The 142518-nt window shown below is 41.3% G+C and overlaps 9 protein-coding genes across 16 annotated transcripts; 5 read left to right on the forward strand and 4 right to left on the reverse strand.

Moving 5' to 3' along the window:
- Positions 1 to 11761: 11761 nt before the first annotated feature.
- Positions 11762 to 27849, reverse strand: ranbp3b (RAN binding protein 3b; the record flags this gene model as incomplete). 5 transcript variants are annotated; one of them, XM_080469012.1, is made up of 17 exons in its annotated part: positions 11762 to 13061; positions 13708 to 13903; positions 14091 to 14233; positions 14692 to 14812; positions 14895 to 15019; positions 16004 to 16100; positions 16196 to 16271; positions 16354 to 16454; positions 17675 to 17791; positions 19276 to 19376; positions 19952 to 20044; positions 20125 to 20190; positions 24156 to 24227; positions 24336 to 24413; positions 24501 to 24537; positions 24713 to 24768; positions 27796 to 27849. In XM_080469012.1, the coding sequence occupies 17 exons, from the start codon at positions 27815 to 27817 to the stop codon at positions 13018 to 13020; spliced, it is 1545 nt and encodes a 514-aa protein (XP_080325138.1). In that variant the 3' UTR covers positions 11762 to 13017. The 5 variants fall into 5 exon arrangements, with proteins under 5 accessions (XP_080325138.1, XP_080325136.1, XP_080325137.1 ...); XM_080469010.1 differs by having other exon boundaries at positions 11762 to 13052; positions 27796 to 27846; XM_080469011.1 differs by having other exon boundaries at positions 24713 to 24726; positions 27796 to 27834.
- An 11421-nt stretch (positions 27850 to 39270) lies between these two features.
- On the forward strand, positions 39271 to 41059 carry ccl25a (chemokine (C-C motif) ligand 25a). The gene is made up of 5 exons (XM_080469059.1): positions 39271 to 39329; positions 39769 to 39854; positions 40079 to 40196; positions 40296 to 40416; positions 40506 to 41059. The coding sequence occupies exons 2-5, from the start codon at positions 39791 to 39793 to the stop codon at positions 40527 to 40529; spliced, it is 327 nt and encodes a 108-aa protein (XP_080325185.1). The 5' UTR covers positions 39271 to 39329; positions 39769 to 39790; the 3' UTR covers positions 40530 to 41059.
- Positions 41060 to 42981: 1922 nt separating this feature from the next.
- On the reverse strand, positions 42982 to 48504 carry LOC308115603 (serine/threonine-protein kinase NIM1-like). Its single transcript, XM_080473191.1, has 4 exons — positions 48141 to 48504; positions 47748 to 48023; positions 46697 to 46965; positions 42982 to 45738 (listed from the first exon to the last, which is right to left on the reverse strand). Exons 1-4 carry the CDS (start codon positions 48373 to 48375, stop codon positions 44983 to 44985), a joined length of 1536 nt encoding a protein of 511 aa, XP_080329317.1. The 5' UTR covers positions 48376 to 48504; the 3' UTR covers positions 42982 to 44982.
- A 2430-nt stretch (positions 48505 to 50934) lies between these two features.
- Positions 50935 to 57094, forward strand: pnhd (pinhead). The gene is made up of 7 exons (XM_080461831.1): positions 50935 to 51260; positions 51801 to 51896; positions 52109 to 52251; positions 52700 to 52976; positions 53807 to 53988; positions 54783 to 54841; positions 56377 to 57094. The coding sequence occupies exons 1-7, from the start codon at positions 51209 to 51211 to the stop codon at positions 56525 to 56527; spliced, it is 960 nt and encodes a 319-aa protein (XP_080317957.1). The 5' UTR covers positions 50935 to 51208; the 3' UTR covers positions 56528 to 57094.
- An 884-nt stretch (positions 57095 to 57978) lies between these two features.
- On the forward strand, positions 57979 to 59968 carry admp (anti-dorsalizing morphogenic protein; the record flags this gene model as incomplete). Its single annotated transcript, XM_080470606.1, has 5 exons — positions 57979 to 58270; positions 58366 to 58502; positions 58590 to 58712; positions 58793 to 58982; positions 59565 to 59968. The coding sequence occupies 5 exons, from the start codon at positions 57979 to 57981 to the stop codon at positions 59966 to 59968; spliced, it is 1146 nt and encodes a 381-aa protein (XP_080326732.1).
- A 1219-nt stretch (positions 59969 to 61187) lies between these two features.
- Positions 61188 to 66635, forward strand: cib3 (calcium and integrin binding family member 3; the record flags this gene model as incomplete). Its single annotated transcript, XM_080470727.1, has 6 exons — positions 61188 to 61238; positions 61811 to 61845; positions 62297 to 62408; positions 62928 to 63075; positions 66335 to 66530; positions 66614 to 66635. The coding sequence occupies 6 exons, from the start codon at positions 61188 to 61190 to the stop codon at positions 66633 to 66635; spliced, it is 564 nt and encodes a 187-aa protein (XP_080326853.1).
- A 2193-nt stretch (positions 66636 to 68828) lies between these two features.
- LOC308106555 (ras-related protein Rab-8A) lies at positions 68829 to 73206 on the reverse strand. The gene is made up of 8 exons (XM_080458372.1): positions 73029 to 73206; positions 72468 to 72528; positions 71379 to 71439; positions 71215 to 71292; positions 71023 to 71112; positions 70868 to 70933; positions 70543 to 70593; positions 68829 to 69833 (listed from the first exon to the last, which is right to left on the reverse strand). The coding sequence occupies exons 1-8, from the start codon at positions 73150 to 73152 to the stop codon at positions 69744 to 69746; spliced, it is 621 nt and encodes a 206-aa protein (XP_080314498.1). The 5' UTR covers positions 73153 to 73206; the 3' UTR covers positions 68829 to 69743.
- Positions 73207 to 76572: 3366 nt separating this feature from the next.
- On the reverse strand, positions 76573 to 86055 carry tpm4b (tropomyosin 4b). 3 transcript variants are annotated; one of them, XM_080487288.1, is made up of 9 exons: positions 85588 to 86055; positions 83615 to 83740; positions 79175 to 79308; positions 78303 to 78420; positions 78134 to 78204; positions 77952 to 78027; positions 77797 to 77859; positions 77649 to 77718; positions 76573 to 76981 (listed from the first exon to the last, which is right to left on the reverse strand). In XM_080487288.1, exons 1-9 carry the CDS (start codon positions 85699 to 85701, stop codon positions 76899 to 76901), a joined length of 855 nt encoding a protein of 284 aa, XP_080343414.1. In that variant the 5' UTR covers positions 85702 to 86055; the 3' UTR covers positions 76573 to 76898. The 3 variants fall into 3 exon arrangements, with proteins under 3 accessions (XP_080343414.1, XP_080343413.1, XP_080343415.1); XM_080487289.1 differs by lacking the exon at positions 76573 to 76981 and adding an exon at positions 77314 to 77411; XM_080487287.1 differs by lacking the exons at positions 83615 to 83740; positions 85588 to 86055 and adding an exon at positions 80264 to 81182.
- A 5591-nt stretch (positions 86056 to 91646) lies between these two features.
- Positions 91647 to 107202, forward strand: ap1m1 (adaptor related protein complex 1 subunit mu 1). Of its 2 annotated transcripts, none has more exons than XM_080470094.1 (12): positions 91647 to 91853; positions 93043 to 93199; positions 93285 to 93352; positions 93484 to 93614; positions 95253 to 95400; positions 95577 to 95703; positions 96141 to 96283; positions 98409 to 98480; positions 98763 to 98921; positions 99078 to 99203; positions 105288 to 105363; positions 105794 to 107202. In XM_080470094.1, the coding sequence occupies exons 1-12, from the start codon at positions 91812 to 91814 to the stop codon at positions 105814 to 105816; spliced, it is 1272 nt and encodes a 423-aa protein (XP_080326220.1). In that variant the 5' UTR covers positions 91647 to 91811; the 3' UTR covers positions 105817 to 107202. The 2 variants fall into 2 exon arrangements, with proteins under 2 accessions (XP_080326220.1, XP_080326221.1); XM_080470095.1 differs by having other exon boundaries at positions 91659 to 91689; positions 93131 to 93199; positions 105794 to 106601.
- Positions 107203 to 142518: the final 35316 nt, after the last annotated feature.

Raw genomic sequence — 142518 nt, forward strand, 5'->3', positions numbered from 1 at the left:
GGCCCTATCTCTGATGTCTCCCGCTTCCTTTTGTGGCGCGGTCAGTCGCTTTGCTTCGCTCTGAGAGTCTCGTGTGTGCATCGGAATATGCTCAGCAGCTTGAAATGTTTGAACCGCAGCCCCCTCAGCGCATTCCCACCCGGGCTCGGCAGTTCAAACACGGGCACCGAGGAGGTGTTTTAAGTTAAAATGCTTTTGATTTGAGTCACATATGCATAAAGCAGGGCCGTGCGTGCTGGGGTGTTTATTTTCTCAGTGCTGGTGAGTGTGTGAGTGTTTGTAGTGTGTGTGAGTGTTTGGTGGGGGCTTTGACGCAGGGCGATCCCTGGGTGCGGCGGGATTAAATGACGAGGAGGCGGGAAAGGCCAGAATAAGTAATGATAGAGCAGATCACCTCTGTCGTTCCAGGAAAATCCTTCATTTGTAATCATGGATTTTATTACACACCATGATCTCAATACTTGCTTACAAATCATTGTTTTAAAAGACAAACATGGGAGTTTTTTTTTTTTTTTTTTAGTCATCTGATGGGAAACTTAAATCCAAATTAAAGTCTGGAACTCTATAGACCTTTGTTCTGAGACTAGGTGATACTTTAAATGTATAATGTTAAACATTAAAGTTTTTTTGATATGATAAATTAATTAAATTTAAGAGTAAAACTCTGATTATGGAAAGCTGTGGACAGAGTTACATGTTTTTTTTTTCAAAACACTTTATAAACTTTCTTTTATTAATATCTTTGGTATTTGTTGTTTTTTTTTTCCACTGTCGCGCCGCCTAGTAGATCTATGGAAAAATACCAAGTGAAAAAAGAAAGCGACCTTGATTCTGTAGGTCATGAAAATGTCCCCAACTGTTCAAATCACATGTAGTCCTGTCAATAGATAATAATAAACACACTGAAATGTCCTGAGAGGTACAATGATCGAATATGAAATAAGGGTTGCAGTAAAAAGCTACAGAACTCTTCGAACTTATTCATTTTGAAATGTTTTGTTAGAATATTTGTCTTTGTAATGTTTTTCCTTTTAATACAATGTTAATGTTAACAATGGTATATAGTGTCTGCAACAAACACTGTTTAATTCAGGGGCCACGTTCAGCTCGATTTCATCTTTAGAGTGTCGGGCCGGTAAAATATTGCCATTATGACCTTTAAAATTGCATTTCAAAGTTTTTTTTTGTTGTGAAAATTTCAAGATTTTTGCCAAATAAATAAATAAATAGATAAATAAATAAATGAATGAATAAATAAATAAATAAATAAATAAATAAATAACTAGCTAACAACTAAATAAATAAATAAATAAATAAATAAACAAATAAATAAATAAATAATAATAAGACTTTTCATACACCCAAGGTCCCTTTACATTCCATGTTAAAATTGCAGTTAAAAGGAAGTAAAAACATATTAGTAAGAACAAAACAAAAACAAAAACATAGACTGTAATAGATTTAAAATTAGGCTTGTCTAAAAAGATATGTTTTTAGGTGAGTTTTAAAAGAGTCCCACTGTTGACTACAATCTCAATATAAAAACTATTTTAATTAAACCTTCTGGTGAAAAATACATTGAAATGTGGCAAAAAAATAAATAAATTCTCCTATGGCTGTTGCATTATGGGTGTTTTTGCACACTCACCCTGACAGCATGGCTTTGAGGCTAATGCCAGTGTGTTTAAAAAAGCAAAATCAAAGTTTTCTTTGGCCGAATTGGAGCCTCTTGTGGGCCGGTTTTGGCCCACGTGCCTTATGTTTGACACCCCCGGTTGCGAGGGATTTAAATGTTAGTATCAGTCAATAGGAAGAAGGTGTAATCTAAACCACCTATCACAGAATGAAACTAGTTCTTACAGGCACCGCAAACTATTATACCTGCTGCTTTAATAAATACAGTACACATGTGAAAATTGCAGGTTTGTAATCATTCTTTATGTCCCCGACGTCTCCCTCCCGGAGGAGGAGGATGCGTCTTTTAAATGCCTCATCAGTCACGTTGGAGTGAGTTTTATTTTCTCTAGCCCTCCCATGAATGATTTGATTCCCTTGTATGGAAAACGGTGACACCTCTAAAGAATTACCCAGGCCTCCTTATGGAAGATCGCTGGTTTTGATTACTTTTCTTTTCATGCGGCACCTGATGTTTAACTAAGAAGATCAAGAAGACACGTTTCATAATGCCTTGACCGATTTTCACCTCGGCTCATCGATGCGAAACTACAACCGCGCTCCTCTCCTTTCGTGAGAGCATTCCTTAAATTCCGATTGAAGTATATTCATGACAAACTTTTTATCAGCTTTAATCCCCTCTGACACGATTGTCCTGAAAGCAGCGCCAAAAAACTTCCCGAGTCGACCACAACTCCGTGACTCATTCACAGATCTGCCCTTTGGAAACATACTTCAGCTCGCAGGTGATGACAGGTCTTGAAACCGTGGCGTCCCTTTCAAAGTGAGTGTCTTCAGGCCGGGGGATCGTGAAGAGGAGCAACCGGCGGAGATTTTGCAGGTGTAATTTGTTTTCGGCGGAATTCTTAGAAGAAGCTCTTAGATTCATGACATAAGAGGTCAATTCCTGGGCAACAAGGCACGCTAGGCGCTTCTCATTCTGACATCATGGCGTGCACGGGCTTGAAAGTCGTCCAAGTCGACTGATATTCGGGAGCCGCTGCAAACCGAGAGGGATCGCTTTACGACGGCTTCCACCTGGTCTGAAGTCACGTCTCCCTGCTCCACGTCATTTGCATTTAATGTGCGCAAAAGCCCAGCGAGCCTGTTGACCTGAGCCAAAAGTAATGCAAATTGATTCAGAAGCTGGTGAGATTATTTCAGTAGCCTGCAGAGAGGCGACGTTACAGATTTGATCAGCTTCCAACGCAGGGTCAGCGGCAGCGGCAGCGGCAGTCAGACTGTGTTTTTATTATTTTTGTTCAAAAAGACGTTGAAAAGAAAATAAATATTTCCGGACCGAGTCGCACAAAGTGAGGCTATTCGGGGGAAGTTATTTTGTTTTTTAGGGCATTTGGTCATAAACTAAAGTACTCGTAGGCAATAGACGAAAAGTCACTAAAGCTATTACAGCTCTCTCCGCACAACGTTAAAGTTTGTTCCAATGGTAATCCGGCCAATAGTTGTTGTTTTCAAAAGCAGCCCGCAAGAGGCGCCAATCCAGCCAAACCACCAAGCAAATTATTAAATTTCAAAGAAAATACAGATTTTCTTTTGATCAGATTTCTTAAGAGTAGCGGACACGACACTGAGACCCGAGCTGCCATGAAAGATAGCACAGTAGCATTAGCCTCAACGCCGTGCAGTCAGGGTGAGTTTGTAAAAACATGCATAATGCAGCAGCTATAGGAAACCTTTTTTTTCTTTTTTTTAATACATTTTTGCACCAGACGGTTTCATTAAAATTGGGCTTTATGTTGAGATTGTAGTCATTTACCAAAGTAATTGTTTGGTTTTTGTGAAAATATAGACTTTTTCATCACTATACACAACAACAACAACAACAAAAATAACTTTAAAGTTTAAATTTAAAGGTTATTATCGCACTTTTTTTACCAATCCGGCCCACTCAAGCTGAAATTGGGCTAAATGTGGCTATTGAACTAAAACTTAAAAAAAATTAAATAAAAAACACCTTAAAAAAGTTTAGGTAAAGACAGCACCACTGGGGATCCCACATGTCGATATTGTTTCATTTTCAGAGACTTCCCGTATTTTCCTTGACTAAATGTCCATAACGATTTCTGTGTGCCATCAATATTTACTATAAAGTGTTGCCTGGTGTCCGTGACAACACGCCGTGATTATACCATTACCGCCATGATTATTATCCCTTTATAACTCCGATGCCTAAAGCATACAATAAAACGGAAAGACAAGATTCACAAAAACAGATATGTTGCAACATGCTTTTTGCTCAACAGGTACCACCTTTGATATTAACTCCACATAGTCCACAGAATATCCTCCAGCGCTGTAAATCAACAAAGATTGCAGGAGGAGAGAGGGAGTGTTTTTTTTCTGTGTTCTGAAGAAAGAAAAGCCTCTATTTGACCTCTAACATAAGAGATAAAGGTGGATTACTACGTTACATTCAGACACATTTTTACCTGATTGCAAAATGTGCCGATGAGACAACCAGTTCAACATCTCACTTCAGTTTGTGTGTGATGATACATGCAGATCCTCACAACACTCATGACTCTAAAATGAAAGAAACAGATGCTACTAACAAGGGAGGTTAAAAGATTCAGGGTTTGATCTTAAATTTGGATTAAGAGTGTCACTATGACACGCTATCAAGTCATGCATTTACATAACACCACTACTTTTGGCAGTGGTGAGTCAGTCACCCTTAATGGAGTAATGAGACTGAAGTGCGTTGGCAGTGCAGTTAAAGTTAAGCTGGGTGGGCTCGTTTTTCTTTCTCGTCCAATGGAAAAACCGCTTCAGAGCTGAAGAAACTCCTCAGAGGACGAGCGCTGGATAAACAACAAATTAAGATGAATTGTATCTGATCATAAACAATAAGAGCAGCTTAGATACATTATTAGATGTACGTGAGCTGATCTTTGGAAAATAGGGTGCTGCATGTGTTGGTGTTCTTTTTCTTTCTGCTTCTTCCTGTTGTCATTCATGAATAGGATCCTTTCAAGAACCACTAACGGACAGACCGTAAAGCATCTTCCAACCCATCAAAGTTATTCGATTTTGATCTTGAAAAGTAAACCAATTCAAATCGCCATCTCAAAATCCCCGATAAGGAAGAAACTTCTTGTACATTCTTTTCGTTTTCGAAGTTTTGCAATTTTTATTTGAAAACATCGTAAACGCGGCCTAAACCTACAGCAGCATAACTAGAAATTGGCTGAGAGCAGCTGTCTGCAACTTTTAGTCATTCCTGACCTGTTAAAGCCATTTAACCTTTAAAAATGAAGATAAACTCTGCTAATAAGTTCTATATGAGCCAACACTATACTTAATGTTAAGGTAACGTTGCATTTAACAGTTTATTTGTAATTCAGAAAAAAATCGACGCTGTAATTAAAATGTTATTTGTCTTTGGTCGAGCTGATTTCCTCTCTTGAAATGTTGAACTGTTGGTCATAAAGAAAATCCCCGACAGGACTGTTTATGACCTCAGGACTAACAAATTGAGCTGCATTGATGGTATTTCCACAACCATGTCAAACACGCTTCTAAAAAAATAAATGAGGAAAAAGTCGAAGGGGAATTAAGACGGGGGTTAATACGGGACTATAAACTGCAGGCTCACAGTATGCTGAACCCCCTCCTTCGTTTGAAAATACCAACACAGCCACGAGGAGGAAGAAGCTGGATGGGAAATAAATCTGACACCTGTGGAGGATCAGCAGGTTCTGGATGAGGAGCAGATGCAGCACTGGAAGACGGTATTTACAAGGTGTGCTCTCATGAGGATGTGCTCGATTTCTGTAAGACAGCAGGAATCAGATGTTAGTGGATTATCTCTGAGCTCGTGGAGTCAAACTGAACATTTTTTTTTTTTTTAAAGCTTTATCTTCTTTTTTTTTTGTTCATCTGTGTGTGTGTGTGTGTGTGTGTGTGTGTGTGTGTGTGTGTGTGTGTGTGTGTGTGTGTGTGTGTGTGTGTGTGTGTGTGTGTGTGTGTGTGTGTGTGTGTGCAGATGAGACTCATTAAAAAGTCTGAAAAAAGCTTTATAAAGGCTTTTCAAATGGAAATTATTTATTTATTTATTTTAGATTGTCCATAATTATGTCCATGTATATTGTCATCCGTCCAGTTAAGAGGCACGTCAAAGAAATTGAATCTAAAATTTTCCATTGAACAAAATTAATACTTGCAATCTCCTAGGGATGTTTTTGTCCTTTTAGGTTCAAATCACTTTAGATTTTGTTAGGAATGTGTTTAAAAAAAAATTGCACAACTCCTTTCAGTGCAAATTGAAATATAAAATTGAAGCTCAAGTCGTGTAAAAATATTAAAGAACGTAATTTAGAAATATATGAAATGATTCGTCGGTATAGAAATAAAGCATGTTGGCTTGTTAAGTCTTTGTAGCAGCGAGATTACAACTAAAGCTTGGTGAACATTTATCAATAAGTTGAAAAATCAACAGAGAAAATCGAAATCAATTCACTACAATTGTAGCCTTTTGCAGGTTTCAATACATTTTTACAACACATTTTACGTCTTTGTTTGTTTGCGTGACATTTGTTGGCTTTGTTCCACACAGTGAAGTGAAGCTCTCTGCTGATGACGCCACGTTCTGTCAGCAAATTTGTTCTCGCTGTCCTTTTCCTTTTCTCCCCTCTCTGTGCTTTCCTGCAGGATCGTTTGTGATCCGAACTAACTGATGTCACTTTATTTGTTCGTTTGCTGCTTTTTGTGTCCATTTTTTTTTCTTCCGCCATCTGTCAATCCAGCCGAGTCTCGTGGTTTGGAGCGTTATACTTTACTGTCACGGCCGTGTCAATGTGGAGAAAACCCACCGTGTCGTTTCGTTTCAGTCAGACAGAAACATCCAAACCGAGGGCAAAGAAAGGGAATCAGTGTGTGGAGCTCCGAAAAACAAAACAAAAACTATAGTAACCAACCAATATGTTGCACCTGCCCTCACCCCGACAAGGTCAGAATACATTTCGTTTTTGACTTTGACTTCACGGCTGTAATCATTTACCGGAAAGCGACTTCCTGCAGAGTCACCGCGGAGAGTCAGATAAGGCTGGCGCGCGATGGCAGTTATGTTTTCCTCTTTGGATGTATGCGATTGCACTGAGAGGTACATGAATCAAATATTTATGACCTTGTGTCTGATGAATACTGTATATAAGCAAGATTTAGTCTGATTCCTGTTCGGTGCGGTCGGGGAACAGCATACATCAACCCGTAGGCCAGATTCAAGGCGAGAATACAAAACAGATGAACCGCTCTCGACTCACAATCTCACTTCTGTCCAAGGTTGAAATTCACTCTCTACACTGAGCTGTTCTTAGTGTACAGGAGGCAGAATTTCAATTGGTTTTATTTACCCTAACCCTGGAGACAAATCGACCAGTTCAGGAGATCAGGGTTCTGATTACTTGTTAGTATACCAAATACAGAGCCAGATGCAGACAGAACCTTCTGTTTGTCCTCTGCTTTCATTATGTATATAATCTGGTACATTTTCAGAGAATTTCTAGCGTCGCAATCGGGGTGATACTACTGATGACATGCGGGGGGCAGCGTTGTGCAATTTAGCGCTTTATAAAAAAAAGTAGACAACCGAAATAAGGATCATTTGAAAGACTGTGTGAACGATGATTGTGAGAAGAGTAAACATCTAATTTCCCCCTCAGTGCAAATTTTTGAAAGTACTAGGGATGCAAATACTTATTTTAGCAGTTTTCAACCTGTTCCATGTATATTTTGATGAGAAACAGCCTACAGGAAACCAACAACTCATACTGCCCTCTACTGGATGTATTAATCAACAGCCACAGCAGTGTTTGAAACACACATACCAATTTATGTGTAAACATAAATGTGCCTTTAAGGTGCTGTGTGTGTGACAAATACATAAGCTTTAAATGGACCATAAAAAAAAAAAAGTTGTGAGAGATGTAATAATTGTAAGTTACAGCAACAACAGGAAGAAGAAAACAGAGAAACAAGAGGTAAAGTCACAACAACGATTGTAGTAAAAGATGAATTTGATCTCAAGAACAAAGAAACTTCCAGCTTAGACAAGTTCTGGGTCTTCAGCTTTCAAGGGGAAATTTGAAAAAAATAGTCATGCCTGTGTTGTACATTAGGTGGCAGTATTGCGTTATTTCAGTTTCAATCTGCCTTTCACTTGTTTTCCGTTTTGGCTCTTTGCCTTTTTCATCCAGATGTGTACAGCTGATTATCGCTAAAGACAACCACACTGTCACATCCAAACACTTCAGCGGCTTCCAGCTGCTTCTTGTAGCGACTCGATACACCATCTGGTGGTACAAATGTGTACTGCATTGGAAAACGTTTTCATTTTGGTGGGAAGACATCATGAAGTGGATTTAAAAATTGCATCTGGACTGTTGCTTTTGTTGTATTCGGTTCATCATTGGAGCTTATATTGATGGAGAATAAACAAAAATGTTATATTTTGTATTTTTAATTCCCAAAACCAGACTTTGTGCCATCTTTCCACCAAATGCAGTCTATGTCTAGCCTCAATTTAACCCTCACAACAAATCTTATGAATTTCTATCTAGACCTGAAGTAAAGTTTTGATATATACCAAACTGTAGATGAACTACAAGTAGGAACCAAAATCCTTTCATAACTGCTTTATATGAAATCATCTCTACGTATTGCACATACAAAACAAACATCAACAATTCCATCTGAGCTGATTTAACTATATTTATCTCCAAGTCTGGAGTTTAAAATGCCATTTGCAACATGATGTACTGAGTAGGTGACACAGTCGGAGATGATTCATATTTCAGTTGACAAAATTCAGTTAACAGAAGGCAGCTTTGAATATCAGACTTTCTAAATATTATTTTGCAACTGAGCTTATCTGTTCATATTGATTTATTCAAGCCACAACCTGGAGCATACTCTTAGGAGGCGTGCCTCATGTTCGCTGTTTAACACTCATGATAATCCTTGTATATTTGCTCGGGATCTTGTCTTGGAGCTTTCCTGAACTCCTCTCAGATGGAGTTTTCAAAACATCTTGCAGGGGTCAATAATCTGCTCGCATTAGTCGCAATTCCTTTCAAACGGAATCTTTTTGCCAAACAGTCTCGTAGTTACCTTTGCAAATGAACATTGGGAGACGGTTATTTTTTTGTCCATGTGTATTTATTTATTGGTCTGTATGTATATATTTTACCAATTTTTTGCAGAAACTATTCACCCCAATTGCATGAAATCTTCAGGGATGATTTGTCATCATCCAAGGATTAATCGATTAGATTTTGGGACATTAACGGCTTACCATTTTCCGAATAAATCCCAAAAAACTGCTATTAAATATCCCATACAAGTTTTGTCTTCATACAGAAGCTGCTGCATCTTGTTCATGATGTAAAGTTTCAACCCAGTCTCACAGCAGTTTGTCAAATGCTCATGAAATGGTCACAAAATCTTATCTCTTCTATGCCACTTTAGCTTAGACACTGCATTGTCGTAAATGTGCTTTATAAATAAAGTTCATTGATTATTATTAAGTGTCGTTTCAGATTATTCTTAGAAAATGTTAGATGTCTGTGATCAGATTGGATTTCAGCAGTCCAGATGCCACAAAATATCTGATTCAGTCTGTGGACATATCCCATAATGCTTTGCACTGTGACGTTGCTCCCAAATGTGCGGGAGTAGTGAAGCGCTTAAAAAAACAGAACAAAAAAATAAGTCAAATAAATGGCCGTCTGGGATAGTAATTTTGTTTTTCTTATTATATTTCTTCTGCCGTTTTTCCGTCCAGGATAGCAATCTTTGCTCCTTGCCTCTTAAAGAGACAGGAACGGGAATGATGCCGCGACTTAGCAACGGTTGCTAGGCGGGGCCACTTTGATACTTGTCTCACAGAGTTGCTCTGCGGTGTCGCAAAGCACTTAAACAAACAGAGTTAACGGATAGGGTTTTCACATTTTCATCACCAAGCAAGTTTCTCTGAACATGTCAGTCAGGTCAGCTGAGCTTTTTCAAAGACAATTTGTGTTTGACAGTGACCAGTCACCATGGAAGGGGAACCGTGCAACATGGTGTCACCTGCCTTAGCCAGTATCTTTAATAGGTGCAGTCTCAAGGCATGGGTGGGGGTGGATTCAGAGTTTGAAGATACTCGCTCAGCAGAGAGCCAGAGTCAAGATCAAGCTGAATTCAAAGTTGTTCAAAGTTCCTCCCAGCATGAGCTGGATTTGCAATGTGTCTCTATTAGTGGCGACAACTCTTTAAATGAAGGATCCACGGCGGGAAAACAATGGGAACCAGAGTCATCCATATCAGTGTCGGAGGCTTCAACAAATGGCTTGAGTTCAGACTTCCTGAGACCTACCGCACCTTCACCTCATGAGCAAAGGGAAAAGAAAAACCAACGGTACCAATTATCTGTGGCCATTTCTGTCTCATAGCTGCTCCTCAAAATCTACAAAAAGGGAATGACAGAGTCCAATATCGAGTTCGAGCCGAGCATTTTCAAGTCAGCCCATCTGCGTCTGTTCCAGAAACTCTGGGATCGACTCAAATATGCGAACATCCAGGCGGAACGTCTTAAAGACCTCACAAAGGTCACACGGAGACAGTTGGCGCCGGTGCGGAGCTCCACGGAGACGTTGCTCAATCACCTGCTGATAGAGGACCACACACTGGACACCATTTTCCTTGGCATTGTTCACGGGCACCTTACGAGGCCGACAAAAGAGATGCTGGGTCTCGAATTTCTTCCGCAATTTTGGTCATACAATCCTCAAGTGCTGGTGTATCACCATCGACGAAGAAGACGCTGTTTAACAGAACTGTGGCCTTTGGATTTCCGTTTTCTCCCCGTGTGTGTGTGTGTGTGTGTGTGTGTGTGTGTGTGTGTGTGTGTGTGTGTGTGTGTGTTTCCTCCCACAAACCCAGAAAGCATGCACATGGGAGAGGCTGGACAGGGCCCAGCCACACGGGGACTTTACTATCTCGACTGTAAATGGAGAACATTACATCGGTTTTTTATCCATTTTATTTTTGGCCTGAGAACCAGATTCAAAGAATCAATGGAAATCCAATAAAAACACTTCTGACAACATAGTGTCTAAGTTTTTGTTGTGTTTTTTTTGTCTTAATACAAAAGTACTTTTACATTTATGCTTTACCGATATTCGTAACTTTCCCCCCACCCCCAATGCATCGATTTGCAATCTTTCACACCAAGAATGAAGGGGACGAGAGATGTTCTTCCTCTGCAGCTTTTCTAAACCCTAATTTATATTCCACGCGCACGCAATAGATACATAAAGGCTATGCATTGCTGCGAACCGCCTCCTCTGCATCAACGCCACGAGCACCTCCAAAGGTCTCGATCGGCGCGTCCAGCGGAGCACAGGACGCAAAGGGGAGGGACACAGGCCACGAGGGGCTGCGATTGGTCCGTCTTACTTTGTCACGGGGTATCAGGACACTCCACATGTGATCCAGACGACGGCGTAGCAAATGTGCACTTTATCAGAAAAGCGCCGTTTTCATAAGTGAACAACGCACGCCTGTCGCACAGTGGCGACGGTCAACAATGAAGCACGGAGGTTGAAACAAAAGATTCGAATATACAACATTACGTTGTAATATTGTATGAGACGAGAAGAAAGTCTGTTTTTCTAAATATATATTCCTGTATCTACAGGAGTTCGAATACATTTATTTATGCGTTCAATACTTGTGAACAAGAGCTTAAACTGAAAACTAGAAAATTCCAAAAGAAAGTTTGTGGGCCTGCCTCTTGCTGCCGACATGCTAAACTGTTCACATTAAGTGAAAGTAATTCTAATTTAGTTATTTTTGTTCATTTGGCTCTGTTGGGGGGGAAATTTAATTCACATTCACAATAATGTCCGACCAACAAATTTGACATATTAACATTTGGTACAATTTTGAAACTACAAGCAGCTCCACTTTAAACACTAATCTATTTCTATTCAAGTAGAATTAAAAAAAACAAAAACAAATTTAGATCAAAAGAAAAATTTTGCATTAAAGTAGATTTTAGAATCATGTTTCAAAGGGAAAACCTGCAATCAGTCCAAAATGGTTTATTTTTGTAAAGGGGGTTGGAGATGAGAAAACATGGTGTGCTACTAAAATGATATATTCAAAATGTACATGACATTCACAGGGTATTACAATTAGCACTCGAAATGTTCCACACATGAACTTTAATCTTCATTCCAACATGTTTTTCCAAATGTAAATGAATAAAAAGTTTGTATATTATCAACATAAAAATATGTATCAACACAATAAACGCATGGGATGTCGAAAAGAAAAGAAAAAAAAGTTACATGCAGAATGTAGTCTGATGAGTTAAATCCTCTCAAATTTTGAAAAAAATAAAATAAAAAAGTACATGGTGAAGAAGAATACATCTTATTAATTTAGACAAAAAAAAAAAATAAAGAATAGTTGAGGCGAATTCTTCTGCCCTTTTGTCCTCAAATCACTCACTCACATTTGCAGAAACCGTGTTGTTTCAGTCTTTTATTCACTATAATATAGGTCAATAGGAAATATAAGAAACTGCTATTAATGACAACTCGAGTGGTCTTGGCTAGCCATTACAAACAGCACATATGTGTTGAGATGCCTCATGAAAATGACAGCCCAAAATAAATTACAATTTGCCAAAACCTAACACACGGACTGGTTTGGGATGGGAGGAGAGGGGAGGAGCGGGGGGTGGGGGTGGGGGTGTGGGGCAGGAGGAAGGCTGGATGTGGTTTGAAGTCAAGGACAACCGACTTGGATGACTAGTCAAATACAGTGTGAATGAAGCTCCTCTGGATGTGTGGCGTCCAGAGACACGTCTGTTGAGTGAGTATAAAGGTCCCGAAGTAGAAACTGCAGTCTTAACATGTGCCATACTTTAAAATGTAGAGGAAAACACCCTTACACTCATCAATATGATGAGCAGAAAAGTCCCAAACCAAAGCTTTGAAGTCTTTATTTTTGCTATCGAGGAGAGGAGGAGGAAGAAGAAGAAGAAAAAAAAAAAAAAAAAAAAAAAAGTACTCAAAAACAAAAATAAAACACAAAACAGGAGAGGGAGGGAAGAAACAACTCCAGATATTACGCTGAATGCAGAAGAAGATGAACTGCACAAGTTGGGTGAGACACTCCGGCATGGGGGGGTGGGGGGGTTATTTCCTGGAGCTAGACTTCTAATATCCAAAAGTACTGGTCTTGGGGACCCATGTTGGTCAAGGGGTGTCCATGGAGATGCCTACAGCAAAATGCATCGACAGCAGCATCTTGGCAGGCCGTCCCAGAGAGACGCTATGTGCTTCCCGCTGCCTGGCCCTCTCCTCCCTCTGAATTACCTGCAGGAAGAGAGCAGGCAGCAGGTTGGCGAAGGCAAGAGGCGGCGCAACACGTCACAGAGCAGGAAGCTGCTCAACACTTCATTAGAAACACCTACTGCATTTAACAACACAGAGGAAAGTCTGAATTGGCAAAAGACTTGCTTCAGATGTGGAACTGAAACGGGCTCCTTCATACAAACTCTTTATCTAATTTTGCACAACTTTTTGTTGAAATATTGTACATATCTTTAAACCAATCCTGCACCATTTCTTTTTATGTGCCATTCTCTGTGGACAGCAGAGAAAGATGTTACTGATGTGAATATGACAATAAACTGAAAACTGTCTAAAGTGCAATATATAGACTATTTGGAAATTGTTTCAGAATAAAGGTTTGTTCACTGGGACTGACCTCAAGTTGGGTAGAAAAGATGAAAATACAAACACGATTGTATCGACATACTCAAAGCAACTCATCTCATCACCTTTTAAACTGACCAGCTCTTTTGGCGGGAAGAATGGACAGAATTTAATATGTTTGTTTTTGTTTGTTTTTTTAAATTGGGGGGGAATAAATAAATAAAAATTTCTGGGTGATCGGTTTGCATACTGACATTGTACAATGCTTCCAAGTGAGCAATTAAAAATAATATAAACCACTGACTTGTAGCAGGAGTGGAGGCTGAAGCGGAGGCCGAGGCGTTGTCTTCCTCGTCGCTGTCTTCCTCGTTGGACTGCGGTACCTCGGCTTCGGGGATGGTTGTTGCCGGAGTCTCGGGCTCCTGCTCCGCCCGGCTCTTCAGGGCTAAGATGCGGTGGTGTAACGCTGCAGCCAGCTGACCTATGTCTTTAGAGCTACCCTGAAGAAAAGAGAGGGGAGAGCAGACGCAGGTCAGCCACAGCGCCAAAACAACCAATCACAAATATGGATCATGTAGTGGGTGTCCATGCGAAGCCACTAGACAAAACTTCCAGTATTTTTGGAGGAGAGATAATAAATCAGGGCTGTTCGCGTTTCATCTTTAGGACGTAAAATGCGGAACACACCGATATTAGGAAGACCTTGACCCCCTGGTCCTCCGTGTCCATGGCAGTGATTCGTACACTCTTCTCGCTGGCCTTGTCCACCTGCATCTGCGGCCAGAGTTTAGTGTTGAGGATCAACCGGAGGCTGCCCTGGGTCCTCATCACTGGAGGGAATCAGAGCACAAACACAGGACGGCACTGAAACACAACTTCAACAACCAGACTCAGTACTGATACAGTACTGATACAGTACTTTATAATACAAAGTATATTTCTAAACATGTGCATTTCTATTTCCTATTTGTTTAGTTGAATCTCATGTTTTACTTCTTACTCAGTCATAATTTTACATTGAGGCAGCCTCGAGTTGACAAAGTAGTGGTTACAGGAATGGGCTCCCCCTTGTGTTCAAAGTCAGGAATTGTAAAAATAAAGAAGAAAACCAAAACAATAGAAACAACCGACAGGAGAGATTCTCCCTTCATCTCTCATCTCGTACAAACATCAACTTGGAATTTTCTCAGTCCAATCATGCGTTGAGTTGTGAGGACAGGATCCGTCTTGAAACCCACATTGTTTATTTTCTTTTTCATCCCCGAGAAGCAGCTGCGACTGTACGTACCTAGACGGGACTGTAGCGTGCCGTCGTCTGTCGACGCCATGTCGTTAAGCCTCAGCGAACCTCGACCTCTCTCTATCCACGACTGAGCCGTCTTCTCGAACACGTATAACTTGCACTGCATCTGAAGTAGGAGGACACACGCTGTGAGCGTGCGGCGGCGAGTAATCGCGACAAAAACTTGATGCAGAGAGCTCGTCTTTCACCTGTAAAACATTGCTTTCTGATTCCTCTCCGGTTTTCACGTCAACCTTCTCTAAGATGCACTTCTTGGCTGTGGCTTTGGTGTACGCTGCTGCAGACTCCTCCAAAGACTCCGACACGCTGTTCACTGGAGACAGAGCATGAGGTGAGGAAGTTACACTTTAGCTTTACCTTCAGCGCGTCTGCCTGTGAAGAGTCCTGGAGAGGCCAGCGGTGCGGGGTGACGATCGTCACTTGACTCTGGAGCTGAACACGTCGCTGTGGATCATTTGATGGGGGCGGAGCTTTGTGTGCCTGTAACTCAATGTCTGTCCGCATGACAGCTAGGAAAGGCTCAGGGTTTTTAGCGTACTGAAATAACTAAGGCCCCATTTACGTGACAACATCTCAAGTGATCATTTCGGTTTCAGAAAAGTTTGGCGTTTACACGTTTTGACAACGACGTCTGCTTCCATGAACATGGCAGAAAAGCTGAAGCAATGCAGTTCACATGTTGGGCCACTAGTGGGTGCTGTTTGTCTTCATAATGAAAGCACACACATGCGTGCACAGAACAATGTGCTTTAAACATAAACAATGGGAGTACAGTGATTGTCATCCATAAAACTCTAAGTCTCGGGAGACTATGGACTGGGAGTCAAGACACTAGAGGCGAACATTGTTGTTTTTGTCCATCTACTGAGCATGTGCAGAACCACTATTTAAAAACAGAGTGTTTTCAAAAAGTTCCACCTTGGGAGCCGTTTTTAGAAAAGCATTTTCACTTGAAATCAACACTTGTAAACGGGGCCTGAGAACCATTTCAACTGTGCAGGCCCCGAAGCTTGATGATGAAGTCTGTGGCTCGATAAACAAAAAACCAACTGAAGTCTCTCCACAACAATCTAATGATTGAGTGTGTTTACAACAAAAGAGCTTATCTCATTAGTCAGATGATACAGTAATCGTGTCTGTTATGAAGACCGTTTCAAAGCCGCGTCGCTTCACTTCACAGGTCGTCTTTGTGTTGCTCGTCGTGGTTCAAGTCTCTCCAAGAGTCTCGCTTACAGCTACGAGTATTTGAGCCAAATAGCAGACATTTTTCCAGAAGGCAGTGGGATTGTGTTTTTACCCTTCTCTGGGGTGGTTTCCTGTGATGACGGCTGTGAAGCAGGGGCAGCTGAAACCTCTTTATTCTCCTCTTTTGAAGACTCGCCCTTCGGGGGACTCTGCAGGCACAACAAATGCTGGTTGTTACCAGTTTTCCAAGCGTGGCCAAAATGTGAGCGCAATATCACTTCACATTTTATTGTTTTTCACTCACCAGAACCCGTTCAGACATATTCTGCCCAAAAACAAATTTGGATCCACTGTCTGCACTGTTTGTGGCATTTTTTGAGCTGGGAAGGAAAGTACAGAGTATTTCAAACCAGGTTTAAACAAAGGAGGTAAACAATACGAGGGACGGCAGGGCGGACTTACCTGGGGGTTGAGATGTACTGTAAGAAATAATTAGTGCCTTCTGATTGAGAGTCTGGAGGCACACCATCCTTTGAGTTGTCTTCTGTACTGTTCTCTTCCAACTGGAGGAAAAACACAAGAGGAAGACGTCTTGAAACGGGAAATGCAATCAGACTGAAACCACAAACCACACGAGAGACACTTCCATTCACTTGGACTATTTGCACGACAACTATTCCCATTATCACAATCCAAAGTTCACAATGATATTACATTCCTACCTGGTAAAACTTAATACACATTCTCTAGACCAGATTTCCCTGCTTTCCCAGCTGCTGTTAATGTGTTTGTTTAGTTTTTTTAAATTCACACAAGCCATTTTTTTTTTATTAATAACTAAAAACTTCATGTTTTCTTCTCAAATCACAGCCGCCCCCCCGCCCACCGAGAAAAGATGTTTGTTTAATTCCCAGAAGTGAATTATTCCTTCCTTTGAACCTGATCAATGCAGTTTGAATTTTAGCCAGCGATGCAGGGAACTGTCTCAAAATAAAGTCTATAATGAGGCGACACATTATTCAGAGTGAAGTTTCAGAGCGAGGTGTTAAAGCTGCTCTGCTCACTGCCTCAAATCAAATGTTCTGCTTCCTTATTCAGTAAGCCCGTTTACATGACCACTAAACACTGGGAAAAATAGCTGCAAGTAATCGGATCATTGTAATGCTATGATCTGATGTGTTTACATGCATTTTAAAAATCTGACCATTGGAAAAAATCTGATTCACTCTTTCGGTTATCCACAAAGGTTTTATGTGCATAAAGGAATCTGCATGTTGGGGAGGAATCACATGATGTTTCAAGTGAAAATGCATGGTTTTTACGTTTTCATTTCAGAAAAAGTATTGCATTTACACAGCAATACTTGAAAAACAATGACCGTTTCCACGGAAACAGCAAAACTGCTTAAAATTATGTGGTTAGAATGCCAGGCCACGAGGCCGTGCTGTTGAACTATTTACTACAGCTGTGGTGTGCATGCGCAGTAGCAGCGTTTCCCCACCTACATGGAGGCTGAGTGTTTTCAGAAAGTGTTGTTTTCGTTCGTTTCCACGGAAACGGAGGGTTTTCAAAAACTTTTACCATGTAAACAGATGCCCAATCATAATGACAGTTTTCCATTTTGACTTAAAAATGTTGAAGTGTAAAATGGAGCAGAGGCGTATTGATCCGGTTCCCCATTATGTCCCATTTACAGGATTACATAAATAATGGACATATGCAATAAGGATTGGATTCTGTGCATGTAAACAAGCTGACTATATGCTCCAGACAATCCACCCACCTTTGCTCTGTCTTTGATATTCTGACCAAACACAAATGATATTGCTACATCCGAGTCTTTCTCTCTTCTGCCTCCATCTTTGTCATCGCTTGCTCCGTCGTCCTCATTTTCATGTTTCTGAAAAGGGGAAACCAAAGAAATGCGCCACTCATTATTGCTTGAATGTGCCTTTTATGATCTAAAAGGAAAAAACAGCTCTACAACAATGCATGGCTTTTATTAGAAGTTAAAGGAGCTTTAATAAAACTTATTTAACTTCTGATACACTGATTCTGTTTAGATCCATTTCCCTGACATGCAACGCGGTTAATTATTGTGCACGGCAAACCGCGAGCGCAGCCCGTTACTTTCTTTCTACATGGCGGGCAGATGACTGAGGCTAGAAATAAATGAAGGGGATCCAACCACACACCACAAATCCACAAAAACAGACATGCATTCTGACATCAGCTGGTCCAACATACGTTGCTCTTCTGCTTTGATTTAAGAACTTACAAACTCAGAACTATAAGTGATTCCATTAAGCCCAGTTTAATATGCCGGCATATTGTTGAATATTTCCACAAACTAAAAACTGACTTGCTGCTGGTCGTATAAAATATTAAAGAACTTTGTGCACTGCTCCTCCATCAGGCTGAAACCCATTGTGATCGGGGTATGAATGCAACCATTCGACTTTGTTTGTGCATGTTTCCACGCACACAAGATTCTGTGCTTGGAACGGTTTGTGGGGAAAATAAATAATACAATTTTAAGCATCCATCAATGACGCAAGCGTCCACAAACGCGGAAAAGTGCTCCCATTCGTTTGTGAGCAGTTTGTGCAAGTTTATGCAAGCGAAAGCCACATCTGGGCTTAATTATTCCTCAAGTGATCGCAATTAATCTGACACGTAATGCTCATAATTCCAAAATTAATGCAGCAAAAATGTTTGCTGTTCCCACACAAACATTTTGCTAGCGAATGAGTCACCAGTTTGGATGTTGGTAGGGTGCTGACAAGTGTGCTCATAACTGGTATTTATTTATAATTAATATCTTACAAACAGTGGCAGCATGAGGTATTTATCTTTTTGTCTGTACATATTCATTAAAAAAACAACAGCCCTGGATCCTCCTCCTGATCACTGCAAGGAGGTACAGACTCTGGGCCTGTGCTTGTTAGTTAAATTATAATGGCTATGCCCAACAACTCTGAAAGATTAGCGCCTTTGAAAAATGATAGTAATCATGGAGAAGCTGAGGTGTGAAATGTGTAGCCCGAGGGCCAAAACTGGCCCATTGGAGGGTCTAATGCAGCCAGCTAGATGACAATAATAATGATTTAATCCTGTTATTTCAAAGAAGTGCAATGACTGGGTCCTATTTTTGAAATAGCTTCTTTGTTCACATATAAATAATGTACCGATTACTAGATGTTATTATGCCATCGTTTCATTGTTCCAGTTCAAAAAGAAGCAGAACTAGAATAAATACTTTCTTAATCCGAGGGGGAAATTCTTTGAAAACAATGAACAGAATGCTTTGTTATCAGTATATATTTGTCTTACTGGTAGGAAGAATATATATGAAGAAGCTGGTGAGAACCATGACCTTCTCACCTGCGACTTGGCCGAGTGCTCTGTGTTGTTCAGAAACAGTGACTGGGTCGACGGTGCTCCATCTGATGACTTTTTCACACCGTTGGTTCCACAACTGGAATCTAAGCCCACAAAGGCACAGGAGGCCCATCATTTACTGTGATGTGGACATTTAATGAATGAACCACGATGATCCCATGTTTCAAAATGAGGAAGGACAAGAAAACTGAAAAGGGAAGGATGTGTGGGGGAGGCTCAAGATCAAGTATTAGAAAGATAAAAACAAAGTCAAACTAAAATAAACCTGATCCCCCCCCCCCCAATTTTTATTTTTTTTTAAAATGCAGATAAAGGTAAATGACTAATGAAATATGTTTAGGTTTCTTTGTGCGACTCAGTAGTGTGGAGGCATTTGTTTTTTTATAGAAATGGAGAAATGTGTGATTTTGCTCAGTTTTACTCTTTCCAAATGATTCTTGTGGATAAAAAAAAAAAACATTGATACAAATGCTCAGAGGTAACAACAGTCTCAAGGGTATTTCAATGAGTTCCCTCTTAAGCATTAAGACAAATATAAAATAAAATGTACAAATACAGGTCATTAGGAGAAAAGAAAAGACAATTAAACACCTAAACATTTACAAGAGCAAGAGATTTTAAAAGGTAGAAGCATTTGGCTGATATGAACGGTACTCACTGGACTCTATATGTGATTTAGAGGCTGGTGCCTGGAGGACTGCAGGACGTAGTACACTGCGCTGCTGTTCCTTGGGTTTTTGACTTGGGACACCTGCAACGGAGACACACTTTAAAACACCGCCTGAAAATTGGATTCATGAAAATCTAATTGTCCTCTATTCAGAGACGGACCTGAACTGGGAGCCTGCCCGTGGATGAGAGTTGGTGGCTTTAAACGGAATCCCACAGGCTTCTCCTCTGGTGACAAGAAGAGAAAGAAGAGGGAGATGTTGGGGGAAAAAAACCCTGATTTGCATCAATATTAAATGGATATGATCCTCGTTTCTGACCAGTCACCACAGCAACCCATTTAGAGCAACAAAGCGCTGTGTTGCAATCCAATTTCTCTGCAAGGACTGGACGGGCTCTAGGGCCCCTCGTCTATTTCTACCTCCGTCTCTCCATCTCAGTGGCTTTATTAGCCCGGCCTGACCCGGCCCTAATCAGCACTGACGCAGCGAGCCAAAAGCACTCGTAGAAACCAATCTGTCTCTGTCCTGCTCAGTTACAACTTCATTTCAACTTTAAACCTTGACTATCATATCTTCCAGGTTTAAAGGATGTGGAAAATGTGCACTACACAAACACTGGGGATGTCCACCCTCTGATGAAGCTCTTAAATATTTGGGATGGTTGTACATTTATTTCACTTGAGGGGAGAGGAGAAATTTCCAAATGAAAACAAACCAAGCTGCTTTATTCTAAGCAGATGATTGGGGTGCACCTTTAAACTAGTCAGGACATGTGTTGTTTTTCTTTTTTAAAGCAAAAACAAACCTGAGTCTGATTTTCATTTTACGATCCGCTCGTTTTCAGGATCTGAAGGGCAGACTGGCCCGTATTCAATAAGGACAAACAACCACACAAGCAATGAGACCTGGTTTTAAAAAGTCACATTTAACAATACCGCCACCAGACCGCCCACCCACTCACAGCACTGCGAGGCATTTCACCACTAATTGGTTTTTCTTCTACTGTATACACTTCAGTTTTCACATTCGACCAAAGGCATTTTCCTATAGGAATTAGCCAGTTTCATTACAAGGCATTTTAGTGTTTAGACTCAGTTCTTTTAAACCTTCGACTTCCATTTCATTCCTTTATAGGATATTCACAGAACAACATTATTTCAGTTTCCATTGATAGTTACAACCTCATTGAGATTGAGAGAATATTTATTAGTTAAAATATAAGCTGGAACTAATTATGTGACAAATCTCCTTGGAAATTGTTAGAAAGAGGCTTTCCAAACACAAACGTCTTTTTTTACGAGTACATGAGTAATTTCCCCCATAAAACAGGGTAAAATCTATTTGAAAAAAACAGATTTTCAATACCGTTAACAAGAGACAGGCGCCACACGGTGCATAAATATGCAACCATGCCAAATGTTTCATATGCTTCCTGATTATGTGAATTCTCATATCCAGGGTGTTTCTCGACGACAACGATTCACGTGAAATCGCATCACTTTTGTCTTTCCATTTCAGAAAAGTTTCGTTTTCACATCAACATTTTCAAAACGATGTCATTTTCAAAATGTTGGTGTAACATTTTGTAGAAACAATGAAAATAGTGTAGTTTTCTTTAAAGGCCACAAAGTTTGTTGCTTTTGTAATGAAACCACACATATGCATGCAGGGAACAATATACTATAAATGCCAATGGCGAGTACACGCGAGCCATTCGATTGAACAATTAAGTTGGACTGTTATTACGGTGACTGTCGACTATAAAACTACCAAGTCCCAGGAGAATATGGACTGGGAGTCATGACACTAATAGGCAAACGTAGTTGTTATTGTCCGTCTACTGACCCTGTGCAGAAAAACTATTTACTACGACCATGGTGCTCATGAGCAAGAGCAACGTTTCTATATACACATGAACAAAGTCAGAGCTTTGTGAAAAAGTTCCACCTTGGAAGCAGTTTTCAAAAAGTTGTGTTTTCAGTGGCTCCGAGCACCATTTTCATGTAACCAAAATTTTGCATTTTCACGTTGTTGTGTAAACAGGGCCTCTGTCTACAGTTTCTCAGCCTGTATGTCGCACATCTCTTCTTTCTACCTTGTTGGTTTCTCTCCAGCTTCGTCTGCACATCATCCGAGACCCCGCCCACATGGAGGTGGGTTTAACAGTTAAAACTTTTTTATCATATTAAGAGTTTCATCGACACGCATTGTCAAAGTGAAACTGCCACTTTTTGAAACCAGCTCCCAGATCGAAGAAGTTGGAAACACGCCTCTAGCTTAACCCACATGTAGTAACTCAACAACACAGCAGCAACAGAAGATAATAGCATCGTGTTCATGCTACAGGAGATACTGAGCATGATGTGGCTTTTACAACTAAAATCTGCTTCTCCATGAACAACAAGAGGAACTGAGAAAACACATGTTCATAAATCGTGAGTTTTAAGTTTCATATATGTGTTTCATGTCTTCTTGTGTACATCGGTGGCGGCCTTACACCACAACAGGCCTGGTATGAGCACTACTGCATTTTTGGACACAGAAACTTTGTTCTTGATGCAGTTTTGTGTGTAGTGGAAACACACAACACTACGTATTGTTTCATAGTCTACTTGGAATGTGTATTATATATAACCCCTATATATCCCTTCAAACTTATCAAGCAGCCAATACAATGCTTTTAAATAATTATTAAAAGATAATTTGGCTTGCTCAATTTACTATTTATGCACTATGAAATATTGAAAAATCTGTCATTTGAGGTGTCGTCCTCAAAAAGTGAGAACTGTTTAGTTTGATGTCAGATAAGTCTGGAAGTGACTGACAGATGTGACAGCTGCTGGAGTCTGAAGTAGAATCAATGACTCAGTCTGGTGCGAGTGCGAGCAGCTGGAGACCACAAAGCTTGGTATTCTTCATACTTGAGTGGGGGTGCAATTTGAAATGGTGGCAGAAAGGGGTGGAAGTTTGAAACATGTGACTCAGTTGCTTCCTCATTTCTTGGGCAATCCTCAGACAAACCTTAAAATTACTTATATTTGAGCTATGACGACTGAAGAAGGCTTGAGTTGATTATGCTAATCCCAGTTACATAACCTTAAAGGAAATACATAACGGGGCAAATTACTCAGTTAACATCCAACGTTTTTAATCATCAGGATTGACTAGCCTCACACAGTAAAGAACAAAAAAAAACAGAGTGGAAGCACAGAGTCTGCACAACCATCCACGACTGAGCCAAAGTGGTTCTGTTCATGTGTGGAACCTCATTTAACCTGACTGGAAAAAATTACCACTGCAGAAGATCTGAGAGCCACACTGGTGTTATCACTTCTATCTGTTTTGGTTGACAGAAAAGCTTCCCCAGTCTCTAGTAGGTACTTACACAGAATAAATATTAATGATCTTATTATTGATAATCATACCCACTACTTTTACCAGCGTCTCTTAACTTGGCAGCAAAGCAGAACTATAATAAGTGCAGGCAGAATCACAGACCACTCAAGGTCAGGGTGTCACAATAATAACAAACGGGATGTTGAGAAGCTCCAACTTCAGTTTAACAACAACTAGCATGCCGGGTAAATGCACTCACAGCTCATTTGTGCTGAATGAAAACAGAATGGGGATTGCTAAGCCACCAGGCTACATGTGAAACTACTGCCTCAACAAACACAGGGGACATTTAATGAAGCACAGTTATAATGTGAAGATCGTTTGACTAAAATGTTGCATTGAAAAGACACTTTAGTGTCAGTTCATCATACATTTTACTACTTTCAGTGTGCATTCACTTAAGCTTTGCCTTTTTAAAAGAGAAAGTGCAACTGAAGTCGTGTGTGGCTAAACTTTTTTTTTTAATCCATGAATAATGCAAGTCTCCCACAGCAGATACTTGAGGTCCTGGCTAAGAAGTTAAAAATACCACATGGGAGTTAAATACAGTTGGTTAGAAAGAAAAAAGACGCGGGACATGGAAAACGTCACGAGTGTCTTATTGGCAATAATGAGTTAAGAAAATGAAATCAGAGTGCCGCTAAATGTTATTGTTTTCCAGCTTCAGTTAGCCTCCAAAGTTTATTGCCTGAAACGGTGGACAAAATGACAAGTTTGACCTTTGAAACTCAGCAGTTTTGCTGCAGGGGGTCTTTGAGTTGTGAAACTAAACTCATGGTGGTGGAGATAGCTCACCTGGCTCAGAGTCAGAGTTCCCAGTCGGGGACTGGCAGAAACTGGAGGGCATGAATACATTGTTCTTGGGAACTGCAAAGTAGCAGACAGGCATTGCGCTCAGCATACAAATCAATGTGTAAACCGCCAGAAAAAGAACCAAAGAAAATAAATGTCTGCTTAGTCACCACGTGTCCTTACCAGAATGTGGGGGTGGGAATGATGAGGTCCTTTCCCTTTTCACAGGGGGGCAGTAGCTTCCCTCATCTTTATCTGAATCTGGAAGAGGAAATAAAGCATTAAGACTGAAAAATGACTTACGGTTAATAAGGGAAAAACTGGGCTGGTTAACAAAATTTGGATTACCTTCTCCATCTTCTGCACTGGAGCCCTCTGCAGATCGCTGCAAAACAACAAGTAGTGCAAATCATCCAAATCACTCCAAAATGAAGAAAAAGCTAAAAGCAACCTAGACAGTTTGCACAATGATTGTTACAGAGCCAACTGCAATACAGTCTTTAAGAAATTGAAGTTCCAGGAGATTAAGAAAAGTAAAATGTGTCTTGATACAAACTTACCTTCTGTGCTTTATCTTTTTGGAAAACAAACACAGGAGGTGCTATGGCAGGCTTGTCTGTTAAGAGAAGATGTAGGCTGGTCATCCAAGAACTAGCACGAAGCACACAGCAATTGCCTCTGAATTGTTTTCATGATTCACAGTTCATAACAAAACAAAGACCTAACAGACCACGTGGAATGAATAACATCTTCTAATGCAGGGGTATCAAACACATTTTAGTGGGCTGGATAGGTAAAATGCCATAATAACTTTTAAATGTGAACTTTAGAGATTTTCTTTGTTGTGGCACAAAGTGTACGTGATGAAAATGTCAATATGTTTGTGGGAGGAAAAAAAATTACTGCTGAAAATGACCACAATCTCAACATAAAGACAATTTTAATGTAACCTTCCGTAAAATGCAGTGAAATTTCCGAAAGAATGTCTCCTGTAGCTGTTGCATTATGGGTGTTTTAACAAACTTACCCTGACAGCATGGCTTTGAGGCTAATGCTAGTTTGCCATCTTTCAGGCAGCATCACTGATATCTCAGCCAGTCTCAGTGTTGTGTTCACTATCCTTAATAAATTTATTTTGGGAAAAAGTCAGTTTCCTTTGAAATTCTTCACAATTTGCGTGGTAGTTTGGCTGGCTGGATTTGGAGCCTCTTGCGGGCTGATTTTGGCCCGCGGGCCCTTATGTTTGACACCCCTGATCCAACACCACAGGCATTACACTAGAACATTATATAAACTACAGTGGATGGTAGAAACCGTCTCACAAATTGTGTGTGTGTGTGTGTGTGTGTGTGTGTGTGTGTGTGTGTGTGTGTGTGTGTGTGTGTGTGTGTGTGTGTGTGTGTGTGTGTGTGTGTGTGTGTGTGTGTGTGTGTGTGTGTAAAGCACCACTCTAAGTGTTAGGTGAGTTAAACAGTAGATTTGAAAGGCAAATGTAGGGTTGTAGGTGTAGAGGAAGGAAATGGGAAAATAAACTGGTTCAAAATGAATTGCTGTGCTTGCCAACAATGTTGAGTTTCATTCACTGTAAATCAGTGAAGAGATGTCAGAGCTTTACTAAACTTCATCAGGCAATCAATCATGGAAATAGCCATCAAAATAATAAGAGCACAGTATTTTTAATAACATAGAAACAGGTATTGGCAAAGTTGATCATGGTGAGAACTACACAAGTGTATTATCTGTACTGGAGGGCCAAATTTATACAGATTATTCCACACTGAATGAGGATTGGTGCTGCTAATCCAATGCAAAGATGAAACTGAATGGCTTTATTCTGCTTCTCTGACAGCTTTAATTTAAAAATACATATAGATATAATCTCAGTAGGGTATCTTCTTCCTTATATGGAAATTATCTCGAGGCCTCAAAAAGACATAAACAAGGCCTTTATTGTCATTATTATTATTAATCTATACTATTGCAACAACATTTTACCTCAACGAAATGTGAGCAATGTCCTACAAACTTTCATCACAAGTCATTTGGATTATTTCTTTTTTTTTCCCTCAGACATCCGCAACACTGCAGTCTGCATTATTAATCTCGATCCACATCTCAGCCATCCTGACCTCTCCGGCTACCTGTTGCTTTTACACATGGTTTCAAGCTATCACTCCTTACATACAAAGCTCAGAGATCAAAACGTTACTCAACTGATCTTTTAATTGTACATACTCCTTCTGCAAGGATGTGCCATTCAGTTCACAAGAGTAATTTGAACCTTTGTAATTAAAGTTGCAAGGCTGCAGAATCAACCTGCCTGAAGAGAACAAGCAAGCAAAGCCAATGTCACCTTTATTAAAATGTCTTTATACTTTAATGTCCTCAGTGTTGTTGTCTTTTGACAATTATATTCCATTTTGAAGGTATTTTAATTCAAGGAAAGGGATCTCGTGTATGTGTGTTTGAATACATTTATCATTGCTCTTATTGTTATAATGGGGGGAGGGGTGGGGACACAAATCAGCAGGGGAGAGGAAACAGGTAGATGTCACCTCAGGATGCCAACATCTCTACCTTCACAGTGTAACCTCTGTAAGAAGTGTAATCCTATAACGCAGGCAGACAAAGGTTTTCCTCTGTCTGGGTTGGGCCTATTACACTGAGCAGGTGTTAGCATCCCTGTCGGGGCATTAAAAAGCTTGCAACACCAGCCAAATTACATCCACTCCACGACTAGATCTGCTTCTATAAAAAGCACTTCCTATCCTGACACAAACCCTCGGCTGTGGTTCGTATGTGAAACCTATTTGAGGGAGGAAAACGTGTAATTGCTGAGTGACCTATATTTAATTACCACCTTTGCATCTATGTGCAGCTTGCAAACAGTGATCTCTGGCAAAAGAAAGCAAGAATACCTGCATGTGACGATGGTGTTCTCTTTAGATATCCATGCATGTCAAGATGTTGTGATAACCTGCCGGATCATACGCGAACTGACCCTCTCCAGTAAATAGCTGCCTCCACCGGTTGTTTCGTTAAGCCGAGTTTAGCTGCCTGGCTATCGTTAGCATGAGTCATCCGGCAGACTAACAACGCTGCAATACGTCTAATGGGCGTCATTGCAATACTTCGTTATGATTCAGATTACACACGAGTATAATAATCTTGGAAAACTATGAAACGGCGATTACACCGTTTAGCTTGACGCTGTTCACTCTACGCGCCTAAATGAAGCAACGATGCAGCTAACTGCATGGGAAGCCACTGTAAACATCCAATATAACACAGTAACTACTGCGTGATGGCGCACACTGTCTGTTTACCCACTGACCCCATGTATTTGTGTTTAGACACATGAAGTTGTTTAGCGGACTATAAATAGCAGGGAGCTCCCGTTAAGAGGCAAGCCGGGCGTTTCGAAGCTCTCCGGGAATTACCCGCCTCCGCGCCGCTAGCATCGTTAGCCTTGCTGCTAACGCTGTATTCTTGTAAACGCAGCCGAGCTGCAAGTCGCCCGTGGTCGCCGTAAACACACGGCCGAGTCGCTTCGTTTCAGTGGTCGAATGTGTCGGCAGCGGACATGTATCGTAGACACGGACACAGCAGATGCATTGTTTTTCTCACACTGCCACTCACTCACCTTCGTTTGCCAAGTCCGCCATTTTACTTCGACGCTCACACACCCACAACCCACCGCGCATTTAACACGAGCCGAGGCAGGGAGCGCGAGAGGCACCGTCCTGTGAGGGGGGCCGCGAGCCCTCGGCTGTGCCACCGTGCCCTAATGTACCCTCTTCTGTCCCCAATATACTCTCCAATTTATAACCCCTTGTACCCTCCAATATACCCTCATATACTATCCTGTACCCCAATATGACCTCCTGTACCCCCTGCACCCCAATGTATCATCCTTTAACCCCTGTACATTCGTGTATTCCTAAATATACTCTCCTGTGCCCTGCCTTACCCCCTGTACCCTCTGTTGTGCCCCGCTTTATACCCCCCTTTACCCTCCTATATCTCCTGTACCACAATATACCCGTCCTCTACCCACCTGTAAATTCCTGTACCCACGATATACCCACCTGTACGCCTCAATATACCCTCCAGTGCCCTGCTGTGCTGTCTGTTGTACCCACCTGTATCTTCATGAGCCCCAATATACCATCCTGTATACCCTCCGAAACCCCCATTTATACCCTCCTGTACTCCCCTGTACCTTTCTGTACCACCCTATACCCTCTGCTGTGCCCCCTGTACCCTACATGTACCCCACTATCCCACCCTGTTTCCTCCAGTATAACCCTCTGCTGTGCCACCCTGTACCCTCCGCTATGCTCTTGTACACCCTTGTACAGTCTGCTGTACTCCCGTGTGTCCAAATATACCCCCTGTACCCCCTTGTATACCCTCCTGTACCCTGCTGTACCAGCCTGTACCATTTCAGTCAGCTTTCATATCTCCACACACCTAAATGTAACTACACAGATATTATACATCAAGTTCATTTTAACTTTAAAAACTCAACATAAGAACCTTTTCCAAATTGTTTTTGGATCACATATTAATATTTAAAACACAAAATAGGTCCATTGACCTTCTATACCAGTGGTTTTGCTTCAGGTCCCCCCCAAATCACAAGGTTGCTAGGTTGATTTCTATCGAAAATGTTCTTTTCTGTCCAGGCAAAGGCCAGCGACCCACTTTTGGGTCACGACCCAACGGTTGAGATCAAATCGCTTTATTCAACATGGAGTCACGGGGCGTTTAAGCTGATCCCAGCTGGCTGAAGGCATGGTGCACCCTTAACGCCACAGGACAAACCCACAGAGTCGCACACACTCACATAAACACCCATGGGCAAATTACAATCAGCACAACCACTTCAGAGCACGTTTTGGAGTAACTGCAGAAAACCCATGCATGCGCAGGGAAAACGTGCAAAATCCATACTGAAAGGTCAGGACTCGAACCGGGGACCTTCTCACTGTAACACCTCATTACTAACCACAACAGTACTGTGGAGTTTGTTACTATACTACTGGAAATAATTACTACTACATCAACATACTGTATCTTTCAAAAATGATTTTACTTTCACTGAAGCTGTCTTGATGTTATAGATGGATATTTGTGAAATACTTTTTTAAATGCTGCCATCTCACTCATAAACCACCAAGTGTAGTCAAGATATATAAGATTCCGGAATAATGTGTTCACATCTATTCACTGTGTGATTTGTCAAAGAAATCAGAGGGAAGTTGGCCGGCTTTCTTTCTTGTACTTAAAATAACAGTGGTCAGTGGGTGGCAGAAGGACAAAAATTCGAGTTGCACCGATTAGTTAATTAGGAAGATGCATTATAATCTGATTAAGCACGTTGCTGCTAAAAGTCGTGACACTGCGGAAACTCCCAACTCTGACTGAGATTTACACATCTCTCATTTGTAACAAATGATACAGTTTAGAAATAAGTTAAAAAGGCAGCAAGTTGATCAACTTTCTACATTTAATCATCATAAATAATGATTTAGAGTTCTTAAGGTGAGCCAGTCAATGAAAGAGAAATTAAAAACACATCAATAGTCACACACATTCACACATATATGGGCAAATTAATGTTATAGATTGGCTTCAAATACATGTTTAGGGCCTGTGGAAAAACTTTTCCTCGCCAGGTCATCATATAGTGTGTTGTTTGGCATTCTTAAAAGGCCACAGATTAATCTGAGAAATTGCTGCACTGTGTCAGACAGGAAATCTAAACAAAATCACTATCCTGATTGGGGAAAAAAACAAAACTCTCTGCAAGCCTTAAAACACACTTCATAGTGCTTCCCGCCACCCTGAGTTTGTTTAATCGCTCTCATCCTGATAGAGTTTAAAGAGGGAACCACATGGCCACAATCTAGTGTTGCATCTGGGTATCCTGTGTTGTTCTTTCCTGACATATTTATTCATTTACCTTTCACATTTCAGCTCGACGTCTCTCCACACTGCGGGAGAGAGGGATATTCAATAGGAGCGGTAACGAAGTGAAGGTAAACAATAATGTATTCATGTAGTGTGTCTGCTTCAATCTCCGTGATCATTTGCAAAAGCAGTTTGAGCTCTGTCTTCATCTGTGTAGCCTGAGTAAGATACTGATGGGACATAAAACCAAAACAAAAACCATGCTCATGATTTGCAGCTATGTCAAGAATGAGTACTTTCACTAAACATACACAATGAGATTAAGTCTGTCAAACATGTTGAATCAATTTCCGACCCCATAAAACATTCGCAAAGCATTTTTTCACTGATTTGAAACCACAATTGTTTACACCAGCTTGTAATTGCTTTCTCTTCTTTTATTGGTGCATTGGTACCTTTTATGAAGGCCACATTCAGTGTGCTGTAAATCAAACATGAAAGCATCGTGGGCTCTTCCGTCGTGTTGATTGGTTCCCAGAACTGTAAACAAAAAAACCACACTCCACTTGCTCCGGGGATTTGGGGACTCAAGTGAAAAGCAAACATGAATCTGAATTCTCACCATTTCCACTCTGTTTTTTTTTTTGGGGGGGCTATTAAAATGGTTCCATGTGGATGTTTTTACGACTTGGTGTTTTGGGGACAGACTGAGGCAATCTGCTGGTCTCCTGCCTCACATGTGTAATTTCTAAGAGTAAAATTTATGTTGTGCACGGGATCTGCCACCAGAGGGCAAACTCTCATTAAATCTGAAGCACACGCTACATCAGGGGTGTCAAACACATTTTGGTTCAGGGGCCACATTTCATCTCGAGTGGGCTGGACCAGTAAAATAGTGCCATAATAACCTCAAAATTTAAACTTTTGGGGTTTTCTTTGTTGTGATGCAGCGTGTACGTGATGAAAATGTCTATATTTTTACCAAACGGATCAATTATTACCAAACATTTGTCCAATATTAGTACGATCTCAACATAAAGCCAATTTTAGTGAAAACTTCATGTGCAACATACAGTGAAATGTCCATAAACTTCTGTAACTGTTGTATTATGCATGTTTGTACAAGCTTCTTAGAAATGTTTAATATTTGCTTGGAGGTTGGATTGGAGTCGGTTTTGGCCTATGGGCCTTATGTTTGACATCCCTGCACAACATAACCCTTACTAGTTCTGGCATGTTCTTGTATATTTTTTATTTTTTATTTTTTTTACACTCAGCCCTGGTGACCATGAAGCCAATGCTATATCAGCTCGGAACCGGGATTGTTCCCATCTGGCAAGGTCCCAATTCCCAGTATACAGCGTTCACATGACAATAACAGAGAAGCCAACAAGAAGTGCAGCTTTACTTTTACTGTCAGACTCCAGAAGAGAGACAGACGCACAAGCTCTTCATCACACGCTTTAACCAAGCAAATGTCCAAGTTGTTGACACACCACTTCTCTGCTTATTTTGTTGTATAGATTCCTCTACAGATTCACAGTTTCAACCAGCAAGTCTGTTTTACTAAAGTAGTGAAAGGGACTGTTGTAACTCAGCAAAAATTTGATGAAAAGAACTTTTTGTTCTTTCACCAAAAGTTGTTCCATTTTGAGTGACGTCAGACCCGCTTTTGGAGCTCTCTAAAAAAATCCCATATTCCCAGTTGGAAGTTCCCAGTTCAACCACATTGCAATGCCTTTTTTCCCCACCTTTCCCACTATGTCCATGTCATTACTGGATTAGTATTTATTCTCACCCTCACAGTTATTTTCAGTCGCTAATAAATTTAAAAACTACATATTTAGATGATAGGAGTCAGCTTGAGTAATCATGTACAAAACCTCATGGGAAGAACATGCAAACAACAGGTTTAAACCACAAATCACCAGAGGACTTATGAGATAAGAAAAAAGAAAAATAGAGGCCAAAGAGTGTTATAGTCGTTTACACTCTTGTGTTACTTTTATTCCGGGTTGAAATCTTGGCTTCGGGGCCTTGTTGCAAGCGTAAAACAGTTTTTTTTTTTCTTTTTTTCTCCAGCACCCTGCTATCATGAGAGATGTGCTGAATGCTTACATTAAAATGTGACCGACTGCCAGGTAAGGTCACACAGAGAAGCCTACGTTAGGCAGAAAGCTGGGCGAATGAAGGACAGGCCTAAACATAAAGCATCTGTTTGTTTTCTTGGTTTGATTCTGTTTCAGAAATGCTGGGCAAAGCACATTTTATAGGAGTTTGTGCAGAACAATGTTGACCAAAAGTTTTCAGAAAACTTCTCGCTTCACATTTCCCTTCAGGCTCAACTCAAACAAGCCACTGCATGTGTTTATGCTGTCTGCCACAGAAAGGCCTCATTTGTCAGAATAGCTTTGCTTGGGCTTTGGGCCATAACAGTTTCTCTTCTTTTTCTAATCCGCGAGTGCAGCCGATGTCCAGTTTATATCTGAGTCAACATATTTGTATTGGTAGCAGGCCAGAGGACCGGTCGCCTCTGAAACTGTAATTATACTGCAGCTAAATGTGTGGACAATTTCGTGGCGCAGACTTAGAGGTCTTTGGCAGACTTTGGAACATTGTTCAAATTGTAAAAATAGGTATATCACAGTTAGAGACAGAACAAAACTCTCCCTTAGCCTCGGGGTGTGTTCTGTATGGAAAGATATGTTACCTTTTAAGAATTCAGACATGTTTTTTTTTAGATAATTTACCTCTCTTTTTCCATGTTACTGTAACTAACACCTAAAGACGGAACCCAAGGGGGGGATAGCACATAAAGGAGTAATTATGATTATGTAACGCCTCCCACAAAATCCAAGATCATCAGCTTTTTTTTGTGGTAATCTACTCGCATTTCAGCTAATCACAGAGGCGTCATTTAAAGAACAACGCGTTGGTATGTGATCAAATTAAGCTGACAAAGTGAATATGTTTAAGACAAAAAACTAAAAACAAAAAAAACAAAATGCATCCACAAAAAAGTGCTTTGAAGCAGTTGATAGTGGGAAGATCATTTTCCGTGTGTGCCATCGAGTGAAAACAGAGACGCGAGTTGGACACCAGATTTTTTTAATCAGTTTCAAGCCGACCACAGTAAAACGAATCCCGATGCAATTACCGTTATTGCAGTCTGCGAGTGAAGCTGCACTCAACGTTGCTCTGTTTTAACGTGACATGTTTTGCCATTTGATTAAATCCTGATCAAAAGATTCTCATGTTGACTCATCGTGATGTGGCAGATGTTAAATCTGCTGTCCTCTTTTGGGAAATGCTCTGTCGGATCTTCCAGAACGGACTTCCTACACAAGTTTGACACGTTTGTGATTGTAAAGACACCAATGACCTTTAAAGAGGTAAAAATAATAGGAAAGCTATCACAATTATTCACCGATGATAGATGGATAGATAGATAGATAGATAGATAGATAGATAGATAGATAGATAGATAGATAGATAGATAGATAGATAGATAGATAGATAGATCTAATTAAAGCAGTTAGTAAGATCTCAGCTTGTAAAAAGAAAAATGTAAACAATATACCAGTACTTCATTATATTGCCTTTAATAGCTTTTGCCTGTCTTTTTCATGTTTTTCCAAAGCACAGAAAACCTGAACCAGAAAAGAGCGCCACAAGTGTCGATGGTAATCAGGCTTATAAACTCGGCAGCATAGAGGTTATAACAGTGTTCTCTCGCATGAGACGTAGGTTACACACCCACGCCGATTTATTGGCATGCACAAATGCCAAATCTCATGATTCAGTTTCCTATAAAAATGAATTATGACAATTGCTGCTCAGTAATTTCTGATTCGATCGTTTTCCTTTCGTTTTTTGTTTTTCAGTTAAGCTGCAGTTTACAAACGAATGGTTGCAACAGAAGTGAATGCTGACTCCTTCTTCAGTCCACAGCGTGTGAGAGGGCTCTAACTTTCTTCCACCGTGTGCCAAAGATAGACTTCTGATGAATGGCCTCTCCGGCGTGTTTTGATGAAGGGATAAAAAAAACAGCATATCAGATGATCTGAAAGGCATGTTGAAGACAACAGAGTGTATCACTGCACGGATCGAGTCCAAGTTCCCTTGGCAGTGGACCATCATCTTCTGTCAAATGCTCACTGTCATTAATCCATCAGGGCGGCTTCTTTTTCTTTTTTTTTTCTCCTCCCCAAAATACTCAGTCACAACCAGGAATAGAGATCAACAAAGCCAAAATCTTTTCATTTTTTTTAATCTCAAGAAGTTACAGGATGTTTTGCCAACAAATGTTCACTTCATGTATGTGATTCATCCCACGCGGCCAGCAGGAAGCAGTCACAGCGAACACTTCCCAACACATTGACGGAATCGGTGGATAAATCAGAGCAAACAAAATGTATATGAGCTAATTTAGAGGTAATTTGGAGCCCGGGTGGTGCAATAGGTAGGCCTTGCATTGATTTATTTTTTTGGCCTTTTTCTTATTGCAATCTAATTGTGCTGTTGAGAAGTTGTAAATATCCAAAGTGAGCTGCAATGTCCTGCGGGCAAAGAAAACAGAGAGTGGTCCAATGAAACGCCTCACTGGACTTCAGCAAAGCTGATGTGAGAACAAGTAGAGAGTATAAACAGAGCGCAGTGCTATCAGATGTCCACCGAGGCACTCAGGACTCATTAGTATCTGTCACCCAGTGTTAAAAATAATCCTCATGAATGCAACAAGGCGGCCTGCTTTCGGGGAAGCTTTGTGTGGATATGCTATGCTCACAGCTTCGGTGCATGTAGATGAAGCAAGAAGTCACATCTGACCCTGAACCACTGTGGCGCCTTCATCAGGCTTCTCTGGGAAGGATAAAAAGTGAAAGTAAATATCCTTGATGTATTTTCACCTTGTGGGTTTAATTAGAGCCATAAGGGGGCAAACAGCTCGAGGTTCCTGTATAAATGAGCTGAAGTTGTGTCTTACATACATCAAGTCAAAGTAGGTTTTTATTTTTAAGGAAAGCTTCAAGTCATATTGTCATATCAATGTGCAACAGATATGTTCCCCCAAACTATGGGTCAGGACTAAAAGTGGATCGCAGGCTGAATGTTTCAGGTCACTTTGTCTTTGTTGCAATAAATCTTACCCAATAATGTAATAACTTGCCAAGAATGTAATTAAATAGTACACTAATTTTCATAACCAAAATTGAGAGAAAGTGACTTAATATTTATCCTCAATCAAAAAATATAACAACTACTATCCAGTTTACCTATTCTAACAAGCAAACTGCATAAAACCTGAAAAAAGAGAAGCTTTTATGCATTATTACAATATTAAAAGCAGTTTTTATATTTTGAAAGACCTTTTTAAATGCTTGTCTATTAGATTATTAGCAAAATGTTACTGTGACATTGGCTCAAACATCCTATGACACTACTGGCAAGGGATTACATTACTGACCTTATTACATTTAAAATGGAGATTTATATTGTGATTAGTCTCCCTACACCCTCCCCTCATTTGACTCAAATAAATCGGAAATTCATGGATTGTTGTGATCTTCACGAGTCGTTCATAAATGACAGACTTTGTGTTTTCCATCTACTTTGAAAGTGGATAAATAGATCCTTCATAACTTTAATTGTTAAGCCAGCTGAACTGAATTGACCCAGAGACAAAGGGACTGGCCACACATGTTATGTCTTTGAAAACCAATGAATATCAATTATTAACCGACTTCCTGTTCTTCACGCACTGTGGGAATAGCTTGTTCGTCATTTGGAGATAAGTTACACATATCTATGGAGAGCAATAAGATAAGATCAAAAACATTTCACTGCTTGTATATTATTGTGGTATACATGTATACATGTATAATAATGCTTGAGACAAAAAAAAGATCTTGACTCTTGATTTCACTTTATTAATCCCACATGAAGGAATTTGGTCGTCGCAGCAGCTCCATATTGCACAAACAGTTGAAGTGCTTGTAAGCACATATATTTGCTCTGGTATGGTTTTTACTGATCACAAACAGGAACAAAGATCTTTAACGAGACTATAGGGAGCAAAGAAGTTAAGACAGAGTCACAGAATCTGGAATAAAGAGCGTCATATATTAACAGAGTAAATTACATAATATTTGCTTATTTATGTTATAGCCACATGTATGTCGTACATTCAGCATGAGAGTTGTTTTTTTTTTGACATACATGTATAGTTAATCAAAGTACACCCACACACACACACAACAAAGTGCTGAAACAAATGCCAATTAAATAATCAGAACTGTCACCATTTTCAAAATATATAGTTTTTTTTTATCATACTCTGTAATATAGTCAGTGATAAACTGCTCAGAGGATGTAATTTCCTATCTTGTATACAGTGTCTAAAGTTATTATTGCCTGAATCTGAACTTGAACTATGAACTTCAGGGGTCCTTAGGGCAGCTGATAGGTCACCTAAATCCTACAGTAAAAGCTATGTTACAGTCTTTCTGGATGAATGAATAAAACAGACTGAACACAATGATTTAGGGCAATTAATTATTATTTCCCTAAACAATAACAGGAGATGATTAATTATAATCGCTTGAAAAGACTGAATTAAGTCACAATATTTATGTATCCAGCCAATTGTAGTTGTTTAATCAAACATGTACAAAGATTTGAAAACCCAAATACTTACAAATTGCTAAATTAATATATGACCTTTTACCACTTCATTATGAAAATCCTATAGACCGGCTTTTTTTTTTTTTTGAGAAACAATAAAACAGTGTATGCTTAATTTAATGTAGATTTTATGTAAATTAAAAGTTCTCAGCCAGTTAAAAAGCCATGAAAAGGTTTTTGAGCTTCAATGGATAACAAGGACCAGGTCCACCATCTTTAACTTGTCTTCATCACAAACCTATATCAGCAATATCATACAGTTTGGTACATTAAAATTTTTTTTAACATTTAACTTTGTCATGTTGTATGAAACATGAACACCACATATACTGAGATGACCAGATAAAGATTTAGAGTATAAAGGTGACAGTAATGCTGTTGCTCATTTACTTTATAATAGCGTGGAAATACCCAACAAGGAGTACGCGAAGGTTTAATCAAGTCATAAAGGCTTTATCGCCTGATCATTGAGCCAGCTGGACAGTATTTAGTAGATTAAATTCTTTTAAGACGCAATGTATGTGTTAACTGCATATTTGACTTAGTTCATGCCAATAAATCAGTCAACCTTTATTTATACAGCTCTTCATAAGCAAAGAGACAAAAATAAGTATAATTTAGAAATAACTTTAAGAAGAGAACTAAACAACACAAAAAAGTAATTTAAAACAAATTTAAAAAAAAAGATTAAAATGAACACAAGACATTAATATGACGAAGGAAAGTTAAAACTGATTTTGAAAGGAAGATGAAACACTTGTTGTGAATTGATCACCACACACAACAACGTTTCCAAGTGAAAATACAAAACTTCAGGAGTACTTTGGTTGTCCATATACACAACGACAGAATTTGGAGCCACTCACACTTTTTGAAAATGCCTCCCAAGGTGGAACTTTTCGAAAAACACTCAACAACAGCACCTGCTGGTGGCCCAACATGAAAACGGCATCATTTTCAGCGTTTCAATGCAAACAGATTTAATTTTCAAGACATTGCTGCATAAACGCGAAACTTTTCTGAAACAGAAAAATGCTAAAACGAAAAATTGGCACACTGAGATGTGTAAACGGGGCCTGAGCAGTGGCTCTAAGGCCCCGTTTGAACGACAATGAATTAGAGTGTATCCGCAAAACTTTCTTCACTTTTGGGGGGTCCGCACTGTAGCCGCAAAGTTTTTATTCCGGCTCCCAAGCTAGAAAGATTCTTTCACGGCGCAAATCCCTCCTGCGGAGACTGATGGAGGCTAGAGAGCCTGTTACTGCGCATGCACATCTCTCACCCGCCCTCCTGCTGATTCAGTTGTAAACAAACATGGCGGCCGCATAGTGGTACGATCCGCGGTCCATATTCTAGTTTTATCGTCCATATCAGTAGTTTAATAGCTGAGACTCACCCCTGATATCATCCGATGTGTCATCAGTCCACGCGGATGTCGGGTGCTCTCCATTTTCTTCACGTTTATAGTGTGTTGTTCTCTGCACACGTCTGTGTAGTTTCATTACAAAATCAAGCAACAGCGCCCTCCAGTGGCCCGGCATACTAACTACAGCGTTGTCTCTGTGTCCGCTGCAGCAGTGTAAACGCCCCCACTTTTTTTTTAGCGGATTAGGTGTTGTCACGTGAAACGTTGTCGTGTAAACAGGGCCTAAATTGTCTGTATGTGTGAATGTCTCTGCAGGGTGTCTCCTTCATTCACCCCATAATCAGCTGGGGTCCGCATCAGTGCCCCGTGACACCAAGACGGATCAGGCAGTTTAGAAGTTCAATGAATGAATTATTTTCAGAAAGAGCGACCAATATAACAGTAGCATTAGCCAGAGCATAGAGCAAGCCGGATTCCCCTTGGTTCACATCAACACAAACTATCTGCCTCGAGGTTTAACATGAACAATCACTGCCGTTGTTCAGCTGCTTCTGAAGCTGCCTCTCAACACCAAAGTCCAATTCTTTATTTGTGTTTAAAGCTTCTACGAAGCCAAGAGATTTTCTTATCAAGTGTATTTGTTTAAGAGCCATGAACAAGTTGCGTAAATAAGGAACCACAAAACACCTTCATTCAACTGCTGTTGTGAAAGACCTCGTGTTTCTCAATATGTCATTGTCTGTGCAAGCGCACTTAAGCACTTTAACTTGTCAGAGACTCCTATCAAAACGACAAAAGGGAAATTTATCTGTTGGGAATGAAATGTATTCGTATCGAGAAAGTTAATGAAGACACGTGCACCATCCGCCCCCTCCAGACCTCTGTATGTACAGACATATCGTGTCAATTCACAAAAATTTAAAGAGTCAAACACATTAATCATGTCTTCTTCTTTTTTTTATGATGCATCTGAAAAAATGAAAAGAAAGGAGAGCGGTTGACAGAAAGGGAACTGAATTGCATTGATGAGCCGAAGCAAAAAAAAAAAAAAAAAAGGAGTAAAAGGAAGATGATCTGAGGTACAAAGGTAGGTGACGTTTCTTGAAATATGATCCTGGCTGAATGCCCGAATGCTTTATAAGAGAACCTTGTTGCTACAGGTCGACAGACAGAAGATCGACAGAACACTTCAAGCAACAGCTGCATCGACGGAGGTGAGAAACCTCTCATTGTGCTTCAAACTTTAAATGACTTTTTATTCTGTGTTGATTAGTTCAATACTTGTCAGGAACTTTTTTCCGGATTTTAATTTACAGTATTTCGGATTAAACTTTAATGAAGACGCATGTTTAGGCAAATATGGTGGATTCAGAGCTTATTTCCATTTCGAGTAATATACATTCATTTGAAATAACCTTTATTACAAAGCATTTGAAACGAAATGATTTGCTTAAGAAACTATTGTCAAAATGGAATGCAAGAATGAAATAAAGTTTGTAATTCATTTTAGAAGCTGAATTGAAACCATTTAAGGTATATAAACAGCACACCTTTCAGCTCAGGGTCCAAAGTTTCAGGTGTGAATGAGGAAGGAGCCGAGCTATAATGACCCGTGAGCGATAAAGCTGATAATGATTTGTGTTTTTCCCCTAGTGCTGCCACTTCAGACTTCACCATGCGGTTCAGCACACCTTTCTTCCTGCTCATCCTCTCTGGTCTCTGCCTGGCACTGGCACACGGTAAGGCGTCAGAGGAGAAACGTACGCTAAAGAAAGTTAACGCACATAAAAACAAGGGATTAGGATGTTTTATCGTTTTGTGCGTGTAGATAAATGGTCTCCTGATTGCTTCAGCTACATCAGTCGGATTGCCTTATTGTCTCAGTGGTTTATGCTTATACTTCACATGTTGCACAAATCTTATGGCGACACTGATCTACATCGGACTGTTTTGCTCTTTTCAGTCTCCTTCGAGGACTGCTGCCTGAAATACGTGAAAAAACTGAGCCACAAGACTCAGAAGCACGCAGTAGAGTACAGACGGCAGACGGCAGATGGAGGCTGCAACCTTCATGCTGTAATGTGAGTTTTCCCGGAGCGCAGCTTTCAATTCTTCTCAACAGACGCTTGCTGTTGTCACGTCTGAATGTGAAAATCTGATTGGTTTCAATGGACCTCCAGCTTCACCATGAAGAGGGGCCGCCAGTTCTGCGCAGACCCCCGAGAGCACTGGGTGAACAATCTGATGACGAGGATTGACGAGAGGGTTGCAAGAAATGGCGAAGCCCGGGCCAACAAGAAGGTATTGACCGAAGAGGTTTCACTGAGGTTTAAAAAAAAAACAAGAACGAAGCGATACTTAATGTTTTTGGTTTTTTTTGTTCTTCACAGATTTATCCACATATTGTAAACTGAGCCTGGGACCTCCAGGAACATCTCTCCGTCCTCCGCAATCTTATCAAAAAGAACTTTTATGGCTGCTTTATATCGTCTTACAGAAAAGCAAGCGAGGTCTACAAACAAGGAAATCTTGCGGCAATACTTTTGCTTTCACTCTGGACTGAATTAAGGGTCAGACGCTTGTGCAATGTTGCAGCAGAAAGCATTTGTTTTTTTTTCAGGCTTGGACCCTTGAAGTTGAGTGGCGACCCACACATAGAAATCTATTTTGAGCGCTTCCATGAAAGTGTCCTTCTTGCCTTCGTTAAAGCTGTTCAATTACGTAATAGGTGATGGAGTGTTTGATATAACATCTTCATGCAGCATTTGGAGTCAATATTTCTTCTGTGAATCTTTCTGTAAAGTGTTAATTCTTTTGGTTTGTGTGTAAATAGAAAAGAAAAAGCTTTTCTAATTTCTGAGATCTCTGAGAAAGCCAATATTTGCTTATATTTGTTTAGGAGGTGTATTACCATACATTTGTGCGAATAAAAGAATTAAACTTTCCAATCATGGAAAACAATTGTTTTTGATGTTTAAAATTACAGTCAAGGACCTACAAGGCATTTCCTGTAGCTTTTTACTGGTGTGGTGGTTTGCACCCTCATTTCATGGTAAGAATGTCTCCACTTCGAGTCCAGTGTGCACGGTTTGCATGTTCGCCATGGGTGTAGGTACTCTTCCAAAACGAGCGTTTCAGATTAACTATCGGTTCTAAATAGTCCGCAGGCCCACCCTGCCTTCCTCCATTGTTAGCTGGGATTTGATCCAGCGCCCCTCACACTGGATGAAGACAGACGGATTGACAGCTTCACACAATTAAGGATTTGTTAAATAATAAAGAGTTCAAGCTTTAATTAGCTTTCATTTTCCTAAAACTATAATTTGGAAAGTCTGGGGTTATGCTCACATCGACATAAAACTACATATCATAGCAATAACTTTAATATCTAACTTCAGCTAAAATCTTTGCTGGCGGTTTAATGAAGATGTTCCATTCCTACCTCATCTGATTTTCCATCAAACCTCTTAAATGCTCTCCTCCCGCAATGTAAATGCTCTTTATCACAATAGAAAACAGAGTAATTGTAAGTGGGCATCTGATTATGCTAATCTTTGAAGCCAACATGGTACAATACAAACAAACACATAATCATATCTGGTATTATTAAATCAGACTCGAGCGACATATAGTCTTCAGTGGTCGGCCTTTAAATTTTGCGGGTGCGGCTCATATTCAGTTGCAAAATACGGTAGTTGTCATTGTTTCCATTCTATTTTACAGTATTTCAGTGAAGTCTTTCTTTAGCTTTACACACCAAATTCTGATATTAAAAAAACAGATCGCAAAACTCAACATCCGTGTGCAATAACTGCGCAGAAAGAAAGAAAGAAAGAAAGAAAGAAAGAAAGAAAGACAGAAAGAAGCTTTAAAAGTGATTTACAACCAGACCAGGGCTGACAACTGCTGGATGCAGACTCGGATCTGTGCTTCTCTCTCATCTCCACGGACCTTCACAGGAACTGCCGGGGCTTGCAGCTGATAAAAATCTCCCCGTGACTCACACGGTTTGTCATTTTCTAACGTGATTGATGACTTTCAGACACAGGTGACTTCCAAAAGGTTTCGTCTTTGCAAACCTTTTACAAACTGTTGGTTGGAGATATATGTCTTGATTGAGCAACACGGGCTCATACACTCGATTTCATTATTAGTTCATGAAAGAAACTTGTTTTTGTATATGTGCTTGATCTAATAGCATCATTGCTAAAGTTAAAAAGTAGGGCAATCAAGGTTTATACGTAGAAAATACACGTGTCAAAAGTGTTTTTATATGGTGCCAAATTTGCTGACAGGCAAAAGTGATTCATAGTCTGAGAAATGCCTTATCATAATTAGGACATCAATAGCAAGAGAAGCATTGACGGGCATCCAAAAGCAACATGAGTAATACTACTAAACCACCTTCAGAGGTTGGAAAAGTAGATTGCAGAGGGTTTTGAAGTTAAAGCCTTGTCTCTTTTGTTTATGATACAACAATGCCGAGAAATGTGCTGTGCTCTTTGTTTTTTGGACACGTGAGCAGGAAAAAAAAAAATAGGGCAAATTAGAAGCATGAGCAGCCAGTTCAGCCTTTTCTTTTTTAACTTTGACATTACAGGAAATTAATGCTTTAAACACAAAAAGAAAAGGAGACAGGTAGAAAACCATTATACGGGCCTTAAAAAAAAAAAAAAAGATTAATGAAGTCAGAGAGATGGTTTTTATTCCAGTTTTATCTTTTATCTTTTGCCATCTTTATAAGTTGTTTGGTGCCAATGTTTGACGATTATGATCGATTATATATTTTGGTTGCTAGGTAAGTTGGGGGGGGGGGGGGGGGGGGGTGAAAGCACTTGTAAAACAGGGCGCTTCACAAAGTCATTTGGAAATGACATTTTTATTGCCAGGATACATGAGATTAATGCAAAAACAGGTCACAACAGCCACTTGGTTTCGCCCCGAGCAGTGTTCGCAGTGAAGTTAATCTATTGAATAGTACCCGACGTGCCCACAGGTACATTTTGACTTTACTGGTTCAATTAGTCCTTCGGTTAAAAGTGCAAATAGAAAACTCTTTTTTATTTTACAATATTGGCAGTACAAACTATTACAAAAATTTATAAAACTATAACTTACAGTTAAAACACATTCTAGTTCACAGGCAACATGCAGCCTTATTTCATCTCAAGTAGGCCAGACTGGTAAAAAAAAAGGGCCATAATTACCTTTCAATTCAAATTTTGAAGTTTTTCTTTGTTGTGGCAAAGTATACATGATGAAAATGTTTACATTTTCGGAAAAAAATAAGCACTTAAATGACTATAATCTGATTAAAAGGCTGATTGTAATGACGTCTTGTGGTGCAAAATACAGTGAAATGTGCCAAAAATGTCTCCTTCAGCTGTTGCATGATGCACGTTTTTACAAACTGACCCTGACAGCATGGATTCAACGCTAGATTGATAGCAGCAAGGTAGTTATGGCAGCATCACAGATATCTCAATATTACATCATCGGACAAAACATGTCAAATAAATAGTTGGTCTGAAAAAGACATCTTAATATTGTGCAGACATTCGTCAGATATTCTGGATTGTCAGCTTGTGTATCCACACGTCCCACCCTTGTTTGTCACATATTACTGTCAAGAAACAATTTGAACTGTGCTGTTCACTCATTACAGTACATTCTATCATTTGTTTGTTGCATGTTAAAAATCAATAAATAAATAAAACCTGCCAGCTTTTATTAGACTTTGCACTTCTTAGGGTCATCTTACAGAACAACAGCACCAAAAGAACAATATGTAAACCGTTGGATCATGTTTTCCCCAGAGGAACATCAGCCATCGCAGCCATTTTGTCATTTGGTTTAGATGCAGCTCATGCTGTAAAAACACTGGGTGTTATTTTAGTGGAACAAGGACTGCCAAGAATGGTCACAGTGTGTGTTCCGGCAGATTAGATTCCATGAGACACGGCTTTTCACAGCCAGATTTTAACTTGAAACTATGTTCTGCACTTCTGGAAACCACATGCGACAACAACACAGCTCTTACATAATGCCATTTTCCCCCCCCAACAAGTGCAACTGCTCTTGACAATACTGTTGTGTGGTGAATACACATTGACCGTGTTTAACTGAGGCTTTCATCAGTGATGCATGAAGATCGAAGTTGCATCCCCGTGCTAATCTGGCTCGCAGAGATAAAGGTATATGCATGGAACCATGTGCATGTTTTACCGAGACTCCGTTTACATGACAACATTTCAAGGGAAAATGCAGCGTTTTTCTTTCAAAAAAGTTTTGCCTTTACATGGCAACCTTTTCAAATCGATGGAGGTTTAAGCGGAAACTCCAGAATTGCTAAAGACTGTGTAGTTTTCATGTTGGGCCACTAGTAGGTGCTGTTTGTTTTGTGATGAAACCACTCACACACACAGAGAACGATATGCTATAAAGACTATCAATGGGAGTGCAGTGACATTTGTATGGACAGACGACAAAGTTGGATTGTTCTTACAGCGACTGTCAACTATAAAACTACCAAGTCCCAGAAGAATATGGACTGGGAGTCATGACACTCTGGAGGAAACATTGTTGTTATTGTCAATCGACTGAGCATGTGCAGAAGAACTCTTTACTATGGCCATGGTGCACATGTGCAGTAGTAGTGTTTCAGAAAAGTTAGGTTCTTGCCCATTTTCCATAAAGAAGGAGTGAAAAAAATCAACCGTGGAAGCCGTTTTCAGAAAGTTGCATTTTCACCCAAAAAAGGTGAAGAAAATTCAACGTTTTTCACTTGAAAATGTTGTTGTGCACAGTTCAATACTTATTGCACAGTTATGCATTGATCATCGCGATCACTTTAAAAGCTAAACTCCATCACATGATGATACAAACCACAGTTTGGTGTGTGTTCAGGAAACTGTCTGAGCCAGCCCTCCTCCTGGCTCTGTTCTGGGACTCTCCGCTGCAGGTCTGGACGTAACCGACAGCTTCCACGGATCTCCTTTTCTGGATTCGGTGGAGCAGAATCCGATACGCCCCGGTGATGGGACTCCTCAGGTCCAGGTTGTTGTTGAGAAGATGGATCTCGGCGATGCCCAGATCCTCCAGCACGGCCTTCACGTTTAGTTCCTCCGACGTAAGAGTATAGTCGGGCTCGATCAGATGAGAGGGCGTGGGTCTACAGGCCGGGTAGGCCTGGGGATATTCAATGCCTCTCATCCAATCGCTGGCCATGGTCTGTGACAGGGAGAGGCGGTCGACAGGAACCGGCCTCAGGAGGCCCTTTATGATCTCCTGGCAGGATGGAGGTACGTACGGAGGGATGGAGTAAGAGCCCTGTAGTATGCAACACTTCAGCCTACCTGTGTTCGTAGCTTTGAAAGGCATGGTGGCCGTCACCATGAAGTACAGCAAAATCCCCATCGCCCAAATGTCTGCGTACTGACCGACGTAGCCCTTTTCTTTGAAGAGCTCGGGGGCTGCGTAGGGCGGAGAGCCGCAGAAGGTAGAGAGGACGTCGTTGGGGCAGCAACATGTACTAAAACCAAAGTCACCCACTTTGATGCAGTAAGTGCTGGTGTAGAAGACATTTTCAGCCTTCAGGTCCCTGTGGACAATATTATTATCATGCTGGAAGAAGAACAAAAACAAAACAAGTAGTGTTAAATTAGTGTACTCACATTTCACGTTATTATTTAATATAGGAAATTAGCCGATTATATTCAACGTGTGACATGCACGACATCTAAAAGTGGTAAATTTAAAATTACTTTTATGTAAAATGTAGCAATTCTAAATAAATCAGTCTTTACTACGATGATTTTAAAGTTTATTTTCTTTAATTTGTCAACAAAATGCAAAGTTCACAATCCTCCTCTAAAACTCATTGCTAAGTTTCTAAGAAATTTCTGTACTCACTGATCAAGTGCAGACACGAGGAAACTTTGCAGCCAGCGAGCCAGTTCATTTCCAAATATTAATAAATTACATTATTTATCAAACCAGTGAGGAAAATTGTTATTTTAAGCAGATATCAATCAAAATTATGCCAAATTTCTGGGTTTATTCAGCCCCCCCAAATTTTTTTTGACAGAATTAGAAACAATTAGAGACATAGAATAAATATTATATATTTTATTCAATTGAATTAACATACATGATTCTCACAGATTCCTGTGCTGGATTAGCTTCGTTACAATTTGATCCTCTGGTATTGAGGATTACATTTTGGTATTCCTCACAATAATCAAAGTTAAACATCCCCAATTTAGTGAGTTGGACTTACATACTATATATTTGTCTTCAAAGGAATATCATGTAAACCTCCGAGCAAACTAGAAGAAAGAACTCTGTACCGGAGCCGTGGAGTAATTTCAAACGCTCATATCAAGTAGTATCATTAGAACTCTGCCAAAAGAGGAATGCGGCATGTTTATTCTCATGCTTGTTGACATGTAATGTGGGTTTTCTTTGTCTTGTAATTGGAGCTTTTAACTGGGTTCAACTTTTGTAATGTCCCACTTCCAAAACAGATCTTTATCTCAAAGTAAAAGTTTTTTTTTTTTTTTTTTTTTTAAAGTTGTCCTACCATGTATCTGACAGCTGAAAGGACCTGCGAGAACACCAGCTTGCTCTCCAGGTCTGACAGACGCCCTCTAGTGCTGATGCGGGAGAACAGCTCTCCTCCGCTGGCGTACTCCATCACCAGGTAGAGCCTCTTGAAGGTTTCCACCACCTCGTACAGGCGCACTATGTTGGGGTGAGTCAGCCTCTCCATGCAGGAGATCTCGGAGGCAAAAAGAGCCTGCGACTGCTTGTCCAGACGAACCTTATCCAGGATTTTGACAGCCACTCTCTCTATCGGGCGAAGACAGACACAGGCAATAGAGTGTGAGGCGACAAGAAATGGACACACTCGGCTGGTTTATATTCCCTCTAAAATTAAATCCCCCTCCCTGTCTTTGCACTTTGATCTACTCCTTTTATTAAACCGAGAATGTCATGAGACACACAGAGCCGGGTGAGCTGTGAGGCCTCAGAGCAGCAGCAGGGATTACTGTCTGTTGAGATTACTTATGTCTTCTGACATCTGGAACGACCCAGACTGGAATTACATCCTGCAAAATGCCGACTCAGGTGTCTCCCACGAGCACCACCTGATGTCTGTACAGTTAATGCAAAGCTGAATGCCTCCATCTAACATGTGGATGGGGCAGAAAACACACTTTTAATTTGATTTTAACAAGATTCGTGCGGCATGAATTGTTTTGCATGTAAATTTTACATTGAATTTGAAATGAAAGGAGCATTAGCAGCGATAATGACATGCAAGACTCTTATAATCCTGCATGTTGAAATATTAGTTTTCCCCTACATAGTTTAACAGAATTAAACTAAATGAATTGATTAGGAAAATAATGTGTATGTGAGTGTATTCTCTATTTTCTGTATTACAGTCATGGATTTATGGCTTGAGACATGCTTTCATTTAACTTTAAAATCATTGTAACAACAGAAAATCCTCTAATTTACACTTTGCACAAATGCTGCATGACCATGATTTGAATCCTAAAACTATGTGTCCTGCCTGATCGCCGGCGCTGTGAAAATCAAGGAACTCAAAAGCAAAGCATCCTCACCTTTGGTCAGGTCATGTATTCCCAACCTAACCTGGGAGAAGTTTCCGGAGCCGATCTCCCCCCGCAGCTCGTAAAGCCCCACTCTGCGTCTAAACGTCAGGTCGTCCATCACCTTCTCCGAATGAGTCAGGTCGTACAAGGCCTTCCCGAACGGCGTGCGCTGCGTTGCCTCTTCGCCGTCTGTCACGTTCCCGTTTTTCTCCACGTTTTGTCCCACAGGCGTCGAGTTCAGGGCGAAGATTTCTTCTTGGCGCTGCGTTGTCCTCAAGTGAGCCCCTGAGATAAAACAGAAACGATACTTCAGAATTCCTTGGAATGATCAGTCCATGAATAAAGGTTTTAATCTAATCCAGAAAGTCTTAAATTGTGTCGATAAAATCAACGTTTACTCACATGTCTTCCCTTTTATGTTCTTCTTACTCCTCTCGGTGTTGACTAGATTGTTTCTGTTGTTTGAATACATCCTTCTTCTCTTTTTTTCTCTTTGCCTCCGTACTTTTCTCGATTTTACAAAAAGCGAAGGCGGCCAATTACCAAGAAAACAAATTTGCGGGAAAAAACAGAAGCAGGAGAATCTTGTGACCGAATATAAGGAGCATGGCATGAATTCAAAACCACCTGCAGGCATCAGGAATAACACTCAGAGTTGTCTCTTGCTCGGATAATCTGCCGTCTGTACAGATGCCGCCGCCGTACGACTCGCCTCGTATCGCCAGCGCTCCTCGGTTATGCTGCACGGTTTTCACCGGCGGCATATAATCCACGACGACAACACAACACTGGTTAATCCCTCCGTGCTGGACTCCTCCCATGCAGACAGGCACCAGCTTTAGAAGCTGCTTTAACACCGAGACATGAACACCTGGATGCAGGTCCTTGAACAGGACATTGATCGTAATAGAGGTTGCAGGGGTAATCTCATCACTGTGCTGGTGAGGGGTCGGTTGCCTGCTGCAAGGTTGCAACATGCAAGGGCCTTTTATACACTATATTGCCAAAAGTATTTGCTCAGCCATCCAAATCCTTGAATTGGCTGCAAAGCAGAGCACAAATCAAAACGTCCATGAAGACCTGGATGATCCAGTTCGACTGTCCCGCACAGAGTCCTGACCTCGACCCGATAGAACACCTTTAGGATGAATTAGAGCGGAAAGCCAGGACTTCTCGGCAGTGTCTAACCAGTGTCAGACGTTCCTATAAATACACTCCCAAACATTGTGGAAAACTTTAGAGGAGTTGAAGCTGCTGCAGCTCAAAAGGGTGGACCGGCATTATTTTAAATCCTCTGGTTTAAGAATGGGATGTCACTCAAGTTCATACACATTTTAAGGCAGGCGAGCAAATACTTTTGGCAATATCGTGTATATTGCTGTAGTCTCAGAGAAATAAATATATATAATATATTTTTTACATTCTCTTTCCTCATTGTTAAACATACACAGCATTATTGCAAATTTAGACTTTCCAGTATCTCAGATTTTACTTTCACGTGGCCTCAGACGGAGGCTGAACACGAAGGGTTAATAAGTGTCTCCATCAGACCGGCCAGCAGTGACCCAGACGCTGACCATGACACCAGACAGACACACCGATGTCTGCCACCCGACAAACCTCTCTCCCACCCAGACTGGACGGCGAGACCGTCTAGCAGTCATCGCGCATAAACCCTTTGTGCATGTCGGAGTGACTCAGTGTAATCCCATCATCCCAGCACGTGTAGCGCCGGAGTAAAGCCGTCCAGTAAGGAAAGCTTTAATGGAGCGGGAAGAGAGACTTCGAGATGATTCTATCTACTGTATAGAAAAACCAATTATAGACCAACTGCAAAGTAATAAATGGTATGAAATGCTGTCAAGGTCACCATGAGAGGGGATATGGATCCACTTGATTAACTATGTTAAGGGTTTAGATCAAACGGCTGAAGAAAAATGGCGATGGTCGCGTCAGACTTTCGTGATCTTTTCTCCACAAAAAACACGCCCAGCTTTGCTTTCGAGTTCAGAAAATGATGACGTCCTCCTCATCTTGTTCATTTTCCAGTTTTAAAATTTACGCCAACTCGTTTGAGACCTTGCCATCTTTGGCCATCATGTAGAGGTTTTTCCATTATTCATGATCCATTCTCGAGGTGACAAATAAATAAAGGACAGACTTGATGACGTGTTTCCGTTGTCAAAATATGCAAATGTGGACCACTTGGATCAACTGAAATTATGTTGTACTGTCAACATCGTACAACATAGAAACACATGTATGTTGTACTGTTTTGATACATTCATGGATGCAGCATATATAGCAGCAGGTTGAATAGATGTACGTGTTTGTTTTGTTCCTCCAGTTACATGGTGTAAAATATAATTTCTTATATGATATAAAGGATATACAAAGCCAGCTTGTTTTGACAATATTTTCTCCCCCGAGATGTTCATGTTCCATATATATAATATATATATATGCAAAACATAAGAACTATCAATCTCAATCATTAACCCCACCCAATGTTTAAGAGAAAAAATTCTGTATAATGTCCACCTTTTATATAAACTATTAATAATTTTGAAAAGAATAGCTGAAAAAAAAAAAAAATCATATATCCAGTGCTATATGACTATAAGATTCTGTTAAACAGTCATTTAATGAATATAATTGGTACTCAGACTGACACAGTAGATTTGATGGGATTTAATGAAACGGACCAACAAGAACCGACTGGAGTCTGCCTCATTAGACTGTCTGAGCGATGGCTCCCCTGAACAATGTGTTCATGAACCCGGGGAAAATGAGGAGATCACATTAACACATCAGAGAAACACCAACGCCTTAGAAGTGAAGTAGAAGAAAAGACGGGGAAATATTTTTACTAGAATTACAAGAAATAAAATGAGACGTGTGGATATTTGCCGAGATTCTTTTGTAAACTAACCTCAACCTGAGCTGAAGTATTGTAAAAGAGCTTTTAGAGGTAGTTCAGGGAGGTTTGACCATTTGGTGCCATGTTAAGAGAAAAAAAAGGTGGTGAAGTTATTTGGGGGGGGGGGTCTCAGGCCCCCATGCTGGTGTTGTTTATGTGTTTAGGCCGGGTCTTGTTTTAACTCCGAGGTGCTAAACACCTTCCCACTGAGATAAAAGATGATTAATGTCTTTGTATGAGCGACGCTTTAACGGCTCAGGACTATTTAGGCCCTTCATTAGTGTGAGCGTGGCCCGGTGGACACACTCGAGTCCCAGGGTTCCTCCGCAGGACAGACAAAGGAGCTCAACACACCGCCTTTGAAGTGACCCCGGCCTGAGAGGCCTTACACATGAAAATCTGATTAGCTCTCGCTTTTTCTGACTTCACACTGCCTTTGAGGCCTTTCTTTGGGTGACATTTGGGGCTGAAGCTTGCTGCCATATAAATACCTGAGGCAGCAGAGAGCAGAGAGGGACACTCTGGATCCGGCAGCCGAGGGACTAAAACCATGGATGTACCTCAACCTCTCCTCCTCCTGCTGTGTGTCCTCCATTTGACTTGTGAGTAATGTTTGCTTCTTCTATTCTGCAGTGGCGTACAACTAGGTCAGATTGTTTTATCAGAGGCATTCATTATTTTACCAGTTTGAAATGTCTACATTCAAAGCAAAAACAATGAATTAAATTAAAAAAATGACATGATGATATGTTCTAAAACCTAACTGGAATAAACTTATGGGTAAAAATGCAGATCGAAAAGCTTGAAAATGAATCAAGATTGAGCTGATTTCTGATTTTATAAGTAGTAATTTAGATTAAATGACGCTAAAAACTATACTGAATAATACCAAAAAATACTACATAATTACAGTAAAGTTATTATTGTGAGGAATAAAGTATCTATCGAGAGCAAGCAGACATACATTTCTAATTACTGCACACTTGAGTCTGACTAACTAAATTTAAATGTTCCCAAATTTCTTAACCGAGGGTCACTCGTCCTGAACATGCAACACGCTTGTCTGTCATTTTTAAACCCGTGCATGCAGAATAATCCCCTTTCTGATCTCCTGCAACACGTTTGTCTTTATATTTTCATAGTGGCTGGAGTGTTGAGCAAACACGGCGAGCACAGAAACCTGTTCACACAGAGAATGTGCTGCAAGAGACAGAGCCACTTTGTGTATATTGGACAAGGTAAGACGATACATGTCCAAGAAATCCTCCTCCAGTGACTGTGTGTTCAGTTTGTACCAACTTGTTTCTCGTAAAAACATCCTATAAAAGCAACCCCCCCCCCCCCCCGTCACGTGTTACTACATGCATGCTCAATACCTGGATGAGGTTTTGTTATGAATTGCCCTGCACGCTGAAATCAAAAGTACTTTCATGCGTTGACGTCCCATCAGATATATCGGGGAGTCCTGTGAGCATCGACGTGGGAGTGTGCAGATCACACTGCGGGAGGGTGAGGACAAGGCCGTCCCATGAAGCAGGGCAGGAGGATTACTCCAAACACGCCTCCATGCTGGAGTTTCTCAGGAGCAAAAAAGTAAGTGGAGGCTGTGGCACCTTCCTGTGCTGCCACAGGAGGGCGGTGTAACTGTGTGATGGATTGATGACACTTCATTTATCAAGATGCCGACTCACAACAGAGTTCACCATCTTCTATGCATCATAAACAATACACACTATCATAGGCTGTTTCACAAGTTAATGCATTAATATTGCACTACAGTCTAAATATAAACCATTAAATGCTGCCACCAGCAGTGTTGTTGTGCACATTTCACTTAAAGTGAGTACATTATGTGATCAGGTCTAGTATACATGTTCTCCCTGTGCATGAGTGACCTTTAATGTCCTTAACCTGTCTCTCTGTATTTGCCTTGTGATAGTCAGTTTATACAAAAATAATGAATGAATAGTGCACAATTTGCAGTACCGCAGCATGTTTTAGGTCAGATTAGAATAACAACGAATCGTTTTCTCACCGCAAGACAAGGGTGCGCAGACCGTCTGCCCCGGCGAGCCTGGAGCTGCCGAACCAGCTGCCGCCGTGCGGGACGAACCAGGCGTGCGAGCCCACCGGGATGCGCGTGGAGCGGGTGCTCCTGTTCGAGGGACCCCGCGAGGTGGAGGTAATCCAGGAGTGCCAGTGTGAAATAAAGCTGACCCAGTGCATCCGCGTCCCCGCGCTCAGGACCTACTACGCCAAGACGCCGTATGAGACGGTCATCGACGCAGGGGGATGCTCTCGGTCCAAAGGACCCCCAGGTGTGTGTAGGAGACTTACACAGCACCTGCAGGAAACACCCAGAACATAGAAAGAAACGCAAACTCCATGTTTGAATGGCACTCAATCACAAGTACTGAAAAGGTACATTTCTAAAAAAAAAAAAAAAAAATACACAAAAGTATTCAATTCTAATAAACCATATGACACATTGTATTAATCCAGCATGGATTTGTCAAAGTATACAATAATAATGGCAATAATTCTAATCTGGTCCTTCTAATCCTTCCGTTCAGCAGCAGAAACTGAATATGTGTAAATACCACTGTTGAACAGTAAATACTGTAAATATTATGACTACTATGAGTATTTTTCCTCTCATACTTTAACCCTCTGATCTTTCATGTGTATATTTACACACATATTTATCCAATTGTCTATTTAAATATCCATAGTCTACTCTCTTGTGTGCAACTATTACAACTGTCAAAGTAAGTGTGCACTGTGAAGCTGCTGTGATAACTGAATTTCCCCATGTGGGATTAAAAAAGTCGGATCTTATCTCTTATCTTATCTTAAACCCAGTCAAAAAGGTCTTATGTGTGACTGGAGCAGCCACATTTAATTCACACCTGGATGGTAACAGTTCATAACTCTCAAAATACAACTTTAATCAGATAATGTGCTGTAAAATGTTCATTTAAAGTTTAAAAAACAAATGAATCCAACACACTTCTTTGGGAAAACAGGGGATTGTCGCACAGGTAGCGGTTCATATTTATCTCTTCAAAGATGAGTAAAATCAAAACTATTTCATATTATGTTTCGCGGTATGAAAACTCCAACTCCTGGACTCTCTTCTCACTCACAGAAGGATTCTCCTGCGTGCCCACCAAGTTCGACTCGGCCTTGGTGCAGACCCCAAACAAAGTGGAGCTGATCCAGACCGTTGTGGCCTGCGAGCTGAGGGAAAGCTGCTACAGGGTCAAACACGTGGACTATTTCTACGAAGCGGTCCAGCATGCAGACGGCATGAAAGAGAAGAGGCTCAAAGTAAGTGCAATCCACAAGCAGATTTCCCAGATTCCGCTTCATCCCGCACAATAAACATCTTCCAATCACCATTCCTGACTGGGAGAGTGTCTCCTTTGTGAGCCCTGCTCTGCTATGCAGAACAAAGCCGTGCTGGAGGAGGACGCCGCCCAGCAACAATAGCATTTTTATTCATACACATGTGTTACAAGCAGCACTTAATCAGGCGAGTCCCCTGGCTGGCACGACGCATGCTGAGCGACAACTTTAGGAGGTGTTGCATGTGTATTCCCAGCGTATGCACAGACCGAAGAGTTCCTGGCCCAACTTTATGTGCTTCAAAAGATGCATTGACGCTGCTTGTAACCTAAGACTTCTTTCCACCGCAACTAAACAGTTTCAGTCTCCAGCTGTAGTTTCATTTGTGCTCTGGAAAATAGCATAAAAATCTTTAAATATACTTGTTTTGTGGGCCATAACTAAATCTGATCACCTCACTCAATAAAACGTCTTTACAAAAAATAAATTTAAAAAAACAGTCCGCACAACCAACAACAAAGGGAAGCCTTGTAACAACTACACAAACAAGATGATTAAACGGAGGAAGATTTTAATGGAAACTTCTCAGCGGCGTGCCGCCGTGTCTCCTCACCCGAGGTGTGAGATGAGGGCAAACACAAATGGCGCGTGCAGGTGTCGAATGAAAGCAGTTTGCAGGCCACATGCGACGGCAGCTGCTCTCCGCTCAGGTGGGTCAATATTTGTGAGCAGCTGCGTGCTGATTGCCCTCTCTCTGTGTTGCTAATTCTCTCCAGGAAATAGATGTGGGCAGATGTGTGGGAGGCTGCACTGCAGGAAACCGATGCCTTCTCAGGTATGTATGAATCCAGCTGCCAGACCCCCCCCCCTCCCCCACCCCCCACCCCCTCCCCCTTCTCCACACACCTCTTGCATCCCTCTCCTAACAATTGCCCGCCAGCTTTGACACCTGCTGCACTCCTGACACCAAATGCTCCTTTAATAAATCGTCCTTTATTTTCAGTGTTGGCCGTTAAATCTAATTTATAAGAATTATTACAGACACTGGCACCGGGGTCTGGTGTGAGGATTCTAAATTATTTTTTTTAAGTAAATATTCCTGAAATCAATAATTCTTTTATCTAATGTGTGAAGCAAAGTGTACTTGGTCGTACTCTTAAAGCTGTCATGTTGCGTTCAAGGTCATCAGGAGTAAATCATTTCCCAGCATGAATTGAAACCCCCCCCCCCCCCCAGAATTTATGCCATCGTTGATGATTTGATTAACTTTTATTGTGAAGCAATGATTTTAAAGCTCCTCTTTGAATCAACTTGAACGTATTTGTTTAAAACCTTCACTGTCATAACATTTTGTGGCTATTGTTGAAAAAGTTTAAGTTCTCAGATATCTGTACTTTACTTGAGTATTGATTCATTTTACCTCCTAGACATGAAACAGCCTTTGGCCACATGAAGCCTTTGGCAGAATCTAAATGTCAATGAGAAACTATTAATAAAATTAAACTTATTGCACATGATGCATGCAATATTTTTACTTTATGTTTTATTTTTTTTTTTTTACAATACTTCATGCTTTTGGGTGCACCTTCAGGCATTTTGCTGTGGAACCAGCACTTGCAGTGAAGTACAAGTGGGAAAATCTCACTGACATGCTGTTATTAGAGATATTTTTATTCTGTGCAGAACTGAGCAAGTTATAGCACAACCCTTCCAAGACATACAAATATGAAAACAAAATGGGAGCCAAATAAACTGGGAATTGGTAACCATTCAGTTCCAAATTATTCCCCCAAAAAACACTGATAATTTGGCAGATTTAACTAATTCCCCACACGTTTCATTGAAGCAAAGCCGTTGAAGTTGGCACCACAACAAACAAACATACATTCAAATGTGATTTCCAATAGTTCATTTATAACAGTGAGTGATGGATGTTATTTTAAAACTAATAAGTCAAATTAACTATTCAGATCATGTATTTCTCATTCCACACAAAACCTTTATGGTTGCAACCCCAGTAAGGATTGATGGGCCCTGATAAGTTTGTTTTAAATAGCATTTTGATAGTTTTTTTTACCTTGTGCATACGCCCCTATTCTGAGTATACATTTGCCACAGCTACAAAGACTGTATAAGGACAACAAGATCTGCACAGTCGCAACGATGGCAATCAAATTAAAAAGACTGATTATTATTTGAGTGCAAAGAGTCAAATGTGGCATCTCTTCAAATGTATAACTACTGTGCAGGATTAAAATTTGGCAGTAAAAATTGCAGTTTGGGAAGACGCCTGGCAGAAAATGTATTTATTTTCATGACTAAGCCAGTCTACTCTTAATTTCTTTTCCATACCCCCCCCCCCCCCCCCAGGAATCCAACCAATCCAGAAATCTGCCACTTATGGTCAGAAGGACAATCCGGCTCTTGTGTTCCTCAGGACTATGAGAGCCACAGCTTCCTGAACCAACACGAACAGACCCGGACAGTCCTCTCCATCGCCTCCTGCTCTTGTCAAATCTAAACAGGGTTCCAGCCGTCTCTGCCAACAATTTATTTTACCCACAAAGTACTGATGTATCATATGTAATATATGGGAAAAAAAAGTATTATTATGTAAATAAATGTAGTCCAACAATCTGTGTGTAGTGGTAAGTCTGCTCCTGCTTGTGCTTCAGCGTGGTTGTGTATAGACATTACAGATATCTATGAAGCAAGTGAATATTTGAATTAGACAAAACAGTAAATGTGTATTGGGTGTGTCAAAATCTGCTTGTGACCGCCACCCTGGTAATTATCATGAAAATGTGACAATAGATTTTAGAATCTTACCTTTATCCTCAAATTATACAGCTGACGGAGTTCTTGCACTTGTGTTGTTTCAAGGGCCCAGTTCGGAAGGAGCACTTGAAAGGAGGAGGGGGCAGCAAAATCACTTAACTTTATACACGTCTTTGAAAAACACACGTGCAAGCAGTTAATTGCGCCCTCTGTTGATGGCAGTGTGTGAAACGACGCATGTCTGTCAGTTTTCTGTTACCTAAAAGTAAAATAAAGGGCTTATGGCCTACCACTGAGGTGCCATACAATGAAAAAGAAACTTTGATCTCTTAACCTTTTTCGGCCACAGTTTGTCTAGCGCTCGTGCGTAATTGTGCGTAAAGATCAAAGGCACCAAATGGCACAGTGCGCACTTTATTTCGGTTTCCTTCGAAAACAATCAAGCAGAAATCACTTCTCCAAATCATTGGTTGCTTTCAGAGCTACAATTTAAAGTAAAGTTCAATTTAAAAACAGTTCTTCTGATGTTTTAATAAAATGAAACGTAAGTCGTGTGATTCTAACCATCTCTGTATTTTCGCAGGTGGTTTGGCAAATGGGTGGGCCTCTTTAAATTAAACTTCAAATTCAATGCCGATCTAACTGTGAGGTCTCCAGCTATGTACATATCAGACGTGCCAAAGGCGACACTTACCCCTTAATCAGCATTAGCGATTTCCTCCCAAGACAATGCGCCCATTAATTGAGATGATTTGTTTTATTCAGACGCAGTTAACGTCCCGTTGCGCGCAAACGCCACAGATCTCAGATTCAGTTATTGGTGAGCAGCTTAACTCTCTTATTAATATGACAAAATGGCGAGGAAAAACACAAAATACCTGATGATGATTTAGAATATCCTTTTTTTCTTCTTCTTCTTTTTCAGTTTCATTGCCAGATGTGGAGACAATGGCCTTGCATAATGTCCACAGTGGAGCTCACACCTTGTTAACACTGCCATTAGTCTTTCTTTACATAAGCTCAATTGCTGATTTACATTTGTGACCAAATAGAATATTTACTCTTTACCAGAGACCAGGGGGGTGGGGGGGGACAGAGGGCGTTTAATATAAAGAGTGGACCTCCGAGGACTCAGCATTCACTCCAATTTGATCCTGACGCTCGTCCACCGGGGAACTTACTCACAGCTCGGAGATGTTGTTTCCCATCGGCCTCGTCGTCTTCGTGTGCAACGCAGCAGCTCGTCCTCTGCACAACTCCAGCGAGCACGCATCGACCTCCTGGACGCAAAGCGGGGAGGTCCGGTCCGCCGCCATCAAGAGGCTCCTGGAGGTGTTCGGGATGGAGGACCCCCCTGACATACACGGACACAAACAGCCACCACAGTACATGCTGGACCTGTACAACACCGTGGCTGACGTGAACGGCGTGACCAGAGACCCCGATCTCCTGGAGGGCAACATTGTGCGCAGTTTCTTTGACAAATGTAAGATCTGATTTGTGCATAATGTTTTGGTTTTTGATTTATTTATTTTTTTCATGCATTTGCTCTGGTTCCTAATGATTGCTTTGCATTTGCAGCACGCAATGAACAAGTGGAGTTCAGGTTCAATTTGTCATCAGTTGCAAGAACAGAGAAGATCCTGGTTGCTGAGCTTCATCTTTTCAAGCTTCGTCCTCAGTCAACACAAACCTTCAACAGGCATCACTTCTGCCAGGTATGTAACCCAAGTAAATCAATGGATTACATCCTTCCCAATGCTGTCATTTCTAACAATTATTGACATTCATCTTGTTCCTTACAGGTCAGCATTTATCAGCAGGTCGCCAGAGGCCACAAAAACAGCACACAGAAGCAGAAGTTATTGGCTTCTCGGCTCATGCCCGTCCACTCCACAGGCTGGGAGATGTTCCAGATCACAGAAGCAGTGAGTGATCACCTCCTCTATCAAATGTACTGGAGTGTATATGAAGCGTGCTCTAACGACTGATCCACCCCGCTGTGCAGGTCAGCTCTTGGATGATGGATGAAGGTGGAAACATCGAGCTCCGCGTGGTGGTTCAGAACCTGGGAGGAGGACAGATGGATAAGAAGCTGGTCCGCTTCGCTTCGGGACGCAACCACCATCAGAGCAAACAGCCCATGATGGTTCTCTTCACCGATGACGGCCGTCGCTCCACTATCCAAAAGAACGAAGGTCAGATTTTTTGTCCACCTTTATTACCTTTGAATACATCAGTGGCAGGGAACATGAAATGCTGATACCAGAGAAGATTGAAACTTCCTAAAATGTCCCCTTCTCTTCTCATCAATACAACAAAAACACATATACTGAGATTATTTCTAGCACAAATAAAACATTTGAAGCCTCTTATTTTTTTTTATTTAGTTACAGCTGAACAGCACAACTTCAAACTTTTTAAAGCAGTGATTCTGAAACCGTGGTACATGTACACCATTCATTGTAGCACAGGAAGGAACATCATATCCTTTGGAAATAATTACAAAATATTAAAATTTAGAATGGAAATATCAAAAACATGTGGAGTCCAAAGCAATAAGTATCTAATTAAGTAATTAAGAGATGAGATTAGTCTAAGTGTCTGTCATAAAGCTGCCGATTTGTGGTTGGAAGTAAAAAAAGAGTAATCCTCATATTAGAATGAACGGGTACTCTGAGAGCACAACGTATTCTCATGGCAAAAACTTTTGACAAGACCTGCCTTAAAGAACATATTTCATATATTTCCACACGCTAAACCTTCCATTCCATCAACAGATCTGAATGACACCACCTCCAGCCTGCCCCAGGTGGCCTCGCCGTCCCGCAGCACACGCTCTCTGGGCTCCACGAAGAAGGAAGGCTCGCACTGCCAGCGCCGTCCTCTCTTTGTGGACTTCGAGGAGATCGGCTGGTCGGACTGGATCGTGTCCCCCAAGGGTTACAACGCTTACTACTGCAAAGGCTTCTGCTCCTTCCCGCTGGGCCAGAGCATGGTGGCCACCAACCACGCCACCGTCCAGTCCATCATCAACGCCCTGAAGCTGGTGGACGGCGTGGAGATGCCCTGCTGCGTGCCCGACGAGCTCTTCTCCATCAGCCTGCTCTACTTCGACGAGGATGAGAACGTGGTGTTGAAACAGTACAATGACATGGTGGTGGGAACCTGCGGCTGCCACTGACGCTGCGGAGAGCCTCCCGTATGGAGATCAGGTTGTTGACGCGCAGGCCAACGTCTGAACTTTGACTCTTATTTACAACTAATGCGAAATGTCTCAGCTTCTACATGTGAGATTGTAATCTATGTAAATATTTAGAAAATATAATATATGTGAAAGATGAAAGTGATATCCCCTGAAAGATGTAGATATGTATATTTTTATCCTTTTTTTTTTCTAATAAAATATTATCTTGTCATAATAAAGATCTTAACTAATCTAATATATCACACAGTACTTTTTTTTTCTAAGGAATTACAATAGAATCGATATGCTGCATGAATCCCAGAGGGAAATTTGTCAAAATTATTATTATTTTAATGATGGTAGAAATACAATAACCACTGTCATCAATCTGCTGACAGAGAGACCGAATACACATTTTCTTTCTCTCTCTCTCTCTCTCTGTCTCTCTCTCTCTCTCTCTGTCTGTCTGTCTCTCTCTCTCTCTCTCTCTCTCTCTCTCTCTCTCTCTCTCTCTCTCTCTCTCTCTCTCTCTGTATATATGTATAATACAAGACTTATTATTTGTTAAATCATTAAGTCAGTTTTTTTTAAATCCAAATATAACTTAATGTTGCTTCCTGTCTAAATCTAACTTGGACTGGTATTTCAAACTTGCACATTTAAATTAGCAGCGTAAGCAGTTAAGTTCAGTTTCTTACTGCTTTAAGTTCAGGTAAGCGTCACTACTTTTTGTATTTCCCCATTCCATGTGCGTCCAATGACACCTGACCTAAAAGTGAACTTAAAAACATACTTGGCAATGATGTAAATATACACTATAATTGATTTCCGGGATGAAACAAAACTCGTCTTCCCTCAAAAACTCTATTTGCCCACTACAAAACCCTTTCTCTAGAGAGTGTAACCCGAGCGGGGATGGAGGCGTTGGCCATAGAGTGGCACTAAAGGGGGTTGATACCGCTTGGCATGATGCTGGACGACAGCCCTCATTCATTGTCAGAGGGGCTGCTATTCACAATGGAGAAAACGATGAAATGCTGCCATTATAGCGGGGACCATAGGGCCCGGTGGCAGCCCGACACCTGATCTCCTCTTTGGCTCTGGCCTCCTTTTGTCAGAGTATTTCATATCTGACATAGCTCCCTTTAAAAAAAAAAAATAATAATAATAATAATCCACATGATGTTGGAGCAGCGATGGACCTGAGGCTGCAGCCATGGGGAATAAACAGACCATCTTCACAGCACAGCAGCTTGATGCATATCAGGTCTGTGTCAATTCTGCTTCTTTGGACGAGTACAACGTTAAATCCGGTTAGAAATGCTTTCATCGGTGCTACTTTATAACATCACCAGACAAGACCATGGGGCTTCTTTATATCTTTTCTTCCTTATATCCGTCTATTCGTAACAGTTAAGATGGCAGGTATCTTCCTGACTTGAGTTCCTGTTTTACATATTTGGTATTGAGCTGATATAATGAATATTACACACAGAAAACATGCAGTGATCAACGTGAGGAGTCGGTATACACTACACTAACCTAGAAACTTTAAAAAGTAGTTAAAGTTGTGGCTGCTTTGATGAAGTGCAGCACTGCAGTAGCATGGTCATGCATGAATAATGCAATAATAACAACAGAGACAGAGATCATTCAGTGAAATGAGCACTTTCACTTTTGATAGTCTTAGTACATTATGCTTTTTTTATTATTTTTTTTAAAATATTGCTTTATATGAACTTGCATTTTTAGTGTTACGCTGGTAAAAGTGGAATGTTGTGAAAAGTGCATCCATTCATAAACGCTTTCTTGTTTCCTTCAACCTCACCTCATTTTCAGGACTGTACTTATTTCACAAGAAAAGAAATTCTCAGGTGAGCATACAATGTTTGTTTTTTTTGTTTTGTTCTTTTTAATTCAGTCCCCAAAGGGATGGATTTTGTTGGTAAAGTTGCGGTAAATCTCATTACCACTGAGGCATTGCTAATGCTGTGGATGACAGTCCTCAGTGATGCTAATGCAGCACACCCGACACAGCCGAATTTTGTTCTGTTCTGCACAATACCGTACTGTAACTCTAAACTACACTATCAGGAGATCTGGCTTACTGTGGCGGAAGGCTACCACTGAGAACGCACGACTCTCTTAAAATCTGGAACATTTACGGTCCTTTTACAACGTTTTGGTCAAAGTAACCGCTGCAGTGAAATAACATACCGAGCTATTTTCCACTCGAAAAGCTGCTTCTTCAAAACTGAAAGCTAAATGATATAAGGGATATCTTGTAATTCAATATTGAAAGTAAATTTTTTAAACCTTCCATAGACTCTTCTATCGCTATCGGGATTTGGCACCGCAGCTCGTTCCTCTTGACTACACCAACCAGCCAGATGTGAAGTTACCATATGAGCTGATTGGCAGCATGCCCGAGCTGAAGGTAGACCCACTGGTCCGCGCACACACCCCGCAGACCCGCTCTCTCCCTGTGTTCCCAATCCATAATTCATGGCCAACTAATCGACAGAATTCTTTGAAAGGTTATATGTTACCCGACTCCTTTAAACTTGAAGAATACCGGCGGGTCCCAGAGGGCACACTTGTTGGAAATGGGTCAATTATATGGCTCTTTACACAATGACAGAGAGGTAAACAGGCGTGTTTACCTGCTGTTCACCAGGCAGCCCCCCCCACCCCCTCCCCTCACCTCCCCTCACCTCCCCTCCCCTCCCCTCCCCTCCCCCCAGAAAAGTGAGAGCGATCTGGTCAAGATTATGTTTTCCTTCTGAGTCAACTCATAAATGTTTCAAAGTTTGGATTTGTATCGCGTTGACAAAGATCAGGCACAAAACACAGAAGAGAACAAATGTTAGACGCCTAAATGTTGAGCACTTGGAGTGGGTGGGGGGGCGTGAGCTCCGCCAGACTCTGACTTGGTGACGGTGTCTCCTCCGTCCAGGACAATCCGTTCCGTCAGAGGATCGCCGAGGTTTTCTCGGAGGACGGAGAAGGTAACATGACCCTGGACGACTTCTTGGACATGTTCTCGGTCCTCAGCGAGATGGCTCCGCGGGACCTCAAGGCCTACTACGCGTTCAAAATATACGGTGAAATACTAAATCTTCTGCGTCGTCTTTTGGCTTTATGTCATCCTCTAGTCTGCCTCCTCGACTGTCGCGGCAACCGTCTCCTCGTCCTTCCCCAATACGTCCACGAGTCTCTTCTCTTCCTGCCTGGCAGCTCGAGCTCCAACACCCTTTGCCAAACATTTGTTCAAATCATCTCAACTTGGCCTCTCCTCTTCTCTGAACTTGAGCTGTCCCTCCGATGTTTTTAACTCTGGTCTAATCTCAGTATCTCCACACCTCCCTGATCTCTGTCTTCTTTGCCTGCTACTCTTACCGAGGCCCTGTTTAAACATCGTTCTCAAGCGAAAGGCAAAACTTTTATGTGTCCGGTTGCGAGACAACGGTGCTCAGAGTCACAAAGACCCTGTCCACATGAGCCAAAATGATCTTTTTTTGTCCCTGGAGTTCTCAAAATAAATTCCATCCACACGTCACTATGAACAACATCGAGGCCTAAGGGCATGTAGAACGTATGCCAGACCTTTAGGGGCGCTATGACTCACCAAATGCAGAAAAAACATAGAAATAGAGAAGGTGACTCCTGCTCTTAGACATTCTATGTAACTCTGAGTTATATAGGTCTATGCTCCAGCTTCTCATCCAACATATCAACTTATTAAACTGACTAGCATGTGCCAAAAAAAAAAAAACTTCTTTAAACACAGCCCCTTGTGGATGATCGGCCATAAAGGGTGCGTTTATGTGAACGGCCCCTAAAAATGCAACTTTTTGAAAACAGCTTCCGACATCAAACTTCTTGAAAATACTCTGACTCCGTCTCTGTGGAAACGCTGCGACTGCACATGCGCACCGCGACTGTAGTAACTAGTTCTTCTGCACATGCTCAGTAGATGGACAATAACAACATTTTCCTCCAGAGTCTCATGCCTCCCAGTCCATATTCGTCTGTCTTCGTCTTCAGTGTGTTACGCCTGCTCGTCTTACCAACGCTTTACAACTTACATTTCACACTGTCATCCTCTGTGTTTGACACCCCTGCTCTCAATAGTTCAATCCAGGTCCTTGAATCCAGCTTCATTTTCTCTCCTTTATGCATCCTCACTTTTAAACCTTCTTCCCTCTCATTCACACACATTTTACGTCTCGTCTCTACTGACCGTCATTCCTCTTCCTTTCACTATTTATTTATTTGAGCGTGTTTTCAGTTGATCCCATTGACGTAAACGTGAAAATAATTCCTGGATTTTCGAGAAATACTTGATTTGAAGTGCTAACAACTATCAATAAAAGAGTTGGAACATCTGGTTAAGGAGAGAAAGTAGAGAAATATTTGGTTAAATGTTTATTTTGCGCAGTGTAAGCATGTGCTCTTTCTTTCTAAGTTGAAGTTTGGAATTAATCAAGTCAACTACAGTCTAAACTAGAAAATTCCACAGGAACTTATGTGTGCCTTCCTCTCCTCCTCTCCCACCCGCTTTGTACGGGACTTTTTATTTTTTTTGCAAATTTTTGGGGGATTTATTCAGAAAAATTGGTTTACCGAATCATTAATAAAAGATGCATCAACCTATTCCCGAACATTCGGCACATTGACGTCCTTCTTGTTCCCAACGGTGCGGGACTAGTTACTCATAGATTAAACAGCACAAAAAAATTAATTTATAAAAAAAATGTTTTTTCTAAAAATGAAAATGGAAACAATAATAAAAAGTAATAATGAAATAAAAATTAAAATTTTAAAATTAAAATTAAAATAAAAAATTTAAAATTAAAATTAAAATTAAAATTAAAATTAAAATTAAAATTAAAATTAAAATTAAAATTAAAATTAAAATTAAAATTAAAATTAAAATTAAAGACCACCTAGGATAATAATCTTTGTGCCTTGCCACTAGGGCAGGCACAAGAATCAAGATTTAACCAGGTCAGGGTAATGAAGTCTAAAAATCTTTTTTTTTTTTTTTTTATATGTATGAATGCTCATAGTTTTAATACGGATGCTGTCTTCACAGCTCTAAACGGGTATTTATTATGTAGAGCTGTAATAAAAACTTTAGAACAGTATAATGCTACCACAGCATCCACTGAGTGAAATAAGCCTCTCATCTATCCAACAAACCCCTTAAATCCCTCCCATAGTCGATGAAACATGGGAACTGTACATTTCGGTGCGATCACAGGACAATGGCGGAGTCCTGATGGATGGTGCATTGAACGCTTTGAATGATTAACAAGCCCATTATGGAAGCATCAGGCTTGTCAGAGCCATGTTTATGCTTCGCAACAGCGTCCCCCTGCACTAATTAACAAACGCTGACAGATGAAGACGTCACGCCCCCGTGGCCATGGGTTAAGAAACCTTTTCAGCCATTATGCAGACCAAGAAAAAGTTGGGACGGGGAGAAACCGTTGCATTATGGTGAAGAAGTTTGATGACTGAGTATCAAAAGTATAAAAGATGAAAACAGACCTATTCACTTTGCTGGTCCGTTGGTCGGAAAATTGTTTTTTCAATCAACTTGTGACAGTTGAAGTTGAAATAATCTTTATTTTTTTTTGAGTTTCAGAGTGAAAACCCACAAATGTAGTGAGAGAACGGGATAGAAATGTGAATAACTGACACACAATGAGAAACTTGAAATTGTTTAAATTCAGAGTACCTTACGACTTTAAAACAATAAGTCTTTTTTTGTTTTGTATTTCTTTGTTTTATATCTTTATTTCAAACATACAAATAGAGCTTTAATATAACTGTAATGGTAGAAAGTGGATTGCTATAATACCTTGTAATATTATTCTTCTATCAAACAGGTTGGATACACCTTAATTCTGCAAAACCGAAAATCTTGCCCAGTGTATTTTTTGTCAAAATGTCTCATCCCACTTGATTTACGATAAATGCACCTAACAACCAATATTTCAGCATGATAGAGAGACTTGTTTTAAGACAATGCATCTTAAAAAAATCTCAAAATGACCTTTTGAGTTGAATTTGCTCAGGTGTTTTTGTATAAGATGGATAATCTTGATTTTTGCATTTGTGACTTATTCTAAGACACCAAGCCCAACAATATGGGTAAAATAGTTTAAAATAAGATTTGTTTCTGATCATTTTACAATCTCAGTATCACAAGAAATCTTACCAAGACAATTTTCACTTGTTCTATCGGCAGATTCTTCCACCACTTATTTCAAAGTAAAACGACCTTGAAATCAATTCTTTTTGGTGTTGTTTTGAGAGGGGCATTGTTTTCCAACCCTTTCTTTTCTTCGAAAGATTTCAACAACGACGACTTCATCTGCAAGTCGGACCTGGAGAAGACGCTGAACAAGCTGACGCGGAACGAGCTGACGGAGGAGGAGGTCAGGATGGTGTGCGAGAAGGTCATCGACGAGGCCGACCTCGACAACGACGGACGCCTCTCGCTGGAGGACTTCCAGCACATGATCGTTCGAGCTCCGGACTTCCTCAGGTTCCACCTCGATTTTGTTGTTGGAAGATTGTTTTAGCTTCCGTGTTTATATTGACATATTATTGTCTCATTTCTGCCCACAGCACCTTCCACATACGGATCTGACGTGGATAAAGAAAGATGGACTGAAACTACTTTTACACGTCGTGACGAACCACAGCTTGTATTTTTATTTCAATTCTAATTCACCGACAAGCCGCTGCAAAACGTCGTCGGAACGGTTCAAAATGAAGCTCTTATCAAAGAGTGGACGCATCAGTCAATCCATCAAGACAAGGCTCATTAGTTATGACCATCAACAGTAGATTTGTGTTTTGTAATCCAAAGGGATTCCGTTACGGCGGGAATAGAAAAGAAACCGTCCCGTCATGAGGGCTCAAGTTCTATAAGCCGGACTCAGCCAATAAAAGACACAAACGCCGAGTTTTATCATTTTATTAAATCAAAAGTACACATATCTACAAATTGTAGATACATTTTTAATATGGGTTTAGAAAGTACAGTACAATTTAAGTAGATCTCTCTTATTTAATGTGACATTTACATTGTTGTTTTTTTTCCTTTTGACTTTTCTTTACTCTCCCCGTGTACGTCACAATATGGATGAAAATATGGCTGTAAAAAGGGATGCTCGGTATATCATGACGTGATAGGAATCTTAAGAAAAAGATATGTTTTTGAAAAATAAAAACCAAAAAGTATAATTTCAGAAGAAAAAAAAAAAAGCTAAAAAACTGAGTCCCACAAAAAGTCTGCTCCCGAGATTTTTCTGTTTATGTCTTTTAAAGCTACAGTGTCACTCCAAAATCCTGCTCCACGATCCTCCACCGTGCTCAAACCGTTCCTCAAACTTTGGCTCAGTGAATGACACACACACACACACGCACGCGCACGCACACACACACGCACGCACACACAAATTATAAACCAACCCCATACATTCAACTGTACAGGTCTACAAGTAATGTCTGGAAATTACGTGACGAGAAGATGCACAGGTCCAGGATTCACGATGCATAGCTCACCTACGACTGAACTGAGCGGTTAAGACAAATGGTCGCGGTCGTCATGAGGTCCCAAATGAACAGTTGTAACAAAATAAAAAGTGCAGGTAAGCAGAAACAGACCCCCTCTTCAGTGATTGTGCATGTAGGAATGTGTGAGGAATGCAGGAATGCGAGGAAACGATGTGGGGGGGGGGGGGGGGGGGGGGGGGGGGGGCAGAGCCGGGGTCACACTTTTTGAATTAACTCTGGCTTCTTTTCTTAATAAAAAATACTGACTCAAAACGTGACTTTCTGAGGACGTGTGGCGCTTCTCTGCCGCCACCTAGAGGTCTACTTACAGGAACACAGCCGAACACAGAACTGGCGAGGTTCTCAAAGTGTGGGAGGACGAGCGTCCTCATGCTGCAGGGTTTCTGTCTGCTTGGAGAACGTTTTTCTTTTTTTAAAACTGCTCAGATTAAAAGATACACGGAGATTTCCAATGGCTGTAGAGGCAGTAAGAGGCGCAATCATCATGCAAGGTTTGATTACGACAATAAAAGTGTGTTTTTAAGTAAATAATCAATAGTTTTCCACTGAACTTGTTTCTTCTCTTAATTTATTCAAGACAAATTAAAAAAGGGGAAATATCCCGCTGCATATTTACCATTTAAATTTCGCCCGACATCCCCTACCCCACACTCCGAGAAGCAGACGCCAGCTCCTTCAAGCTACGATCAGGCAGGGAAACATCACTTTAAAAAGGACAATTTGGCAGGGCTGCAGCATAGAAACACAAGCCTCAATATTCTTTATACATACAGTAAATAATAACAAACAGGGACACTGCTTTTTCTTCTTTTTTTTTCTTAAGTGCGATAACAACAGGACAAGTGGATCACTAGTATTTTGCAATATCATGTATAAGTAAGTAGGTGTCGTATAAATTTTGGTATATTACGCCCGTTATATCACCGAGACTCCGAAGGTTTTCGATAGGTATCTGTATCGTCGTATTGCGAAACTATCACTTGGCACAGGCTACACACGAAACACAATTTACTGGTAAAGTGCGAGGAGAGCTGCGTGGCGGGGGGTGGGGGGCGTTACGGTGTGAAACCTCCACAGGTTCTCATTGCTGATCGAATAAACCAGAGGCGTCATACGGCTTCGTCTGTGAATCAGAGGCGAGACAAAACGCTGGCGGAATCCAGCCCAAAGCTTCAACATGTCATTTCTGCCGCCGCGAAGTAGAGTCCTACCACGAGTTAATTAAAGTCTGAATTTGGTCGAACAATGTTTTCAGACTCGAGGGATTGTTTTTAGAAAGATTTTTAAATGTTGTTTTTATTCACTGAAGTCTTATTCTCCCATTCTAAAAGACTTTTTTTTTTTTTTTTTTTTATCACAGAATAATATTTCGCTTGCAAAAGAATAGAAATGCAGTTGACTTTCCTCCCATCAATCCACCAGATACTTCCTCACAGACAGCCTTAACGCAAAACCAGCTGCAGTTCCTTTTGCAGCTGTAAGAAATCAGCATCAATATTGAAGGTAAAACTACAAACTGCAGCTCGCGCACAATGACGGTCGGCCTTCTTACAAAACCAGTCAAGTCAAGTAAAAACAAAAAAACTTTCCAATATCTTTCTCTTCCTCCGCTGCTCTTGATTGTATTCTCAGCTGATGATATGAAACGTAAAGCACGTGCCGCTCTGCTTCACAGGAGTTCGAGCCCGTCGGCCTCTGGTTGACAGTTGTCACATAAAAAGGGAAAAGCGCTTTTAAAAAATATCACATCTGTATCCCAATTCCAAAACTAATCTTTCAAACGATTTCTCATCTTTTCTGCCGTTGTGCTACTGTGCGAGCGTGTGAATGCGCGAGAACCAAGAAAACCCACGTTTGGAAGTAGGGGCCTGTGTTTCGTGTGAGATGGAACGTGTGGATAAAATGCTCCCGGCCGAGTCCTCCACCGGCCAAAGCGCCGTGACCCATGGAGACGACGGAGCGCCTTAAAATGGAAGAGATGCAACCCTGGAAGCTTTTCAGAAGAGGAAGAGGGGAAGGGAAGTCCTCCGCTTACTGACAATATAATGGTTTACGTGGACCGGGAGGGCAGGTCGCGGGTGGGGAGAAAGAGGAAAAGGGGGAGGAGGAAGTGCTAAGAGCGAGCACAGTCCATGTGTGTCCAGCCAGCGGGAGCCAGAGGGGAAGGCGGCGGTCCTCAGAGTAGGCTGCAGCGGAAGAAGCTGGTCTTTTTCTGAGGCTCCGAGATCTTGACTCCGTGGCTGCTTCCCTGGGGTGTGTTGCCCTCCTGCAGAACCACACACACACACAGACACACACAGACACACACAGACACACACGTTTCTGCTCTGTCTTGAGCTCACTTCAACAAGGTTCTCTTGGTCTGTGACTCCAAACTCTTTTGTCCCTCGATTGTTTTTCATTTTGCACCGAAACAGCAGAAAACGACGTAGTAGCAGCGTTTCTGAGCCGGGGCGTTTTCAGAATGTTTCGTTTTCGCTCGCCAACTTTTTCAAAAAGTTTCACCTTGGGAGATGTTTTTTTTTTTTTAAATATATATTTTTTTAAAGTTGCACTGCATGTTTCAGATCTCTCTCAGTTGCAACACACATGATTGCAATGAGGGGCTTTTCCACAAGCTTGGTGATGACATCATCATTGGAGTCAGGTATGCGGAAGCAGGGAGAGCTAAGACATGCAGGAGTTTGGACGCCGCTGGTGTAAATGGACCGCCAACACACAATGAAACTTTTGCGTTTTCACTTGAAATCGTAGCAGTTTTTACAGACCCCACATTTCAGAAAAGTTCCAACCACCTCTCAAATCTCTGGCTTTAGTTTTATTAAATCAAACATTCCTGGACACACACACTCTCACCAATATACAAAAGCAAGAGCCATTAGCAGCTTCTAAGCTCTGCTACTGATTTCGGAAAAAGCATCCCTCGATGAACCCTTGTGAATTCTTCCCGTCATGAAAGAAGATATTTTTCTTACCAACTTTGTGTCCATTTTTGATTTGATGTCTCTGGCGAGAGTCAAAAACGCCTAAAAACCAGAATAAGCACAATCAATCATTGACAAACACCCGACGCGCATCTAGACACAGTAAATAATTATTTACATCAGCACTTTGTCAATCAGATCGAAATTCTAATAGGGGGGGAATATGGAAAGAGAAGCCTTCAGATATTTAAAACAAATAGGTGAAGGTGAAAGGCCCACGCTTACATAACTCAGTGAAACTGTTTAAATTAAGACTGTAATTTATTATCAATGATTCACTTTGCGCATAAACGAAAGGAAACACCCTAGAGCTTACATTCTCCACGTTGATGTTGGACTTTGCACTTGTCTCCATGAACTTGATTCCAAACTCGAGTGCCAGCTGAAACGAAATGTGAAGAAAACACATGAGCTACTTATTCCTTTATTGATCACACTTTTCTTTTCTTTTCTTTTTTTAATCCTTCTCACCTTCTCCCCCCTCTCTTTGGAGACCTGCCGCTTGTCATTGATGTCACATTTGTTCCCGAGGACCATCTTCTCCACGTCGGATGACGCATGCTGGATTTAGAAAAAGAAAAAAAAAGAAAGAGAGAGATTCATACGTTAACCCTGCAATTCAAAAAGCACACGAATGAGCTTATAGTGAAACCAACAACGCACCTCTTCTATGTTCCTGATCCAATTTTTGATATTATCGAAGGACTTCTCGTTGGTGATGTCGTAGACGAGCATGATGCCCTGAAAAGAAGCGGTGAATCATGTGTGACCAAAACTTAAAAAAAAAAAAAAGCCAGAATTGTTTCTTGATAGATAATAAAACTCACCATGGCTCCTCTGTAGTAGGCTGTGGTAATTGTTCGGAAGCGCTCTTGACCTGCTGTATCCCTGAGTTCAACAACAGGACAATTAACAATTAAACATGGGGTCGAATGACGACATAAGCAACTTTCATTCAGGTCAGACTCACACGTACTGCTTTTAAATTTATACATTTATTGATTGTCAAAAGTGTCTGAGCATCCTTAATCTATACTTTACAACTCGCTTGAAATGTTTTTTTCTTTAGGGATTCAAAACTAGATGTGGGTATCATCAGGTCCAGGGCCCATATGTGGCCTTTTAACTTTTAACCTGACTGGCCCTCGGCGTGTCACTAAGAAATCCTAAATCAAATTATTATTGGCTTTATTACATCTAAAACTGTCGTGTTTTTTGTGTCTTACACATTGGCGAGCAGGGCTCGCAATTGTTACCGCACAAAATTAGTTTTTTACACAGTTAATAAAGATATATAACTTTTATTCACTGAATGAGAACTATAGAACAATGTAATAATGATGTACCGACAAAGGCTAAGAAAGAAAAGTGAAACAGAGAAACAGTAGCTCATAAAAAAAATAAAATAAAGGCCCCTTAAATAAGTCAATAGTAATGGTAATTTTTCATGTGGTTGCCCAACCCCGATCTAAAGGTATCCGAACCACTTTTTAAGACTTACCACAACAGCACAGATGCGAGCAATACAGTAGTTTGGATTCAAAGTTTCTTACAATACTTATCCTTCATATGTTGCTGCATGTAAACTCTTCAGTATTTTATAACAACTGAAACTAGGTGAAGGCTCTTTAAAAAAAAAAAAATTATATTGATATCAAATCTACTTTAATGAACTATTTAGTTATGTTACTCTGCATAATTGATTAAATGAATAAAAATGTATTTAATCAACTAAAACTGAAGGGCATTGTCAGTGTAGCTCAATTAAAAATCACATGTTATTACATAAGCAAGTAAATTATCTCGAGTTAATAAGCACTTTACCTTGTGTTGAGTTGGACCCACCCAGAGTATATCAGGTAAATATTAACCCTTCACGGTGTCTCGTATCGGGCAGGAGAAGGGATGAAACTTACCATATCTGTAACTTTATCTTCTTTCCGTCCAGCTCTATTGTCCTAATCTTGAAATCGATGCCTGGACGGATAAAGACGGATCATGTGTGTCAATCATAACGTTAGCATATGCTGTCAAACAGGGCTAATCCGGCGAGGACAGCCCCGAAAATACACACGTAAACCGATGGCAGACAACGGGGGGCATTAATAATACATTTAGAATACAAAAATACAAGAGTTGGGTGCAAATTTGGGTGGGTAAAGGGTGCTACATGTGTGGTTTTCCGGTGCCGCGCCAGAGTATAGACGGAGTCGACCGGCTAACATTAGCCATCCGGCATGAGGCTGCTACGAAACCACAAAACGGCATTTGTACTATCAGACCTCACGAAAACCAGAGAATTACAGTGTTTCCACTTCTGCGCTTCGTTATCTATCAATTCGCTGAATCAATAAATGACTAATCTGCGTTAAAACACATAATATAGCGTAGCTTGCATGCCAGCACTTAGCCGGCTCCCGAGAGGGGCAGCACGTACTGTAAACACAGAAAGAGTTCACATCCGGAACAAAACTCACCTATCGTGGAGATGAACGTCGAGTTGAAGGCGTCTTCCGAAAACCTGAACAGGACGCAGGTCTTCCCGACACCGGAGTCACCGATTAGCAGTAATTTAAACAAATAGTCGTATGTTTTCGCCATACTTGATATTATTGCGGAAATCCCGCCCGGCGAAGCAGCGACGTGAAAGTAGGAAGAACCACGCCCCCTGCTGGCCCGGAATAATAGCGCCCCTTTGCTGATCTGGAATAACACCGCCCCCTGCTGGTCCGGAATAATCCCACAGGCGTGGTCACCTCCGGTGGGGAGCACGTGGTGTGTGCCTGAGTCAGCTGAAAGGTCATAAACTGAGAAAATCAGGTGTGAAAATGCATTTCTGTTGCAGAAGGGGCTCTAAGTTGAACTTGCAGCAGACTGTCAGACCAGACTGAACTGCTGTATTGCTTTGTGTCTTTTGTGATTAATGATGAAAAGCGTTTTTTGTTCACGCAGTTGAAAAACATACAAGGGAAATCCATTTACCACTTGTGAGATGCTTCAGGAAAAGAACAATCACACTGAATAAAGGCTGCAGACACCGAAAAAAAAAAACACCCAAGTGAAATAAAAGCTGCAAGCAGCGTTGATCGGGTCCTCGCTACCTGTGGGACTTAAACTGAGACTGTCACCTGAATAGTGGACCGACGTGGCAACGTTTTAAAAGTTAAATGAAATCTCTTGCTCAAAGTATGGTGAACATGTAGTGGTTCAAAGTTGAAGGAGGAGTTCAAACGTAAGTTGAAGGGTTTTCCCCATACATTTCAATGTTAAAAATAATTGTAAAAAGGTTAAATATTTCAAAAAGTTTAAAAGATATGAAGAAGTTTAAAGTTTAAAAAGTTAAATGTTTTACAAGTTGGATTGTTTAGTGGTGAATGTTTTAAAGAGTTATAAGCTGAAGGATGTAAAAAAAAAAAAGTTCCCATCCGTTAACATGGGAAAACACATTCTAGAAAAGTTAAAATACTTTTAAAAGAAGTCTAAAAGATATTTCAAAAAGGTATTACAGATATGAAAGATATTATATTATGGTTAGACTTCAGGAGCCGATGTGAGTCCAAAAGTGTCAGAATCAGCAGTCACACAATTATTATAGTATTTCTTTTAATATTTTGGGTTTCACTTTGGTTTAAAGACCAATTTAGCTTCTGTTCTTTCACCGTTCAGATTCTTCCGTCTATTTCGACAAACATAGTGTTTCTTTGACTTTGTTCTGAATTTGTTATGTATTTTGAGAAAATCCGTACCTTTTAAACTTCCTATTTTATTTGAATATTTCTAATATTTTGCAAAAAAAAAGAAAAGTGTTATGAGCTTTAAACATTAAGGGGTTTTTTTTGCCATTAAATTAAATAATTTTACCTGAAGAAACAGTGGAAGAAGAATTTAACACATCTTAATTCATAGTTAACCTTAATTACACACACTTGGATCAGGACGTTTTTGAATAATAGATAAAATGCTGCAATTGATTTTTTTACATCATTACCAACTTATTTCCTTCTCTTTGTTTTTTTTTTTTTTTTTTTTTTAAAACTTAAACTCCACATCATTTGATTTCATCATCTTAAAGTCATTGCTTCATGCTCTGTTGGACGTGTCCTAATCACAATGTTCTTAAACTTTAAATCCACCTCAGGGATTTTCACTTTCGCAGAGGTTTATTCTACTTCACCACAACTGAATGGAATCCTGTCTATTGTAACACCACCCACATTCACCGATCTCCTCTGTGACCTACTGAGTTTCAGGACACAGACACACCACCAGGAACGGGTCGCCAGTCCTCCTACAGTGGAAACGCACCAAAAAACACACACACACACACACACACACACACACACACACACACACACACACACACACACACACACACACACACACACACACACACACACACACACACCTCTGGGCGATTTGGAGCACTACAGTGCAGCCCCTATTTCAAGCTAAAACCACCATGACAAACATGTGGGCAGAACTAAACCCGTTTTATTTACGAAAGCTGAGATATCAGATCGTATTACCCCGCAGAGGTGCAACCAGTGTGGACATGAACGCAATGCAAATGCATTTATATGGCTGAATGGCGTTCTGGCCACACTGCGGCGTGGTGGTTAGCGCTCTTGTGTCTTTGTCCTGGACCCGGCCTGAAGCTTTTTTAACCTTTTGCTGGACTGATGCATACGTGGGTGTTGAGTGTATTTCGCGGTGTCAATAGCCTACATGCTAAGCAGGTAGTGTGCAGCACCGATTTGTGGCATCCGTCTATCCATTTATCTTCTATACTACGTCATTGAGGGTCATAGCGGATGGATTTGATCCCAACTGATTATGGATGAAGGCGGGACACACTCCTGTCTCTCAACGACCGTATCTCTGCACAGAAAGGAATGGGGATATTTGTGTTGCGATGTCGACAACGCAAACCTCTGCATGGCCGATATGGCGTTCGTCAGTGATATTAAATAGACAAATACGACTAACCCTTCTACTGCAGTACAGCGAGTCCTGTAACCTCCCTTTTAAATACAGGACTTGTTTATTGGAGTATCTTGTGTTGAAATAAGTTGGTTTTGTTCGGTGAAATAGTCAACAATAGTTGTTGATTATGACTTCCTTTATGATAAAGGGCCTGTTGATAATTACTACCTTATACAGCGTGTCGCGACTGTCAGTTTAGTACAGGGGCATCAAACGTAAGGTCCGTGGGCCAAAACCGGCTCCAATCCGGCCAAACTATCCAGCAAATTGTAAACATTTATAGAAACCGTGGACTTTTAAAACAGATTTCTTAAGAGTCGCAGACACAATACTGAGCCGTCGATAAAGATACTGCCATGAAAGAAGAAACTAGCATTTGGAAAATGACGCAGAATGCGACAGCTGTGGCTTCAGCAACATTTCACTGTATTTTGCGCCTGAAGGTTTGATCAAAATTGGCTTTATGTTATGTTGCGATTTTTTATTTTTATTTTTTAAATGTATGCTTGTTGCTACAACAAATAAAAACTTTAAAAGGTTATCGCACTCTTTTACTGATCTGTCCCACACCAAGATGAAAATATTACGTCTAACACCCCTGGTTTGGGTTTTTTCCTCTTTTCTCTGTTAAAAGCACCAAGAAACGACTGCGCTGTATTTGGTGCTGTATAAATAAAGTTGAATTGAATTGATTTAGCCATTTCACTCAATTTGAACCAACTCCCCACATACATCTTTTGAGAAGAGACCATCTTAACCGTCCCCCTTCTAAAATCCGCTATTTAATGATTTAACCGAGACTCTGGATTAGGAGCCCAGAAACAACAAATCGTTACGTCCTAGCAGAGCACACTCTGTGAAAACCCTGCGTGTTTGCACATGTCGTAGTATTTTTTACCCCCCCCCCCCCCCGGGGTACAGTTTATAGCTGTGTGTTGAAACGGCCTGGAGGACACTCACTCGTACGCAGAACAGCCGACCGACACTCGGCCTGCATAATCAGAAAAGTCACTCGGTCACAGCATGAACGAACATCACCACGATCACGATCAGTTTTATTTGTGCTTCCGAGTTTTGTTTTTACACCACAATTTTTCCAGCACAGAAACTGAAATCATTTGGACCCGAAACCACTTTTTTAAAAATTAGAAAAAAGAAACAAAAAGAACCATAAATATATAAAAAGGGGCACATGTGATTAAGGAGCACGAGATAGGAGTGAAGTTACAGAGAATTGGATGGCATGTAGAAAATATCGTTTACAAAACCAAAAAAAAAAAAAAAAAGGACGCTTTTTTTTTTGTTTGTTTGTTTGTGCTTGATGGTCTTCGTGGCCTTTTTTTTTGTTGTTTGTTTGTTTGTTTTTACAAGCTGTTGAGCTCCATCAGTGTTTGGTCCAGTCTTTGGTGCATTTCTACGTTTTCCTCTTTTGCCTTCGATAGGTTCTCTGCAATAAAAAAAAAAAAAGTTGTAACAGATATAAAAAGAATAATAAAAAAAAAACAGTCACACTGGTGCAATGAGTAAAACGCCATTTTTAGATGAGATCAGCACTGAGAAAGCAGTAAAGGCTGAAACGACCCGACGGGTTACAGCTGCAACGTGAAGAGGAGGCACCGGTGAAACGAGAGAAGACAGGGGGAAAGAGAGAAAAAAAAACGTCTTTATTGAGATTCGGTTCGATGCAAAAGAGGGAAAAAGGGGGGCAGTGAAAGCAAAGATAAAGATTTAAGACAACAAAGTGCTTCCAACAGACGGGGGAAAGTGGAAAAACCTCTCATGCTCTCTGGAGGACTACAAGGTGTTCATATCATTGAGGGCATGATCCAGCTCCTCGCTGATAGCCTTGTATCGCAGCTTCTGAGTGTACAGTTCATCTGCAGGACAAAGGTCAGAGAACAAGGAGGCGGAGCAGCCGCAGGAGGAGCAGCAGGAGGAGGAGGAGCAGCAGGAGGAGGAGGAGGAGGTTCGGAGGAAAATGCAGAGTTGTGCCGACCACGTCGGGGGGGAAAACCAGGAGGAGAAGAGAAAGAAACCAGAGAGAGAGTTCAGACTGGAGGCCGTACACACAGGTGAAAGGAGCAGTGTAAGGACTGAAAGGAATAAAAGCGCACCTTCTAAGTCGTCTATGGCCTTCTCCAGCTTGGTCACTGTCCTCTCGGAGAATTCTGCACGGGTCTCGGCCTTTTGCAGAACGAGAACGAACGTCAACCACCCAGAACGCATTTCACCCCGAGAATCCTCAGCAGACGTTTAACGTACCTCCTTAAGTCGGTCGTTCAGGACTTTGATCTCCTCCTCGTATTTGTCTTCCTTCTCGGAGTACTACACGGACGATGGAAAAGAGTGAAATGAGTTATCTTGTGTTTATTCGACGTCCAGTGATCCTCCCAGAAGACCTGCCAGTGGGTCGGTACCTTATCAGACTGAGCGTCTAGAGACTTCAGGTTGTTGGTGACATTTTTCAGCTCCTCCTCCAGGTCGCCACACTTACTGCGGGAATCAGAGGATTTGTTGGTTTTTTTGTTTTTTTTATCGAACGATTCATCTCCTGTGATGTGATGAAGGATTTATGCACATTTTTCTCGTTTGCACTTACAGTTCGGCGATTTCTGCCCTCTCCTCCGCCCTCTCCAGCTCGCCCTCCAGGATCACCAGTTTCCGGGCCACCTGGATAATGAAAACAGAAATCGGGACATTCACACCCGAGCAGACGCAACAAATGCGCCTCGGTTTTGAAATCGAACGCGATCTCCTGCTTCCTGTACCTCTTCGTATTTGCGGTCGGCCTCCTCGGCAATGTGTTTGGCTTCTTTGAGCTGGATCTCCTGAATCTCCATCTTCTCCTCGTCCTTCATGGCTCGGTTCTCGATCACCTTCATGCCTCTAATCGTGGGAGGAAAAGCAGAATCTTGAGTGCGACCAAGTCACAGAAACACTCGCGGTATTCAAATTATAGGATATCTTGAGCATATCAGTTAAAACTTTCTAATTTCAGTTAATTCCTTTGGGGTTGAAGCTTCAATACTTTGACTGTCTTCGAAGACTTGATTTTTTTTTTTAAACTAAGCCAGAATGACTTCTAAAATCTCAAGGGTAAAACACAACTTGTAATTACAATAATTAAAACGATTATGTAACCCGTTATTATCATTGAAGCAGCCAGAGAATTTTGTAGAAAGCTTTCAGTTTCTAAGTTCTCATGGAAAAGTAAACGTTTCCAGATTTCAGAACATTTCCACTCCACACGGCAAACAGTGTTGTTTTCCTATCAGGGGTCCGGCGTGAGGAGGGAAAGTTCAGATAATTTAAAAAAATTTCCTTTTTTTTTTTTTTCAAAGCATAACAATGTACTTGTAAGGGAATGAACAACACATTCCATAAAGGTTATGTCACTGCTTATACAGCCAATGGAGATGAGGCTGGTTTAGTGAGGTCAATTATATGCATCTGCTCAGATTGTTCTGCAATGAGGAAGCAAAACGGTGAACGTGGTCAGAATGTATCATGCCTCATGATGGTGGTTAATGACAGAGTTGGTTTTTTTTTTAACAGATATACCAGGCTAAGATGGGCCAAAACCTGCTTACTTGGCATCTAGGAACATGATGTAAAAGAGTTAGGATGCACAGGACGTCACCTTTCGCTCTCGTCCGCACACTTCTCGGCCTCCTCCAGCTTCTGCAGGGCTGTGGCCAGTCTCTCCTGCGCGCGGTCCAGCTCTTCCTCCACCAGCTGGATCCTGCGGTTCAGGGATGCCACATCGCCCTCGGCCTTTTCGCAAAAAAAACCCCACAAGAGAGTAAAAAGGTTAGAGGTCAAGCTGGTGACCTATTCCCCCAAGATGTTTGCTTCAATGAGTTTCGTTTGGAGACACCGGGAGGAGTTCTGGACTTTGACCAGATACTTTGGCACAATGCTGACGGAATATAGAAAGAGGGTGTTATTTATTTATTTATTTTTTTTAATCTGTTTTTCTTCTTATGTGAAATGGCACAGCTGGCTGGACTCTTTTCACCCCTGAATGTTTGTGGGGACAACAGAACGCTCCTGCTCTGCCGTTTCCTGCAGGATTGATATCACAGATAACCAGGCCTGCTCTCTTCTTCCTGTGAGGAAGCTGAAGAGGAGGAGGAAGGACTGCCAGTCGCAAAATGTCAAATCAGATTCAGTCAAAAGTGTTAAAAAAAAGAAAGAAAAAAAAAGAAAGAAAAGTAGGAGAGGAACTTTAATTATAATCGAGCAGAACAAGGTGTGGTCATTTCAAGCTTTTTTAAAGAGAAAAAAAGTAATATTTTACTAATAATCTAGAACGATTTGAAGACTGAGGCTGAAAGAAAAGGAGGCCAGTGAGTTTCTAGGTGTTGGTGCAGGGTGGATGTGGGGCGGGTTGAAGTTAGGTAACAGCTCAACAAAAGTCTGCAAAGGAATGTCGCTACAATTATGTCTCAACTTGTCTCTTGACGCGACTGTACGGAAGCACACGGACCCCAAAAACGACTAAATCCAACCCAAACCGAACCAATCCATGAATAAACGCACACTTTTAACAGCTGGAAAACCAGCCAGGACGAGCTGGGAGCAGATTAACGTCACAGTTTGAAGTCCAACAATGAAAAACTCAAGGGAAAATATTCAATCGTCGGTTGCGACGCGCCTATAGGTGCGTACGCATTACTTAAAGAAGAAAACTGCGCGTAAAAGTGTTTGAAATGAGGATGTATCTCACTTTTTCTCGCTGTTCCCGTTCAACGTCCAACACCCTTTGTACCGCCAGTGTGTTTTCTTCTGCCTCATCAACTTGTTGCTGGAGCGCCTGGATTTTCTTCTTTACCATCTCCATTGTTGCGATCGCTTTTTGTTCTTCCTCAAAACTAAGAAGAAAACTGCCACACGCAGAAAAATGAACCAAGTCGGAAGCGACCGTCGGGCTTATTGATCAGATGTTGAAGGCTCCGGTGAAAACTTTTTTTTCTCTCTCTCTCTCTCGGACAGGAAATCAGAGACGTGCTGGGGAGGGATGAGGGAGGGAAAAAAAAAAGGGCAGGGAGTTTTCAGGAAATTTATGTCGAGATCCTCCAATCCTGTGCTGAAGCCTGTCTCAGATGACATCACAGGATTTAGGAGGGGAAGGGACTGCTCTTTTCCTACACAAAAGAGGTGTGTAACGCCACTTTACGCACGATCCATTGTGGACTTATAAGGCAAACGCAAGGTTGCGTTTTTTTTTTTTTTTTTCTGCCAAAAGGAAGCAGAGGAAGGGTGCTGCCTGAGTCATTAGTATGTTTCGCATATAGTATGAATCATTTCTACACAGCTCATGAAGCATGATCGGTTACTACTTTGTGGAAGAGGGAAGAAAGGGTGTGTTTGCGCGTGCGTAAAAGTGAAATAGGTTAAATGTAACAGAGGCAGAAGGGAGTTGCTTCCCAAAGGGAGGAGGAGAGGGGATCATGGGTGGGGTGTTGGGGGCAGTAATCCTTGTGGGGGTTGTTGACCTGCAGTGGTTTGGAATGTAAATTGATTTAGTTGCAGACATGACCCACAGCCATGGTGGCGGAGACGCGCGCCCGCAGCGCCCCCTTCTGGAGCGTTTTACTCTTCCTGTTTCTGTGTCACAGTCAAACGCGTCAAAAACCACCCTGAGCAATAAGAGGAAGAAGCAAGGGAACAAAAAGCACCTGGTATGAGATTGGAGAAATAAATTATATGTTATTAAAGGAGGTCTATAAAAGACACAGTTGGAAAAAGGAACTTCACACTGCGGAAATGGTTCAGAGAAACATCTTTGAATGTGACAGCTGGAGTTACAGATACAATAAAAAATGTTCCTTTATCTGTATTAAATGGAGGCAGTTATCTGTTAGGTTTGTTCCAAAAAACTGTAGAAAATTACCTGTTAGCATATTTAAATCAAACAATGTCACAGTTTTTACTGTCAAAACTTTCTCCTGTGTACATATGTAATTATTATTTAGCCTTGTAAATAATAATGCTTAATCATTTGATATTTTGATATTCTATTCTGTGTAAACCAAGCTTTGAAAATGTTTCCTCTGGGATTAATAAAGTGCATTCTATTCTATTCTATTCTATTCTATTCTATTCTATTCTATTCTATTCTATTCTAGTCTAGTCTAGTCTATCCTGTATAATCTGTTATTACATACAGTAATTAATAACTGATGTAAATCATCAGTTATTACATCTGTAGTATCTAATTCACCCAATCATCTGTTATACATTTATAGTGAATGCAGGACATCACCAACTTCTGTAGAAAGTGCAAGAAATTACATTTAGTAGATCTACAGATCTAGACCCAGTGACTAATCATTTCTTGCATCTTGTGCCACTTGCAAAAATCATCAGTTCTCAATGCAGGAAATCATCAGATTGTGAAAACATAGCCAGTATTCCAGAAATCATCTTGAGTAACACGTTACTGTATGAGGTGTTCCTCTGGTAGCTTCACTGTGGGATTCCTCCTTTCAACCAGATCATATTACAATACAACACATTCAAGAAAAAGTCAAAGAGACTATAGAAGAGCCGTATGTGGCAGCACCCTCGCGCTTTGCATGTTGTCCCTGTTCAGTGGGGAGGTTGTCTCTGTGATTACCTTGTGACAACTAGTGTGTGTCGCCCTCCTTCAGCCATAATCAGCTGGTATAGAGTGTACAGAGGATAGAAAGATGGATGGAATCACTATCGGTCATAACATACAAGAAAAGATGAATGAAGTACTAAATTGCTATAGAAGGGTACGCCCTGGCCTGTTCCTCTGTCCACCACACAGACCCCCACACACTCACCCCCAGATAACTTTTGGAGGAATCCAGAGTACAAAAAGAAAACCCACCCGCTTGGGGAGGCCAAAAAGATCCCCCAAGCCAAGAATGAACTCAAACTAAAGATGGTTTTCCTATGAGGCAAAACAACTACAAAACTGTGCGGCTCAAAGCATACTCAAATTCAGATAAAAATGCTGTGACAATACTCTTGTAGAAGTACAAAGTACTCTTCTTACAAACTACTTCTTAATGTCATGTGATTACATTATCAATAGCAAGGAATACAATTCCCTTTGCCTCCATAAAATCTCTAAATCACATTACTCAGACAAACAATAAATATGTCTATAAAATCAAGTTGATATAAAGTAGAAATTTTGTCTTTTTGATTATTATTTATGAATCCTTGGAAGACACTTGTGGTTTTAAAAGTAGCTATGCAGATAATGGGGTATACATTGTTTTGTATGAGTAAAAGTAGTTTCTCATGACTTTAAATACATAAATTGACTTGGTTCGTTTACAGTTTATTTCACTGAGAAACCTCATTTTTAAACAGGATTATAGTAGAAAAGTCCTGTTTGAGCTACGTGACAAAGACCGAGGTGCCGGCGGTCACTCATGGGAGCTTGTTGTGAGGCCATCCGGAGGAGAACACATTATATATGCCTCCTCAGAAAGTCTGAAGCATTGATTTCATTAGACGCTGCAGTATGGGGTTCTCTGTTTGCTTAAGCTGCATTCCTGAGATTCCTGGTCGACTACAGGCTGGCCAAGTTTTTGTCTGTGCTTGAGAAATAGCTCACTTACAGGCCTCACTGAGCCAGCATTAAGTTGGTTATTCTCAGCAAATTCTGGGTTACAGGATCATGGTCATTTTAATTAATAATCTATTCACAGGTTATTTCTAAAGATGCTGAGGAAGTACACTGTTTTCAGTGAGGAAGTGAAAGTTTTTTTTAAAACGTTTTCAAAGTCGATTTTCTTGTTTGTCTATAATTTATTCTTGGTAAATGTTGTGTTTCTAAACGTCTGTGTTGAGCCATGTTTGGTCGCCATAGAAACAGCCAAACCCTTAAACAACCAGTCTGGACATTTTGCTTTCTTTGTTGTAGATGACAGAAGCCAAACCGAGTGTAAATAACATCTCCTGTAATGATATAACTATTCTGGATAGAAAGCAAACTTGTTCTCCCACAGTCACGTCATGACACACAGCGCATCACAAAGGGTTGCTGTTCATAACTTTTGTGGGCCCGGCTTTTCGTCTCAGATCGCAGACTTACATCCGTGGCCTTCTTGTCCGATAGTTCCAGCTTCTCCTGAGCATCCTTCAGGGCCTCTGAGTGCTTGTCCAGCTCATCCTCCGTCCCCTTCAGCTTCTTCTGCAGGGCGAGCAGCTCGTCCTCCAGCTGGGGGCGGGCAAATGGGACAGCAAGTCAGTAACATAAACATCTTTTCATTTTGCAATGACAAGTAGTCGGCAAAAAGCCAGTGTTGCTGGTAGGATGTATCTCGAATGTTGACGTGGACAATAATGTTCGATAGCAAATCTTTGCGTAAAGAGCAAAAGTTGATAACCGCTGCTTAAAGAATTCCTAAGATCCCTAAATACTATGTATGTTCAGGCACGTGAAGCCCATTTTGAGCAACTGGAGCTATTTTTAATTCACCTGCTGAAAGATGTAAAGACAAGAGCATCGTTACGATTCTTCCTCCGGGAAATGTGAATGTCCACACATGATTTACCTCACAACTGTGTGGACACAGAAGGACTCACGTTGCTACTTCTTCAGCTTCTGCTAGCAGGACTAAAATGGGAATAAAAAATAGCTTAACCATTGCTAGTAATAAAACATTTTGCAGCCGCCATCAGATGGATTTTATTATTAGAAAATAACTCTGGAGTGAATCATTCACTCACAGGTCTGAGGATCATCAGGAGTAACTTGGCCCATCAGAGCTGGCAGAAAATTAAATTCTCTTGTAATTTGGCTCAGACGCGTCTGGAGTCTGCAGCCCATGCAGCCGACACCGATGTCGTGTATTAGTTTTGTGTATTTTCACTACCTTCTAAGTGAACTCTGATGCTCACTTCACTCCTGCCAAGAATAGCAAATATAAGCATCTCTTGGTGCCGCTTGTCTCCCGGCCATCCGAACAAATCTTCTCATGTTTCGTGTTGACTGGTTCTTCAGGCACAAGACGAGCTGCTGCTCCATATGTGCAGTGCCACTGACAAGTGTCACTGCTCGAGCTCTCTGAGGACATCATTAGGACTTCAGATTCCTTCCACTCGCTTTAAACGTGGATCCTGGCTTTGTCCGAGTCTCCCCAGCTCTCCGCTCTGTGGCATTCCTCTCGTGCCACCAAAAAAAATGACGACGGCAACCGCCCACTGTGCAATGACGGCCTATATAGACGCCTCAAATCTCTTATTACGTCCCCAGATTCTGCTTTCCTTGCATCAGTCCATTCAAAGTGCTGTGACTGATTCGCCCAGGGTTCTGTGGGACTGTCAGAGGCTTGAGCAGCACAGCACCAAATATGGATGTGCAGCTATTTCTTTCGTTTTCTCGCTCAACAAGAGCCACAGACGTTGATTGCTCATGTTTGACTTCTGCAGCTACATACATATATTTTGTTGATTTCGCCGAGCTCGTCACGCTGACTCTGCGTCTTCCCTCAAGTGGCTCATGTCTGCTGAACATGAAAAGATTCCCAATCAGCTGCTCTCTGCAATTCTGCTGGGAAATACTTGACATTTCATGCTGATCCCCCTCTGCCGTCTGCACGCGCTTCAGCTGTGTCGGTTTGTGTTTTGGACTAAATGAAGATCAGAAGTTATTTTAACGCAAATATTTCTGTGTTTAATGTTCATGGGAATTTACTGCCATTGCCCTGTGTTTTAATAGTCCTTTAATATGTAAACCATGACTGAAAAATACCAAAATAACGATTTTCTGAAAGAAACAATTTGATGAAATAGCAGTGAGACTATCAACATTTTAGGAAAGGTACCAAAACAATCACCCACATTTCTAAAATATTTACACTGACCTCAGTTTGAACTTTTAAAGCATTTCTAACTGTGTATATATAGCACTGGGTTCATGTATTTATTAATTTGTTTGTGTGTCAATATTATACATAGAAGTTTGCGCCTCATTTTGAATTTCTGCCGTTGGATTAATAACTCCACACAGAGTTCACCCATCCTGTGATTTCCCCCTTTTAAAGTTCATCTCTATCGTCTTACCAGCTTGCATTTATCCTGCGCTGCGCTCTTGTCCGTCTCGGCCTGTTCCGCCCTGTCGATGGCGGTCTCCTTGTCCAGCTTCAGCATCTGCATCTTCTTCTTGATGGCCTCCATGGCGACGGTTGGGTCTCGGTGTCCTGCGAGGAGTCAGGAGGAAAAAGCTGCGTTCCTTGAATCCGGCTCAGATGTTGAGAGGAAGACGCTTGGCGGGAGGAGAGGAGGAGAGGAGGAGAGGAGGAGAGGCAGAGCTCAGCGAGGAGGATGCAAACTGAGAGTCTGTGGAGCTCTGTGTGTTTTAAACTTGGCTGGAGGTTGCAGCCTCAGTCCCTGTGAAAGCCCTTTCCCAGTGGTTACCCCATCCGCCACTCCCCGCCTTGGCTACTCCATAACTTACTGTGCCCCCCCCCCCTCTAATCTAAACTTCACCTCTCAAAGTCTCTGTGGAGGTGTTGATGTTTGGCATTGCATGGCCCATGTCCTTCTTTGGACCTTTCTTTCGAGAGGTGGGAATAAAACGGGAGAGAAATGTGTGTTGAAAAGCTGATAAGCAGCATAACGACATCAAGAGCTCAAGAATTCCCAGTTCACATCAGTAATACGAATCATTTTTGTCCCCCCCCCTTTGGTCTATCCATACGCCTGGGTTCTTACTTAGGAATGTTGAAAATGATGTTAATACCAGAGTTGGTTAGAAAGGACATAGTTTTCATTCTTCCGCCGCTGAATGAAAAAGCGCCGTATGGAAAATGATCCAGCCAAAGAAAATTGGGGGAAAGAGCCGTCTGCATGTGAGCTACACCAGGCAGTCGGCGCGTCGCAGTTGAGCTACACAGACATAAACCACAGGTCCACTGCAATTAACATCTGCTTAATTACTATTGCTTTGACAGTCCTCTATTTCGATATGTTTTCTGGGACTTGTGAGGCACAAACACTTTGTGGGCTACACTTTACATCTCAGCATTCTAACTTCATTACCTTGTGTTCTTCAATTTCACAACATTAGATCTGAAATCCAGTAGAATTAGGATGAAGAGTTACAGCCTTTATATTTTCCATGTCTACATAGACATCTGCAGTGATGGACCTTTCTGTTTGCTTTCTCCTGGTCTCTGCCAGCTGCCCTGTCTAAAAATAACAATTACAAGGAAACTCAAAGAATCCCGTGTTGTGCAAAGAGCAGTTGACGATGACTAATGGATTCATTTTCGTGTAGTATCTCTTTCACTTTATCCTTTCACTGGTTTGATGCCAGCTGCCGCCGATGGCCATGTTCTGGTGCAGCGGACACTGAAGAGGATGGATGAAATGATCAGATAATCTGTGTTTTCTGCATGATTTCTAAGCTTGTGAAACAGTGAGAAAAATCTATATCAAAATATCAACCTTTCAGATGAGACTTTAGAAAGGAAGTTCTCTTTGATAAATTAACATTTTCTGGACTGGTGTCCATCCCTGCTGATGAAGGGTGGAGGCAGGTTACCTCCTGGACGGGTTGTCAATTCGTCAAGAGAGGCAGATACGTAGTCACACACTCATATACATGCCTGCGATCAAGTTTAGGGTGACCAAATGGCCTGACATGCATGTCTTTTGACTGTGCAAGGAAACCATAGCACTTGGAGAAAACCAGGGAGAACATGCAGACACAGACACACCCCGAAGCTGGAGAAATTCAGCCAAGCATCACTACATTCCAGAAAGCGAAAAACAAGTGATGGAATCTCACTTTGTTAGATAAATAAAGTGGCTAAGGTATACAGAATACTCTGCACCATCAAAACACGGATCAAAGTGAGCTCTGAATGCTCACGTTGGTTTTGTGGTTTGGGTTTGACATTTACACTCACGGAAGTCACCCCAGAGGAAACACGGTGAGTGTGAGAGTCGTCACCAACGGCCGAAAGCTGGAGACTTTATTTGGCAGACGTTTGTCAAAGTGCGTGTGTTTTATCTCTTTAAAATCTTCTGGTTAAAACAAGCTGACATCATGACGTTTGGCGATAACAGTATGGAATTGAGTAACGTGTTTGGCGGGACAGGACGTCGTCTGCACACACTGCTATGATTGCAAACTGCCGTCGATGCTGCAAATATTGACTTTGGAAGAGCTTTTGCTCGGTGGAATACTGGTTCAGGATTTAAAGTGATAAGAGGAAGAGGTTGAGCAATCGGAAGAGGAGGCGAGCCCCGGGAGAAATCGAGACAGAGTGATTCAGAAGAGGAGTGAGAGAAATCAGAACCCTCCCACAGGAAACCGTGCTAAACTCCTCTTCTCCTTGTATGGTAAAAACTCCCCCAAAAGCCACAGCATCGCCTTGGGAGTATAGAGCGAAAGACCTGCTAAGTATAAATCACCCAAGCAATGGAAATCGTGGAACAGATGAGAGTTTGCATTAGTGCTACCATGAGGAACACGAACTAGGATGAGACTGGATCGGGGATCAATTCAAACCAACGGCAGACAGAGCAAGAGAAGTCATCACGCTCTCCGGGAAACTGTTCAGCCCGCTGCGACGATCCCCGCACATCTGACTAATGAAATGTAACACCTGCATGATGCACTGAGTCATAGTGTGCAGAGACAAGCCTATACCTCAACCGGCGCAAACGCATCAGTCCCGTTCAGCTCGGAGGCTTCTGTAAAAACACGTCTGTTAACAACACCGCCGCCGCCAGGACACAAACACGGGCTGTAGCGTGTGAAAGCACGCCAATGAAGTAGCTGTCTGTTATATTTGGCTCCTGTGACTCGGCCCAGCTGTATCTGTGACTTCTGACAATGTCTAGATTCCCTCTCACTCGCCAAGGGGACGAAGAGACCCGTCACTTCGCCGGGTCACAGTTGTCTTGACAATCCCAGTGCCAGAAAGCTTTTCACACCCAGGGAGAGGTGCGAAGACTCGGAACATGGGCAGCGTTTACTCATAAAACTTTTTTTTGGTTTTACCAACTCTACATTTAATTTTAATAAATGAAGTTTTTTCCCCCACTATGTTTGATATGATTTAAGTGTGTCAGAGAAGACAGAAGAGCCGTTTGGGTCGGTGTACTTGAACAGGTATTCAGTGTTATTTTAATGCCAGCTCCACTTTCTGTATTAAAATACACTGACGCATCAATAGATGTTGTATTTTTAGATTTGTTATGTTTCAGAGGTCTTCACTGCTTGGTTGCGAATCAAAATTTGCTTGGTGGTTGAGGGGTGATTATCAGCATTGTGTGCAGAGTTGAGCTGCAGGAGTTTTTAATCGGCTAAATCAACAAGCGTTACTGTGAAGATTTGCACACATTTGGATTGTTTGAATGAAAAGTTCAGCATCGGTGGACTGGCTGTTGACCCATGTGATGGAAATACAGTATCGGATGCAAAATTTAGCACCCGAGACCTTATTGACGATTAACGTTTAAGCCTTTTGTTGCGTTTAGCTTCAGCCGAGGACAATCTAATACAACAGCACACAGTGACATTTGAATTTCTCTTTATTAAACACCTGTATGCATAGTACGATCCCGCAAAAGTAATTTTTAGTTTGTCGCACCAGAACCAACACCAGTTGGTTAAAGTATGGAGGAAAGCTGAAGTTTGGGAAATGAGTGTTTCAAAGACAAATGAAGATGTTGAAACACTATTTAGAATAAATCATGAAGTGGTGATGAAATAAAGTCATTGACTTTAATTCACCTCTCTTCCTCTCTTGCTTGGATGAAGGACTTTCTTATCCGAAGTCCGTCAGGAAAATTAGTGGCACCCCGAACACTTGAGAGTGGAAACGAATTGTGTATCACTGTTTATCCTGTTACCCCATAATAACACATTCATATCCTTTATTCCCTCTTTCCAAATTAATGCCGTGTGGGTTAGAGACAATCCCAGCACACATTAGTAAAAAAAATGAGAAGACACCTTTTGCCAGTTAAATCACCGGGATTCACATTAACGATTTTAGGGTCACCTAATAACCGTACGTAAATGTGTTTGGATTGTGAGAGAAGACTTGAAAAAAAACGTGCAAGAAAGAGGGAGAATATGCAAACTTCATCATGACGGCACCATGCTGCCGCCTCATCGCTGAATTATTAAACATACGGATTGAGAATTAAGAAAATTAATGAGGAAGTTGTTTATTTCCTGAAACTTTGCAGCGTGCCTCCACTGCTGATCGTTAATAGGAGAGTACACAGCAACAGCACCTCCTTAGGTTGTACTCTACAGAAGGTCTGCTCTTATTAAAAAAAAAAATTGAAAACAGGCCAAAGAAATGCCTTCACTTTCTATCGAAGCTCAGAAAAGCAAATACCCCTTCGCCACTCCTGCTCCCGCGGAGAAAACCGTGGTCCTGACACATTCTGACACGCTGCATCGTGCTCTAGTATTAAAAGTGCAAAGCTGATGCATGACTTCAAGTCTGAGCAGAGCATTATCAAAATAGCGGAGCAAATCCTTAAGGCTTCCCTGCACCATAGCTCACATATACTTACAAAGATCAGAGCGTAAGAAATTTCTCTGGTATGATGGCTGCGTCCGTTACACCTCTGCCACCCTGAGCTGAATAAAGTGGTATACAAGGTGAATGGGTAGCAATGATTCACTTTTGTTTTCTGCATGCCTTTGGTCATGGCACATTGTTGTCTGATCCACACAAGTAAAACCTGTTGCATAGCCGTGGGAACATTTTTTCCCTTGGGGAGTGCTGCGAGTTTATTCCGTGTAATATCTGTAATTCATGTTGTCTTTGCAGAGTGTAGCCTTCGTCATTTATCAATTGATATATAACGAGGCTGATCATGCTGTATTTCTCATAGAAGAAAAAAAAAAGTGTGAGAAACATACACAAGACTGAAGCCATAATTGAAGAAAATACAAAAAAGAAATACCTCAATCCACCTGTTGGGAGCAGTTTGAGAGGTTCAGTGTCCTGCTCGTCTTGCATGGCCTCCCCCCAGATGTGAAACTTTGGTCACTTTTTGAAGACATCAGAGTGTATAATTGTCATGTAACGCTGTATCTTCACACTAACTTTAAAGCTTTGATGATAACAAATATATTACAAGACCTTTAAAGACCATATTTTCAATTTAGACACATTTTAGTGAATGCTCTGTGAAGGGGTAAGCACTGGTACATAAACCCTGAAAGAACATCAATCACTGAAAGTAATTATTCGGTTCTATTACAATACCACTGGCTCTAGAGTAACAAATTCACACAAGAAATGTGAGTTAAACACCGTCTGCTGTTTACATATAACATTTTGCAATTAATGCTCCATCACCATACATACATACAGTTAAAAGCCAGATTTACATAATAAATACCAATATTAGTATAATAATCATCTTCCTAAATATAATAAAATAAACAATTTGGTGTTATTGCGTTACCACCAGCACCCCAGAAGAAAGTCAGTCACAATTTGGTCCTCTTGTGGTGTGAGGATGTCTTTTATTTGCAGCTCTCACAATGATCGAAGTTTCCCATCTCTGGTTTGCATGTTTTGAAGTTGGAGATATCCAGATCCTCCATCAGCAGAGGGTGCTGCAGCACTGTTCCTCCTTGCCACGCCTTTCTTTAACCTGTTGGATATGCTGTTATCTTATGGGATCCGCATGTACAAGAGCTGTGATGCAACAAAAGATTAAACCGTTGCATAACCTGTTTCTCCAGCAGAGGAAGCTACAACACAAAAACAAAGTAGATGAAAGAGACACTATTGTTCATTTTGTGTATAGTATTGTCTAATTAATATATTTTTCTACAGACTATTTAAGCGTCAAAATTTAAATATAGAAAAAAGATTTGATTATGGTATGTGATTGAACATGGAAACTTATCACAGATCTTCTGTTCTTCTTCATCTTCTTCTATTACGATTATTATGTTTATGTTGTTTATTTTCTTTGTAACTGCTTTGTAGGCCCTGTATGATGTTATTCTTTAGATAATACAGTACTGACATACATTTTGGATAAAGTCTCATAAACTATTAAAAGCATCTTTCCTACATCCAGTTCGCGTCTCATGTCCCTCTTGTAGTACCACCTCCCGTCCCACAGGCGGCGCCGCGCTCGATACGCGGATGGTGTAGCAAAAAAGGAAGGGTGTCTCTCTCCTCTTGTCAGTATTATGAATGAAAGTCGGCTTTAGACTGGATTTACTGCTGCGAAACATCATCTTTAAGGTGTTTATAGACGAGCCGGTCTGAGCTCGTAGCTTGATCAAGATGTCGGCGAGCGCTGTGTACGTCTTGGATCTGAAAGGAAAGGTAAAGTAACGGGGCAGCGGTGCTAAGCTAACGTTAGCCTAGCCTAGCAGCTAACAGATTATGATGTGGCTCAATCTGCGGCTCTGAGCACATCTGTACAGAGTACGTTAAATGCTCTTTATAGGTTGGGTTTTTTTTCTCAAGTTGTCATCGTAATCAGCAGTTTGCACGACAACAAGGTGGTGGAATGTAGAATTTGTTACTAAGATTGTAATGGTCCAGTAATATCGACTGAATAAGAATCAGGTGACCAGCTGTTACTGCAAAATGATCTCTGAACTTCAACATGTTTATTGAAGACGGGTACAAAAAACAGATGTCACGTTTTTGTGTTTAAAGTGGAACAAATGTGTTGCCTCCGCCCACTTTTCTGACAGTGTATAAAGACACGTACATGATGTACGTGTCTGTATATACTGTCAGGTATGCTACATCATTCTGTGTCGTCAGGGAGTGAGTGAGGGGTCTCTCCTTTTAAATAAACCAACAATTTAATTGGATTAAAGTCTTCTTGAACGTCTGTTGATTAAAGACTCATTTGTATATTTTATTGTATGTAAATAACCTCATAACAACAAGCACCACACTTGTCGCACTTGATAACTTTTATAGACCGTAAAAACATTTTAGTTTATTTATATATCTCTGACAGGTCCTGGTATTTCACACACATGAGACAACTTACAAAATCTGTATGATTTTGTTTAACATGAGCAGCTCAAAGTGAAAGGACCAAAAAAAAAAAAAACACAATGTGAAATGAAGTCCAAAGGTACAAAGTGTTTCTTTTAGGATGAAACTTTAATCAGATTGTTCCTCTGAAGTGGATTCATTGTTACTGTCGCGTGATTCATTTTCACTTGTGCCCTCATGTGCTGATTTGAGCTCCCTGATTCAAACCTTTTTGTTCAAGCCTTCAGTCTCTTTCTGCTATTAGGATAAACACTGGCACACAATCAAGTCATCTTTTTGTGTCATTGCCTCTCTTTCTCCGGTTGAATTCACTGAGGAGTTGCACGAAAGCGAATTCTCTTCAAATGCTACCATCAGATTTAAATATGCTATCATGTTTTTATTAAATTAAAATAGTTCATCTATCCATCTATGGTTGGAGACTTTGTTTTGATTGATCAATTTTACATTTGAATGCTTTGGGAATCGTTCTATTAACACGGTGTGTCTCTCTCAGGTCCTGGTGTGTCGAAACTACCGCGGGGATGTGGACATGTCCGAGATCGAGCACTTCATGACCCTTCTGATGGACAAAGAGGAGGAAGGCACGCTCTCTCCCATCCTGGCCCACGGAGGAGTGCGTTTCATGTGGATCAAACACAACAATCTCTACTGTATCCTTTCTGCTTCGAAGTCTGTTACCGTCGACTTGGTTCCCGGCTCCTGCGGTTTAAATTCTTGACAAAAATTGCACACCAGTGGTTGCAACATCCAAGAAAAATGCCAGCGTCTCACTGGTTTTCTCTTTCTTGTACAAAATTGTTCAGGTAGGACTGAGTTCTTTTTTTTTTTTTTTTTCTGATTTGCTTGCAGCTGTTTAAGTTCATCACATCGATCATACACGATTGTAGGTTGACAGCAGTGAATGGACACGTTTTTCTTTTTTTGCGTTCTTCAGGTCTTCTCAGAATATTTCAAAGAACTGGAGGAAGAAAGCATCAGAGATAATTTTGTCATCATTTACGAGCTCATGGATGAGCTGATGGACTTTGGATATCCTCAAACCACCGACAGCAAGATTCTGCAAGAGTGAGTATCCTGTTACTCACAACTCCGCTGAATCCAATTCACTGGGTTCACATTCCTCAGAGATGTAACCAGTTGGAATTATCAGTTTTGCTTAACGTTGAGTCATTTCTATTTATAAAGCACATAAGAAACATTGGTTAGACGTCACTCTCACCTCACAGGGAGAATATCATCCATTTGTCTTAATGTATGGATTTTGTTTGGGTACTGCTTCCACAGTCAAAAAAACCCCACTTTTGAGACTAATTATTTACGCTCAGTAGCTCTCGGGCATAAATGTGAACATGTTTGACCTTCTGTGTCTCTGATATGACGTGGACTGGGAGTCCGAGCTGCATAAAGCAGCAGAAAAGCTGAATGAGTGGATGACAATCAGCGGGACGCAAATAAAAACAAACATATTGCAGCTGACGTCAGTAGGATAAAAGCAAAAGACTCGACTCAGCCTGCACTACAATCCTGCATTTGTAGGTGAATAATTCGATGTTTAATGATACATTTTATAGTGATTCACAATAAGGGTTACTGGAAAATCGAAAAGTTCAGTTGGAAAAAATACAATTTGAATTTTACAAAGGTGTGTTTGTTTTCAGTTTAAAAAAAAAAAATGGAGAAAAAAGAGAGATGTCATGGCTTTACAGTCCAAAGTGGTGTTTCGACTATAAAGCCACGTGTTCCTTCCATAAGAGTCTTTAAGACTTTACAACCAATTGTTTATTAATAATATGCATATTTTCATATATTAATCAGAGTTGCTTTTCCCATCTCCAACATTGAGTGAGAGGCAGTATCGCCAGTCCAGCACAAGACGAACAGGAAGAACATCTCTCACAAACACACTGAAGCTTAACACATTAACCCAACAAGCATGTTTTTGGGACTGTGGGAGGAAACGCAAGTACCTGGAAAAGCTCAAGCATGAGCCAAGCATTCAAACTCGACACATTAAAGTCTTTCTTTTCGATTCTGACTCGATTCTGTATTTATGCTGTGAGGTAACGTCTAAACATCCATTAAAACACGACGCGCTTGTAGTTCCAATTGTTGAAAAACTATGATAGTGTTGTATTTTCCTGGATGCCCGAACGCCTCTTTGTTACAACCCCATTACTGCATACAAATGGCTAAACTGACATTTTATCATTTATTTTTATTAAGACCATAATTCCTACTCGTTAATCGCAGGCAGTCAACGGTGACGAGTTGTGAATAAGCAGAAATAAATACTAAAAATGTAGATAACGGTTTGAAGAATAATATGATTCATGATTCATGCCTACAGAAGACAGTTAATACATTTCATTGTTGCGTTCACTGTGTTGAAACACTTCAAGTACATTTATTGTAGCTTAGTCACATTTTGCAGCTGTTTTCTGCAGATTTGAATGTCATAAGGAGCTTATTGTCCTCACCATGAGGAACTGTAAATGACGGTTTAGACTTCCAGGACGGTTGTGAATGCAGACTTGCAGTAAACTAACTCTGCCACCCCCCCCCCCCCCCCCACTGTGTTCTCTGTGATAAGTCACACCGTCCTCCCTTGTAGCGATCGCAGCCCCTCCTCTCTTTTCTGTTGCTCACAGAGGAAATTTTTTCCCTCTCTGCAGTTCTGCCTCATCGTTTACATTTTTGTCTCAGATACATAACCCAGGAAGGGCACAAGCTCGACACTGGCGCCCCGCGACCGCCGGCCACAGTCACTAATGCAGTCTCCTGGAGGTCAGAGGGCATCAAGTACAGGAAGAACGAGGTCTTCCTGGACGTCATTGAGTCAGTCAACCTCCTGGTAGGAGCACCTTGTTTTGGAAGGCCTGTGTTGCATAAGGAGCGCCAGTCACTGCGTCCGTAAACTTCCTCCCTGCATGTGTCACAACACTCTCACAGTGTCCGGCTGTGCTTTATCGTCTGTCACGAGATTTCTTCAGGTGACTTTACCTTTTTCCGAATCTCCTTGTCTTTCAGGTCAGTGCCAATGGTAACGTCCTCCGTAGCGAGATCGTGGGCTCCATCAAGATGCGCGTGTTCCTCTCCGGGATGCCCGAGCTGCGGCTCGGCCTGAACGACAAGGTTCTGTTTGAAAACACCGGAAGTGAGTTTCCATTTTGTTAACGATTTCAGCTTAACTGATGCTTCACGATTGAAAGATTCTTTTAATGTAGACATGCTATTTGGTTAATAATTCATTTGCATTTGATTTTATGGACTGCGCAATGAGTCGTGTATGCATTTTCAACTATAACTACTTTAGAAGCACAAAGTAAGGTTGAGTCAGAGCAACTTCTTTGAGAAATGCTCAACTAAAGGTTTTCCCTTGGATACTCTTGATTTCCTCCCACAGTCCAGAAACACGCATTTGAGGTCAATTGGTGACTCAAACTTGCTCCTAGGATGTAAATGTGTCTGTCTCTCTGTGTTTGTTGGATGAATGGAACATTATCTGTTTTCTGACTGCTATTTTGATACAGCCATTTTGATTACATGTGAGGCAACTGAAATAAAGATTGTTTATTTTATTTTTATCCACAGGAGGGAAAAGCAAATCAGTCGAGCTCGAGGACGTCAAGTTTCACCAGTGTGTTCGTCTGTCTCGCTTCGAGAACGACCGCACGATCTCCTTCATTCCTCCCGACGGAGAGTTTGAGCTCATGTCCTACCGCCTCAACACTCACGTAAGAATCATGCTTCCCGAGCACCCAGTCGGGTACACTGTGCCCTTTTTTACCGTCACATATATTGTCAAACAGAAAGTAAAATCAAGCTTTCGCCCCACAAAAAAAAATAGACTTCTTGAATATAACATGATTTCACCTTTTCCTACCTGCAGATCTGCGGCTTCTAATGCATTTATTTGGCCACAGGTTCACAAAACCTTGTTTAAAGAAAAAGAAAAAATAATCCAAAAGTTTAGATTGAGGTGATTTAGGTTGGCAGCAGATTATCTTGTATTTATCATCACGATAAATCAAATCAAATCTCATTGAGCTGGCCAAAATGTATCAACAAGAAGCAAAATACAATCAAATATAAAAAAAAGTAAGACTTTATTCACCCATTTGGCAAAATCACATCAGCGCCACATTGCACACAGATGATAAGGATATTAAAGAACGATTCAAATGTAACACGTCTAAATATTAATGAGAAAATGTAAATTTTAAATTAGCAATTAAAGACCAGAATTTACAACATAATAGATAAATAAATATACTGTAGATTCCATATTTAGAAAATGTACATCTTCACAATATTTACAACAGATTACATGTATCTGCTTACATTGAGGTAGTAGTGTTAAAACAGTTTCACTGGTTATGAATTATGTGGATGAATTCATTATAGATCAGCAAACACCAGCAGAATCAGTAGTTTGGCAGCTCTTTGGGCCGTTGTGGTGCAAGCAGGTAAATTGTGATCAATAGTAGATCTCTTATCGTAAGCACATTATTTTCCATCATATTAGATTTACAGCCAAACACAGATAAACAACTGGTGCTGAGTCAGATGCGAGAGATTGTATCTGTTTACTGAGGGAAGATGTTTTTGAAAGGCGCATCAAGTAAATATTTATGGCCAAAAGTCTTTTCCTGGGGAAAAAAACAACCAAATGAGACTGGAGCCCAGCCAAATATGCCTGTGTTGAACTGAAATGACACTGCTTCATCAACAACCGTATAAAAATGATTCCCATTGTTGAAAGTGTAAATCATTAAAAACTAGAACATCACAGAAAAGGAATATATAACAAGCTGTAAGAAAACATTCATGATAAAATTTCACAAGAAGGGAATATAACAGTTGTCTCTCAGTGTCTTTATCGAATGTTTTATTCTAACTAGAACTCTATAAAACCCTTTTTATAAGAGTGATAATTCATGGACCAAAGCCTTTTACCAATAATGATTCATGAATCATTTTTCATGACTTGTTTAGTACCATCATAAACAAACCTGCTTCTGTCAAAAAAGAAAGAATGAAAGAGTTCCTGAATCAGCAAACTTGGAGAGCTCACAGAATACTCCTTCTGTCGTGTCTCACTCCAAAGTCATCTTCAAAAGCATGTGTTCTTACTACATTTACTGTAATTTAGATTTACTATAATCAGTCACTCTCTGTCAGCACATTATTATTTTTGTTAAATAATTTTTTAACTTTTAATATCATTGCTCTTATCCCATTTCAACCCACACATTTTTATCTCACAGCTTTATTCGGTCAAACTTTAGAAAAAAAGAAATGTTACATAATGTTACACAACCGGCCCTAAGGTTTGCACAATCTGTGTTTTTCCCCTGAATTTCTTTTACATGAACACAACGCAGTTTCCACACATAACTGGACGAATGTGTGTACAACACGTTGGTACTAATGGGAAAGGGAAAAAAAACAATGGTATCTTACATGGACTACTCCTGTTTTCTTATTGCAGTGTGCCATCGTTTCCACTAGGTGGTGACTGTGACACATCCTATGTAAGCTGGCATTAGTTTTAGCGGCCATGCATCCATTTGTGGGTGGAGGCAGGGTACACACAGGCAAAGAAACATTCACACAATTTCGGTTCACTAATTGACCTCACATGGTTTTATTTTATTTTTTCATACATAGAAGTAAACTGAAGTACCCAAAAACACCTCAATGCTCAGGTAGAACATGCCCAGAATGGCTTTCAAAACAAACCTAAACTCAAACCTTTCTCAACACGAGTGCCATGAGCATCAACATGAGTTCAGTGAATGATGAAGGTGGACTGAAAAACAGTTTACTTCCAGTTGAAATACGTTGTTTGTGTCTCAGGTGAAGCCCCTGATCTGGATTGAGTCTGTCATCGAGAAGCACTCCCACAGTCGCATCGAGTACATGATCAAGGTGGGTCACTTTGTGGAAGTCAACTCCTTCCTACCTGAGTATCATTCTGGTACATAAAACAAACAATTTAGTATTAAACTTAGAGCTCAGACTAAGTTAAGTAACTGTTAAGCTCACTATCATAACAGAACTAATCTGGGGGGGGATTATCGTATAGTTTATGTCATGTGTCACGCCGTTGTGCATGGTAACCCCATCAAAATAAGAAGCCACCCACCGGTTTATCAGCTTGCGGAGGCGGTGCGTCGTGCTAAACTCGACCTGCTTGTTTTTGCTTCTCAGGCAAAGAGTCAGTTCAAGAGGCGTTCCACGGCCAACAACGTGGAGATTCACATTCCTGTGCCAACGGATGCTGACTCGCCCAAATTCAAGACCACAGTGGGCAGCGTGAAGTGGGTGCCCGAGAACAGTGAGATCGTCTGGTCCATCAAGTCCTTCCCTGTGAGCAGAAAGTGTGACTCACAAGTTTCATGCATAGGGTTGCTCACGTGGAGTTTGCTTTGCTTAGTTGTCCCGGTGAAAGTTTTCCTTTATTAAACCGCAGAGATGAACATTTGTTGTTTGTTTTGGACATGCCCGTGTTGCCTCTTCCCGCAGGGTGGAAAGGAGTATCTGATGCGAGCCCACTTCGGTCTGCCCAGTGTCGAGGCTGAAGACAAGGAGGGGAAGCCACCCATCAGTGTCAAGTTTGAGATCCCGTACTTCACCACTTCAGGCATCCAGGTGCGTTTAATATGCTCATGTCACACTGAAACTCCTCAATAGTCATTTATCAAACCCTGTCCAGCCACTCAAATAGCCCCTTTACCAACGGTTCAGACCTGGATTCAGACATCTGGCCCTTCCCAGCACATCAGGAATTTAAACAATTCACATTTATACTGTTTGCGGCCAAAGGGGGCAGTAAGGGTGCGTTGTTAAACTCTGAGACTCCTCCTGTGGTTTAAAAAAAAAAAAAAAAGAAAAAGAAAGACATCTACAAGTTGAACCAGCTGCTTTTTCAGCTTGAACTTGGCTCTCTGCCTCCGTGTTACTCACAGTCCTGCGAAATGCTTTTGGGAACAGGTGAGCAGATTTATTGGAGTTTGATTGCGATTGTCATGAAGCGGCGACCAAATGTTTATTCTCCACGTTTGAAAAAAAAAAAAAAAAAACAACTGCTCGCCCGCCGCAGACTCCCACACATATGCTCACAGTGTAATCACAGTCGGTCGTGTGATTATGCTGAACGTGTAGCGCCGCAGCACAAAATAAAGTCTTCACGTAAGGACACAATGGCAGCTTGACAAACTCAGTTTCTCAATGTTATATTATTGCCTCAGAACAACAAAACACTGGTTTCCAAAAGTACATCTGTATAACTACACTTGAGTTTCACTTTAAACAAATGCAATGTCATGGTGTACTTTCTTTTATTTAAGGCACGGACTTTTGAGACATTCTCGGCGGTCACGTGACGGTTTAACGTGGGGTTGTAAAGCGCTGGTGCACTCATCCGAAAAAAAACCAAAACGGTTTTAAGGAAGGCAACACCACTGCTGATCAAGACTTTTTAAAATGAAACTTAAACTCTCACAGCAGATGAGTAACTAAAACCTCTGATTAAAATCTCATCTGCATTTTCTTGAATTTTAACCCGTCGACATGATTGAAATCAATAATCTGAAGTTTTCAATCGTCCGAATACAACTATGGCTAAGTGTAACCACACTGAGCTTAAGAAGCAGCTAGATGCTAAAGCATTTAATAAATTTTTTTTACTATTTCACCTTAAATTAAAGAGTGCCATCCCCCACAAACTGAATATAAATCATGAAACATCATCATTCTAATCACCGGTGCCTAAATGATCCCGTTTTGTAGAAGAATTTAGCCGCTTTATAGGAGAGAACTCGAGGCAGTAGAGTAGATTAGATTTAACAGTTGTGTTTTTGAGTCTCGTATCAAATCCAGCATATTCTCTGACAGTAGAGTTGTGCGAGAGGTCAGCCTCCAGCCGCCACGCACTCATTTACCACTCAACTTTTTTAATTCAGTTTTCTGTCTGACTCCCATTAAAAGAGTTAAGATGTCACATTTTCCAGCTTCTCCACATTTCCTCCGCCAGTCGATAAAATGTTATTAACTCGTATGGACATTATGCAGCCCACTCGGAAACAAGTAGCTCAATCCCAAGTTAATTGAAATGCATGAATCTTGTAAGTTCAGAGCAGGAGGCTGGCATTATAAGAATGCTTTGCTATTTTTCCGAGGTAATTTGGCAGCTAAAAGAAGTAATCCCCCCTTTTTTTTTCCTCCCTTTTGTCCTTTTAAAGTCTTTAAAATGAACAGATGTTGCAATAAGAGCAGTTGCATTGAATCGGTGTGGTGGGAACGGCTGGTTTGAACCGGCTGCAAACGTTCCTGAGATGAAGCTTTTTTTTATTGATGAAGACTGAATAACATTTCCCGTCTTGACATCAAGTGCAGGTTGTGTAGACTTGGCTCAGATCAATCACATCAATCTGGGTGATTGTTTTGTTGAGGATTTATGATTCCTTTTCAAATCAGTCTGGATGATGTGGATGGTACTGGGGGTTTCCTGTGATCGCTGCATGAACGACTTATCCAGTTTCCCACGCATGTTTTGCAATCCTTGTAAACTGCATTGGATAAGTCTTTACATAGAATGTATTTTTCCCCATTTAAAAAAAAAAAAAAGCATCTTTAATGAGTTATAAGTATTAAGTCACCAAATCCATCTTTACATCAACATGACCAAGTAAATCGACATGTGTAATCCGTGATCGGGAGTTTATTGGGTTTATTTTGCTTCACTGATGATACTTGACGATGTGCTCTCTTTCAACTGGCCAGTTTTTGTCAATTTCCGGTTGACGTGTGACATAACAGACCACATCATTGTATTCATTAACAAACTAAACTATTAAACGATTATCAATCTCCAATTAAACCCCCATCCATTCATCCATCTTCCATGCTGCTTTATTTGGGAAATTTGGGGTCACCAATCAACCTCATATGCATGTTTTTGGACCATTAGAGGAAACTGGAGTAGCCATACCCCCACCCCACCCCCCCGGCCAGGCCTGGCCGGTATTTAAACCCAGACCTTCCCACAGTTTGTTTTCTACTCTTGTAAATATTTAGAGCAGAATGCATCTCTGACCTGGTTTAGAAACATTTAGGTGCCAGAATCAGTTTTCTGGTGAATTTGCTTTTGAAGTTCTTCACTCGCTTTGGTCGCCGAAAAACTTCTCCCACTGTTGATACTGTCCCCCCACCACCACCACCAACACCACCATTTCACAGACCACCTATTAAGAGCCATAATGCCATCGAGCCCCAGTGTCAGGCCTGTAACCTTTCTCTTATTATAGGGCAACATCAGACTCTAATGCAGCTCTGTAACGCCACTCTACGTGTGAGAAGAGGCCACGAGGTTTAATTAGACACATGTAAATATCAAAGCTTGAGAAAGTTCCTCTTAACTCCACCACTAAGTGCAGGGCAGCACACATGTTGAAGTATGCATGATGCACGTTACTCCACCGTATAAATTTTTACTAGGAAATGGAGTGAGGCCACAATTTGACTGAATGGCAGTAAGATCAGAGGTGTTGCTGCAGAGTCTCAAATCTTGGCTCTTTAGGTGATGCAGAGGGAGCCCAACGAGCTGGCAGATGGCTTTTTGGACGGTGCCATCTACTAAGAGCCTGATAAATGCAGACCACACATGCAGTCTGTACTTACCAAACGCGATACAACAAACATCCTCCTTTCCCCTTCTCATCTCCCCAAGCCATAATGATATTTTGTGGAGGGCTGCTTTTGAAGCCGTTTTGCTGACTGCGTAGCCACGGTCAGGCCCGGCGCGTGTTTGGCTGCTAAGGCTCTGGGGAGAAGTGCTGTGCCGGCAGACTCGGTGATCCCATGTCTATGTGTTTGTCGTCACGTCTCTGTTGACCACGTCGCTCGCTCTCTCCCGTGCTGACCTCACTGTGTAGTGGAAGGTAATAACAAGGCGGCCGGTAGCGGCGGCCTCACCAGAGCCTCGGGCCCACAGGATTCCTGTACAGTCTGTCCCGCCGCTCAGCTGGGAACTGGCACAGCGTGGCGGCGTCTCCTGGAGCGGGGTCACGTCGGATTGAAAATGGCTCCGCTCGCATGTTTTTTTTTTTTTTTTTTCCTTCTTGAAAATAAAGAGTTTTCATGCAGACATACACGGAGGCTATAAAACCTCGGCTGCAGTTGGTTCCATAGGGAAGAGCTCCAATCAGAAAATTAAACATTTTATCGTGCACAAATCCTATAAACAAGACATAGTAAAGCTGCTTTTGTGCCCGTTCGGGGTCCGAAACGCTGCCCCAAGATTTTCCTTGGAACACCAACTTAAAGAAGCAAAGTCTTTCATTATTTCTGCAAAGCTGAAGACGGCTCTGATTTCGGAGCCCTGAGAAAACTGGAAAGCAGCAAATTTCGACTGAAAAGCTTTATACGGAGGCATGCACTGATGTATATTAAAAAAAAAAGTTTTATAGGGGAGAGTTATACAAAGGAATACAGCAATCAGAAAGTTAAATTCCAACACAGAAAAACGTTTTCATCCACAATTGCTACAGTCATGGAACACATTCTTACATTTACAGAAGTTTTCAATGCGATGTTCATTTCTAGTTTTATACCTCTAGGAATTCCTAGAAAACATCTTGAAAACTCCTCTGAGCTGTCCTGATTTTTACCTCCAGAACAGGATTAGATGAGCCGTTCAGGGACGTTTACCTAAACAAACCAGGTTACGTTCTTTATTCCTCGATGGTGTTCATGTAAATTGCAAAATCGCTCTGCTCAAGTCCAACCCATGGGCAAAGAACTGAAAAAGAAAGAAGCCGTCGCGATCCTCAAAAGTAGCCCAACCCTGGAAACGCTAATCCAGGGTAGAAACTGCTCAGTTTTTAATCCAGAAAACTGAAAACAGCTCAAATCTCTGAGGCAACTGGAACACAGTTTTAATATTACAGGAAGTTTTATTGGAAAAAAAGCTTTGCATGCAAACGCATTAATAACCTGATGGCGGTTCGTTTTGTATGGCGGAATCTCACTTTATCCTTTTCTCACCTGACTGGGGAAAAACACTGAGCAATCAATGTTCGGCAATGATCAGGGTATATTTAGAGCCACTTCTTGTAATCCAGCTCTGTGGTAACACTCGGCTGGTGAAACGTCGGTTGATGGCTTGTGAAAGTTGTATCTTGATTTTGCTGATGCGTGTTTTTTTCTTTTTTCTTTTTTGCTCTCTTCTCTGCCAGGCCTCGAAAAAAATACAGTTATGGAAATTAATTTCTTGTCCCTTGAAAGTTGGTTTGTAGCCGCTTCCCTTTTCTCAGGCTTACTCATACTAGCACTTCCTCATGCACAACACTACTCTTACTACGACTGGCGCTGGTTTAAAGGTGCCCTTTGAATATCGAATATTGAGGTGTAAATGGTTGCTCTGAAGATTCGTGCCGGGGATGGTTTCAGCAGCTTTGGTTCCAAGTTGTCAGAAGATGATCAATGTTCTTCGAAAAATAGGTTCAATTGACAAATTGGGACAGGACAGTGAGGCCATAGCGGGCATAAACGTGGTTAAGCTGTGATGAGGAACGTATAACAGTCATTGATTCAGCCTTTGCAGTTAACGCATAAGAAACATACTTTTTAATCAAACTATAATCAGAAGTGCTTCTTTCATATAAGCTCACCAAGAGACACATTCTCGGGCCGCGAAAGCGCTAAGCTTTCATTGCGTTTTGGGGTGTCTTTTTGAGAACTCAACGACTCCATCTCTGTGTAAACGGGGTAAAATGCAACTTTCTGAAAAATGCTCGGGGCTCCGTCGACGTTGTAGACTGCCCAAACGTTGTGACTGCACATGAGCACCACAGCCATAGTAGCCAGAGTTCTTCTGCACATGTGCAGTAGAAGGACAATAACAATGATGGTTGTCTCCAGAGTGTCGTGACTCCCAGTCCATATTCTCCTGGGACTCGGTGGTTTTATATTTAAGAGTTACCCGTAATAACAAATCGACTTGATCCTCTGTCTGTACGGATGTCCGTGAACGACCCGGTAACCGTTCGGGATCCCCAAAATTAGCTGGAGGATGGACCCCGGTGAACTTCCCTTAACTCATTTGTACTCCTGTTGGAAACATATAAAGTGCAAAAAAACCCTTCATGAATTTCTTCTGTATTTGTGTTCGTCTGACGAGCAGAGCAGTACCACCAGTGACCATAGGGGGCAGTGTTGAAATCAGAAGCTAATAAATAATAGTTCTGGTGGAAGTGTTTTCAGTGCATCTTTGTGGCGCCTCAAACCCACAGACCATCTCTGCTTTCAATCCCGACATTAGTGCTTTTCTTTCCATTGCAGTTATCACGGACTCAGTTCTTCTCTCTAAAATAATTGTGCTATTCTCTCCTTTGTTTATTGAATTAGAGCCTTCTATTGGACTGAATGCAAAATGCTCAGTCTCACCTGTTCAATGCATGAAATTCTGAGAGCAGTGACATTCTCACTCTCAGAAATGTATCCGAGCTGTAAGCAGAAAAGCTTATGGATGGATGAACAGTTAAAAACAAAATAAGCGAGAAACATTTTACAAATATTCAATGTTTAATTTTCTTAAACCGTCTACGTTTTTGCAGCTTTAAGTAATACCTTAATGTCTTTGTGGAGGCTTTGGAAATGATGGGCCTCAGAAATTAAAGGATTTACTGCCATTTCAGAAGTTTTTTTTTTTAAAGGGTGATGTTTGTTTTTCAGGTGCGCTACCTGAAGATCATTGAGAAGAGCGGCTACCAGGCGCTGCCGTGGGTACGCTACATCACTCAGAACGGAGGTGGGTGAAGAGTTTACTGGCGCCGCTCGTACACTGTGCCCATATGTGCAGGTATTAGGCAACAGTTGGGCAACGCAGTGCAATATGGTGGGAACTAACCTTGAGCACATGCAGCTCTATGAAAAGGGGATACACTGTAGAACATGAGGCAATGTGGCAACGTCCTGCGAAATGTGAGAAAGTGAACTTTTTTTTTTTTTTTTTAATTCTTCCTCCACTTGCGCTTCCCTCATCTTCTCACTGACATTGCACATGTTGGTCTTTTTGCTAATGTTGCCACTAATTGGCAAACATCCTCATCTCATTTCCTTCGTGTTCCATTCATTCTGGGTGGAAAGCGTCAGCTGCCTGCCTCCACTCGATTTCTCTCCCAATTCTCTCTCTTTTTCTTTTGTGCATTTGATTAAGTCGTGTCCATTTCCTCCCCCAGATTACCAGCTCCGGACCCAGTAGGCAGCGGCAAGCAGGTGGAAATCAGACGGGGTGGAGTCCGGCCACTAATGTGCTATTATCAATGGCAGGTGGCGGCCACGACACCGGAGGGCTGTCAGTATCTTACTTTTTTTTTTTTTTTTTTTTTTTTTTGTTTAGGTCTTTGTATCGGTTGAAGTTTTATTGATTTATGATCAATGCAAATATTAGATGGAGCCTTCAGATCTGTGCAGTTCGAAAACAAGGTTACATTTCACAGAAAGAGCAGGAGCGATGTTTACAGCGGCCGACACAGTGCAGGGTTGTGTACAATCTTACCACAGCGGAGTCAGAATGTTACAGATATCATTCAAAGTTACTGTAATCAGGTCAACAACACACTCGGTGAGTCTGAGCAAGACTTTTCTTTTGGGTTTTTTTTTTTTGTTTTTTTTTTTTTGTACCAAGCTGCTTTGTTCTGCCACAATTCCTTTTCCTCCATTTGTTGATTATCTGTATATATTTGTTACATGTCAATGAACTTTGATCAGTGTTATTAGTTTAAAAACAAAACAAATTAAAAGCAGAGTTTACTGTTTTTTTTGTATTATTGCCTCCGTGTGCCAGAGAAACGCCTTCCCGCTTGCCTGCTGAGCTTTCTTTGTCATGTCCGTTCAGCGTCGCAGTGTCATGTATAAGTCACGCCGTGAGTTTTAAGTTGCACAGTGAGCAGAACACCCCCCACCCTCCCACCCCCACCGTGTCCCTTTGCTCTGTCTGTAACCACAATCTTTTAAAATCAGTAAATGTCTGTTTAGAGAAAACTCCTCCATCGTGCGCTTGCGTCATTTTTGTTGTCACGGTGTCATACGAATGCACCTGTCCCATGAGGACAGAAGGTTGGGGGGGAGGGGGGGGTTCCTGTGGTCGCAGTTTTTTTTTTTGTTGTTTTTTTCCACCCCCTCTTGGAGGTCTTCTCAAACAGTGCCACTCTTAATACCCACATGCCCCGTGATATCATAGGCAACCGAGTGCAAGCGCTCCGTAAACACGCTGGCGAGTTGGGGAGGATGTGACTCAACCTGCGGTCAACGGTCACAGACACGCTAGAAGAGAAATGTCGGGATGGACCCGCACAGGCTGCTTATTGTTCCTGCCAAGCCGGCCGGCAGCGGGCCCGCGTGAGGTCATCTTTTAAGTTTGTCTCGCAAGTGCAAGACTCCACACTCCCGTGAGTCACCGGCAGCAGGTGCGGAGGCTCGCGAGGCCACGTCGGTGACACAAAACGCCATATTTGTGCTCATCACAGGTTAGCGCTCTCTCTCTCTCCGCTTAGCGAGAAGCTGCTGGCCGGGTTTCCAGCCACAGTCTGTGAATGTGTGTGTGTGTGTGGCTGTATCAAGGGTTTTAAATAAAGCGGTGAAATCACCCAGTGGATGAGCCCCGTCAATACAGAAAATAAAAAAAGATTTTCTAAAAGAAAACCATAATTATGAAGTTTTAAGGAAATGGATTTCACTTATAGCGCTTTTCTCTCGATTCAACAACCTCCAAAGCTTTACACTTAATCACATCCACCCATTCACGCACCAATGGAGGCGGCTGCCATGCAAAAAGCGCTAATTTCATCCATTGGGGGCGTTTTGAGTGTCTCGCTCGGGGGCACTTCAACATGCGGACAAGGGGGAATCGAGCCAGAGACGCCCCAGGGTTTGTATTCAGCTTTTAATATGTTCAGCCTCTAATCAAATACATTGTTATAATAATGTAAAATCAATGTAAGGACAGTTATTAGTAGTTAGTAATGTTCAATCCCTCGCCTCTCCCCGTCCACTGCTCCTCAGGCAGGACACTGAACCCCCAGTGGTGCCCGAGCCCCTTCCTGTGTGATTCTGTGAGCGAATATGTGAATGTGACTGATGATAACAAACGCTGCTGAAGCAGTAAAATCTGGTTAATGGTTTAAAAAATCTTAAATCACAACTTGACTTGAAACCTATTTACCGGAGGAGATACGCCGAATAAACTCAGTCCTACTGACTGCAACATGAAAGGCGTGCGTGTGTGCGTGCGTGCGTGCGACCTTAAAATTACACGGTTTTCCGCCGTGGCTGTGATCAGCTTGAGCAGCCTCAAATTATCATGGGTTTAAGAGCTGCGTGCTGCTCTCCGCATGCCGCTCGTTTATCTCAGCTGTTCTGCGGCTGCCTCTTCTCGTCATTAGTCCTTCACAAGAAGCGCTCGCATGCAGATTATAGAGCATCTTTCACCCACTAATGAGTGAATTAGTCGGTAGACAGACCCGCAGAGCACAGACAGCTCGGGTAATGTGTCACAGGCACACTTCAATGATTCAAGTGGTTCCTTTTTTTTTAAGTTACAGTAACTTCAATTACATAATAAACTAATCAAGTACATTTTCTTTTTAGTATGTCATTTTCTCATCTTCAACCATGTCCTATACATTTAGTTTTTAATCACATCCCTGCAAGTTGATTCAAAACTCAGTCCTCCACAATATGCAATAATGCTACACTACACTGCCAAAAGTATTTGCTCAGCTATCCAACTCATTGAATTCAGATGCTCCAATCACTTCCATGGCCACAGGTGTGTAAAACCAAGCACCGAGGCACGGATGAGGCCACGTTTACACGTACCCGGGTTTTTACAAAAATGGATATTTTCCCCTCTATGTTTAAAAAAGTAATCTTCATCGATACAGATCGCATATACACCTGGTTCAGAGCGCTATGAGCATGCCAAATCTGTAGGGGGCAGTGTAACGAGAAGCATGAAGCTGTGATTTCCAATCAGAATCCTTGGAAAATAAACACAACATCACTAATTGTGAAGTATTTATTCGGCTACCCCCCTTTAGATACAACCAGAGACACAGAGTTTATCCACATCTCCACTGCGGCCGGAGTTTTTATGGAATCATCGTTTGTGGTGAGTCGTAGCTGCGTTTATGTGTAAATGAAAGGTCCAAACGCAGAGAAATATCAGTTTTTTTTAAATACCCGGGTACGTGTAAACGTGGCCTGAGTCTGAGTTTGGCGGTTGCCAGAGGAACAGCTCTTTTCTGACTGCTTTATACCAAATATAAAGTTTGGTGGATGTTTAGGGTGAAGGGTTGCTTTTCAGGAGTTGGGCTCGGCCTTTTAGTTCCAGTGAAATCTTCAGCATAACAAGACAGTTTGGACAATTTCATGCTCCCCAACTTTGTGGGAACAGTTTGGAGACGGTCCCTCCGAGACGGTTCCAACATGGAGGATCCAGTTTGACCGTCCTGCACAGAGTCCTGACCTCAACTCGATAGAAGCCCTTTGGGAGGAATTAGAGCCGAGGCTGCGAGCCGGGCCTTCTCTCCCCACATCAGTGTCTCACCAGTGTCACTCAAGTTCATCTATCTAACTAACTAACTAACTAACTAACTAACTAACTAACTAACTAACTAACTAACTAACTAACTAACTAATCCACTTGGGATTTGAACAGCTTCTCTACCTCTCACCTGTACGTCTGTGAAGGCAGGCGAGCAAATACTTTTGTCAATATAGTGTCTGATCCCATGTATTTTGCTGATATCAGTTGAGACGCAGAGTGAAGTCAGATGCACCTTTTTTTCCATCTTCAGATTTCAGATAATCTCGCATGTTGTTTTGCATGTGAATACACGTCTTATCTCGCAGCGATGTGAGGTTCAGGTATGAGACCGGTAATAACGCCTACTCAGACCAGATTAGTGATATCTTGTCTGCATCGAGCTTTTAAACCGTCTAGAGCCGAGATGGATCCCGTTGTGCGTGTCGGACATGCTGTCGGGCTTGTCTCTTCCTTCAGTCGGTATCAAAACTGTTCCACGTCTTTGACTCCGGGTCATAACAGAGCTGCGGCGGGGGAATCTGTGAGAATACACTCGCTGATGGACGTGTGCGCGCTCCCCGACCCCGAGGACACGTTTTCCCTCCGATACTTTTGGCTTCGGTTTATACGTGCGTGTGAATATAGTATTTGGCACACGATGAGAAAGGCCACATTCACGGAGCAGAATCCACCCCTGAGGAGTCGGAGGCGGGAGAACCTCACAAACCTCGTGTCATAAGATCGCTCGCAGGAAAACACGAGTATCCTCTCTTATGTTTGCAAATATTTGACACAAACACACACACTCTTCCCCATGATTAACCACAGGGTTATCATAACATTGGTTAATTTTTCTTTCTTTTTTTTTTTTTTTTAAATGCAACCTCCTCATATGTGTAGAAAGATGTTATTTGTTGAAAAGTGCTGATTCGGATTAAGCAGAATAGTGACTCTTCACTCTTCGGAAATAGACTGTACTGTAAGTTACAGCATGCGAGTGTTACTCATGGCATCGTAACACTAACAAAGGTCATTGCATAGCAGAAAAGAGAAGAAATTCACATAGTTGTGCTTATTACTTATGGTTTCTCCATTGTTTCATTGAAAATTTGAATTTGGGAGAAATATATTTAGAGTATATTGTACATCTATTATATTGTTTACTAAAATCTGACTAAAATCTAATCTCATTAATTTTAAACTGCCATTAAAAGAGAAGTGCTGATTTATATTTGAAGCAGAATATTGACTATTAAATCAAAGTTGATAATTCTTCGCCATTTAATATAAAACTTTCAAATACATAAACTTTCATTTAAAAGATTTGAATCCTGAAAATGACCAATATTTGGATGTGTCCTTTTAATCATTAGAGTAGTTCAAGTGATGTATGATAAAAAAAAATAAAAAAAAAAGATATTGAAATTATTTAGTATCTGATTGCTTTTGCGTGATAAACATTTTTTAACCAGGTTAATAAGTATGAGGGGGACATGAGATTACGTGATGTTTTTAAACAAAGACTAAAAACCTACCTTTGTATTAAAGCTTTTTCTTAGACGTCTAATAGGATGTTCCATTTATTCACTCAATGACCCCGATAACATTCTAGTTCACATGACACACACTAATTTTACAATATCTGCTTTACATGTTTGAAAATGGGGTAGGAAGAAGTTTAACTTCATTATTATCATTGTTATTATAGTCGTTATTATCATTTATATAGACTACAGTATGTATACAGTCGATATATAACTATCCCTTTTGACTCGACTTTTACATTTTTTTATTTACTTTGTGTTTTTGCATGGCAACAGGTGTATTTGCAGTTTCCAGTCAGAGCATTGTTTTGGAACCAAACGGAAAGAAGTGAGTCTTCAGGTGTTTACAACATAACTGGAGTAGCAGGTGAATGATATAAAAACTTCACCTTTGCCCTCAGGTGTTCCGCGGTTGCCATGCCGTCGCCACACTATTGACTGATTTTACTGGAGATGCGCCGCACAGTAGTTGCAGGCAATGGAAAATAACCATGGTTACCCAAGAGCGGTGAAGCAACAGGTGGAGGCCTGACAGCGTGGCGGCGGCGGCCTCACACAGGTGTGACGCGAGGAACCTCCTGTTTACCCACACGGAACCCCATCGCCTAGCAACCGAGGGAAGCCCTCGCGTGTCAGATCAGGACTCTGATCCCGGCGTGACGTCAAGGCCAAGTCGTTCCTCTCTCAGGCATCCGAAGTGTCCCTGTAATCATCTGCAGAAGTCGCACTTGGTTGCGAAATACAAACAGCAGGTGAGTCACTTTTGAGACAGTATCCAGAGAAAAGGGATTCCGCTATAGGTGAAGAATGCCAGCGTGTGGGACTTCCTCCCACATAAACCTGAAATAGCTGTTGCACTGGTTGAAAAAAAAAACGGCAGGCATCTCGGTGTGTGGTCCCCGCTGGGTTTTTTTTTTTTTTTTTTTTTTTTTACTGCAGGGTATTCCTCCAGTCTTGGGGAAATTTCCACCCTGCTACGCAGACTGTGGAACAATATTGGTTTAAAGAGCGTATAGCTGAGTGTTCAACCATATTGGCCTTGAGATCTGCGTCCTGCGGGCCACACATCGCTGAGCAGATAGCAGCAGAGGGAACCCGGAGAGTCGCTCCAGCCCCGTCGACAGCCCTCACGCCGGGTCACTGACTTACAGTGTCAATGGGTCAGAGTGTACGACAGGGTAAACATTTGGCACCGCCGCGTATATTTACTTCCCTCCCCCCCTCGAAGGGATCTCATGTAACAAGTGTTTTGCTGCGTCTTTGCCTTGAAGACTGACTCATCAACACTCGAGTCCGAAGTCTGATGGATCAGCAAGTATAGCGGCGCACGAACAGACCTATTCATTTCGCCAAACACAGACCACATATTTATGCACCGCTGGAGAAACGGTGCCGAACGTGAGGCTCAGACCCCCCAAGAGGTCCAGGCACACATGAGAGAGAGGGCCAGTGTGAGAACCATCGACAGGAAACACTTAATTTCTCTCCACTTTTCTTCATTTTTAGGCACGTTTGCGCTGTAGATCTCCGCGGCGTTGCGCCGCCACGCTAAAATCCACACCTCTGGCAAACTATCGCGTAATACAAAACCAAGAGATTAAGAAAACAATGAGAATACAGTCTCACGCGTGTTAATAAGACACTCTTCACCAGTTTTGCACAAGTTACTGAGAATGAGCACTTTTATTGCAGTCTGCTTTTAAAAAAAGTACTTTAGTTTCTGAGAAAACAAGCGAGTCTTGTGCTCTCTTGCCTCAAAGACGTACTGTCGTAGCGTTGTGACACATTAACCGCCGGAGCGGCGAGGGTCCGTCTAATGATTCACTCGTCAAGTTCAAGTCAAGTTACAACTGATAGTCGGATGTCATTGTGTGATTTTGGTCTGTTTGAGCTGATCAATCATTGTTAACGGCAGCGCGCTATGACCGGCAACCAGGAAGAAGAGAAATGTGTATTGTACTCCTTGGTTCTTTTTCAGAAGAAATAAAAGTGAATATACTGGACAAACTGCTCTGGAACTGTGTAGTAATGAGTCCGTTTCTTTATTCGAGGGCCAGATGAACCATCATGAAACACGAGAAGTTCAGAATTGAGCAAAAAAAAAAAAACAAACAATGAAGAAAAGCTTTTGTAGCAGAAGAGTGGGAGTTTGTAGTAATTTGGTCATCTCCAAGCGCTTAACATCCAAATAAAAAGTATATTATGAAAGAAACAACAATCTCACATGAGCAGCACAGGTAACTGTGACGAAGGAAAACTCCTTTAACACCTTTGTGTTAAAGGAAAGTGGCCATATTTGGTCATATTTCTTCCTGTCTTGTGCAAGTGGCAGTAAGTCACTCGTCAAACGTGCGTCATCTAGTCAATTCTTTCTTTCTTTCTTTTTTTTTTTAATTCACGCTCCTTTGTTCCGAATAGCACATTGTATAATTGGATGCATTCTTTGACAACAATCCTGCAAGAAAAACCTGATAGAAATTGTGCAACGCATGTGACTTAGAATATATAACGATTTCTGTTTGACTCTGAAAAGTGAAAAAAAAAAAAAAAAGTCTTCATTTATGCTTCGGATTAAATTCCTAAATATTTCAATGAGTATCAAACGGGGAAAAAAAAACAAAGAAACCTTCAGCTAAATCAGACGTAGTGGTGATGACTGATCTGCATGCAAGTGGCTAAAAGGTGAAAGTAGAAACAGCAATTTTATTTCTTTACTGAAGCGGCACTGAAAAGTAAAAACTGGACATCTTGGAGCCTGAATTTCCCCCGAATACATAATACAACAGCTTGTTTTTAGCCTCCCCCATTATGGCGGCGACCGCCAAATATCTCAAGTTCCCAAATAGACTGTTTCTTCACTTTAAGGTGTCGGTACCTATAAAAACTGGAGCATCCTGCCCGCAGAGAGACCGTGTGTGTCACATATGCTTCATCCTGTCTGCCACTTTTACCAACCGCATCTCCAGCCATTTCTCTCGGCGATACTAACTTTAGGCATTACTAATAAACACTTTAGTCCAATAGCGTCGCTTCACTTACAATAACTGGAAGTCATAATTCATCCTTCTTTTTTTTTTCTTTTGGCCTAACATGCTACGTTGTGCTGCTTTTATTCCTGGAAAACTACCCTGGAGAGTGTTGTGGCATTCGAAAAAAAAGGAAAAAAAAAAAGACGCTTAACCGCTCGTGTCAGTGGAGCTCGGTTTGTTTTGTCAGTTAGTAAGTGTGTCCTCTTTTCTTTTTTTTTTACCTCTTAAAAACCAATCTAAATAAGCTTCTGGATTCTACATTCATACTTTCATGAGTCCTCTTGTCCCGAGGAGGTACCGTAGTGCCACGACTTGCCCCCGTGCCGCTCGGGGATTATGTGAGGATCTGAAATGACATTTCTGTACATCCTGAAACCAAATCTACAGGCCGGTTTGGATAATGTTCTCCTTTCACAGCTGCCTGATGGCACCGGAAGACTTGAAAAGTCAACAACACCCCCCCACTAAACAAATATAGATGTGTTTGACTTGTATGAGAAGGAAGTCATCTTGTAAAAAAAAAAAAAAAAAAAAAAGAAGTCTCCCACATAAAAGAGCAGAAACACTTTATGCGCTGCTCATAATTTACGTTTCATTACAAAGAGGGAAGTCTGCTGCTCCTTTCTTTCTGTCACAGAACAAAACCATCTAAATAAATGTCGCTGGAGGCAGCCAGTAATTGAGAAGTCTTTTCTCGGAGCACAATGGAGGTTGAAATCCTCGTCTGTCCCCTTGGTTTTTTTTTTTTTTGGGGAGAAAGCGCAGGGCACCTGGCTGAGAGTTCAAAGGCTGGCTGCAGCTTTCGGTAACCTTCTGTTCTTGTTATATGTCGGGGGGGGTAAAGAAAGACAAGTGCGGAGGGAGAGCAAAGACACCTTGCGCTCTGGGGGTAATGACGATCGCAGACCTTTGTGGCCGACGCTCCGCTCTTCAAATAGCTGCTTTAACCAGCTACATGTCTCACCAGATCCACATCTGGATATTATCTGGACAGCAACAGCTGTAATAAACACTGACGCAGCCATCAGAAACCCCCTAATTCACTTTGATTGTCCACCAGAGCGCCTTTCGGTTTTCTCTCCTTGCTACCGAAAATATTTGTGTTTTCCCTTTCTCTCGCTCCTCCGGACATTTGATAGGCCTTGGCCGGCGTCCGGCATACTTTCTGCTGTCTCTTAATGCCGGCCTGTTGCACCAAATGATATTTTAGCACAAGTGCATGGCAACAGCAAAACAAAGAGGCGCAGGATGAATTCTTTGGCCGACCACTTTTTGAATTACTGATCATGTAAAAACCCGCTGCGGCTCGCAGATTGCAAACATCAGTCCTTGGAGCCTGCATGCAAACCAGTCCCCTAAATAGGCTTGTCTATTTCTGTTGGGCTGCGGGGGGAAACATGTGTTTGACATCAGTGTCACTCGCGAGACGTTTTATTTTTTTTTTTGTTGTTTTTTTTTGCAAACGGGGCTTCATTGTCCCCTTACAGAAACTCGACCGAGGCTACCGCCTGACAATGGCTGTAGTCAAAGAGCGCCGGTAATTACAGTCCAATCAATGAGCTCACGTTTGAGGAGAGCCCTGCCTCGTTGGGGTGAAACGGTGTTTGGATGCGGCGGCCGGATCTGTTTGGGCTGGCAGCCCTTTGAAAAGACCTCTGGATAGACGGCGGCAAAATAAACACGGGCAACAAAATACAACGTGTCCCCGCGCCACAACAGAACTCCCCACCACTATCAAGGTCGTGTACGACATGCGCGGCATCAAAGGGGGACCAGTCATCGTCGCCGACTCCAAATCACTGCGTTGCTCAGAAACCCGACGCTCGGTGGCAGACTGGGCGAAGGGAAAGTGAACGAGCAGCGCGGCCGCGTCATAACTGCGACGGCCGTGGAGTTCGGGATCAAAACAGACGAACGGGGCCAACGCTCCAGCTGGGCCTGATGACGACGGAGTGGGGAAAAAAAAAAAGAAAAAGAAAAAAAAAGAAAAGAGCGCTCAGCGGTTCGCAGGTGTGCGGCGGCGCAGAGACTGTTATGAGCGGAGCAGCTTATGAATGATATTAAAAGTTTCTTTTCATTACGAAATGTTTTGAAACCAGTGATTGAAATTCAGGCCAGAGATCCATTTTTTCCTGCGATACAGAGGGATTATGTGACGGAGACATTAAAAGAGACACATCAAAACACTTTGAGTTCAGGAGGATCTGCCTTCAAATCTGTCAGCTTGGGAGTTTTACTGCAGGTCAGGGTTTGTCTCTCTTCTATGTAATTTCAACCCCGAACTAAACCCTGCTCATTTTTTCCTCCAGCTGCCGATCTCCAAAAGGTTTACTTGTTGAACTTTAAAAAGTAAAGTTTTTGATCTTATCAAACGTTGAACGACTTCAGTGCAGCTCTCACGCCGTCCTCCTGAGGCGGAGATGAAAGAATTACATATTTTTAATGATGTTGAGTCAAACCGGCTTTGAGGTGGATTACTGATAAAGTAATTTAATATAAATAAAATGTCTTAAATGGTACTTGAGAGATTGAAAAAGACAAAAGTAAAGGTAGTTGTTCAGAGATGAAGGAAGTTTTTTTAATAATAAGCTTATACTACGCTTGCAGGATAAACTCTGGATGGATGGATGCTCTATAAGTAGTTTATATAAAATGCATGGATTAAATCTTCCATAATGTTTAGAATTTTACCGTTTTCTTATTTAACCCTCGCAAAAATACTCACTGATGGGAATTGTAATGGTTAAATTCTACAATTATTTAAAATTTTAAAGTTAGATAACATCTCTATGTGCCGTTTATTTATTGATTCAGTGTGTTTCATTCAGTGTATGATGTAGAAAATTAATCACAATTGGACATATTTCATGGTTTATAACTATAAAACGTGTCCTAATTGGGAATGGGTTATAAAAAGAATAGGTTATTATGTAAGATGTTATAAACTGTTAATCAGTACTATAGTATGAGGTTGTATTTGAAGCAAAGGTTGAAAAACAAGCCCATAATGTGTCTGTTAAAATATGAATATGAAGTCAGGTGCAGTATGTGGGCGTACGAGATATTAATGTGACATGGCAAAAAAAAAAGAAAATCAGCATTTAGTGAATTTATGAAAGGTAGAAACAGACATGTAGTGTCATTATTTACACAAAATTCTGCAAAACGTTGCTTCTTTGATCGTCATTAGGTCATTTTTTGAAATTCACCAAATATCTTCCCTCGCCCAGTAAAGGTTTGTGGTGAAATTGTACCTCCTGAATTAAAAGTAACAGTAAAGCAAAGAGCAGATCTTCCTCTAACGGTGAAGGCTTGAAGCACATTTACATGAAAGACAGAAATGAGAGAGATTTTCCTTCATTGTCTGAGATGGTGGACGGACTTTCAGCCTGAGAAAAACAGTCGATTCATGCAACCACCTCTGGAATAAAACATTCATATATTTCATTCACCAGTCAGGTGATGTTATCCTCACAAACCCCACTGGTTACTGTTTCGCCAGTCACGGAGAAAAAAACCTAGACAAAAAAAAAAAAAAAAAACCCCGGTGTATTTACCCAAATCAACTGTGGAGAAGAGGAGCAATGAGAGGCCTGTGTGACACCAGCTCTCTCCCTCTATAATTTCCGTCCCCATTTTCCACCAAGACCACTCAATCTTACGGCCATGTGGCGGTTTGCTGCCATAACCATTCACAGCTGAGTAAAAATAAACCGTCGGGATACATCCTTGGGACAGGGGTTTGAAGACACGTTGGGTACAGCTTGTGATTCACTTTGTGCTGGTTACGATAACCTACTGTGATTCATCCTATCTGCAGATGATTCTCCTCGTATAATTTGCAATGGGGATACGGTCAGGGTATACAATATCACTCAGTTCAAACTCCAGGGGGAGGCAAAAATAGAAATCCAACCACATGAAGAAGCTCAGACCCGAAATAGCTTGTTTGATGGGTATATATTTCAGTGGCCCAATGATGGGGTCTCTCCAGAGAGCTTTAAAAGCTTCCCCCCTCCATTTATGATTAGGGGTAGGGTGGTTGCACACGTGGTTTGCTTGCTGTGTGCTTCTGCATAAGACGCAGAAAGTCAGAGAATTCAAACATACCACAAGCTTTATGAAAAAGCTAACATCCTGAAATGTAAATTGCATACATCTGCGCTCCCAAAAATAAACACGCGGGTAGAAAAATGCCTCTTATTGTTCGTCTCAGACACGATTAATGAGATTAACCTCTTTCTTCAGTCTCCCCAGCAAACAGGGCATTGCTTCACACTCTCACACACACACACACACACACACACACACACACACACACACACACACAATCTGATGGAATCATTGCTGCATATTCGAAGGTGAGGCCGTCGTCTGCTGCCACCCACGATTAGATTAACCTGTAAATGTGGTTAGACGGAGAGACACACACACTTCACCCACTTCAGAGCAATTAAAGAGATTACAGCACGTGTAATTATTGTGACTTATTTATGGCCTTTCAAGCATCGCAGCAGTTTGTGTTTCACAATGACGGAAATAGTTGGTACAGACTGTACCGTAAGTTCGTCTACAGGCCGCACGGCTCTGAGCAGGCTTTGTTTAATCTTCCATCCGTCCATCCATCTATCCATCCATCCATCCATCATACGCAGTCTCAGAGGGCTGGAGCTGATCCCAGACGGCTCTGGGTAGAAGGCAGGGTGCACCCTGGCCAGGTTGGCAGTTCATCGCCGGGCTAACACTGAGAGACAGACAACAGAGCTCCGGCCCATTTAGACTGTGGGAGGAAGCCGGAGCACCCTGAAAAATGCACACTGGGTCCAGGAAAGCGCGCAAGCGAAACACAAAAGTGGGCCAGCTGCCCAGGCGGGCATCGGATTTATGGCTTCAACCATATTTCTTCTTCCCGGAAAAAAAAAATAAATACAAAATGGAGAAAAACACAAATGCTCATTTGATTAACTCTTAAGGCCTTATAGGGCACTTAGAAGGGTAATTTAACTTTCTAGGTCACTGTTGGCATTTTTAAGTGTTACTAAAGATGAAATCTTAGGTCATAAATAAACAATTAAAATCTCTTTTGAAGTGTAAAATAGACAAAAAGCACATTTACTTTAGAATTCAGAGCAAATAACTAAAAAAGACAATTTAATGTCTCATTTAGCAAAAAATGTCCCTATTACGATTAACAAGACGGATTATCTTCAGTACAATCAAATATTTTGTAATAGTACTGAAAATCCGTCAACATTTCAAAGCAATATTTATTTATAGCAATACCGTTACGTTCTGTTCCGTTCATCAGAAGTTTAATGCAGCAGTTTTCCTATTCAGTGGTTCTTCATTCGGAAGAAATGTGAAGAAATGAGGATTACATTATCAGAATGGTCAATTGCACCATATGTGGATTAAAAGTACAGCGGCTCTTTGACATTTTTCTTGTATTTGCATACTATAAATACTTTAGGTAGCAGAAATCAACACCACACACTCAATTCTCATTTAATACCTCTTAAATCTTCTTATCTTCAATTCTCATATTGTATTAGATGTAGAAGTTAGGGAGTAAAACTTTTCCACAAACGGCACCAATAAGGGAAAAAAAGCATCAATCTTTAAATTAAACACAAATCTAACATCACCAAATACAACCGTGTGACTTCATGTCGTCATTCACATATTGAACTCTCGTGTTTTGACGCTTTACACCACACACAAACTCTGCAACACATGAAAGCAAGAGACCCCACAGATTATAAGAATATATGAATCAGTGTCACGTCTTTTTTTTCTTGATGAACTCAGCTTTCAATAGAGTGGTGTGTTTTCATTCAGTGGAAAAGATTTAATCCAACTCATGCAACTCTTCCCTGAAGGATCCATTGCAATGCTTCAGATCACTGTTATGTTTCATGATATCACTGTGCTTTTAAAACAAACAACAACAAATAAAACCCCACTAGTGAACATGATCACATTAACATCATCATTGTCAAACTGACCTTTTCAACTCTGTTTATTTGACTATTTTAACTGCCAGAATTCAGAGAAAGACTCAAACATTTCACACCACAGCCGAGGTTGTTGTGCTGTGATCGCTATCTCAACATCCACACAGAGGGGTAATTTACCGCGGTGCCCACAGGAGATCATAAGGCACTCAAGCAATAAAGTACAAGTCTGAATCAACCACTCCAGGAGTGTGAGCGGGAAATATATCTGCAATATAAAGATTCTCTGCAAACATTTCAAGACGAGGATTTTTTTTTTTTTTTTGTCACTGTCACAATAGGATGTGCTTCCTAGGAACTTCATGCCTGGCATGTTATTTACACATGCATGTATGCATGGCTGATCTTGTTACTGGCATTGATACTGCATAGAATAGGAATGAGCAGGAAATAAATACAAGAAGGTTTATCATGGCACGAGAGCTTTGACTTTTAAAATACATGTATAAGTAAACCCGGCTTGGATGAGGCAGTATAGAAGATGGATAGATGTAAAAATGTTGGGTGAAGGCTATGACAAATGTGAAATTTGAATACAAGAACTGCAAATTCAATAATATCAGGCCTCAGTTCACATGGTGCTTTATAACATCTTCAAAGGCCGAATGCTGGAACTCAGAAATAAAGTAGGTTAGTTCATATTATGAGCAGAATAACTCTTCTAGAAATGATCTTTGAAATGGAAACATTTCTAAATCTGTGTAGTAATCATGATCACCTGAACTGATGCTGCTTTGTTTGGAAATATTTGCCAGATACAACGAAACACATCTATCAATGAATTCAAAGCAAATCTGATGAATGAATATTGTTCCTGATTATTTAAGGTGGTTATATGTTCACGCATACATTGTTCTTTATCGTTATACGTGTCCTGGATTGATCCTTGCTTGGTATTGTAATTGTGTACTGGCTGCCACCTTAGCCAGGTTTCCTTTGTAAAATAAATCTTGATCTATATGCGATTTCTTTATGAAATCAAGACAAAATAAAACGTGTTTTAAAATGGATTCTTTAGCTTCCAGCCTCTCAGCTAAAAGCTTAATTTGTTGTCAAAATCAAAAACATGACTTCAATCTATTTCTTTTTAATCATCACAAGAGAATATGGGTATAAATTTAGTGAATCTCTAACCAGCAAACCGGGACGTTGTGAAAAGTGCCGTGTACATTTTGCCCTTTCTTGCATAAAAATTGCATAAATGATTCTTGCCGAATGCACCAGCAAGCATTACTAAATGACCGGTTGCTCACAGCTGCTTGTCATGTTCTTCTTCATACTGTTACTTATCATCTGTTCAATGTTTAGATCTCATGATAAAAACTAGAAAACACAATTTGATCTTTGAGTCATCTTTCTTGCGCAGTTTATAAGTTTTTCTATATTTGCTTGTGGCACTTTCACACGTGTTTTTCTTTCTCTTGTCACTGTCATTTTCTATTTCCTCCTGCCTTAGTCCTTCTTGATCTGAGTGGCTCTTTCGGGTCAAATAAAGTTGAACTATTGAAAAAGAAACAGAGAAAAGGAAATCCGGCTGAGAAAGTTGCAATGATTCTAGTGTAGAAATAATATTACAGCAAGTTTGGAAAAACTTTTTTGCCTGCAGTCAAGAGATCATAGGTTCTATCAGTGATTGTATCAGACAGTACTCCGCACCAAACACTTTCATTGTATGGAAATGCAGTAACAAGCAGGGAGCACTTTGAAAACAGTCCCTGTTGGCGCAATCGAGACAGAAATAATCTGCATGATCAGTAGAAAGCTTTAAAAGACGGGATTTTAGTCTGCTGAATCCAAAAATTGAAGCTTTTGAGAATCCTTGAATATACAAAGAAGATCCTTGGAGTCAGTCGCTGCTTGAAGCTCCATGCCGGTGCGATGATCCTGTAATTTCAGCCTTTGCAGGTAAGACAGTGGTCTAAAACTGTACGTTAACACAAAGAACAGTAGTAAAGTACAACTATTCATTCACTGGTGCTGACCTCAACCACAGGTATGTCCTTTTAGGTGTGTTTGGTAATGGCGGCAGTGAATCGGGAGTCTATAAATGGCAGTTAATATTTATGGTGTTCCCCGGAAATACCAGAGAGGGGATAAAGCTGTTAGAGCAACATCTCGGCTAATTTAGGTGATGGATGTGGATCTGCCTGCAGGACGCCTTTCATCAGCAGATCGCCGTGCAAAACGTTCGGAGACCGAAAGGGGATTCTTGAACTCTTCAGCCTAAATAGCTCGGAACACCTCTTCCTCTTCCTCGTTCTGCTGGCTCCTCTCTGGGAGACACACCTGACGGGACAGGTGAGGCGAGGTGAGCCGAGGTGAGCAGCAGCATCCCCCGAGGGCAGACAATCCTCCCCTTTGATCCTCTGCAGCGGAGATAATCGTCGACGGTGCCTCAGCGGCCGGCCGAAGGACCTTCAGAGTCATCTCCCCGGATTCAAAGTGTGCTAATCTCAGTGATCTTTATCTCCACACTTCAAAAAACAACAAAAAAAAACCAAAAAAGCAGAATCTCTTGACCCAAATCCTAATGAAGAGTTTCACTTCACAGGGATGACGCGGCTCAGCTGTGCCACCTGTTTGTATGTTATTTGGCCTCTTCTTTTCCAGGAGGAGGAGGGTGAGCCAGAGTTCCCCGTTTGTGTGCAGCTCGTAGCTCTAAAACAGATGCTGGATCGGCTGCAGCCAAAGCCAGCCGCACTTTTAGTGTTGACCCATGTGGTAATTCTATTTAGTTTCGTGCAGACCCCATTAAATTTACCCAAAAGACTTGAGCCAAATATATCAAGCAATTTCAGTTTATATGCAGTCGACTTTAGTCAATCGTAGTTTTACCAGCCTGCACAGGTTGGTTTTGAAAAAAAATAAATGATTTAAAAAATCCTACAAGAGATGTATTTTGAGGATGATTTTAAACTCCCACAAGAGATGTGTTAAAGTGTTTGAGTTTTATTGTTAGACGCTTGTGTGGGAAAGTCTTCAAATATGTTTTCCCTCAGAATAACAGCTCAGTTTTCTGCCTGTTGACTCACGCAGCATTACAATGTGCAGCATCCCGTCCATCTGCAGCTGACTGACGCATACATTAAGCATTAGTGGAGTGGTAGGCGGGACACAGAGGAAGAAATTAGTCAAATGTGTTGATTGTCGTTCGTCTAATTTCACAGAACATCCTCCTAAACTCATCTGCCCTCCGTCATAATTATCTGTCACCCTCCTACATGGACAACAACAACAACACAAAAGCAAATTCCCCTCTGCGCATGGTTAGCTGCAATGGTTTTTGTAATTGCTTACACGTTGAAATGTCCTCTTCAATTTTATAGGAAGAAGGAAAAATAATAACAGCAACATTCCTGAGGGGCTGTAATTTTCTTCCGGCGGGTAAAAGTTGTCCATTATGGTCAGGGTCAAGGAACACATGCAACCCCGTCATCAGGGCCGAGTGGTCGGCCACATCAGAACCGCCCGTCAGGACCAGTGGAAAGGCCCTGTCTGTTAGCACAACGCGCAGCCAATCGGCGGCCATGAGGCCCCGGCTCTTCGGTGCGTTTGCCCCCGCTAACCACGCCGCGCTCTAATTTAAGCACACATATTCCATTGAAATTACAGCATGCGTACCCACCCTTCCCTGCAATTTACATGATTTGCACGGCGATGGGAGTGAACGCAGACAATGCCTGTACAGTGCGAACTGAGGACGTTTCCTTTCTTTTGTTTCACACGATCCGATGGAGAACCTCACGGAAACACAAAAGGAGGATGAGCTTTATATTCCGTTTCTGGCGAGTTTCTCCTTGGTTGTGTTTCCCAAATGTTTTCTTACCTTTCTCCGTCATCTTTCCCAGAAAGTTCATGTCAAGTGTTGCTCCCTGGTTATGTCTGTTTTGTCTGGTTCATTTTCCAGGTTGTCATGTGGCGCTTCTCGCGTTTTGTGTCTCACCTCGATTCCCCTCGAGTGTTGTCAGGTCACACACTCCACAATCACAGTGTGTAATGTTAATGCCAGCCTCTTGCCGCGTCTGCTTCCGTTTACAGTCCCAAGTCTGTCTAGTTCCGTCTATCCGGTCCTGACCTTAACCTGCCTTTGTTTGTTTTGGATTACTGTCCTGGTTGCTTTCTGAATGGACTACTTGTGTATCGAACCCTTACATCTCCATCAGAATAAACTAAACCAATCTCAGAGGGCCTGACTCCGTTTGGGTCTTCCATCCGGGTTTACACGTTCGCTCTACCAACATGCTCTTTGCAGGTTTGCGGTCTATCAAGTCCGGTGACTGAAATACGACGAGCACGCTCACAACCAGCAATGCTTCACTTGCGTTTTATTGTCAGAGAAAACACAACACGCTCATTCAACGAGTCCCACGGCTGGCCGGTGTAACAAGCCGTCAATGCGAAGGTAAAAAAATAAATAAAAAATCGCTTTCCGTCATGCAAGAGTGTATTTCTTTTATCTGGAGTATGAATGTTTGGCTTGCGTGGGACGCCACTTGGTTGCACCAAGTACACAATCAAGAGTGGAATTTTACAGGTGTTGTGGGAATGTGAGGCTCCGCGATAAAAAGCACATCTTCCCTCCTCGACAGCTGAAGCCTACAAGGAGCTGTTCTTGGACCCGAATTTACTCTTCATATTTCTTTCAAGAGGTGTTGACAAAGAGCCCTATTATAAACTCATAAGGCCTGTGTGTGTGTGCATAATAGGTGCAATTAAAAACACAATCGACAGACTAACACACACACACACACCTCACCTGGGAATGCCTTGAAATGTAAAAGCTGCAGCTACGCGCAGATACGCGGCAATGAGTCAGTCCGACGAGCTTGAGAACCTGCAAAGTGAAATGTGTTGTGGTGTCCTGGTATTTCGAACATCAGGTTATCAGATGCAGACATGGTCAAAGGCATTCGGCTTTATTTTTAGACTCCTTTTCCATTGTGATTTTCCTTTGTGTGTGTTTAAATTCTACCTGCATGGGTGCACGGACACAATGTTTTGGCTTTTCCATCACAGAAAGAACGCGGTTTCCGAGGAAATATGAACAAAACTCAGCATTGGAGTTTCAGCAGATTCATCCAAGAATCTCTAAATCACCTCAACAAAAACTAGGACAAAAGTGCAGTCATATACTTCTTCTTTTTCTTTCTTTTTTCTAAGTGCAACTGATTATTGTGATTTAACAACCAGTGGGTGGGAGGACGTTGGTTGTGTGCTTTTAATATGATGTCCGTGTCCTGACAGGGGTATAAATTATCCAAACTTTCTATCAATTGGAAGCCCATTTATCTGCAGATGATCAATCATATAAAGTGGTGCAATATGTGATTTACTGCAAGGATTGCTAAATGCATATAATTGATCATATCAGCAGTACAGAGTAAGGAACTTTATATAAAAAACTAAATGGAACATCCCTCCAAAAGAAATGAAGTGAAAAGAAAAGTCTTGATAGAAACTATATCAGATATGATGAGACTGATCATTTCCACCTGCTGTCAGCATCAGTCTGATGCAGGATGATCCCATATGGACGAAACTCCATCATGAGTAAGAAGTGCAAAGTTCACAATTTAGTTTCGCAGCTTTCTTAAGCTTCCATTGTCACTGTAGAAACTCCCCAGAGGAGATGTTCCTATAAATGTTGGCTCACCCTCAAAGATTTCAAAAGATTTGTTTCAGATGGATAACTGCTTTTCATTGAAACTTCTAAAAACATGTGCAAAATATGAAATTAATTATTTCTGTGAAATGTTTTGGAAGTTGAAACATGAGCTGTTTTGAAGAAGGGAACAAAAATAGATTGAACTCTTTAGAATCTGTTATATTTATTTAAAACATAGCAACTAATTAGTCCTCAATATCCATGTGCTTGATCCTTTTAAGGTCACTTGTGACGAACTTCATGTCCTCCTGTTGCCTAAAAGTATTCGTAGAAATTGTTCAAACAGGCTAGGTGTGTTCTCATTGACACTTTGGTGTCGTTTAAACAAACACTGGTATAACCTCTCTTCACTGAACGCCGCTACATGAACTTGGCGGCACACCAAACAGAGATACAGGCCAAGACGCCCTGTTTGGCTGGTTTTTGTTTTCATCCCAAGTCTGGAACAGTTTCTCTTCTGAACAAATGTGACATCGACCGTAGATGTCAAGAGAGGCCAAACCCGCGCTGTGGGAACTATCGGCCGTATCCGTGTCGTATGAATAGCTAGTGGTTTTCTGATTAAATGTTCAGTTGTAGAAGCTTTTGGTTTTTATAAATGGCTGCAACTTCTTTATCACGCGTGCCAATCTGGCTCATGAGGAAAAACACTGAAGATTCACCAACGGTAGTCGGAGCCACTGAAAACGTAGCTTTCTGGAACGCACAAAGGCCGCGGTAAATAATTGCACGTGTGCGAATAGATCAGGGGTGGGCATTCCTGGTCCTCGAGGGCCGCAGTCCTGCACGGTTTCTATGTGTCCTCACGTCGAGACAGCTGACAGCAATTATTGGCTCGTTATCAAGCTTTCTGCAGAGCCTCATCATGACAACTCAGGTGTGTTTGAGCAGGGAGATGTGGAAAACATGCAGGACTGCGGCCCTCGAGGACCAGGAGTGCCCACCCCTGGAATAGATGGACAACAACAACAACAACGGCTGCCTCCAGAGTGGCAATTTTATAGTTGAGTCACCCGTAGTAGCAATCCAACTTTGTCTGTTCATATAAATGTCCGTGTACTCGCCATTGTTTCATTACAAAAACAAACCACAGCACCCACTAGAGGCCCTCCATGAAAACGACATCGTTTTTAGCCTTCTGCTGTTCCCATGTAAACTAAAATAGTTTTTAAAACTGAAACCAAAAACAATGCTTGAAACGTCTTGGTGCGAACGCGGCCTAATAGTATCCAGGAGAGTAGAGTAACTGTCAGTCTGTGGTCCATTCATAAAAGCATGAGGGGCCATGAAGATGAAGCATGTTGTGGCGGGGGAAAAAAAACCAAAAAAAAAAAACGATGAGAAAACTCCAATACAGGCTGACAAACTCATTTAAATCTTTATTTTGGACTGAATTCAATCGACCCCAACAGGTTTTCGACTGCTGAAATGTGGCCCTGGCCCAGTGTGGGAGCATCATACGTGCACGTCGTGTTTACATTTCAAGGCCGGCTTTGTTCACCGGCCGTGTGGTGGCAGGCATTTGCTCAGGTGTGCTGAAAGCACCACAATGGTACACTATCGCACAGTAAGTGCTTTTGAATAGGAATTTGTTCATTGTCACATAAGATGGAGAGCCGAGTAGGCTTTGGCATTTTGAAAAGGCCATATTTGTGGGCCTCCTCGGCGAGTGTTTACCTTCAAGGACAAATGAAGCCATTGAGGCCCGTGCGAGCTGTGAATGAGCTCCTTCTACACACAGGGGCTTTTTGAATGCACATCAAAACAACCTCAGCAAACCCAGCTACACATTCCTCAGGCGTTTAATGTGAGGGCAAATAGGCAACCACTTCAATAAAATACCTCTCGGATGGAATTGCATAAGTGAAAAAAGAAAGCTCCGGCTTGACCGGGGTGAAAACTGGCGAAACGGAGCTGGTTGAAGTTTCAGCGTAAGTTTTCGAGAACATTTTTTTTCTGTAGACAGGGGATTTATTGAGTGGACGGGTTCACAGCTGACATGCATGCAGCGGGCAGGCACAGGTACAGAAACATGAGAACTTCATCCGATCCGTGTCACCACCTCAAAGCCAAACCCCACTCTATGAATAAAAGAAAAAGAACACATGTCTATTTTTAAAAGTCATCTTTCTGAGGTTGAGAAGACAATAACAAGTCGAGCCCTGCAAAGGCCATCCTATTTTAATTATATTGTACCAAAGCTCCCCCGCCCCAAACTCCCTCCCCTTTCCGCAAACCCCTTCCCTTCACAAACACACACAAAAAGGCATCACATTACCCCGCTCCCCGCGCCGTGTAATTATACAATCGGCAGAAAACATTTATTTTTAGGGTCAGTAAATGTTTGACTCCTGCTTGTGTGTGGAGGAGAGGCAGGGGTATTTCACTATAAAGTTTTTAACAACTCCAGCTTCATTGTCCGGCTCACGGATTCAATTTTTTATTATTTTTTTTAAATGATCTGTAGGCGTTTACTCTAGCTGAAAGCTCCAGCATCGTCCCAGAGAAGAGCGACAGCGTTCTGAGGATAGCAGGTGTAACCAGTTAAAGCTGCAGCACAATTTCAGGCGTTTCAATATACTGGAGGAGTGTTGGTGGATTAATACATGCACAATGCTGTTCACTCTCCCCAGGTCTGCTGGTGTGATGCAACATTTCTACAGTGGGCAAAATATCCCGTCTGAGACAACGGCGAGCGCAAAAGTTTTTTTTTAAAGGTTTAGCACTTTGGCTTCACAGCAACAATATCCTTGTAAAAGTCCCAAAACATGGATTAGAAATTTGATTGGAGAGTCTAAATCAAACATAAGGTAAGTGAGCCAATCCGACCCATTGAATGAAAAATTACAAGGAAATCATTGATTTTTTTAAATATACATTTCTTAAGAGTAGCCGACACAACACAACCCTGAGACCTGAACTGGCATATCAGTGACGCTGCCATGAAAGCTGGAACACTAGCATTAGCCTCAAAGCCATGCTGTCAGGGTGAGTTTGTGAAAACACCCATAATTAAACAGCTATAGGAGGAGTTTTTTGGACATGTCACTGTATTTTGCACCAGAAGGTTTCATTTAAGTTGGCTTTATGTTGAGAATGTTTGGTCTTGCAAAAATATAGACATTTGCATCACATATACTCTGCACCACAAAAAAGAAAATACTGAAAATTAAAGGTTATTATATGTCCGGCCCACTCAAGATGAAAATATTCTGTATGTGACCCCTGAACTAAAATGTGTTTAACACCCTGGATGTGAATATCCCTCAAGGTGGTGATATGACTGAGTAAAAGAAAAGGATTCATGCTGTTTTATAGAATTTGCATGTTCTGTGTGTACGAGGGTTTTACCCGGGCGGTTTCCAAAAACAAGGCAATAATAAGCTTGAACATTAAACTGTACAGCTTTATTAATATAGTAACCTCACCCTGTGCTTTAAACATTAGTTTTGCAGAGTATTTCCATAAAAGTTGCATAAGTTCCATAAATATTGACCTGAAGCTTTCAACTTTTCACAAAAGAGCCAAATTCTTGCCGGACAGCTGGGATTATGCGCTTGAATCCGTTTTGTGTGGAGTTTGCATGTTCTTTGTGTCCTCATGCGTTTTCTCTGTACGACTTTCTCCCACAATAAAAAGAGTAATTAGTGACCTCAGATTGCCTGTAGGTGTGTTTGTGAAGTTATTTTCTGTCTCTTTGTGGCAGTGCTGGAAAGCTGAACATGGTGTTCACTGCATTCAACCCAGTTCCAGATGGGATCAGTCTTTTCAACCAGAATTAGGATAAAGTGGGTTAAATCAGCAAACGTTTTTCTTCCATATCTTTGTAATGGAACATGTTTTATATTAGCTTTGTATTAAAAGAAAAATAAATATTTACAATGAGAGTAACTGAAATAATGTGGATCACTGGTTTTTCTTATTGTATTTACTCTTGTATACCAAACAGTAAACAAATTATTGGCTTCATTACATCACAACATAATCCTACCTGAAAGAATAGCCATGTATAAGTCAACCCTTTGAGATATCTTTAAACTGACCGTTTTCAACATTGGGTAGTGAGAAAAGTTATTTCAATTAATATGTAATAGAATATTTTCAAAAAGTTAAAACTGATTATTCACATTTGTAACGGGAGACTCTTGTACATTCTTCGTCAACTTCCCTTTTCGCCATTTTTATCAAACGCCACTAAACACGTCCTGCTCCCGCTGCCTTTTCAGGCCCATTTCTCTGCCTTGCAGCAGACTCTCCTGCTGATTTCTCCCCCGGCTGCTGCTGCTCTGCCCCTTTTATCCCCACAGGAAGGTCATTAGTCCCTGATGAGACTCAGGTGTGCTGCATTACCTTCCTCCCTCCACAATGTTCAAAAATAAATAAATAAATAAAAAAAACCTTAAATGGGAAAAAAGAAATTCTCTGGCTTTGTTATCCCATACATTCCATAATACTGACTACTAAAATGTTTTAACGCCACAAAAGTGATAACTTATACCACTTAGTTAAAATAAACCCCCCAAAAAATTCATAATTCACTGTATTTGAATAGTTAAATGGTGAACCTGATGTTTAATATACACAGAGGTGGAACAAGTTTAGAAGATTGCTTTCTTAAGTGGTATACTGCTTAAATTGTACTCTATTACAGGTAAAAAAAATAAAAATTGTAAAAAAAAAAAACCAACCAAAATACTCATCAATTTTAGATGCTTTTCTTGGAGAGCAGTCAAAGCGCAGCACGATAAAATATATAATTTAATGCATATTCATCAGACAAATAATGGAGTACAGACAAATTACACTATTGCTTCAAATGTAAAAAAATAAGTTTTGGCGACAAGAGTTAAGAATTGTAAAGGTTTGAATATTGATTAAAATTGTGATCTTAGTCTGTAGCAACTTGTAAACTCGTGATGTAAACTGTACTTTAGAGTTTACATGATAAACGGACAGTTTATTTATAGTAATGTATTTTTAAGTCTTTACTTTCACCCCTGAAAAAACAAAACAAAACAAAACATGCTCCCGCTTTAATTGATGGGCAAATGCCACGACGTTCCTTACAGAAATAAGCAGTTTGCGAGTGCTGCAGAACGTTCTGTACGATTTTCGCCATGTAGGCTTGTCAACAATGCAATCATTCCTCTCGCTGGGATCAGATGAAGTGAAGAAGAACAAGCCCGCACACGATTCGTCCTGTTATTTATTGCTCATCAACGTGTCATTATGATATGAAGTACAACAAAGAATTGACGATAATTGCCGCCGCCCCCGTGAGCCTCTGTAATGTCTTGCCATTGCGTCTTCTGATTGCAAAACTATGTGCAGCTCTCTGCTTCAGGTATGAGGACGTCCGTGCCAACGATGCCCAATTACCAACGCTTTGTCTGTGAGGCTGACGTGAACTGGAACGCGGCGCACTTTTGTTTTCCCATGTCGAGCAGTCACCTCGTGTGAACCCAGGTGAAGTCGACACAATATGTTCTGTATGGAGTGAACACATTGGCAAAAAGAACATATTGGATCTGGTGCCGTGCCAGGCTTCAATCTAATTTAGTACAGAGGTTGAATTGATGCAGAAATGATCCCCTTATCTTATCTAAACGTGTTTATAAGGCAACAAATTATCAGAAACCTTAACTGGAACTGATTATAGTCATTATTTTTAATCAACGTATTAAAGCTACATAAGATTGATAAAAAAAAAATAATAAATGGAACAAAAATAAACATGTGACTCTTTTAGGAGGAAGTGTTCATGGTCTGATTTTTTCAAAACGGAAATTATTTCATGACTGAGAAACTTACGTGAACGTTTCGTACGAGAAGGGAGACGCAGGACACGGCGGTTGTAATATCCATAGACTTCAGTTACAAAAATACACACACAGACACACACACACACACACACACCCATGGTTGCTGTCATGATGACTCAGCTGTCGGCATGCACGTTTCTTCTGACATGGCTAATTACGTACAAACATCCAGGCCATTGCAATAATACATAACTCAACCATTCAAACTCTGCAGAAGTCGTTTGTTCAACAATTGTCCTTGTAAGACTCCACTTAAACGAGCCTGACTTACTATTTACTCTAAGTGTGCATGTAGCGTAAGTAATACTACAAACAGCAGTTTTTGGTTCTCCTTCCTGTTGCCTCGACATTGTATTCATGTGCAATTGCCACACTTGTGATCCTTTGTGCAACAACTGTGACGCTGCTCTTATTATGGGGGTAGTTGGCTGTAGCTCTCACAGAGGTCATGAAACATTAGCCCCATATTTCAGTAGCAAAACATGCTCATGTTTAATATGTTTTCCGACTACTTTGCAATCGCTGTGTGACTCATTATAATGGTCATCAAGCTCACAGCTCTTGGTTCACACTAGGTAAAGATTGTGGTTTAGTTGAATATAAAGCCTTAGACATGCTGTCTACTTTGCTGCTTAAATTTAATCTCAGATCTAACACGCGAGTGTTACAACCTTGGAAGTACCAAAATGCTCCCCGAATAAAACCAAAGAGGTTTAAGAAAATATATACAGTGTCAATACTTCTAGGGTATTTAGTGGTGCATCATCGGCATAGAAATGAAATCTCAGTGACACACCTGCTGTGACTTTTAGGTTGTAGTCAGCTCCAAAATCCGAAACGTGACCTTAGAGCAGGGGTGGGAAATTATTAATAACAAAGAGCAACAAGAAAAATTTGCACAACCATTGAGTTTTGTTCAATAATAAACTTATTTTTCTCTACTTTTTTTTTTTTTTTTATGAGCTACTGTTGCACTGCGTCACTTTATCTCAAAGTCTTTCCCAGCCGTTGTCTTGAAATCTTGATGATTTTTTTTCTGTTCCATAGTTTTAGATGCTTTCAGTGGAGTTTGTATGTTGAACTTAATCAAACGAGGCCTCAGTGTGACCACTTCATCTTGAGTGGAGCAGGATGTTAATCAGATAAAGATCAGAACGTGCAAATGCCCTTTCCTTTTTTATCTTCTTTTTTTTGCCAGATGAAAGTTGCAGAAAGTTGTTTTATTTTGTGTTTTCGTACAACAAATTCAATTTCACCCCGTAATCATGTGGAGTTTTTAAAACTAGTATGATCCAGGTTGTTGTTGTTGTTGCTGTTGTTGTTGTTAAGACAAATCCTTACTTATTGCTGACATTTGTCATATGAAAAAGGCCTACCTGAAGCAATAAACTTTATTGTTTTATATTGTCCTAATGTTGTTGTTTTTTTTAAACAATAGAACTCAGATATACCTCCATTGTCATTCTTCTTTATGAAGACAGAGGGACCTCGGGGGCTGCAGCTTCATTACTGCCACTTAGAGTTGGGGGGAGGGGGGTGGGCTTTTTACGCAAGATGCTATCAGATGTCGGAGTATTTACCTGCACTGGTGTTTTCTGTAATTAAAGAGTGTGTCTTTACTAAAAGCTCTGACCCCTAATCACTCCAACTGTTGTTCTCGTGCGGCCTTCTGGTGGTAAAATGCCTCCTCCGGCCCCCGACAATATCAAATAAATGCACGTCAAGTCGCGATCACGAATGAAAGCAAAACATTTACGTCAGAATATTTCTCCACTGCTAATTACAAGACGGATCAGTCGTCACTAATGTGTTTGCAGTTTTTTTGGTTTTTTTTTGGTCTTTGAAATATAACACTACCGCACAAAGTCTGCAGCCGGCGGGGACGTCGTGCCTGAGGGAAACCGCTGAGAAGCCTTGACTGTGTTAAGCTGGACAGCTTATCTACAACACATCTCCAGGGCTGCTTAAAGGACTCTGCAATTGCAGGTTGTCACGAAGAAAAGGATGATGAGTTAAGCTGGGCTGCTGGAACGTTAAAGAGTTGAATCGAGTGTTTATTTATTTTTTTCCCACTTTTATGACCTTCAATTCCAAACTCCGCCATCAACAGTCGGTGCAAAAATAGAAGCATCAGGATGTTTTCTGTTAATGCTGTCAACAGAAAGTAACAAAACACACCTTTTTTTTTTTTTTTTTTTTCAAAGTGTTTTTGGTCCCAATCACCAAATGGGATGTTTTGTTAATTGATTTCACGAAAACGCTTTTCTTTCCTGCTGTCACAGTCTGGTAGACAATATGACGGCTGACTTGCACAAATGCACCTCAAACATAGTAACTTGTATGATAAGAATCTGTAAATTGCAAAGAAAAGTGAGGAAAAATGGCATACCTAAAAATATACTCGTAGACGTGATTCGCATCTCTGCATGTAAAATAAAAAAGCACAAAAGAGAAAACACACAGGCGCACACAATGATATAATGATACTGTGTAGCTTGAGTTCATAAATGAAGACTTACAGCCATTAATTGTGTCGCTGAATTAATTTCCTCATTATTTTACAAACCGCTGGACAATAAACAGACGTCATTGATATTTTTCTTTCATATTATTGAAACGTGATGCAATAATAATACTGGACCACCTTTGTCGGCGTGGATTAGCAACTTAAAACCCATCACAGAAAAGTTAACAAACCGAGCCAAACATAACCTGCTCTTGTGTTGTTGGGGACAGGAATATCTGGGACGGCGAGGATTTTTTTATTTATATTTTGCCATGTGATCCAGTCAAAGTGAGACGTGTGGCGTCATTTCCTCTGGATGTCGAGTTCGGCTGAGTTTTGGGAGATTAAAGGTTTTCCGATATGCTTCCTCTCCCCTCTGAAGAAGCACCCGTGTTCCCCTTCTAATTTGCCTCCTCCTGCCATTGCTTTGTGCACAGATTGAAGCCCCTTTGAAGTGGTGAACCTCGCCTGTGTGTGTGCGTGTGTGTGTGTGTGTGTGTGTGTGTGTGTGTGTGTGTGTGCACGTGCGTGGATGTGCGAGATCTGGTTTTTGTGCATGCGAATGTACCAAACGCAGGTGTGATAATACAAAATATAAGAATTCAACAAAAGGCAGGTTTCCTGCTGTCCTCATTCCCATGTAACACAATGCTCACAGACAATAGAGGCCAGTTCAGTCACTGTCATTATCCACAGTGTGAGCTTCAGGAACATGAGCCCGGCACACATTCATGACTCCACTGAGGAGGTAATCTCAGGTTTATCTGCATGACCGTCAGGATAAGGTTCTTTATGAAGCGTTGTGTTACTCAATACATATGTTTGTTTGTTTGAATCATTTGACAAGTCACTCTATGAGCCTGACCTGTTAAACACAGCATACAGTTTGATTTTCACAACTGCCTTCACTGGCTGCTAGATATTGACATTTAATTGCACCTTGCATTGCCGCGCTGGCTTCGAGGTTTCATAAAAACGCTGCAAAGGTTTGAAAAACCCCACTTGTTTCAGTGCAGAGGTGTATGAGCACATTTTTTAAAATCTTTTTTTTAATAAAAACAGAACAAACTGAACCTTTTTAAGAAAGAAAAAAGAATAATCCCAACATGAGGCCTTCTTAACGATGTTATACGGTAATAAGTCAGTCAAATCAAACCCCATCAATCCCGATAGTGCAGCTTTAAGGCTCATGTCAGCAGGCAGGAGTTGAACCCACATGTGAGGCCAAAACTGTTTATTCGACACCCTTGCTTCAGTTCACGCCTAAATAAACTCGAGGACGTTAATGTGCCACTGCAGGTCCACATAAACACTAAACACACTTTACTCATGTAACACGTTTTACATTCGCACAATCACACAGTCAGTCGCCGGCGGTGACGGCCGATAAGCAACACGCTCGCGAAGCATGAGGAGCGATTTGGGATTGGAAGACCACCGGCCAGGACTGCCAAGTCCTGACTCACATCGAACAATTACCTTTCAGCAAAGAAATTAAGTATTTGTACTTTAAATACAACTTGTAACAGCCTGACAGAAGCTTTTCCTGCACCTCAAACCTCTTCTGGCGGCGCGTTGCCTGCTGAGAGCGAGAAAGACAGAGAGACAGAGAGAGACAGAGAGAGACAGAGAGAGACAGAGAGAGACAGAGAGAGACAGAGAGAGAGAGAGAGGCCGTTACTTGGAGCCTGGCCGGCCAGTGACCGTGCTGACAGATGTTAAAACGTTCCCTGATCTGATAGCCGAGCGGTTTTTGATTAGGTAAGTGAAACAATGGCTTTGGAACGAGTGCAAGAAAGAATTCAAAACACACTCAAGAGACGGCGAGCGCTGAGGCAGATCCTGAGAGGAGGGCTTGATTGCAGCATCCTGCAGGAACAACGTGGAGTCCAAACACACGGCAGCGGAGTGCATTTCATGGAGCTCTGAGGTTCATCACCAATTTTAAATGTAATGACACATCATTGTCTGCCGTGTTCTCGTGTTGGATGGTCTTCTTTATACGCTCAGAGACTCAATCGCTGCGTGTTTTTATTTATAAGTGTATTGTAGCTCTGCTCCCATCCTACCTTCAGACCTACATCAGTCACAGAAACACGGACTCTTATAATCTTCACCAGGATCTTCTTTTACTGTCTGTTTCTAAAGTCAGGACTGAACTGGAGAATAAAAAGGCCTTCAGGTTTGCGGCTCCATCAGCTGGACTCTTTTAAAGAGGTGCTTAGCGACTTGGAGACACACACATCTTTCTGCATATATTTCGAATGGTGGACTTATTTTTAATTTGGGAGCAATTTTATTAAAAAAATGTTAGCAAATTTGCATGGTTTTTTTCTGTATTGACATTTTTCTTATATGTTATATGTGTTTTATGCGCCTGTTTTCTCTGGAACCTTAATGGACTGCTGGCTGTCTTGGCCGGGACACACACAGATTTTTTTATCTCAACAAGGTTTTTCTGAAAAAGAAAAGGGAAATTTTTTTTTTTTTAAAATACAATGTAGATGGTTTATTTGTCTTATATGCAGATACTTTAAAGAGGGTTATAACGGGTTACTTTAGCACTGTGGGTATCAGGAATTCTTTTTTATACGTTCCCAACAGCAGTTCTCAGACATTTCTCTTCTCGTGTTGTGTTGTGGCGCAATGATGGATTTCCTGGTGTCCCTGCTCCCATTCAGCGGGTCGACCAGACCTCACAGGAGCGGCTGGCAGCCCAGTGCCCACACATCCAGGTCCCTGCACTCACAAAGACAAAAACACAAGGGTCCCCCTCACAATGCAGGCAGCCCCTCACAATACAAGGCCCCAGTTAACAAAGAGAGAGGACTTAAATCCACAATCAGCGTGGGACTCCCAATGAGGCAGACCGAGGCTGTGCAGACGTCTGGGCTGGGGATTTAACGGGAGGCCTCGGGCCATCATACCTGACTGCAGGGAACCTGAGACACGAGGGGGAGGAGATGGAGCAACATTTGGAGGGTTGGATCACTCCAAATCGTTTGAGAGAATACATAATCGAGAAACTGTCAGTAGCTGATCTTGCGTTGCGTTTCTGGAGTGTTTTTCATTTTCCAGCTTTTGTTTGTGATTAAAAACACAGATCCTGCATTCAGTTATAGTGATTCGACGAATGGATGGAGTTTGTGACAGCCACACTGTGCAGTTGTTCAAACAAGCAAAAAAACATGTCTGTATTTTTTCATAGAGAATTTAAGGTACATATAGCAGCACATGAATCTCAGTCTATATGGTTCTGCATGAATATTATATTATATTATATTATATTATATTATATTATATTATATTATATTATATTCCTGCCATCATTTGTTGTGTAGTTTGTGGCAAAAAATCACAGAGCACTAGCATTTGAAAAGGGGATTCATTAACTATTATTATAAGGATTTTGTTCATTTATTTGGTTGGTGTTGAAAAAAATGACTTGTCGTCATAGAGTTTTTTCTTCAATTTGATCTGCAGCATCACTGTTGAGCAGTGCATTATTTTATGCTGTTTGTAGCAGAGCCTCAAAGTTGTGTTAAAATGGTTAAAAGTGATGATTTCGTCCACATCTTGATGGCGTCACTGTAACTGATGTGAGTTGTGTTTTGCCTGAGATACTGAATAAAAACCAATGAAGTGATAGGTATAATTTTTGCTATTGTCCCAAAACTGTTTTTTGTTTCAATTTGTCAATGATATTTAAGATAAATGCGTAAAGTAGACTACTGCAGGCATGACAATGTATCCCGTTCCATGTGCACTAATCTTTCTTTATAATGTGTTGGTTTGTATTTTCTGAATTTGGAGAAAGAGGTAAATAGAACAGCTATTTGAGAAGTTTTTTGGTGGATTTTGCACCAGAAGGTTTCATTAAAATAGACTTTATGTTGAGATTCTTTTGTGTCTCTAAATTGTGAGATATAAATGTGTGTTTGTGTTTTGTCTGTCTTTGCCCTGTGATGGAAAAACCACCTCTGGTGTTTTCAGTCAGCTGAGAATCAACTCTAACCAACAACAACCCAAGAATGGGATGAAGTATAGAAAATGGCATAGGAAACACAAACAACAAAATCTATTAATATAAAAGAGAAATCAAGAAACCATCGCCAAAAACAACTTTAGAAATTCTTCTATCAAGAAGTTTATAAAACAGCCACAAAGATGGACGATTTGCAGCCAAAATAGAAAATGTGACATTGAGTGAGAGGTTCAAAGTGTGTGTGTATGCGTGTGTGTGTGCGTGCGTGTGTGTGCGTGTGTGTGTGCGTGTGTGTGTGAGACACGCCACATAAATATTTACCATCTCTAACCAAATGAGTGTGCTGATGTGGATTTAAAAGCTAACATTACCGAGGATGAAATAATGAGGTTGTGGTTTCAGGGAGCTGGAGGGAAACAACGCTTGGACAAATAGGGCCGGCGAGTAAATGGGGCCTTTGTTGAGCTCTGAGATACTTCTCGCTCTGCACAAACAGAAAGGAGGTGTCGCAGGTGATTAGGAAAACAAATGTCAAGTTCTTTCACTGTGCTATCAGCTCCTTTCTGCACGATCCCGCACAGGTGCATGGTGCATGGTGTGTGCCTGTGTGTGTGTGTGTGTGTGTGTGTGTGTGTGTGTGTGTGTGTGTGTAAGCACACCCAATTCGAGCACAGTATTTGCTGCTGAACAAAAGCTTGACTTGTAAAAACTCCTTACATCACATTACCTGGAAAGATAAAGTTTGGCTGGTTTATTTGACTTTATCTAAAGAATCTAAAGCCTTGTTTCAACTGCCAAGTCTGTGCCGGTACGGTACGTTATGGTACGGGACGGATTTTCGTGTGTTTCCACGGACAAAAGTTGTGAATGGTACCAAAAGTACCGTACCCAATCATTACCATTTTTCATCACCCTTCCGTTGGGGTACCCAGCACTACAGAACGATAAGGCCGAGGCTACTGTTGCGTGATGACATCATATATGTCCGTCAGTCACAACCCCGCCTACATTTTAACTGTAATCTCTGTGGTGGGACAGAGAAACTGAGTTGGGTCTGGGTTCTGGTCTGGTCTTTGCTTAACGATCTCGTCCCGTCATATTCCGTGCAGTGGAAATGAGGCTTAAGTGTCGGGATGTCCTTTAATTTAGGAAAAACTGTGAGCTACCCATCAAACAAAGTGTCTTTTTGAAAAGTTAAGTGGAAAGTAGACAATAAAAATAGTAAAAGTAAAGGTACAGAAGGCTTGATCGTCACATCGTACAGTATTAAGTGTAAACAGGTTGGATGTAAATACCTTTGCTTGGTAATCTGGGCAAGTTTGCCCACTTTAGAGGTGGTAAATGGTAAATGGATTCAACTTATATAGCGCTTTTCCACTGCTTGAGAAATCTCCAAATCGCTTTATACTGTTATTCACATTCACCCAATGACACACGCAGTCACACCAATGGACATCGACATGTGGACAGGGGGAGATGGGGAGTCAAACCTGCAACCTTCCCATTGAGAGTCGACCACTCTACCAACCGAGCCAAATAACAAAAAAACCTCCAACAGTTCAGTCTTTTATAGTAACAGCATCTCACTGTCCTTCTTCTCCCTATTCCAGTGTCTTTTTGTTTGCATGCGTCTGCATTTCTCCTGAAATAAAGAATGTGAGTATTTCAGCCAGCTCCGTTGAGTGAGCAGTAACATTCACGTAAACGAAAAAACTGAAAAATCCCATGTACTCTGGGAGTTATTGGACTGGTTGGAATTTTATGTGGTTGCCTCTGAGAAAAATCTGTTAACCGGCCATACCTGCATGACTTGATGCTCCTCATGAAAGGTAAATAATTACAAAGTAATAGTCAGGTGCAGCACAGAAAGTTCTTTGTGGAGGGACAGACGAAACGTAGCCAGTGCTCCATTATTTTTTCCTCTCTCTTTCAACAGAAGTGCATATTTTGTTTATGATGTTCTCATTAAAGCTCTGGAAGAGTTTCAGGTAACAGTTTATTGGGAGGCTGCGCTCAAGGAGCTTCTCTGTAGATCGTTTTATTGCAGTTTTATTGCCTTAAGATGTAAACACAGTGGGGGAAAAAACACTCACTGAAACAGTTTGCAAGAGTTTTGTCACTCACATGGACACTTTAGAAGCAGCAATATAAATCCCACTGCTGTTTTCATGGATTATATCAGTGAAAAGCTGAGGTTAGGGGGGCAAAAAGGTGGCCTTCACACCTTTTGCGGATGATGTCTTGTCATGCACGTCACGTATGACATCATGCACGTCATGTATGACGTCATGCGTCCGCAACGTTGCCCCAGGTATGCAAGAGAGGACGCGCGATGTCCGCGGTTTTGACAAAAGTAAGGCAGATTATAAACAACGTTCTGCTAAAATAGCAAGAGGACATGAAAGTTAGTTGGTACACCACCAGCAACTTCATCACCAGTGACATTTGGACCAGCAGAGATAGCCCGATGTTGCTACATGCTACATGCTAAAGAGCTTTGGGGCTCACACACCAATGATGCTACATGTTGAGCACGATTAAGGTTTGGCTGATACGCTCATTAACAGCGAGCTGGAGTGTGTGGCGACACACAGCGAACCTGGTTCCTCGGTACAGTCTACATAGTTCTGCGTATTAAAGGAGCGCAGTCTAATACTCGCTACGGAGGAGATTTCGACCCACGTTAGACCTGGCTGACACGCTCTTTAGTCCATTGGCTCCTGGATAAAATTCCGATCGCTGTGTAACACCGCATGCTGGTTCTTCTTGCAGGAAACAATCATTTATTCTGTCCACAGTGAAAAATACAACGACTGACCGTTCCGGTGAGTCAACAAACATTTAACCAAAGCGGCAAAGCCAGCAGTCAAAAACCCTATTTGCGCTTCTGGGTCAACATCCTCCTTCAGCCAGACAGGAAACCTCCCCTTAACTAACCACAGCGCCATCCCATGGTCGTATTAACAAACTCACTTTCCCTTATTTGGCTTCTACGCAGTGCATAGAAAGAAACTATGCACTGCCTTATTTGTACTGTAGACACAGTAGTAAACTGGAGCCGTCAATGCTGTTGGCGTGCATAGCGCCAACACTGAGGCTATCCGGAGGTTTGCGGCAACGTATAGCCTTTGTTTGCATATGAATGAGACTTTATGGTTTTTAATAAGTACTTGTATCTGTACTCGGTATCGGCAAGTAGCTAAAGGTTCATACTTAATAAAAAGGTAGGAACAGTGCTCCCCTAATGTTGTCAGTTGCAGCGACTGGGATGTTAATCGTCAGTCTACATCTTCACCCTCACCCTCACCCTCACCTATAGTCGTGAACTGCGGGTCATGACCAAGAAAAAAGGATGCGGATGGAAGCGGCTGAAACTAGTTTTCCTCTCGGGGTGGCGCGGCGTCATTCTTCGTGACGGAGTGAAGAGTTCAACCATTCGTGGGGCAGACTCAAAGTCGCTACTCCTCCACTCTGAGAGAGGCCAGTTGATGTGGTTCAGGCTTCTGATTAGGATGCCCCCTGCTCGCCTCCCATTTGAGGTCTACCAGGCACGTCCAACTGGGAGGAGGCAAGAAAGATTATTATTATTATCTTTCGGCTGTTCTGATAGCGGCTTGGGGGTCCCCCAGCAGAGCTGGAGTCAGTTGTGGGGAAGCGGGGGAGTCTGGGCTTTATTTCTGTGCATTCTGCCTCCGTAACCACAAATGAACAAAACAAGAGAAGATAGATGGACGGATGGATGGACTGATGAAATACAGAAGTAAAGAGTGAAACATATACTTTTTTTTACCCACTCATACCAGAACCTACCAATAAACCTTAAAACACACTTTTTTGGCTCATGGAAGAAAACTTCTATACTTCCAAACAGGCACAGGCAGCGGCGCCGCCAGCTGGAATCCTGTAGGCACCGTGCGTACAATTTCTTTGATGGTGTGAAAAAATATATATATGTTAAAGGCAGTGGCGGGCCGTCAGGGCCTGCAAGGCCTTATCTGCAGGCCTAAGAAAAATATCTGAATCACAGGCTGATGTTGATTATATTTTCTCCATGAATACTTCTTAAATGATTCCAAATGATCTGTGCGTACTATGAAATTTAATCCCGGCGGCGCCACTGGGCACAGGTAGAACATGCAAACTTCACAGATAAAAGCCTGTAGGACACAACGTATTGGGTGTCACAAGGTAATTGGCTGGAACTAACGTACAGTATGTATGGATGAGGAAACTTTTCTTTGTTGGTCAGGTGTTCCACCTGGAAGGAGAAACCGTTTTTGAAGCGAAGTACACGGATGGATGTTTGGGAAATATGAGCCTGAGTTTTGGATATAAATAAAGGTAAAAGGTGTTTAATTGGAAGTAAGGACTCTGACTTTCATTCATTCGCTTCTACCAGTAGAGATGGCCAAAGTACTCAAGTTCTGTACCTAAGCTGAACTGTAGATCCTTTAAAACAAACAAAAAATACTCAAGAAAAGGTAGAACGTACAAGTTGTTTTATGTTTTTTGAAGGCATGAGAAAACTGCAAAGAGATACAAGCACAATGAAATAGATCATGATTCAACTTTCATCATAAATGAATGACTGAAATTAAATCATTTTCTAAATATATACCCACCATAGCTTAATATAAATCACAGTAACGTGCCGTTGAAATCTCTCTTTGGAAAGGGCGTTTATTTTTGATGCTGATAGAGAAAACCATTCTCAAGTAAGGCTTTATTATCGTCACCTTTAATTTCAGTGACACTGGTAACCTCAGCAGCTTTAAACCTTTGCTGCGGCTATTTTAAAGAATTTAGGGAG

Source organism: Lipophrys pholis (genome assembly GCF_963383615.2).
Source record: "Lipophrys pholis genome assembly, chromosome: 1".
In the NCBI taxonomy this organism is placed as follows: Eukaryota; Metazoa; Chordata; class Actinopteri; order Blenniiformes; family Blenniidae; genus Lipophrys; species Lipophrys pholis.

What these genes read in the sequence shown, in the direction of transcription:
- pnhd (XM_080461831.1), top strand. Translation starts at nt 51,209, where the DNA reads ATGGATGTACCTCAACCTCTCCTCCTCCTGCTGTGTGTCCTCCATTTG. An exon ending in TCGGTCCAAAGGACCCCCAG is followed by an intron (nt 52,977 to 53,806) that starts GTGTGTGTAGGA and finishes TCTCACTCACAG; the next exon opens with AAGGATTCTCCTGCGTGCCC. An exon ending in GGAAACCGATGCCTTCTCAG is followed by an intron (nt 54,842 to 56,376) that starts GTATGTATGAAT and finishes CCCCCCCCCCAG; the next exon opens with GAATCCAACCAATCCAGAAA.
- ccl25a (XM_080469059.1), top strand. Translation starts at nt 39,791, where the DNA reads ATGCGGTTCAGCACACCTTTCTTCCTGCTCATCCTCTCTGGTCTCTGC. An exon ending in TGCAACCTTCATGCTGTAAT is followed by an intron (nt 40,197 to 40,295) that starts GTGAGTTTTCCC and finishes ATGGACCTCCAG; the next exon opens with CTTCACCATGAAGAGGGGCC. An exon ending in AAGCCCGGGCCAACAAGAAG is followed by an intron (nt 40,417 to 40,505) that starts GTATTGACCGAA and finishes TGTTCTTCACAG; the next exon opens with ATTTATCCACATATTGTAAA.
- tpm4b (XM_080487288.1), bottom strand. Translation starts at nt 85,701, where the DNA reads ATGGAGGCCATCAAGAAGAAGATGCAGATGCTGAAGCTGGACAAGGAG. An exon ending in CGGACAAGAAGGCCACGGAT is followed by an intron (nt 79,309 to 83,614) that starts GTAAGTCTGCGA and finishes TTTTGCGAAAAG; the next exon opens with GCCGAGGGCGATGTGGCATC. An exon ending in AGGGCAGAAATCGCCGAACT is followed by an intron (nt 78,028 to 78,133) that starts GTAAGTGCAAAC and finishes TGATTCCCGCAG; the next exon opens with TAAGTGTGGCGACCTGGAGG.
- LOC308115603 (XM_080473191.1), bottom strand. Translation starts at nt 48,375, where the DNA reads ATGCCTGCAGGTGGTTTTGAATTCATGCCATGCTCCTTATATTCGGTC. An exon ending in GAACATAAAAGGGAAGACAT is followed by an intron (nt 48,024 to 48,140) that starts GTGAGTAAACGT and finishes GTTTTATCTCAG; the next exon opens with GGGCTCACTTGAGGACAACG. An exon ending in AATACATGACCTGACCAAAG is followed by an intron (nt 46,966 to 47,747) that starts GTGAGGATGCTT and finishes TTCGCCCGATAG; the next exon opens with AGAGAGTGGCTGTCAAAATC.
- ap1m1 (XM_080470094.1), top strand. Translation starts at nt 91,812, where the DNA reads ATGTCGGCGAGCGCTGTGTACGTCTTGGATCTGAAAGGAAAG. An exon ending in GCATCGAGTACATGATCAAG is followed by an intron (nt 98,481 to 98,762) that starts GTGGGTCACTTT and finishes TTTGCTTCTCAG; the next exon opens with GCAAAGAGTCAGTTCAAGAG. An exon ending in CTACATCACTCAGAACGGAG is followed by an intron (nt 105,364 to 105,793) that starts GTGGGTGAAGAG and finishes TTCCTCCCCCAG; the next exon opens with ATTACCAGCTCCGGACCCAG.
- LOC308106555 (XM_080458372.1), bottom strand. Translation starts at nt 73,152, where the DNA reads ATGGCGAAAACATACGACTATTTGTTTAAATTACTGCTAATCGGTGAC. An exon ending in CCAAAGAGAGGGGGGAGAAG is followed by an intron (nt 70,934 to 71,022) that starts GTGAGAAGGATT and finishes ATTTCGTTTCAG; the next exon opens with CTGGCACTCGAGTTTGGAAT. An exon ending in CCAACATCAACGTGGAGAAT is followed by an intron (nt 70,594 to 70,867) that starts GTAAGCTCTAGG and finishes TCTGGTTTTTAG; the next exon opens with GCGTTTTTGACTCTCGCCAG.